Source organism: Lithobates pipiens, unplaced genomic scaffold, assembly GCF_037356315.1.
Source record: "Lithobates pipiens isolate NorthernLeopardFrog02 unplaced genomic scaffold, aLitPip1_a1.2 Scaffold_13, whole genome shotgun sequence".
In the NCBI taxonomy this organism is placed as follows: Eukaryota; Metazoa; Chordata; class Amphibia; order Anura; family Ranidae; genus Lithobates; species Lithobates pipiens.
Window position 1 is genome coordinate 411,860,482 of NW_027507718.1, and position 131,113 is coordinate 411,991,594.

Sequence of the window (131,113 nt, forward strand, 5' to 3'; positions counted from 1 at the left end):
AGGTGGGCTTTAGTTTATTTAATTTGCGGGGGGGGGGGGGGGGGGTGACACTGCTAACCCGGGTAACACTGCAGGGGATTGTTTCAGAGGAGCAGTTTTCCACCCACCCTCCCTGTGTTTTAATTCTTCTTTATTTCAGGTAAAAAAGGACATGTCATGGCAGCAGTGAGATGGCGGTGGTGGTCTTTGATGGTGGCAAGTAACCTACGAGATGGAAGACCCATTGGTGGTATGGGCCCACGGTTTATTCAGTTAACACGGGTTAACTGGAAGATGGCAATGGTGGTGTTTCGTCACATATGGTGACCCATCACATTTGGCTACCCGCTGGACTGCGCATGCGCAACGCCGCCATATGCGAATGAAGCGAGGCTGTGCCCGAAGCGTGGCAAGCGAAACCCGCGAGGTGCCCTGTGTTCAAACGCATATGGCGGCGTCGCGCATGCGCACTCCAGCAGGTAGCAAAATGTGATGGGTAGCCGAATGTGATATGACAGTGGCATAATGTGGCGGGTAATGTGTTTGTCTCCAAGCTGGTGTGACAAGGCTGGAGGCCTAATAAAGAAAAAGGCCTGCAGTGTGAAAGTGGAACTGAGTTATGTTGGGAAGTGCCGTCAAAGACCAGCAGGGGAGCAACTGATATTTTGGGGTTTTGTTATGGTTAAAAATGTTTTATATTTTGAATATTTGTGAATAAAATGGCTTCTATGGACAGTTATACTCCAGCTCAAGTGTGGTCGCGTTAATCATAGGTAATGATAAGTGGGGCAGGTTTGGAGTATGATAATGGTGGCAGTCATATTAGGGTTGGACATCTTATCTACACTGGTCAAGACAAAGATAGAGGAACCAGTAAGACACAGGAAGGCGTTTACCAGCTGTCCCATGAACTACTTTGCCAAGTGCAGCCCATTAAAGTCAATGGGCTGCCCTATGTGTGTCACTGGGAAAATGAGCCAAAAAATATATGCTCCCACTATTCTAGGTATGAATGGGACCTGAAAGTGAAATTGGTGCATTTACACAAGAACAATGAGGCTCCATTCACATCTATGTGTTTTCAAACGCATGGCAAACTGCACAGAAAATGTGCACTTTGCCATGTGCATCGTGCTTGTGCTGTCATTACATGTTAACCACTTAAGGACCGCCTCACGCCGATGTACGTCGGCAGAATGGCACGGCTGGGCACAAGCACGTACAGGTACGTTGCCCTTTAAGAGCCAAGCCGTGGGTCGCACGCCGCCAGCAGCGCACTTGCGACCCGGTCCTGAGCTCTGTGACCGTGGCCGTGGGACCCGCAGACCTGATCGCCGCTGGTGTCCTGCGATTGGATCACAAAGCTGAAGAACGAGGAGAGGTAAGTGTAAACAAACCTCTCCTCGTGCTTCCTAGTGTGGCTGTCATTGATCGTCTGTTCCCTGTTATAGGGAAAGACGATCAGTGACGTCAGGCGCCAAGCCACGCCCCCAACAGTAAAAAAACGCACACACTCACACTTAACTCCTACACTGGCCCCCTAGTGGTTAACCCCTTCACTGCCAGTGACATTTTTGCAGTAATCAGAGCATTTTTAATCGCACTGATCGCTGTATTAATGCCAAATGGTCCCAAAAATGTGTCAAAATTGTACGACGTGTCCGCCATAATGTCGCAGTCACAATAAAAATTGCTGATCGCCGTCATTACTAGTAAAAAAAAAAATATTAATAAAAATGCCATAAAACTATCCCCTATTTTGTAGGCGCTATATCTTTTGCGCAAACCAATCAATAAACGCTTATTGTGATTTTTTTTACCAAAAATATGTAGAAGAATACGTATCGGCTCTATACAAGAGTATATAGGAGAATAAAGGGGACCGGTTATGGCTCTATACATGTATATAGGAGTATAAAGAGGACCTGTCATGGCTCTATATATGTATATAGGAGTATAAATAGGACCTATCATGGCTCTATACATGTATAGGAGTATAAAGAGGACCTGTCATGGCTCTATACATGTATATAGGAGTATAAAGTGGACCTTTCATGGCTCTATACATGTATATAGGAGTATAAAGAGGACCTGTCATGGCTCTATACATGTATATAGGAGTATAAAGAGGACCTGTCATGGCTCTATACATGTATATAGGAGTATAAAGAGGACCTGTCATGGCTCTATACATGTATATAGGAGTATAAAGAGGACCTGTCATGGCTCTATACATGTATAGGAGTATAAAGAGGACCTGTCATGGCTCTATACATGTATATAGGAGTATAAAGTGGACCTTTCATGGCTCTATACATGTATATAGGAGTATAAAGAGGACCTGTCATGGCTCTATACATGTATATAGGAGTATAAAGAGGACCTGTCATGGCTCTATACATGTATAGCAGTATAAAGAGGACCTGTCATGGCTCTATACATATATATATAGGAGAATAACTTGCCACGATGCCACCTGCCACACATTACGCATTATCACTTGCCACGACGTCACCTGTAAACGCTATAACTTTTGCGCAAACCGATCAATAATCGCTTATTGTGACTTTTTTTAATACGTATCGGCCTAAACTGAGGAAAAAATTTTTTTTTTATATATTTTTGGGGGATATTTATTATAGCAAAATGTAAAAAATTTGTTTTTTTTTCAAAATTGTCGCTCTTTTTTTGTTTAAAGCACAAAAAATAAAAACCGCAGGGGTGATCAAATACCACCAAAAGAACGCTCTATTTGTGGGGGAAAAAGTTGTCAATTTTGTTTGGGAGCCGCGTCGCACAACCGCACAATTGTCAGTTAAACCGATGCAGTGCTGAATTGCAAAAAGTGGTCTGGCCTTTGGCCAGCAAAATGGTCCAGGGCTTAAGTGGTTAAGCTGCCTGTATTGGCAACACACTAGGAAATCAAGCTGCTACTTTGCATGTCAGGCCACAGGCATCCAGGGCCACTGTACTCTCCAAGGCATTCTGTGATTGGGGAGGGGAGAGGAGACTGTGACATTCATTCTCTCCTTCTCCAATCACAGAGTATCTTTCATTTACTGTAAAAAAAATGCAAGACTTTAGTGGATGGAGGAGTTGGAGTGTGAGCGACCCACTGTGACATGAAAAAAAACTTTACACTTTCTATGGGCTATTGGCACATAGTAGTAAAGAGGAAGGGCGGAATGAAAGGACTTCCTAATCCAACGTTGAAATCTCTTTGATGTCTCTGTTGTGTAGGTGTTACAACACGGCGTCTTATCAGACACTTTGGATACAAAGTGATTATTGTGGATCAATACAGTTTAATAAGGGCATTAAGATAATTTTAAGCAAACAGTGGAAAATATATTAATTTTATAGCGTAAGGTGTACTATTATTAGGCGATTTATAATGTGAACTATTGAACTCTAATTCAGTGTGAATTATGGTGATGACTTAGTGACTTGCACAACCTTATATCCTGGAGCTATTGTGCTAGAATATTTTGAATTCTTAATCTTGTAATACCTGATTAAAAATAGAAAATTTCTGATTTATAGTCATTGTCACGCAGATGCCAATAGAAAAACAGATTTCTGATAAATTGAAAAGAAAGATCAATCACCCAAGCTCTGTGGAACAGTTGCACATCTGAAACTAGCTGCCAGGGAAATGGTCGTAGGAGAACTGACAATAGTGCCAGTACTGGTAATGGACAATTCTGGCGCATTGCCATGTGCACTGGCACAAGAAGAGTGAGCAGGCATATGCAGGTTCGCGACGGCGAGAATGTGCAATGACCCTAATTGCCGAACGGGCGTGCACAATAGGCACACAGTGTGATAGATGCGGCCACTTACTGGCCTATAAAAGACTGCTGCTGAGCCCCTGGATTATCGTCAGTCTTGTCGTATTCCTGAGCCTCTGAGCATATTCTTTTGGGATTTCCTGTTGTGACCCAGCTTGCTCCTGACCTGTCTGATCTGCTCTCCTGGTTTGACCACCTGGCTTGCTTTATGACTTCACTTCTGTCTCCAGTGTTTGATCCCAGGTTTCATAATGGGCTTTGCTTCCATTACCTGTCCCCGGCTTGACCCTGTTCCTGCTACCTGCCTCTTCTTCCTGTCAGATCCACAGTGCTTGACCCCTGGCCTGGCTTTTACTACCATCTTCTGCACACACAATTGCCAAGTGTACTGCACACACAGCGCCTAGAGGCGATTCAGTTTGCATTGTGCGCTATACAAGTATTTCATTCATTCATTCATTCACTAAGGATCCCTAGAGACTTTGGCCCAACTGTGTATCCTGCATCATCCAATAAACTTCAAGTGACCACCGGCTCTACTCTCCCATACCCATCTGGCAACCTGTGCTTCTTTGGGAACTACACCTTCTGTACCATCTTCAGGGGTGCACTGCACTTAGCCGCAAGGGGAGCCCTCTCGGCGATTCGGCCTCCAACCATATACGCTACACTAGCGGTAATACACTGTTTTAACTATTTATACATAACCTCTTCAGGTACCTACTAATGTTAAAGAATTAGCCCAACCAAATTAATATTTGGGAGGGTACCAGTGGGCGTACATGTTCTCCTGTTTTTTCCATAGTATTGTTCCTAATGAAAAGCAAATATAAATATAATGTCTGAGATACATACTGTAGGTAGAGCCAGGAACAAAAGCACCATAAGGCTCCTTTCACACTGAGGCACTTTGCAGGCACTATAGCGTTAAATTTCGCAACTGCAAAGTGCCCTGAAACAGCGGCTCCATTCACTCCAGTGTGAAAGCCAGAGGGAGCGGTGTGCTGGCAGGGCATCAGAAAAAGTCCTGCCAGCAGCTTCTTTGGAGCGCATTAGGAGCGGTGAACTCACCGCTCCTAACGTGCCCCTGCCCATTGAAATCAAATGCTAAAATGCATTTGATTGCTAATGCTAATAAAATGCTAATAAAATGCTTTGCCAGCGGTCAGGGATCTTATACCCGCAGTACTGGCTGCCAACCTGCAATTAAAGACCCTTCCCATCGGGAGAATGTGACACGCAAAATTGAGCTTGCCCAATACCGATTGTAGCACTCTCAACTGAACTTTGCACACTCCCAACAAACCTGCCACCTCCTTTCTCAAATCCTCCAGCTTCGCCTCTGGCAATCGGCATTCAATGGCCTCCGAATCTAGAACAATGGTGTAAAAAAATACTGCGCTGTGAAAAGATGTGCTCTACCCAGCTGCCAACACTACTGAAGACTACACAGTAACATGCAAAAATTAAAACAAAAAAGTGTGGCGCTTAGGTGGCAACAAACCACATGAACCAGTAAGGCACTAATTCAAGCAAAGAAAATTACATACACTTAAAAAAAAGAAAATATGTGTAAATTCCGTTATATATCAAGAGATCTTACCCCCAGGTGGAAGAGTGCATGAACCTCATGCACACAAAAGATTAAAGTAAATAAAATTAATTTAACATATACAGTCCATCAAGTGAACGTCTAACAGTCCTTGAAATGTGTAATATCAATCACAATTCCAAACTTGCGGTGACGTAAAAAAGGTGAAATTCAACTTCTGATGTGTAGAATAATACCACCACCACCGTGATAAAGAAGGGGAGAGGAGGCTTACCAAATGACGTGGACTCTAGAATCTAGAACAATGCCTAGAAACGCGATGACCGTACGAGGTCCCTCCGTTTTTTCTGGCGCCAATGGAATGCGAATCTATCCGTGACATGCTGCAATGTACCTAACAGTACTGCGCATATCTTGGAAGCTGGCAGCCCTATGCACAGAAAATCATCCAGGTAGTGAATTATTGAACTCACCCCCGACACATCTCGCACCACCCATTCCACAAAGGAGCTAAACAGTTCGAAGAGAGCGCAGGATATCGAGCAGTCCATCGGTAAACATTGGTCAACGTAAAAGCCGCCATCCCAATGACACCCTAACAGGTGGAAACTTTCCGGGTGAACTGGAAATAGGCGGAAAGGCCGATTCCACATCCGCCTTTGCTAACAATGCCCCCTTTCTATACCTGTGCACCCAGCGAACCGCTGCATCGAACGACGTGTACGACACAGAGCACACCTCTGAATCAATGGCATCGTTAACCGACCCCCCTTTGGGAAAGGATAGATGGTGAATGAGCCTAAAGTAATTGGGCTTCTTTTTTGGCCCTACTCCCAACGGAGATACTACCATATCATCCCATTGAGGGGCTGGGAACGGCCCACACATCCTGCCCAACGCGACCTCCTTCCGTAGTTTCTCCGAAACCACCTCTGGATGTTGTGAAGCAGTCTTCAAGTTGGGCGACACTGGGGGAATAACTTCTAAAGAACATGGGATCTTAAAGCCTACCGTTAAACCCTCTTCCAGTAACCGAGCTGCCTGCCTGTCTGGATACCTATCAAGGTATGGCAGCATCCTTCCCACCATCACTGGGGTCCTCCCTCTTGTTGCTAACTTCTCCGGCACGTCCTTTCCCTTGTTTGAAGCATCTGGTTGCCGGATGGGATGCCCCGCATCCGGAACACTTGTGCTTGTATCGGCACATACCTCCGAACTTGCAGGTACCTGAATTATACTGTCAACAAACCAATTTTTTATTTCCAGCCGGTTGTCCCTGGGCCGAAGGTCCACCGGCCCCCCTTTGAAAAAAACTGCCGGGGTGCCCTCGCTGTCGTCATCAAACACATCCACAAGCTGTCCTTGTGGTCCCATTGCAATGCTGATTGAACAGCTCTCCTCTGCCAAAACGGTTCATCATAGCGCAGCCACGACGTCCCGCCATACACTCTCATATGGAATCCTGGTAACAGAATAATGCCGAACAATGTTCGGGGTTCTTCTCCCCAATGACACTAGCCATAATGGAAAATGCTTGAAGCCAATTGGTAAATGTCCTAGGGATAATTCTGTACCTACGCTTCTCCTTATCCCCCTTTTTCGAATCATCTGGTTTTACCCTGTCCAGATTAAACTTCTCCAACGGCAGCAGTGAAAAAATTTCCACGTGTTCATCTTTCCACAGCTTCTCCCTCACTTCTTGTTTCAGATGAGCCCCCGACGGTTCCTCATAACAGACATAGACCTCGCACTTTGCGGCATCTGCGAGCCTGGTAATGTCCTGTATTTTAGAATTGTCCCCCGTGGGGCCACTCTTGTCGGCCTCCTGTGAAATGGTGCTCGTCGCGACCAGCATCTTACTCACCGTGGACGAAGTCACAGCCTACGGAACCTCGTTTACCTCTCCACCTCACCTGGTACCACCACTGGAGGCACCCAAGCCGCTGTCGGCCCAACCAATGCCCTTTCCGCCTGCTCAAACCTAGACACCAAATTCTTTATTCCCGCCAAGAAACCCAACAACGCTGCAGACTCCCATGTTGGCTCCACCACACCAGCAGCATGCCCTGTACATCCTGCCTGACCCCTGGACCCCCCCCTAGCTAACACACCCAACACAGGCAAAAGTAAAGGTGACTTACCGGGCTGCACAGGTGCGCCCCTTCAGCCGACTGTCTGTTCTTCACCGCAGATGGCACCACCAAAAGAGGAACAGCATCTTCAGCCGACCCTGCCGCATCTTCCAAGGACCCGGGTTCAGCATCATGCACTTTTGATGATGATGGCCCGCCCGACACATCTGCCATGGCTGCCGTTGCCTCAGGCACCATGCGACTCCTCCCCCGCGCTGCGTGGCCTCCGAAGACTTCTGAACAGCCTTGCCAGGACCAGTGCGTGGAACCTCAGTCCTGACGGCCTCTGCTCCCACCACTGCTGCCCCGGAATGCCCCTGACCTGTCCTGGGGTGTTCCCCTACCGTAAGGAAGGTCCAGGGATGATGTCTTTATTACTCCTGCTGACCCCCTCTGCCGACCGAATAACTGTCCTGGGGCGGGGCCTGCACTGGCTGACTCTCCTTGCCTAGTGTGCCTGGCCACCATCTTGTAGTCCCTGGGCCTCCCCTGCATTGTTGTCCCAAGCTGTGAGGGCACCCACACAGGGCTGCCCCTGACTGCTCCTGCCATCCTCTTTGCTGGGGGGGCCGCCAAACGATCCGCCATGCTGCTGCCCCCCCCCCCATTGAGCTGCCGCCATGCGCTCAGGGGAGAACCTCTCAGGTGGCCTGGATCTCCTGGTGCGTCCACCCGTTCTCCCCCTGTCCTCCTGCTCTGGCTCCTCCACCGGCATGACAGTCCCCAGAGTCTCCACTAACCAGGCCGCTCCTCTCACCTCCGCCTGAGCCCTTAACTGGGATAACAGCTCCTCAATACCTGACATGCTGCTGCTCCCTGAACTTCTCCCCTCTTCTCTGTTAGGACACAGAGCGCGAAGGAGACCTACATCATTTCCCCCAGCCCCTCCGCCTAGGCTCCATACACCTCCCATGTCCACAACTTCCTATCCCCTGTTAACCCCATCATGTTCGCCCTCTGCTTATTACATTCCATGTATTGCTTCGGGCTCTCTTTACCAGGGCCATTTTTATTATTGATTGAACCCTGGGCAAACATTTTTCTTGGGCCCTCCCAAATTTACTTGTCAACTATTTTTGGGCAGTGTGGGCTCAAAGGGCAGCTGCTTTGGGCACCACAACAATGCCTGGGCCCAGGGCAGCTGCCCTTTTTGCCCTGTGTTAAAGACGGCCCTGCGCATTACACACGTCAGTACATTGCGGGACCATTAATTCTGCATGGCATCCCAACACACCATGTCAATACACTATCGCAGAGTAGAAGGATTGACGATTGCACTTGAAAACTGTGCACCCTAACATAGCACAACAGTATGAACCCAGCCTTAAGGCTAGGATGATTAGCCATGACTCTGTTGGGTTGATTTACTAAAACTGGAGAGTGCAAAATCTGGTGCAGTTGTGCATGGTAGCCAATCAGATTCTGACTTCAGCTTGTTCAAATAAGCTTTGACTAAATAACCCGGAAGCTGATTGGTTTCTACGCAGAGCTGTAAAAGACATTGCACTCTCCAGCTATAGTATATCAACCCCTATGCATAGTTCAGTTCAAAGTGACCCTATGGGATATATTTATAAAGCGGTGCTTGTGATATTATCCAAGCATTTAACGTTTAAAAAATATATAATTGTAATAAGGTTATTATATTATGTAATAAAACAAGGTTAAAATCAATACAATATTAGAGGCGTCTTGTAACACCATAAAATACCCATGTACAATTGTCCCAGTAACTGTTAACAGACCAGTACAGATAGAGATATAAAGTATTTGTCAGTGTAATTAGCTATGGTTTTCATTTTCTAATGTTAGAAAAACTAACTCCATTAACTACATGTTAATAACAGTTTGACATTTTGTGGAAGGTAAAAAACATTACAGATAGTGGTGCTACTAATTACAAAATGGGATACTAGAGCCCCCTGCTGTTCAAACAGTGTAAGCTAAACAAACACAAAATATGTGAAGAGCCAAAACTTTTTCTACTAGTTTTGGACACAGTAAAAAGGGGTTAGAACCTTTGTTAGGTTTTATTGTCTGTGTCCCCATTGTGTCCCCATTGAGGAGACTTCTTCCTACTTCCCAGCGGCAACCATTCAGTGCATTGTCGTTAGCTGAACTTTCTGCTTCCCTTCGCTAGAGTGCATTCTCCATATGTTCCTTCAGAAGCAAACTAGAAGCAATATTAATACTACCTAAAATAATTTTAAAAAGCAAAAACCATAGCTATACAAAGTTCAGAATCCCCAATAACATTTTCATCTAGTGCTACTACTTAAGCACAATTTCTGTTGCCTCTCTGTTTCACCATCTCAAATCCAGCATATGTGTTAATTAATCTCATATGTTAGAGATGGACTGACTTGTTAGGTTAAAGTACATAGTAATAGCAATAGTACATCAAACACATTACACTGTTCTTTATAGTGCCATAATTTCAATCAAACTGCTTCATTATTTACTACAGATTAGTAATGTGTGTGTGTTCTACTTCTAGCAGTAACCCCCTCCAACCATATGAAGGTTTGTTAAGAACTGGAAGGGAGTAGGGAGATTATTATTCACACTGGGGGCTTCAAAGATTAGCAGAACCCCCACCAACCTACAAAAATAAAAGTATAACAGATTTCTAAATCCTCTTACACATTTTATATTCCTTTTCTGGGCAGCTAGTTTGGTTTTGTCAGTGTTCGTCATGCTTTACTATCATAAAAAAAAGCAGGTGAGGGGCACGTCTCATTATGTAGAATGCAGCTAACTGTCACACAAATATCAATCCAGAAAAGGCCCAGCATTTGCAAACCTCTTGCTCAATATGTTGAATATATTCCAGGTACAATTGTGATACCTCGAATACATTCAACATATTGAGTAAGAGGTTTCCTGTATTGATATACACGATATTACCAAAAGTATTGGGACGCCTGCCTTTACATGCACATGTACTTTAACGGCATCCTAGTCCATAGGTTCAATAATGACTTGGCCCACCGTTTGCAGCTATAACAGCTTCAACTCTTCTGGGAAGACTCTCCACAAAGTTTAAGTGTGTCTATGGGAATGTTTGGCCATTCTTCCAGAAGCGCATTTGTGTTGGTCTCTGCTCTAATTCCTCCCGAAGGTGTTCTGTCAGGTTGAGTTCAGGACTCTGTGAAGGCCAGTCAGGTTCCTCCACCCCAAACTCACTCATCCAAGTCTTAATGGACCTTGCTTTGTGCACTGGTCCAAATCATTTGGTGGAGGGTGGATTATGGTGTGTGGTTGCTTTTCAGGGGTTGGGCTTGGCCCCTTAGTTCCAGTGAAGGGAACTCTTAAGGCATCAGCATACCAAAACATGTTGGGCTATTTCATGCTCCCAACTTTGTGGGAACAGTTTGGGGATGGCACCTTCCTGTTCCAACATGACTGCACACCAGTACACAAAGCAAAGTCCATAAAGACATGGATGAACAAGTTTGGGGTGGAGAAACTTGACTGGCCTGCACAGTCCTGACCTCAACCCGATAAAACACCTTTGGAATTATATTGTATTGGACTGCGAGCTGAGTCTTCTCTTCCACATCGGTGCCTAACCTCACAAATGCTCTTCTGGAGGAATGGTCAGATATTCCCATAGACACACTCCTAAACCTTGTGGACAGCCTTCCCAGAAGAGTTGAAGCTGTTATAGCTGCAAAGGGTGGGCCAACTCAATATTGAACCCTACGGACTGAGACTGGGTTGTCATTAATGTTCATATGCATGTAAAGGCAGACATCCCAATACTTTTTGTAATATAGATTGTAGAGATATATACAGTACTTTGTGTGTGTGTGTATGTATGTATATATATATATATATATATATATATATATATATATATATATATATATATATATATATATATATATATATATATATATATATATATAATCAATAGAATGGAAAGTATATGTGTGTGTGTATTTTGTATACCTATTATACTGAGTAGGGATGATGAGTTACTTTGTAATCTTTGTTTAAATTTTTATTTAAATTTCCACAGCAAATTGTATATAAAAATGCTTTGTAATCTTTGTAAAGACATTTAAATCAGCAGATTAATATGACAATATTTAAACATTCATTTGTGCATTTTAGGTTTTAAACATTTTTTAATCCTTTAAATATTGTAAAGCATTGTATGGCTGAAGTGTCCACTGGCATTAAAAAATATACTTTAATTATATGAACAATTTAAGAAGGAACATGTCTATTTGTTTTTAATTGTTATTTCTAATAGTGTCTATCCTCATACTTCTATTCATATGTATACATTCAATGTCATAATGATAAGAATATACAGTATAGCAATGGAGAGACTTAATAGGATTCTTCAGCATTACGGGAAGCTGACCAAGCGAAATAAAGGAACAGATTACTGAACTGATGTAAGCATAATCCAAAGTTTGTGCAATTCCTGTCTGCCAAGGTTACATGTCAACAGAAGCATACAACAATAAAAAATATTTTTGCTATTACATTTATTAAATCTACATGTTATTCCTTTTTTTACATTAGGGGTTTTATTATGGTGCACACTAAAAGATGAGCTATGGAATTTAGTTACTCCTTTTTATTACATTGGGGTTTTATTATGGTATATCCTGGAAGATGAGATATGCAATGTAGAATAATACACTAAATACTTCTCTTGAAATACAAATAAAAGTTCTCTCCAGATAACATCAGATTCCACACAAATCACAAAATGACATATAAACATTTCTAGAGTTTGCAATTAAAATAATTAAGGAAAATTTGCAAACATACTATCCTTGCAACAAATATTTGCATTCTAATGTTTAAAGATTCATGGCAAAAATATAATTTTTTATAATAAATAAATATTACTAATACAGTAATACAGATTGAGTTTACTTAAGAAAAAAAAAGGTACAAAAAAAATGTAGCTTTTAATGTATATGTCAGTTGGGTAGGCACTTGTTATACTTCGCTGTAGCATTTACAGTGGTATTTAAAGATCCCAGGCATACAATCAACTCATAGACATGTTAGTAGTCAGCCCTCTCATGAATATTCATATATGTGGTAAGCCTCTTCTCAGGTGAAAGGATAATGGTTCCTCTGACAGTGTGAGCTGCATCAATCCCCAAATCCTAAATTAAACTCACTGCTGTGTCAGGGAAATTTTTTTACTCCACTGCCAGATAGGGGAAATTTTCCTGTTCTGGAAATTTTAATTTTAATGGGCCTGGTCCTTTTCGTGAATTTTTGTGGCTATGGTAAGATTTCATTTGAGGCAGAATTTGATTGCATTGGATTTGCCGTCCGATGAGGGTCACAGCGTTCTCTAAAAAAGGATTACACTACACTGAGGTGAGTACCTTGTTTTACCGCATGTACCTTTTGTCTAACAATTAATTACCATTATATTGGAGACCACATGAGAACATACATTATATGAGCGCATATATGTGCGGATTATGTTACAGGGCAATATGCCTTTTGCGATATAAAATGCAAATATTACAGTTGGAGAGTAATGAAAAAGCTAAAACAACAGCTAAAAGAAAAATAGGAAAGGAGCTAATATATTTAATAGTTTGGGTGGTATGATGCAAATTACCATTTCTCCATGATAGAATGTGCATATATCTAATAATATATTGATTATTTAATACCAAATATATATCTCTTGCAAGTAATGTCATAATTTTAATACAAGCGGTAGCTCGCCATTATTTATTGATTACCTGATATGTATAAAACAAAAAACACTAAAAATAAAATTGTGTTTACATGCGCTGTAGTGTTTTTTGTTTTGGATAGAATAGGGGAATGTTAGACCCTCTATCAAGTTATTGATGCTGTTTTTTTCTTACTGGGGAGACTCAATCATTTATTTGTATTGATGTTCAATGTCACAAAGATTCAATTTTAGATTTGTCATTAAAATAAGAGATGTGTGTGTGTAGTTATGGGGGGAATGTGTATTCCGGGGAACGCACAATTTAATTTTACTTAAACTTGGCAGAAAATATTCTCTATATTATTCTCTCTACCCATAAAATTAAAAAAACTCCTAAACAAGATCCCTGGGAGCAGTGCCAGGACAAGGTCATCTTGAGCCCAGGGCAAGCATGCCAAATTACGCCCCACCAAAGATGTTTGATTAGGTGTCAACAAAACTCCCCCAAAAAAATAATAATAATTGAGCACTAATATGCATACTTTCCCTCTAAGTACAAATCCACCCACTGCTGAAATCCCCCTGACACAAATCTTTGCCCCCCCCCATCTCTCCCAGCTCAAGTACTCTCTCTCCTCATATGCCTGCAGTACAACCCCCTGTCCCCCCGAAAAACTTCCCCTCTCCTAGCACAAATCTTCTACCCCCAAATCTCCCCTCCTAGCACAAATCCTCTGCCCCCCCCCCCCCCAAATTGTTCCTCCTTGCACAAATACCCTGCAATCATCCCTACTAACAAAACAATTCTCATTACAGCACAAATCCCTCACCCCCACTACCACCATCTTATCTAGCGCAAACCCCACACATTCCTCCTCCTAGCACAAATCCTCTTCACTCATCCGTCCTCCCAATACAAATCCCCCAAATCACCACTCCTCGCACACCTCCCCAAATGTTCCCTCCTAGAACAATTATTATCACCTGCCACCCCCCCCCCCATCCCCCTCCCCATCTCCTCGTGCCCCCCCAGCTCCCATGATTCCTGCCCACCCCTTGTCCTTGCCCTGCTGGGGAGAGGAGGACCCATTGTGAGCTTTACATGCCTCCTCCTAATCTCTGCCCACCAATTTTTTAGAATGGCCAGATCTTGGCATCAATACCACAGTTCCGCTGTCTTTTGCTCATACCATTTGTATACACAGTGCTACATAAACTGATTGATTCCATTCAAGATGGGCTGCATCCATTTCCCTGTGCCTTGTGGCTAGAAGGAGGGGTCCCATTTTATTGTAGACAGTAGTAGACACCATGAACTCCTAGCTCCACTTTTTATTCACAGCTACAATTAGTCCAAAAAGTTTAAATGTATGGAACCCTTGTTGATGAGCACAATAAAATGAAAAGAGAGGTTGGGGAGGGGAAGTCCCAGATGGTAAAGTAAGGACTTATGGGAGAAAAATATACACCTTTTGTGTCTGCAATTGTGCAGGGCTCAGTAGCCTTAGGCCGCGTACACACGGGCGGACTGTCTGGCCAACTAAGTCCGTCAGACAATCCGACAGACAGTCCGTCCTACTTTTGAATGAACGGACTTGACCACACACGACAAACAGACAGTCCGCTGAAAGCTTGCGCGATGACGTGTACGGCACGTACGACGGGACTAGAAATTCGACGTCCAATACACTGCAATGCAACCTTCGGCCGTGTAAATCCTTTCTGAGCATGCGCCATACTTAGTCCGTCGAACTAGCCTACTCACGAGCGGACTGTCCGCTGAAACCAAGTTTGGACAGACAATATTACGGAAATTCCGAAAGACTTAGTCCGCCAGACTGTCCGCTGAAAAAGTCCGCTGAAGCCCACACACGAGCGGATTGTCCGCTGAAACACGTTTCAGCGGACCAAGTCCGTCAGACAGTCCGCCCGTGTGTACGCGGCCTTAGACAACGCAGACTTACAAATGTTTTGGGAACTGTACTTGCTAATTTGGACACTCAGTCATATCATAGATGTCATAATACATGATGCCACGGGACACATACAGTATTAAGTGCAACTGTAATACTTACAAAATATACTAACATTGTTATTCACTACAGATCTAACTTCAAACTGTATTTACCCACAGTACCCAAATTAGTGGAAATAGAATTAATGAAATATAAACTTTTGGTTTGCAAAACACTTGGACATCCTAAGAAACCTAATTGTTGAGGAAGCATTGAATCCCTGAATACCTACTCCCCATATTTATTTATTCATATAATGAGTTGAACACACTAGTCAATTTGCATGTCATTTGGCGGTGGTGGGTCCATTAGTGGTAAAGCCAATAGTTTTAGCGGCTTAACCATCGCTTTAGCCCCACTTGTCAGCCGCTAGCTTTTAACCCCCACTAGTGGCTGAAGAAGGGGTTAATAGCGTCCGTTTTGTGTCGCTTCCGAAACGCTTTTCAGGTGCTTCGGAAACGCTGCCCATTCATTCCACTGCAGGGCAGTGTAGGAGCCTGTATACAGCGCTCCCACACCACCCCAAAAATGCTTTTTTTTTTCGTCCCACAGCGCACCGTCCCAGTGTGAAAGCACTAAAAAGGTGGCATGGGAGGCAGTTTTAAGGTACTTTACAGGCGCTAAAATGCCTGAAAGTTACCTCAGTTTGAAAGTACTCTTATAAAGTGTTTGCAAAGGCTTTTTTTGTTGACGTTATGAACAGAGCATTAAGTGGGATATAAACCTTCAATTGGGACAATGGTCCCTATGATAAATCTGTAAGATGGGAATTTAATTCTCTTTAGATTTAGATTTTTCTCCCATTTCCTGTTGGGTCTACAAGACCAGATGTGATGGGGCAAACTCCACAGCTGGACATATGCAGAAAAACATAATCATTCCCATGTTTCCTCTGAGTAACTCAGACTATTTCAGATGTCTAGTATAATTATCTTTTTTGTGTCTGGATAGAATGTGTGAGGTGATTGGACTGGGGGCCACATGTGTCTGTATTATGGGGTTTACGCAAGCCATTCATAGGATATTACCTTCTCTTACATTCACTGATGGACACAACTCTTCTGATTATTGACCATAGGGTTTATAGCCCCACCTACAGGAGTAGGGTATTAGGCAGAAAAAAAGAACACAATACTGCCTAAGGTCAGTCCCTCTCTGCTATAGGCAAGTCAGGAGTAAGAACCTAGCTCCCTGCAGGAACTTTTGGTTCCATAGCTTCACCCCCCCCCCTTTTTTTTTCTTTTTCCCTGGGATTTTTTCTGCAGAGATCTGTTGCCGGGCTGGACAAGCCATTTTCTTGTACTCGTGTGGCGGCAGTCATTTTAAAGGTGATTCCCCTCTAAGGCTGAATGCAGAGGTGGTTCTTGGGCCAGGAGCGAGCTCTGTCTGAGGCATGGTTGGCACAGCAGCACCCACACCTGGATCACTGACCACAGCCACAGGCAGCATTTATGTTAGCAACCACAGTGCTCCCCTGATGATAGGGTGGTGGTGAGTTCTTCCTGGCATACCTCCATTATGTCCATTAAGGATTTTTCCTTACCTATCATATTTTGATACGTTTATTTACGGAGATTGGGAGCGGCCAATCACAATACGTTACCCCTTTGAGGAAGACATCCGGAAAAAATGAAGAATAAAGCAGGGGTCTCCCTCCTTTAAGAATTCTGCAGACTGCTGAGTCGGTTGCCTGCTCTATGTTTACCACTTCGGGGTCGCCGTTGTGGCCTGCATTGACGTTGGTGTTCATGGATATCGTTGACCAGTTAGTCAAGGTTCTGAAGTATCCTTGAATGCTGCTTCACTCCTTCCAAGCTTTCTGTCTTGCCAGTGATGCTTTGGCTCAAATGCTGATCTGCTAACCAGACTTCTAAAAAGGCCTTGGTGGATTTCCAAGGACAACATATCTTTAGTGCTACCTTGGTTGCCATCATCAAGAGCATCAGAGGAGACAAGAGTACTTTCCTCTCACAGGCCAAGAAGGGGATTGAACCGTGTCTGGGACTTCCTTTACTGCCCATAAGAGGCTTTTTCATTCTCCTGGCTCATCTGACAAGGGATCCAAGCCCTTCAAGGTGCCAAGTGCTCCTGGACTTTAAGCCTGTGGACAAGTCTTCTTCAGTCTGAAGTTTTGCCCTGACCCATTTCCAGGATTAAGGGTCATCATTGCTTCTTCTTGGGCCCATGGACCTCCCTCATTCTGCGTAAATAGGTCCATGAACGGGTTGTGTCTGGCTACACGATATAACTTCTTTATTATCCACCAGAGAAATTCTTTCCCTCCAATCTTCAGCTTCCGCCATTGTGCATATGGGCCCTGTGTAGGGAGGCACAGAATCTGCTGTGCCAGGGAGCGAAAGTGCCTGTGCCTGAGCCGGAATGGTTCCAGAGGTTTTTTCTCCAACCTCTTTATGGGCCCAAAAAGGATGGTTTTGAACTTGAATTGCTTTGTGCAGGGGCAGGAGTTCAAGATTGAATCCATCTGTTCAGTGGTAGCTTCTCTTCAACAGGGAGATTTTATTGCATCCATAGATATCAAGAATGCATACCTGCACTTTCCCATCTACAAGGGACATCGGTGGTTACTTTGCTTTGCAGTGGGGAATGCAAATTATAGTTTTATGGCACTCCTCGCATTCTCTAAGGTGCTGTCCCCAGTTCTGGCATTGATGAGACAAAGGGAGATTGCTGTGACAGACTATCTGGCTGGCCTACTCCTGCAGGCAGACTCCTGGGCCCCAATAACAGACAATGTGGAGCTCGTGATGCACTCCTTGCAGAACTTCAGATGATTCTGAAACCTCAAGAAGTCTGCCTTGACCCCGATCAGGGTCTGGGCCTGAGTCTTGACTCAAGGCAGGCCACAATATTTCTCCTGGTGGACGAGCTGAGCTCTAAAAGCTTTGCATTGCATTGCTCTTGTCCCACAATCAGTCCTCCCTGCGGTCTTGCTTGCAGACTCTGGGTCTCATGGTGTCTGCCTTCAAAGCTTTCCCATATGCATAGTTTTTTTACACACATTCTGCAGAGACAAATTCTGTTTACATCGTATAAATCTTCTAGAATCTGGACAACCAGATTCGTCTGTGCTGGTTGACAAAGGCCTTTCTCTGCCGGGGGCTCCAGTTTCTTCCCCTACAGATCAGGGAAATCCTTTCCCCCCTCCACTGGATGGTAGTCATGATGGATGGCAGCATGTCCTGCTTGGGATGTATCCAGGGTTTGAGATCAGCACTAGATCGCTGGACTCCAGAAGAGGCTCTGTTACTCATCATCATCCTGGGGCAGCGAGTAATCAGGCTGTATCTGAAGCATTGAACAGAATCGGACAATGCCACAGCTATGGCTTATGTCATCTGGCAAGACAGAACAAGCAGCGCAGCAGAGGCACTGGAGGATTATCGCATTTTTGTTGGGGGGGGGGGGGGGGGGGCGGAACAGCACATTGTGGCTCTCTCCCCTGTGCACATTCCAGGTATTGAGAATTGGCAGGCAGCTTACCTCAGTCACCAGACAATGGATCAGGGGAAGTGGTCCCCTGGGGAAGTGGTCCCATGGCATGGCTTTGTGATGAGAGAGTGGAACCCCCAGGTGGATGCAACGATGGTACCACAGGAGCAGTATCATCTCATTCACACCTTTCCTCCTCTCAAACTGCTCCTTTGCCTGCTGTGCAGGATAGAGGCCAAAGGGGTTTCGGTCCTTCTGGTAGCTCCAAACTGGCCTAGTCATCATGTAGCTAGTCACAGACGCTTCCTGGTGATTGACTGGGAGGATCTTCTGTCTCAGTGTTCGTTCTATCACCCTGCTTAGCATCTCTGGCTTGCATGGTGGCTTTGCTATTAAAGCCATATTTTGAGGAACAGGGGGTTATTGGGCTCAGTGATCCCTGCAATATTCAAGGCACGCAAGTCCACCTCCTGGAAGATATTGTTGCGCCTGGAAGGGGTGGATTTACTAACGGCAACTTGACTGTGCACTATGCAAGTGCAATTGCACTAATTTCCCCCAGAGATTAGTAAATATGGTAAAGCTCTAGTGATTTCAAACATCACATTTCAAAAATGCTGTTTTTTTTCCTTGCACGTAATTGGGTATTTTTTACATAATGAAACTACATTTACTAGTAAACTACTGTACATTTACTAATCTTAAACTTTACTGTACTTTAACATTACCACAAGAAAAAAAAGAAAATGTAAGTAGAGGAATGCCTTAAATACTCCCAAGGGGAGGCTTCTGGAGGACTGAAAGAAAAAAAGTTCAGGTCTCATGGTGGAGACGGGGAACATACAGAAAGTGCCACATGATGAAACCCTTGGATGAAAGTGCGAGTCAAGAATGTGTGGCCAAGGAACATTAAAAAAAGGCTGCAAGGGCAGAAACCTGCCTTTAATGATACTCGGGGCAAGCTGTTGTGCAATGCCAAACTGGAGAAAGGCCAAAACCTGAGTCACAGAGAAGGAACATGGACAACCCCATAGGGGTTGATTTACAGAAAAATTGTGCAGAGCTGCATAGAAACCAACCAGCTTCCAGGTTTATTTTTAACAAAACTGAAGTTAGGAGTTTATTGGCTACCATGCACAGCTGCACCAGATATTGCACGCTTTAGTTTTAGTAAATGAGGAATCTCAGAAGTAGTGACATCACTTCCTGTTAGTGATTGTCGCCACTACTACATCATGCCCTGGGATTTAGAGTCTCGAGTGGGCAGGACCAAACGTGTGAGTTAAGGCAGGTCATAGTGTTCTACTCAGGGCTTTTTTTTTTCAGAGAATAGGTGCAGGAACCCCCCCCCCCCTTTTGAGTAACCCCTTGTCTCCACCACCCCTACTTACTTCTGAGTACTATCCCTTGGTTCTACCCTTCTACCCACCTTCCAGTACCACCCCTTTTAGAGATTACAGAACCAAGTAATATTTTGTGGTGTTAAGTAATTTGTATGCAATTTGTTAATGATAACAAAAAAACTGTAAAATAGATCTCCTGCAACCAGCAACAACAGACCCCACCCTAGCAACAATAGACCCCATGCCAGCCACACTATATCCCCCAACAAATAACAGATCCACCCAGCACAAATAGATCCCCCCAGCAACAATATATCCACCTAGCAACAAAAAGAGCCCACCTCAGAAACAATAGATCCCTCCAGCAATAATATATTCCCCCACCACAATAGATTGCTCACACAGCATTATACCCCCCCCCCCCCCCAGCAATGGGCCCACTGTTACCAAATACCACTTTGGCAACAGTAAATCCCCAGCAGCTACAATAGACCTCTCTCTCAACATCTATTTTTTCCCAGCAACCCTCCCAGCAACAATCGACCCCTCAGCAACCTAAGACACCCACTAGTAACAATAGACCCCATGCAAAAATAGATCCTCCAGTAGCCAGTATCATTAACTCTCCAGCACCCCTTACTATTACATACATTCAGTGCTGGAAGTGTCGGAAATGCTTTCCCCCACGTTTCTGCTGAAAAAAAGCCCTGGTTATACTCAGAGATCTGCCAACAACCACACACATCTCTGCACACTCTTCTCCTTCTTTCACATTTTTTTGGGTGTGATTACACTATACATTATCTTCATAGTATTAGGTATAGATTTTTTCATAACCTGCAGGCACACATGGTCTGTCAGTGAGGTCATCTGAATTGGGACAGATGAGGAGTCTTCCAGCCCAACAAACCCAGTTATGCAACACCGTTGGTGGTCCAGGGTCCGCCCAATCAAGCGATGTACTTACATCACCGCTTGCTTTACAATGGACTACAGAGGGGAATGTACAAGACCAGTGGTTAAAGAATGCTAGATTTCTCACAGGCAACAGGACTCTGTACATTAACAATTTATTGAAAGGTATGGAAGCACCTACATATTTATATAAAAACATTTTCCCCGAAGTTCTGATTTAAAGCATGTCCCCAGTCTCTGCCAGTTCCGCTAGCATGTTCACAGTTTCTGACCATCTGCTGTAGCAAGTCTGCAATCTCTGACGAACTCTTATAGCATGCTTGTAGTCTTTGACCATCGCTTGTTGCATGGCTGCAGTCTTTGACAGTTTCTAAATTATTAAAGGTACTGATTATTACATGTAGCCCTTGGTGATATCAGGGGCTGCACTTGATGTTCCCCTTTTCAAGTAAGTTGACCATTACTGCTCTAAATAATGTTCTTGACTTAATGTGATATAGATTAAAAATAAATAAAATATATTTATTTATGCAGCTCAGACAGATTATGCAGGGCTTAATTGAGAAAACTGGACCACTCACATCAGTGTCCCTTCCAATATAATCTGATTTTTTAACAGTTTTAGAAAATTACAGCGTCTTCAGATTGATGCTAGGTAGCATTGTACTTTGAACTTATTGTTTATTATGTGTTTATTGTCATGTGAATGTGTTCCATATTTATGGTTTGTTCTACATAGTATCCTTAAAGGATTCTAGGCAATAAATAGATGTTCCAGGTAATGGCAGTAATCCTAAGCAGTATAAAGCCAGGTCACAGGTGGTCCTAGTGGGTAATATAAAGCCAAGTCAATTGTGGTTAAAGTGGAAACCCAGAAAGTGGTGATCTCCAATAAAAAAATGATGGGACAGATAGTGGTTCTCTCTCTGTTTACAGAAAAAAAGTGAATATGAAGTTTGGATTCTGTACCTTCAAGATTCTGACTTGAGACACCTGTGTCGGGACATGGGCTATGTCTTGCATGACCAGCTAAACTATTCTGGTTCCTGATGTAAACTGTGATCCATGTATGACATCTACTTATAGTAAATAATCCTACATGTATGCAATGCTGCACATTCTTTCACAGACTGGGATCATAAAAATGGCTCTTCTTTTTTCTGGTGCAGAGTAGAAACATTTTGAACTGGGCCTTCAGAACAATGAGCCCTGGAACAGACCCTATCTTTGTTACACCCATGTCTAGCTCACTGTTGCCAAAGTAAAATATTGTTTTCATCGCACATAAAAGTAAAAAATCATTCAAAGCTACTGGGCTCTGTGAACTATCAGCCACTTGCTTGTAAACATACACATTATTATTATTATATAGGTTTTACGTATATAGTGCCAACAGTTTGCTCAGTGCTTTACAACATGAGGGCAGACATTACAGCTACATTACAATTTGGTACAAGAGGAATTAGGGGGACCTGCTCGTTAGAGCTTACAATCAAAAAAAAGGAAGGGTCAATTGATACAAAAGGTGATAGCTGTGGGGGGGTGAGCTGATGGAGGAAGTAAAACAGTGTTAGTTAGAAGCAGGATAGGCTTCTTTGAAGAGAAGGGTTTTCAGTGATCGTCTAAAGATGGATAGATTAGGGGACAGTCAGACAGATTGGGGTAGGGAGTTCCAAAGGATGGGAGAAGCTCTGGAGAAATCCTGGAGGCGAGCATGGGAGGAGGTGACAAGGGAGCTAGAGAGCAGGAGGTATTGGGATGACCGAAGAGAGCGGCTTGGTTGGTATTTTGGGACTAGGTTAGTGATGTAACTAGGGGCAGAGTTATGGATGGCTTTGTAAATTATTGTTAGTACTTTGAATTGTATTCGTTGGGTGAGCGGAAGCCAGTGGAGGGATTGGCAGAGAGGGGTGGAGGACACTAAATGGCTGGTAAGGTGGATTAGTCTGGCAGCGGCATTCATTATGGACTGAAGGGGGGGTAGTCTATGTAAAGGTAATCCAATGAGGAGGGAGTTGCAGTAGTGGAGGCGAGAGATGACCAGGGAGTGAATTAGAGGCTTGGTGGTGCCATTAGTTAAAAAAGGGCGTGTTCTGGAAATGTTGCGGAGGCTAAGACGGCATGATTTGGGTAGGGATTGTATGTGGGCCTGAAAGGACAGTTCAGAGTCTAAGGTTACCCCTAGCACCCTGGCATGTGGGGACGGACTGATAGATGTGCCATTGATCTTGACAGAGAAGTCAGGCGAAGGGGCATGTGGGGGAGGAAATATTAAGAGCTCAGTTTTAGATAGATTAAGTTTGAGGAAGTGGTTTGACATCCAGGCTGATACGTCTGTTAGTAGATCAGTGATGTGTGAGGAGATTGATGAGGTGTGCTGAGGGGCAGAGAGATAGATTTGGGTGTCATCAGCATATAAACGGTAGTGAAAGCCGTGGGAGGCTATCAGCTGACCCAGGGAGGACGTGTAGATCGAAAAATAGTAGAGGTCCAGGGGCAGAACCTTGGGGGACCCCAACGGAAAGGGCAGCCATGGAGACCAAGCAAATTGAGATTTTTGAGGAGGAGGGGGGTGGTCAACTGTACCAAAGGCAGCAGAAAGGTCCAAGAGTGATAGTATGGAATAATGGCCTTTGATTTTGGCTGTTAGTAAGTTGTTTGTGAGTTTTAGGAGGGCAGTTTCTGTGGAGTGCTGTGGGCGAAATCCAGACTGAAGGGGATCAAGAAGGTTATTTTCAATGAGGTGGTTGCTAAGTCGGTTGTAGACTAAACATTCAAGGAGTTTGGAGGCAAAAGGGAGTAAAGAGATGGGTCTTAAGTTGTTAAGATTGGTGGGGTCTGAGGCCTTTTGATGGTATGGGAGTGACTATTGCATGTTTTAGAGGGTTGGGAAAGATGCCAGTAGAGAGTGAGAGGTTGAAGATATGAGTTAATGAGTGTAGGATTGAGTCAGATGGTGACCATAGTATTTGAGAAGGAACAGGGTCCAGGGGGTAGGAGGTTAGGTGGGCATTAGAAAAAAGTTTAGTGACTTCCTCTATAGTAGCTGGGTTAAAAGAGAGAAGTATTGATTGTGCAGGAGGACAAGAAGTGTAAGGTGAGGGAGATGTCTATAGAGAGGAGATCTCGAGATGACTCGTCTCAATCTTATTTTTGAAGTGAAAAGCAATCTCCTGGGCAGTGATTAAGTTAGTGGGTGGGGGTAATGGAGGATGAAGTAGAGAGGTAAAGGTTGAAAAGAGTTGACGGGGACTGCGTGAGAGGGTGTTAATGAGAGTGATAAAGTAGGTCTGTTTGGCAGTGTACAGGCGAGAATGGTATTTTTGAAGGACAGATTTATATTGGCTGAAATCTTGCTGTGACTTAGTTTTACGCTACAGATGCTCAAAAGCATGGCTACATTTTTTTAAGGCTTTTGGTATTGTCTGTCTGCCAGGGTTGTAGCGGTTGGGGCCTGATTCTGTACGTAGTGAGGGGGGCGAAGGTATCCAGGGTGGATGACAGTGAACTGTTGTAGACAGAAGTAGCCAAGTTGGGGCAGGACAAGGATGAGATTTTGTCGTAGAGACAATCTGTAGCAGAAAAAAGAAGGGAAGGGTTAAGATGGCGAAGGTTTCTACGGGTAATAGTTTGGTAGTTGGAAGACAAGGAGGAGGCAGACAAGGAGAGAGTGAAACTAATAAGGTGGTGATCAGATAGAGGAAAAGGAATATTGGAGAGGGTGTGCGAAGTGCATAAGAGAAGATGAGGTCAAGGCAGTTGCCAACAGAGTGAGAGTGGAAGCACTTGTCCATTGTTTTAGATCAAAAGAGGAGGTGAGGCTCAGCAGCTTAGAAGTAGCAGGAGTGCTAAGATTAACAGGGATGTTGAAGTCACCAAGAATGATTGTTGGAATTTCAGAGGAGAGAAAGTAGCGTAGCCAGGCAGAGAAGTCATCAAGGAAGTTTGATACCGATCCAGGGGGCCGATAGATCACAGCAATTCTCACTGAAACTAGAGAAAATAAACAAATACAGTGAGCTTCAAATGAAGAGAGGGACAGAGAGGGGGATGGATGAAGAATCTGAAAAGTGCTTTGAGGGGATAGGAGGATTCCAACACCACCTCCTTTCGGTCCACTAGGCCTGGGAGAGTGAGTCCACAGGAGGCCACCATAGGAGAGAGAAGCAGGAGAAGGAAGGTCAGATTCTTAAATTCAGGTCTCAGTAATTGCAAGTAGGTTCAGGGAGTTAGTGATAAATAGGTCATGGATGGTGGTGAATTTGTTACAAACAGAGCGGGCATTCCAAAGGGCACAGGTGAAGGGGAGGCTGGCTCTAGGCTTAAGAGGAATAGAAATGAGGTTGTGTGGATTGTGGCTGCTATATGAGGATGGGTTGTGCCGGGTATGTTGGCCAAAGGTAAATGATAGTGGTCCAGGATTTGGGGAAATATCTCCAGAAGTTAGGAGAAGCAGAAGGGTGAGGGAGGTGATATTGGAGTGCGACTTATGTGGGGGGACACGTCCCAGTGGCCTGCAGGCTTTATTGGTATATGGGTTTAGAATTAGCAGGAGCTGATGAGTGCAGTAATAAGGTGAAGACAGGAGTGAGGGTGATATATATATAAGCTGTGGGGGGGGGGGGGGGGGAAGGTGGGTGAAGGAGTGAGAATTTAAGGAGAGAGGGATGCCACTATGAGAAGGAAAAGTAGGGAGTGCATGATACAAAGTTATGAGATTGTTAGCAGATACATCGCACAGTCCCAAAAGTGCGGAATGATCATTTACTAGTGTTTGTGTTGTGAATAGAGCTGACCCTTTACTTGATGTGCATTGGTAGGAAAGGAGAGAAAAGCACTCGCCTATGCTAGTTCAGCAATGGAGTCAAAGAGCAGGAGATTAGGTACTCTTTGCACTTGTTCACCTGGGCAATCTAATAAGGATTTTTATTATGTTCTGATACTTTTTCTTGAAAACTCCTTTAATTAAATGACCTCAGATGTATTTTAATAATAGGTTGCCATAATAATGTCATTCTGTTTTATGTTGGCACATAATTTTCATATACATTTGCAAAATGTGTAATGTAAACCAGCTCCGTTAGCATCTGTATTTAACAGTCTTCAGAGAAAGTGAAAACACAATGTCAAAAGGAAGTTTGCCACACCTCTAAATCAGTTGTACTTAATTTGAAAATTATATAGGGCCTCAAGTGCAGCCCCTGGCACTTCCAGAGGGCCACACAATAGTAGCATGCATTCTTTGCAGCCTATCCCAATGCTCACTCAAGAAGTTGGAATAAATAACCCAACATTGGTGTCATTGAGTACAATAATTACCCCCAGCATTGGTGTCAGTGAGTAAAATAATTACTCCCAACATTGGTGTTAGTAAGTGCAATAATAACTCCCAACATTGATGTCAGTGAATGCAATAATAACCCCCAGCATTGGTGTCAGTGGAAACAATAATAAAGCCCAACATTGAAGTCAGTGGATACAATAACCCCCAACATAGGTGCCAGTGAATGAAATAATAGCCCAGCACTGGTGTCAGCACTATTAACACCCCTGCATTCGTGAAATGAATGTGTGCCAAATGGTCAGTCCTAGTGAAATTTAACCACCTGCACCCACTTGCATTGGTGGTTGTGGCAGGGAAAATGAACCCTCCTCTCCTGCCCCTGCATTTGTTTTTGTGGCAAAGAAAGTTAACCTCCCCAACCCCCCCCCTGCATTGGTGATCATGGCAGAGCCAGTTAACCCCTCAATCCTCCTTCCTGCATTGCTGGTCATGGCTGTGAAAGTTTTCACGTTACAGTTATGGGCTTGCTTGCTTGCTTAGCTGTATGTTGGATAAAACGACTGTGGTGCGTGATGTTACCTTTTCTTTCATGTACCAGTATAGTGCACCCTTATGGTAAACCCATTTTCCTACCACTTCTATGGCCGTTAAATGTATAAACCCCATATTCTCCTCTTAAAGGTAACTCATAACAGGTAGTAGGGTTATGGTATTAAAAAAGATTACAACAGGCCATTCACTCACTGTACTTAGTCTATTCCTGATAAATCCTGATTACTAAATGCTTGGCCTGCAGGTTAAAACATGTTCTCATGAATCCTGAGGGGAGATGCATGGTTGTTGTTTTGGATGCTGGCCCACATAACTTTTGCTTTTAGCTTCTACAGTACATACCGCCACTTCCTGATTTAACCACATGCGCTTGTATACTATTTATAACAAACTGGTGCAATATCAACCAGTTAGGCTCCTTATTACATGGAACCTCAACATGATCCTGGACCTCCCGTTAGACTACTCAAACCAAGCTAAGCCAAACTCAGGCCAGTTGCAGAAGTGGGCAAACACTCTGTCTTTAACTAGAGCATGGAGGTGAAAATTATGCTGCCTATCCCAAACACACCACTGAGCCTCCGAAATAGATTTAGCATTTTGCTGCCCCAATACCCTGCCCCTCCTAAAAAATGCCCCGTAACCCTAGGATTTGGAGACTAACCCCCGGGTGGATCCGGAAGGACAAAGGGGGGGGGGGCATTTTTTCAATCATATCGTAATACCTACTGACAGGACCAATGACCAATCTGCTACTCCTTACATGGAATGGTGGGCCTTTAAAGCCTCTGTGATGGGGCTACATTTTGGCAATAAGTAGAGTCGGGTACACTATAACCATAACACTATAAACAGATCATTTATAATTAGAATTCACAATTTTTACGAGAGTTTTCAAACTCCCTCAAAAACACAGCCTACACCATCCCACTGACAACTTGATATACAAATACACCTTACAGATCTTACCCATTGCCAGTTAAGCAGGCAAAACTGTAAGTTGCTGACAAAGCTAGTGGCAGTCTTCTGGGCACAAACAGATATTCCCTACATTAAACAAGTTGATTTTTTAAAGCAAATGTACTGACAGAATTCTAAAACATTTTTCAAACTATTACAAAACCCTTTTATGGTCAACCCACCCTATATCCCACAACACCTTAGAATGATTTTAAATATGATGAACAACCCAAAGAGGGAATATCTCAAATCTGACATTCTTTCACTCCTGAATACCAAAACTCTAGGCCCTGACAGCCCACCAGCAGAATTCTATAAGTCATTTTCAACTGAACTCATCTCTAGAGTAGAGATTGCTTTAAAAGAGGTCACACTGATACCCTTGACTCTAAATGTACGAGGCCCAAACAGCTTTAATATCAAAGGTGGACAGGGATCCCGCATTATGATCCATATAAAGGCCCACTTCCTTACTGAACAACTTACAAAACTATTAGCCAATAGAGTAGCCCATATCCTAGATACAGTTGGTGATTTTTTCCATTTTCAAAAGAGGTGTCTTCTTTCTCCAGCCTTATTTATAATGATGATAGAACTCACTGTCTCTGTGATGCATACCTCCCTAAACATCAGTTCAGTGTGATTTTTGTCATTGATTGCAAGGACCTTGGCAACTTTTGTCCTAGCAACCAGTGAAGTAAATGGCAAATACCGGTACATTCAAACATATTAATAAAGTAATGGACACACAACAACCCCCTCCCCCCTCCTGTATGCAAACTTTGAGTTGGTCTTAATTATTGACAGTTGGCTCATCATTGAACTGGTTTCAATTATGTTAGAATGTCAGTCGCAGCCATAGCGATGGATTCTAAAGGTGTTGGTAGTAAGATCTACCTAAATCTGGTGCGCATGTTGGTACATGTATCGAAACTGGCACAAGGCTGTAATGAATTCGGTATAGGCCATGTTAAAAGGACCATACCAGAAAAGTAAGGTAACAGCTTAAATACATTTCCCTGTTTGAAAAAAGTTTTTGGAAATTAGGGACTTTCAGGAAGCCATGGCCTGGTAAGGTAATATATTTCCATCCCTATGGACTTTATATGATATCAAGACATGGTAAGGTCACGAATATCCATCCTATTTACATAGAGAGAGAAAGGGAGGTTAATTTGCAGGGAAGGTGGGACTTTATATGAAGCACGTAGAAGCAAGGCGATAAATGGACGATTGTAAAGGAATTGTATTAAAAAAACAATTAGTAAACATACGATAATACACGGTAACATAATGTAGTAATACATATAATAATTAGATCATTAAGCACAGTCCGTATAAACATGTGATCATATCAATGGTATGCGATAAACAGAGTAATATCAATAAAATTGGTGGTGATCTCATGTGATATGAACAATAAAGATTCCCTCAGTCGCCTAAACTGAGGAAAAAAAATATTTTTTTATATATTTTGGGGGATATTTATTATAGCAAAATTTAAAAAAAAAAAAGTTTTTTTTCAAAATTGTTGCTCTTTTTTTGTTTATAGCGCAACAAATAAAAACCGCAGGGGTGATCAAATACCACTAAAAGAAAGCTCTATTTGTGGGAAAAAAAGGACGTCAATTTTGTTTGGGAGCCACATTGCACGACCGCGTAATTGTCAGTTAAAGCAACGCAGTGCCAAATCGCAAAAAGTGCTCTGGTCTTTGCCCAGAAAAATGGTCCGGGGCTTAAGTGGTTAAAGTGGAGGGCCACAATAAATAAAAAAAAATAACATTAACATTCACAAAAAATATTTAAAAAAATTTGAAAAAAAATGTTTTTTACTTACCAGAAACCCCTGTTGCTAGGCAGTCTTTCTAATCTGCCTCTTTCTATTCTGCTGTGCTTCCTCCTCTTTGGCGAGCTGCCCCGTTGTCTTCTGGGACATATGTGTGTCCCAGAAAACAACGGGGCCATTCACAAAACGCACCACGACTCGTGCATGCGCAGTAGGAAATGGGCAGTGAAGCCACAAGGCTCCACTGCCTGTTTCCCTTCGTTAAGATGGCAGCACCAGCACCCGATCCAATGGACCGATCGGCCTCGGGTGGCTGGCATCGCGGGCTCGCTGGACAGGTAAGTGTCCTTATTAAAAGTCAGCACCTTCAGTGTTTGTAGCTGTTGACTTTTAAAAAAAGAAAAAAAATTGCAGCTGGAACATTGCTTTAAATTGACAGGACAGTACAACTAGCCTCCAAATTATTATTTTTGGGATCATGATGAGTTTTTTTTTTATAGTGTAATTTTTTTCTTACAATTTTTTGTAAAATTAAGAAACTAAATTTTTTTTACAAAAAAAGGTGGCATGATAAATTCTTCTACTTTTTATTATATCTACAACCCACTGATTTCACTAATGTACATGAATGTAATCTAAGGATTATTTTATAGGTTCCCCAAGACCTGAACATTTTTTCAAGGTTTCCTCCATGGTAAAAAAGTGCAGAAAGGCAATATAGTTGAAGGCAGCTTTCTAAAGACACAGATGTGCCTACAGATGACCAAAAAATAAATATGAACATTCCACATAACAGTGAACAAAATGAAGACTCATGTAATTTACAGCTAACCAGTCATATTTGAGGCTTTATAGAGCAGACAAGTGTACTTTAGAAAGTAGTGGGCAGCTGCAGCTTAAACATTGCTTATAGCATTTATCATTCCATGCTCCAAAGCACCACCTGCCAACCAGGCAGCTGGGCACAAATTCATAACTCCTGTTTTAAACAAACTTAGCAAGGGCCACAACCTTCTTCCAAGTGCCCCCTAATGCCACGTACACACGACCGGACTTTACGTCAGAAAAGGTCAGAAGGTCTTCCCGACGGAGTTATGACGGACTTCCGACCCAACGGACATGCACACACATGAACGAACTAAAGTCTATTCGTTTTGAACATGATCACGTACGACGGGACTAGAAGAGGAAGTTCAATAGCCAGTAGCCAATAGCTGCCCTAGCGTCGTATTTGGTCTGTCGGACCAGCATACAGACGAATGGTTTTCCCAATAGAAATTGATTCATGTTCTATTTCTAGATAATAAAGTGGAAGTGGCTATAGAGTTCAAATTTAAATAAGGCACCTCATCCCAATAAAGAAAATAGCAAAATCCAAAAGGCTGGTGGTATGGTAATCAGCCTTCAGAGGGATAATAAAGTCAGGTCTTCCTTACATGTTTCGCCAAGGAATTGACTTCTTCAGGGTAACAGAATAGACCAACTAAGTGGATAAAAAGCTCTACAATACAGAGAACAACAATAAGATAAGAAACATATATACATTCAAAATAACTTAGCATAAATTGACGTACATTACTATGCAGCCAATCCAAAATAGTTAAGTTCATGAATCCCCCCCAAATACCCACACCGGCCAGGCAGATAGTATACCCTAATCCACCACACATGTGAGCATAACACGTACCACATACAGCCCCACGACCTGGCAAATGCTTATGATCACCCGAGAGAGTGTAACCCTCAATGACACCAACAGATTGCAGCTGCAGGGGGCAATGGTGGACAGATGGACTGCAACAGAAAATTATAGAAAATTAAGTAAATATACTCTCATACAAAGTAACTAGAAATTAATTGGCCAATAATGGCCATATATATTTTCAACCACAAGGGGGGCCAACAAGGCCTCACTACCCACCTAATAGTATTAAAATCTACAAAAGATTCAGGGACGCTAAGAAATGAATTGGGTGGAAAAGAGGCAATACCGCGTATCAGAAGCCAAAACGACTACGAGACACTAAAAAAGTAAAAAAGGGAGGAAAACACCATGCATCAATATAAATATATATATCAAGTAATGAAATCCTTTTGCTTAAAAATACTTTATGTAGAAATAGAAAAACCTTACCCGACACACCAAAATAATGAAATAAATGTGTCAGGTGTATATGTTCCGTTAAAAATGCCAATCGGAGTCAGAAGGAAATCAGTGCAATAATAACACTCCAATACAGGGAATGCGGTATTCCTCCGCCCGTCAGAAATCTGAGGAAAAAAAAGGGGGGGGATTCAATCAGATGATTAAACAACCCATAGTAGGTATAGTGAGGAAGAGGGATGTGGAGCAAAACTCCCTCCACCCATATACTGACCTTAGTACAAATAGCATCCATACACCAACGTCCCTGCAGAGCCAGGAAATGACAGCTGGCTCAGGTCTGCTTTTATGCCCCCCACCCAAGCGGCGTGATGACTTAGCCAACGTCAGGAGCGGACACTTAAAATAGCCAATGCGCATGCGCAGATCCGACCAAGGTGCCTACAAGACCCAGAAGGCTATGCGTGGCAAAAATCACTCTGGCAACCCCACACAACAGTGCAGAGGGGCGGGAGGAGGCAGCGCTGGATACATCTTTGAATGGAAAAAAGAGTGAACCATAGCGAAACCAGGAATAAAGAAAAACCATAGATAACCTGGGAACGAAAGTGAGCAATGCACATGGCATACACAGCGGGCTCAGTCTCCACAGACTGACGCCCCTGGGTGTCCGTACAGCTGCAAATAAATATCTAGGTACACATAGCAAATTAGCCACATCCGAGGCCAGGGACATGCCAGTGTGCACAGGTAGTGAATGAAAAAGAGGGGGGCACCAAAGGGGGACAAATACGGATCCCCACGACACTACACAGTGCATATGTAGTGCTCCAATACAATATGCACAACCCATTTTAAGTTCCAAATTAGCTCCACAGAACGACATCAATTTAAGAATAGTAATTACACTCATATGTACTAGCGAAAAATAAAGTGATACATATTAAATGTAATAATAATATATAAAATTGTCAATAAATGTTATTTTATTGTTCACAAAAAAACAAATTATTATGATTAAACAATAATATTAATTTTATAAAATAAAGAAAAAATGAGTGCTGCACAAATACAAATAAAGCAAAAATATAGCAAAAATATAATACAATGCTCAAATACTGACTATATTCCGAGGGGAAAGAGAAGGACGGGGAAAAAACCCCCCAAAAAAAACCCACCTCCCACTCCCTCAAAACCCTCCAAAAGCCTGCTTCAACAATGGTCAAATGAACCAGGAGAAATGTATTAGCCTAGTAAACATAACCCAAAGCTGATGTATAGGAGGAGGAAAAGAAAGAATCAACAACAAACAGGGTCCAAACCCCAAACAAAGGAGCAATCTAATTTTTTATCTCATAAGAATGACTTAAAACTAATATATTCATTTAAACCAGGGTGCTCTGTAGCATCCAATGAATGTATCCACTTAGTCTCTAATTGCAATAAAGTGGTATCGATATCTCCGCCCCTAACATGTAATGGTACATGTTCTAGTGCGTAAAACTGAACCATGTTGGAATCATAGTCATGTTGACAATCAATGTGTCTATTCAAAGCCGTAGTACATAAAAGTTTGAATAGAGGCATGATGTCACCTTTGATTCTTTTGAAAAAAGGTTGTTTTGTTTTGCCAATGAAATAGCTTCCACACGGGCAGGTAGCTAAGTAGACCACACCTACAATTTGGCAGGTCACTCTATGCCTAATGGAATATGTGTAGCCATTAGGAAGAAGAATATCTCGCAATTTAGCAATAAAGGGACATCTATCATACCGCCCACAGGGATAGGTGCCTAATAGTGCTGAATATTCAATTTTCTTAGACGTAAGGGACTAGTGACCAGGCGATCCCTCATCGAGGGAGACCGTCGATAAGTAATCAGAGTGTAAGGTTTAATGTGTTTTTTAATTGTACTGTCTGCCATAAGTAAGGGCCAATATTTATCCAAAACTTTGAGAATGCTGACGAGAGAATTGCGTGACAATCCTAACTGATTGATTAGCTGATGATACTTTTTTTGAGTAAATGAGGTCCTTCCTATTCAGTTTCACTACATTATTAAATTATCTTTTTAATAGTGATTTACTGTATCCCGTTGCAATAATTTCCCACGGAGATTATTAGCTGCCAAATGAAAATCCACATTATGAGTACAGTTTCGTTTGAGTCATAGAAACTGACTCTATGGAATACTATTAAGCAGAGGTTGTGGGTGAGCAATCATGGCATGTAAAATGGTATTGCCGGAAGATGGCTTCTGGTATAGCGAAGTGTGAATTACTCCTTCATTGTCCACATGAATCTGTAAGTCAAGAAAATTAACCATAGTTTGACTACATTCAAAACTAAATTTTAAGTTGTAATCATTAGAGGCTAGTTTAGCCACCAGCTGTGAGAGCTCATCCCTCGTACCAGTCCAAACAATTAAAATGTCATCGATGTATCGATGCCAGACTGTAACATGTTGTAACAATGTTGATAAATGGTCATTAGAAAATAGTTCCCTCTCCCACCACCCCAGCTACAGGTTGGAATATGAGGGCGCACATTTGGTCCCCATAGCCACACCCTGCATCTGCAGGTGTTGCGGGTGAGGATGAACTCCAGCAGCTGGAGGACAAATCGAGTATATGCATCAAATGAAGATCCACGCTCCTTCAATTGGGATTGAATGACCTGAATTCCTTTGCCATGTGGAATGGAATTATAAAGGCTCTCAACACCGAGGGCCACCAAAACCAATTTTTTCCATCGGATTTTGGCCCAAAGTTGTCTTGCATACACAAGGTTGCACAAAGTTGTTGGAAAATCAGATCGCTCAGAACGATTCAGAACAACACATACAACGGGACTTAAAAGAGGCCAGTAGCCAATAGCTTTCGACTCATAATTTATTCTGAGCATGCGTGGCACTTTGTGTGTCGGAATTGTCTACACACGATCGTTATTTAAGCGATCGGATTTTGTTGATGGAAAATTTTAGAACAAGATCTCAACTTTTGTGTGTCGGAAATTCCAACGGAAAAAAAAGGGTTACTGGTTTGGTTTGTGACACAGGGGTTAACAATGTGTGCTGTGGTGTGCCTTTCCCTGCATGTGTCATTTCCTGTCTTTCTAAGAGATGATAAAGGAGGAGGTCAGACCTCATGGTCAGTTGCGAGTCTACAGGATGTGAGTAGTGAGGACCATTCATGTAGTGTAGCGCTCACCCCTGAAAAAGCCCTCTGTTTTGCCCCAAGTTCCAGTCCTTGATTAGTTCATTAGCAGCCATGTACACAGCAACAATTATTATTCTGGCTCAACAAACTTTCCAGGGGTTGCCTTTTTTGAATGCACTATTGAATAACTTGGATAGAGCATAGGAAGCTGTGGGATACTCCATGAATGCTGAGCAGTAGGTAGACTAAGCACATTCTTTACCCTGTCACTACTATTTCTGTTTTAGTTCCAGACTTTCAGCAGACAGGCCCCCCAGCTTTAGCATGGCTGGAACCTTGAGGAGCATGAGTAGATTTCTAGCTTGGCTACCCAGAAGGGCAACAGCCCTTCAGGCTGGGAACTTCTCTTCCTGGACAAGATCCAAGCAGCTCCAGACCTCAGCCTATTTATGCACTCTCCTAGCCACCTTCTGGATTGGCAGAGGCAGCATAAATATTAAGGCTACTGACTTGCCTTTCCAGCCCACTACACTGTAAAATTCCCTGAAGGCAGGGAGAAACAATCAAGCATGCAACAAATGAATAAACCCAAGGCAATCGCACACTGTTCCACTGAATACAGAGGGGTCAAAAACAAAATGTATCTAACCAGCCTAATAATCAGTCTGAGAGGGGGGGTGTCAAATCTACCCCAAAGCAGGTGGTCGGACATTATAGCTGGCTATTGTGTGCTTCACCTATAGCAGCCCCCTTTCCCATAAGGCAAGCAGGCCTACCGGTACTCAGTTACACCAGGTCTTATATACAATGCTAGAGTGCCTGGCCACCACACCAGGGCAAGTGCGAACTGAGAAAAGCAAACAGATGCTTGGCAGACAGGCAGAGTAGTTCAATGACAAAAAGGCCCTGTGGAGTTCAGGGAATAGTCTAATAATTTGGTCCAAGGTCATACACAGGGAAATAAAATCTAGCAGGGCAGACAGATAGGGGGCTTGATCAGGAATAACACACGTATCACTCTTTAGCATAAGCATGCAAGTGAGGGTTTAGCTGGCGTATAACAGCTCTGAGTTTCCACCCAGAGACTGACTACATAAATCAGCCTGCAGGTGGACAAAGACAGAGAGAATGCCATAGCCAAAACCTGGATGCTGGTATGAGGAGCAGGAGCGCTAGACACTCCTGACAGGGTGATACAAAGATGTAAGATGTGATTGGGAGAGTATTTGTGCAACTACCTCACATCAGGACCAGTGGCGGCTGGTGCTCAAAATTCTTTTGGGGTGCAAACAAACTGAAAATGACTAAACCCCCCCCCTATAAATTGCAGCCTCACTGTGCTCATCAAATGCAGCCACCTGTGCCTATCAAATTCAGGCACTTATGCCCATCAAATGCAGCCACTTGCCCATCAAATGCAGGCATTTGTGCCCATCATATGTAGCCACTTGTGCTCATTATATGCAGCCATTGTACCCATCAAGCGCAGCCATTTTGCCCATCAAACGCAGCCCCTTGTGCCCAAACACAGCCACTTGTGCACATCAAATGCAGCCATTGTGCCCATCAAACGCAACCACTTGTGCCCATCATATGCAGCCACTTGTGCCCATCATATGCAGCCACCTGTGCCCATCAAATGTAGCCACTTGTGCCCATCAAATGCAGCCACTTGTGCCCATCAAATGCAGCTATTTGTGCCCATCATATGCAGCCACTTTTGCCCATCAAATGTAGCCACCTGTGCCCATCAAATGTAGCCACATGTGCCCATAAAATGCAGCCACTTGCCCATCAAATGCAGCCACTTGTGCCCATCAAATGCCACCACTTGTGCCCATCAAATGCAGCCACCTGTGTGCATCAAATGTAGCTACCTGTGCCCATCAAATACAGCCACTTATGCCCATCAAATGCAGCCACTTGTCCATCAAATGCAGACACTTGTGCCCATCATATGCAGCCATTGTACCCATCAAGCGCAGCCATTGTTCCCATAAAATGCAGCCCCTTGTGCCCAAACACAGCAACTTGTGTCCATCAAACGTAGCCACTTGTATCCATAAAACACAGCCACGTGTGCCTATCATATGCAGCCACTTGTGCCCATCAAATGTAGCCACCTGTGCCCATAAAATGCAACCATCTGTGCCCATAAAATGCAGCCACTTGTGCCCATCAAACCCAGACACTTTTCCCCATAAAACGCAGCCACTTGTGCCCATCATATGCAGCCACCTGTGCCCATCAAATGCTGCCACTTGTGCCCATCAAATGCAGCCACCTGTGTCCATCAAATGTAGCTACCTGTGCCCATCAAATACAGCCACTTATGCCCATCAAACCCAGACACTTTTCCCCATAAAACGCAGCCACTTGTGCCCATCATATGCAGCCACCTGTGCCCATCAAATGCCACCACTTGTGCCCATCAAATGCAGCCACCTGTGTGCATCAAATGTAGCTACCTGTGCCCATCAAATACAGCCACTTATGCCCATCAAATGCAGCCACTTGTCCATCAAATGCAGACACTTGTGCCCATCATATGCAGCCATTGTACCCATCAAGCGCAGCCATTGTTCCCATAAAATGCAGCCCCTTGTGCCCAAACACAGCAACTTGTGTCCATCAAACGTAGCCACTTGTACCCATAAAACACAGCCACGTGTGCCTATCATATGCAGCCACTTGTGCCCATCAAATGTAGCCACCTGTGCCCATAAAATGCAACCATCTGTGCCCATAAAATGCAGCCACTTGTGCCCATCAAACCCAGACACTTTTCCCCATAAAACGCAGCCACTTGTGCCCATCATATGCAGCCACCTGTGCCCATCAAATGCCGCCACTTGTGCCCATCAAATGCAGCCACCTGTGTCCATCAAATGTAGCCACCTGTGTCCATCAAATGCAGCCACCTGTGTCCATCAAATGCAACCACCCGTGTCCATCAAATGCAGCCACTTGCCCATCAAATGCAGCTACTTGTGTCCATCAAATGCAGCCACTTGCCCATCAAATGCAGCCACTTGTGCCCATCAAATGCAGCCACTTGTGCCCATCAAATGCAGCCACCTGGCCCATGAAACAGCTACTTGTGCCCATCAAATGCCGCCACTTGTGCCCATCAAATGCAGCCACCTGTATCCATCAAATGCAGCCACTTGCCCATCAAAAGCAGCCACCTGTGCCCATCATACGCAGCTACTTTTGTCCATCAAATGTAGCCACCTGTGCCCATCAAATGTAGCCACTTGTGCCCATAAAATGCAGCCACTTGCCCATCAAATGCAGCCACCTGTGCCCATCAAATGCAGCCACCTGTGCCCATCAAATGCAGCCACCTGTGCCCATCAAACGCAGCCACTTTTGCCCATCAAACGCAGCCACTTGTGCCCATCAAACGCTGCCACTTGTGCCGATCAAATGCAGCCACTTGCCCATCAAATGCAGCCACTTGTGCCCATCAAATGCAGCCACCTGTGCCCATCAAATGCTGCCACTTGTGCCCATCAAATTCAGCCACCTGTGCCCATCAAATGTAGCCACCTGTGCTTATCAAATACAGCTACTTATGCCTATCAAATGCAGCCACTTGTCCATCAAATGCAGGCACTTGTGCCCATCATATGCAACCACTTGTGCCCATCATATGCAGCCATTATACCCATCAAGCGCAGCCATTGTGCCCATCAAACGCAGCCCCTTGTGCCAAAACACAGCAACTTGTGCCCATCAAATGCAGCCACTGTGCCCATCAAATGTAGCCACTTCTTCCCATAAAACACAGCCACTTGTGCCCATAAAATGTAGCCACCTGTGCCAATTGAATGCCGTCACTTGTGCCCATCAAATGCCGGCACTTGTGCCCATCAAATGCAGTCACTTGCCCTTCAAATGCAGACATCTGTGCCCATCAAATGCAGCCACTTGTCCATCAAATGCAGCCACCCATGCCCATCAAATGCAGCCACCTGTGCCCATCAAATGTCACCATTTGTGCCCATCAAATGCAGCCACCCATGCCCAACAAATGCAGCCACTTGTGCACATTAAATGAAGCCACCTGTGCCCATCAAACACAGCCACTTGTGCCCAAAAAACCCCAGCACTTGTGCCCATCAAATGTCACCACTTGTGCCCATCAAATGCTGCCACTTGTGCCTATCAAATGTTGCCACTTGTGTCCATCAAATTCAGCCACTTGCCCATCAAATGCAGCCACTTGTGCCCATCAAATGTAGCCACTTGCCCATCAAATACCGCCACTAGTGCCCATCAAATGCCACCACTTGTACCCATCAAATGCTGCCACTTGCCCATCAAATGCTGCAACTAGTGCCGATCAAATGTCGCCACCTGTGCCCATCAAATGCCGCCACTTGTGCCCATCAAATGCAGCCACCTGTGTCTATCAAATGTAGCCACCTGTGTCCATCAAATGCAACCACCTGTGTCCATCAAATGCAGCCACTTGCCCATCAAATGCAGCCACTTGTGTCCATCAAATGCAGCCACTTGCCCATCAAATGCAGCCACTTGTGCCCATCAAATGCAGCCACCTGTGCCCATCAAACACAGCTACTTGTGCCCATCAAATGCCGCCACTTGTGCCCATCAAATTCAGTCACCTGTGTCCATCAAATGCAGCGACTTGCCCATCAAATGCAGCCACCTGTGCCCATCAAACGCAGCCACCTGTGCCCATCAAATGCAGCCACTTGTGCCCATTAATGTAGCCACCTGTGCCCATCAAATGCAGCCACCTGTGCCCATCAAATGCAGCCACTTGTGCCCATCAAATGCAGCCACTTGTGCCCATCAAATGCTGCCACCTGTGCCCATCAAACGCAGCCACTTGCCCATCAAATGCAGGCATTTGTGCCCATCATATGTAGCCACTTGTGCTCATCATATGCAGCCATTGTACCCATCAAGCGCAGCCATTTTGCCCATAAAACACAGCCCCTTGTGCCCAAACACAGCCACTTGTGCCAATCAAATGCAGCCATTGTGCCCATCAAACACAGCCACTTGTGCCCATCATATGCAGCCACTTGTGCCCATCAAATGTAGCCACCTGTGCCCATCAAATATAGCCACTTGCCCATCAAATTCAGCCACATGTGCCCATCAAATGCAGCTACTTGTGTCCATCATATGCAGCCACTTTTGTCCATCAAATGTAGCCACCTGTGCCCATCAAATGTAGCCACTTGTGCCCATAAAATGCAGCCACTTGCCCATCAAATGCAGCCACCTGTGTCCATCAAATGCAGCCACCTGTGCCCATCAAATGCAGCCACCTGTGCCCATCAAACACAGCCACTTGTGCCCAAAAAACCCCAGCACCACTTGTGCCCATCAAATGCTGCCACTTGTGCCTATCAAATGTTGCCACTTGTGTCCATCAAATTCAGCCACTTGCCCATCAAATGCAGCCACTTGTGCCCATCAAATGTAGCCACTTGCCCATCAAATACCGCCACTAGTGCCCATCAAATGCCACCACTTGTACCCATCAAATGCTGCCACTTGCCCATCAAATGCTGCAACTAGTGCCGATCAAATGTCGCCACCTGTGCCCATCAAATGCCGCCACTTGTGCCCATCAAATGCAGCCACCTGTGTCTATCAAATGTAGCCACCTGTGTCCATCAAATGCAACCACCTGTGTCCATCAAATGCAGCCACTTGCCCATCAAATGCAGCCACTTGTGTCCATCAAATGCAGCCACTTGCCCATCAAATGCAGCCACCTGTGCCCATCAAACACAGCTACTTGTGCCCATCAAATGCCGCCACTTGTGCCCATCAAATTCAGTCACCTGTGTCCATCAAATGCAGCGACTTGCCCATCAAATGCAGCCACCTGTGCCCATCAAACGCAGCCACCTGTGCCCATCAAATGCAGCCACTTGTGCCCATTAATGTAGCCACCTGTGCCCATCAAATGCAGCCACCTGTGCCCATCAAATGCAGCCACTTGTGCCCATCAAATGCAGCCACTTGTGCCCATCAAATGCTGCCACCTGTGCCCATCAAACGCAGCCACTTGCCCATCAAATGCAGGCATTTGTGCCCATCATATGTAGCCACTTGTGCTCATCATATGCAGCCATTGTACCCATCAAGCGCAGCCATTTTGCCCATAAAACACAGCCCCTTGTGCCCAAACACAGCCACTTGTGCCAATCAAATGCAGCCATTGTGCCCATCAAACACAGCCACTTGTGCCCATCATATGCAGCCACTTGTGCCCATCAAATGTAGCCACCTGTGCCCATCAAATATAGCCACTTGCCCATCAAATTCAGCCACATGTGCCCATCAAATGCAGCTACTTGTGTCCATCATATGCAGCCACTTTTGTCCATCAAATGTAGCCACCTGTGCCCATCAAATGTAGCCACTTGTGCCCATAAAATGCAGCCACTTGCCCATCAAATGCAGCCACCTGTGTCCATCAAATGCAGCCACCTGTGCCCATCAAATGCAGCCACCTGTGCCCATCAAACACAGCCACTTGTGCCCAAAAAACCCCAGCACCACTTGTGCCCATCAAATGCTGCCACTTGTGCCTATCAAATGTTGCCACTTGTGTCCATCAAATTCAGCCACTTGCCCATCAAATGCAGCCACTTGTGCCCATCAAATGTAGCCACTTGCCCATCAAATACCGCCACTAGTGCCCATCAAATGCCACCACTTGTACCCATCAAATGCTGCCACTTGCCCATCAAATGCTGCAACTTGTGCCGATCAAATGTCGCCACCTGTGCCCATCAAATGCCGCCACTTGTGCCCATCAAATGCAGCCACCTGTGTCTATCAAATGCAACCACCTGTGTCCATCAAATGCAGCCACTTGCCCATCAAATGCAGCCACTTGTGTCCATCAAATGCAGCCACTTGCCCATCAAATGCAGCCACTTGTGCCCATCAAATGCAGCCACCTGTGCCCATCAAACACAGCTACTTGTGCCCATCAAATGCCGCCACTTGTGCCCATCAAATGCAGTCACCTGTGTCCATCAAATGCAGCGACTTGCCCATCAAATGCAGCCACCTGTGCCCATCAAATGCAGCCACCTGTGCCCATCAAATGCAGCCACCTGTGCCCATAAAACGCAGCCACTTTTGCCCATCAAATGCAGCCACTTGTGCCCATCAAATGCAGCCACTTGTGCCCATCAAATGCAGCCACCTGTGCCCATCAAATGCCGCCAATTGTGCCCATCAAATGCAGCCACCTGTGCCCATCAAATGTAGCCACCTGTGCCCATCAAATACAGCTACTTATGCCCATCAAATGTAGCCACGTGTCCATCAAATGCAGGCAATTGTGCCCATCATATGCAACCACTTGTGCCCATTATATGCAGCCATTATACCCATCAAGCGCAGCCATTGTGCCCATCAAACGCAGCCCCTTGTGCTAAAACACAGCAACTTGTGCCCAGCAAATGCAGCCAATGTGCCCATCAAACGTAGCCACTTGTACCCATAAAACACAGCCACTTGTGCCCATCAAATGTAGCCACCTGTGCCAATTGAATACCGTCACTTGTGCCCATCAAATGCTGGAACTTGTGCTCATCAAATGCAGTCACTTGCCCATCAAATGCAGACATCTGTGCCCATCAAATGCAGTCACTTGTCCATCAAATGCAGCCACCCATGCCCATCAAATGCAGCCACCTGTACCCATCAAATGCCACCACTTGTGCCCATCAAATGCTGCCACTTGTGCCTATCAAATGTTGCCACTTGTGTCCATCAAATTCAGCCACTTGCCCATCAAATGCAGCCACCTGTGCCCATCAAATGCAGCCACTTGTGCCCATCAAATGTAGCCACTTGCCCATCAAATGCCGCCACTAGTGCCCATCAAATGCCACCACTTGTACCCATCAAATGTCACCACTTGCCCATCAAATGCCGCAACTTGTGCCCATCAAATGCAAACACCTTTGCCCATCAAATGCAGCCACCTGTGCCCATCAAATGCCGCCACTTGTGCCCATCAAATGCAGCCACCTGTACCCATCAAATGCCTCCACTTGTGCCCATTAAATGCAGCCACTTGCCCATAAAATTCAGCCACATGTGTGCATCAAATGCTGCCACATGTGCCCATCAAATTCAGCCACCTGTGCCCATCAAATTCAGCCAACCGTTGCCCACCAAATACCCCCAACTCGTGGGGTTTGCGGCTCTGGCTGCATCCCCCCACCCCCCCCCCCCCACATAAGCAAATCACAGCTCTGGCACCCCCTGTATGCGAGGGGGGTGCCAGAGCTACAATTTGCATGGGGGTTGGGATGCAGCCGATGGGACTTACCTCAGAGTGGTGGCAACCTCCGCTCCAGCGCGAGTCTCCTCACTCCTCTTCTTAAGCGCCAGGCATCCAATGGGGTGGCCTGGTGCTTTGGCCAATCAGGAAGCAGGTCTGACGTACTGCCTCCTGATTGGCTGGGAGGAAGGTTAGTGTGAAAATAGCAAAAATGTATTCGCTATTGTCATACAATCGGGTTGGATCAGGGAGCACTCTCTGTGCCCCAAGCCCACCCTATTTTGAAGCCTATTAGAGCCTCAGGCTCTAATCAGGTGCTTTAAAATGTACCACCCCCTCCCACCTCTGCCATAGAAATCCATGCTTCTGGCATCCTGAAAGGGGCTGGGTGCATGGGTGGGGGGGGGGGGCGGCACCCGTGCGCCCACAGTGCATGGGCCACCACTAATCAGGACCCTGGCAGGGGCCAGAGGATTGATTGAGTATATTTCATATTGTGGAGAAATGCATTGAAAGGCATGAGCAACACAACACAACACAACACTTACATAATTATTATTATTATTATTATTACACAAGATTTATATATCGCCAACAATTTATGCAGTGCTTTACATTATAAAAGGGAGACAATACAGTTATAATATAATGAAGGAAAGATGTGAGGGTGTTCTGTAACTGGATGTTACATTGAATTTAACACCTTTTCTGCTGAAAATACTTAAGCACAGCACACCAAAAGCCCTATGCAGTGTTTTATACTATGGAAGAGTGAAATATTGTACTGATTCAGAATGATGCACTGATTGTTTTCATATGAAAACTGCCGCAGAACTCTAAATGCAATTAAAGAGGAACTGCAGTCTGCTCACATAATCTGTAATAAAAACATCTTTGATATTCTGAAGCTTCCCTCCAACCACTTTGCTTATTATTTTATATATACTATGATTCTGTACTTGGCAAATATGCTGCAGAAATCTCCCTCCACGGAGTCTGGCTGCAACCATTTTAACTGTGAGCAGCTGAAGTTGCTGCCTGTTCACTTCCTGGACTTACACAGAGGCAGCTCTCATTGGCCCTCTTAAGACTTCTCCACCCTCCGTTCCTGGTAAACTCTCAGGAGAGTAAGAGAGAGTAAGAGAGAGAGCTGTGTATGATGTCATAAGTCTAGGCTTTTTACCAGGCAAGAAACAGGAAATGGCCTCTATAAGGTATTTACTGACAGAAAAAAAATGTTTTACTATCCAAAGTTAAAACAACAAGAGCAGAAGATTTAATAGATGATACAGAAAATACTGGATACTGGTTACCGGCACTGCTGGAGACAAGTCAGTACTGGTCATAAACAGCTATCCAGTTTAAATGTGTTTAATACACTTTTTCATGCTTGCAAAAAAGCAAACATACACTTGCACATGGTTTACGGTTGCCACCTCATCCCTTTAAACCCAAACACATATTAATTATACAGGTACCGATGCTAATTTAATGCAGATGAGGCACTGAGTGAGTTTAATTACCACCTTAATCAGCCACAGAACCTGTGTAATTAATACATGTTTGAGTTTAAAAGTATAAGGTGGCTACCCTAAGGTCCAAGTTCACACTAAGGCAGCATGACTTACAGCGCGACTGCCTCAGGCGACATGGACGCGACCACTGCAGCGACTTGCAAAACAACTTCTGTATAGAAGTCAATGCAAGTCCCCCCAAAAATAGTACAGGAACCTTTTTCTAAGTTGGAGCGACTTGAGTCGCTCCGATTAGAACAGTGCCATTGCACAGAGCGGGACGCGACTTGTCAGGCGGCTAAGTCGCCTGACGAGTCGCCCCTGTGTGAACCGGCTCTAACATTGGTACAGAAGTGCAATCTTACATACTAGCTCACAAATAGCAAGAAAGGGTTAGAACTGGGTCCCAGTGCATGGGGAGACAATACTGAGGATGATGGAGGAGGGAGAGAGAAAGGGGGCATTAGAAAACTGGGAAGGAGTGCAGAGAATTTGTACAATGGAGGCTATGCAATATGCTGAACGGGAGTAAATATGCTGTAAAAGAGATATATTTTATGTTATATGTAGCACTGGTCCCCGAAGGAGTTTCTGGTTTTGTTGAGCTTACCGTTACCTTCTTGACCTCGCCTCCGTCTAGGGGTTTCCCGCGGTAGATGGCCCAAAGAACTGCAGAAACTGACACTGGATCCTCTTTTTGGGATATTTATTTAAAAGATTACACAGTTTCTTAATGTAGAGTAGAGGGTTAGGAAGAAAGTTCAGGTACTTTTGGAACTGCAAAAATAGAAAGTCTCTCACTATAGAAATCCAGAGAATTACCGTTTCACAACTGGATTCTTACAACCACCGGATAGATCTCCTCTCACTAGGCCTAGCATCCGGTAAGGTTTTAAGTAAAGTAAAGTCTCTGCCACAGACTTAGATGTAGAACACTTAAAAAGCAAAGTCTCTGCCACAGACTTGAATGTAACTGAGGGACGTAGATAAATCTAGAGAACTATGATACGGTACCAGTATCTCTCAGGCGGTCCGGCGATACGTATGAAAATAGATCTGTAAAGTGTCCTTCAACTGAGCCTCCAGGCTCCCTCTAAGAAACCAGCCTTACGCATGGCCTTCTCCCGAAGAGTCCTCCCCTGGATGCTTCTCCAGTTGCTGGGCCTCTCCCTAGATGAATGAATGAATGAAATACTTGTATAGCGCACAATGCAAACTGAATCGCCTCTAGATGAGACAGCACCGGACCAACTTTGAATAATTTTGGCCTCATATCCATTCAGGCCTGTCCCTGCAGTTGCTTCACCTCGGGCTATCCATCCCCGAGACTCGCAATTGCATGGATCTGTACACCAGGCCAGGAGGGCCATGGGGGCTGGTCAGGAGAACCAGGACCGAACAGATGGAAAATCTCTTCTGGACCGGAACGCAGAAGCACGTGATGTCAGTACCTTAAATACCCTCTCCCAGAATGCACAGTAAGACGACACTCCCACTGGGCTGGTTCCAAGCGAAAGAAGGCATTCAATGCACCCAGCCAAACTGCGGCGGTGACAGCGACACCTAAGGTCAAGGAGAACTCAGTGCAATCCAGCCAGACTGGTACTGAAACCATAATTTGGCAAAATTAGCCCTAAAACCCAACTGTGGTTTTAGGAATATTAATTTTTAAAACAAATAGCGCATGCTCTTCAGGAGCTAGCGCTACATATATATCTGAAAAGCATTGATTTTTATTGAGCCACTAAGCTATTGAGCTTCTTAGACATAAGTAAATAAATTGGGGTTGATTTACTAAAAGCAAATAGGCTGTTCACTTTGCAAAGAAAGTTGCACTTTGCAAGAGAATTTGGCCTACAGCTTAGTGAATAATGTTTAAGTCTCACTTTGCAAAGAACACATGTAAGGAAATACATGGATTACATGTACAACCAGGTGAGCAGTACAAAGACAAGTTTGTCTTGCCTACAGTCAAGCATGGTGGTGGGAGTGTCATGGTCTGGGGCTGCATGAGTGTCCTGCCGACAAGCTACAGTTCATTGATGGAACCATGAATGCCAACATGTACTGTGACATACTGAAGCAGAGCACGATCCCCTCCTTTTGGAGACTGGGCCACAGGGCAGTATGCCAACATAATAACGACCCCAAACACCCCTCCAATAACACCACTGCCTTGCTAAAGAAGCTGAAGGTAAAGGTTATGGACTGGCCAAGCATGTCTCCAGACCTAAACCCTATTGAGCATCTGTGGTGCATCCTCAAATGGAAATTGATGGAGCGCAAGGTCTCTAACATCCACCAGTTCCATGATGTCATCATGGAGGAGTGAAAGAGAACACCAGTGGCAACCTGGGAAGCTCTGGTAAACTCCATGCCAAGAGGGTTAAGGCAAATAATGGTGGCCACACAAAATATTGACACTTTGGGCCCAATTTGAACATTTTCACTTAGGGGTGTACTCACTTTTGTTTGCCAGCAGTTTAGACATTAATGGCTGTGTGTTGAGTTATTCTGAGGGGACAGCAAATTTACACTGTTATATAAGCTGTACACTCATTGTAGCAAACTGTAATTTCTTCAGTGTTTTCACATGAAAAGATATAATAAAATATTTACAAAAATGTGAGTGGTGTACTCACGTTTGTGAGATTATATATATACATGTAAATTGCAACAGACTGATTGACACCCCTCTTGGGTGCTTCTGTCAGTATACAGCTTCCTCCAGTCTGGAACCCAATATTGCACCCAAGACAACACTAGCTTACAGTAGGTGTTAACTGGAACAGATAATGTGAGCTAGATCACATTATGAAAACTGTAAACAGTAAGATAATTAACATAGCTAAGGAACAGCCAACATAAACAGTAAGCTAATTATTAACTAGTCACCTAGACAAGCCTAGGTGACTCAGTGCCCACCCAGACTGTTTGGCACCAGTTCCCCAGTAAGAAGACCTAGGGCTGTCCAAATCGCTAAAGAATTATCAGACAGACAGAAACAATAAGTAACTCAATTAACAATGGAAATTTACACCTAGGAGGCACACAATGGGGAAGTGATACCATGACAGAAAGACACCTTAGTAAATATGTTACAATAGGAGACCCTGGCATCAGATTGTTTTGAGCTGATTATAAAAACATCTGCTCTGAGTTTCACAGTCTAGGAGGGGGTGAAGCAGTCATTGCTGGTTTGGGCACAAAGGCTCCAAATCTTTGTCCAGTTCCTAGGTTCCCAGAGTATGTGTGTTTCAGGGAGAGGTGAGTACACCCCTTACATTTTTGTAAATATTTTATTACATCGTTTCATGTGACAACACTGAAGATATTACACTTTGCTACAATGTAAAGCAGTGAGTGTACAGCTTGTATAACAGTGTAAATTTGCTGTCCCCTCAAAATAACTCAACACATTAATGTCTAAACCGCTGGCAACAAAAGTGAGTACACCCCTAAGTGAAAATGTTCAAATTGGGCCCAAAGTGTCAATATTTTGTGTGATAAACCATTATTTTCCAGCACTACCTTAACCCTCTTGGGCATGAAGTTCACCAGAGCTTCACAGGTTGACACTGGAGTCCTCTTCCACTCCTCCATGGTGACATCACGGAGCTGGTGGATGTTAGAGACCTTGCGCTCCTCCACCTTCCGTTTGAGGATGCCCCACAGATGCTCAATAGGGTTTAGGTCTGGAGACATATTTTGCCAGTCCATCACCTTTACCCTCAACTTCTTTAGCATGTTGGAATACTGCCCTGCAGCCCAGTCGCCGAAGGGGGAGAATCATGCTCTGCTTCAGTATGTTACAGTGCATAATGTATAACAGTATGTACATGTTTCTTGTGCATCATCTTTAGAAGAGGACGGCAGCCATGCAGACCAATTTGATGCAGTGTGCGGTGTATGGTCTGAGCACTGACAGGCTGACCCCCCACCCCTTCAACCTCTGCAGCAATGCTGGCAGCACTCATACATCTATTTCCCAAAGACAACCTCTGGCTATGACGCAGAGCATGTGCACTCAACTTCTTTGGTCAACCATGGCAAGACTACACCATCTTTGTGTAGTGTAACAATTCATTTTTTCAGATCCTCAGTGAGTTCTTTGCCATGTTGAACTTCTAGTGACCAGTATGAGAGAGTGAGAGAGATAACAGTAAATTTAACACACCGACTCCCCATTCATACTTGAGACCTTGTAACACTAATGAGTCACATGACACAGGGGGAGGGAAAATAGCTAATTTGGCCCAATTTGGACATTTTCACTTAAGAGTGTACTCACTTTTGTTACCAGCAGTTTAGACATTAATGGTTGTGTGTTGAGATATTTTAAGGGGACAACACATTTACACTGTTATACAAGCTTTACATTGTAACAAAGTGTAATTTCTTCAGTGTTTTCACTTGAAAAGATATAATAAAATATTTACAAAAATGTGAGGGGGATACTCACCTTTGTGAGATATATACTGTATGTATGTATGTATGTATGTGTGTATATATATATATATATATATATATATATATATATATATATATATATATATAATTTCCAAACAATAATTTAATAGTACACAGTATTTGAAATAGGTGTGTTATGCGTCTGTAAATTGACCTGCATATAACAATCTAAATGGCCGCATAATGCTAATCCAGTTAAAGTCTAGCCAGATGACTGTCAGACATGCCTGTAAATCCGGTCAGAAGATGACAGGTGCCTATGTGATCACTTGGCCTAATATGGCACACTTATAAAACTCCAGTATCATACTTCACCACTTTATACTGAAAGATGTCCCTCTTTCTCAATTTAGAAACTATGTAGGTAAAGGGCAAACTCTTTCCATGCTCCCAGAAAAATGAAATAAGCAAAATATTATTGCCTAAACCCACATAATTTTTTTTTTTTTTTTTACTTAATAGTAGTCTTTCAAAATAACAAATGTAATGATTAGGTATCATTCACACAAGCGGCAGAGGGCCAATGAATACAGTCATTCCGCATTTTTACAACTCCTGATTAGGGATGAGCCGAACACCCCCTGGTTTGCACCAAAACATGCGAACAGGCAAAAATTGGTGAGAACATGAGAAAACTGTTAAAGTCTATGGGACACAAACATAAAGAATCAAAAGCGGTCATTTTAAAGGCTTGTATGCAAGTTATTGCCATAAAGGAGGATGGGGGCCCCAGGGGACATGTATCAATGCAAAAAAAAGTTTTAAAATTACAGTTTTTTTCAGGAGCAGCGATTTTAATAATGCTTAAAGTGAAACAATAAAAATTTGATATTTCTTTAACCACTTTCAGACCGGACCATTTTGCTGGTAAATGACCAGAGGTCTTTTTACACTTTGGCACTGCGCTGCTTTAACTGGTAATTGCGCGGTCATGCAATGTTGTACCCAAACAAAATTTGCGTCCTTTTCTTCCCACAAATAGAGCTTTCTTTTGATGGTATTTGATTGCCTCTGCGATTTTTATTTTTTGCGATATAAACGTAAAAAGACCGCAAATTTTGAAAAAAAATGATATTTTCTACTTTTTGTTATTAGAAAAATCCAATAAACTCAATTTTAGTCATACATTTAGGCCAAAATGTATTCAGCCACATGTCTTTGGTAAAAAAAAAGTCAATAATTGTATATTTATTGGTTTGCGCAAAAGTTGTCACATCTACAAACTAAGGTACGTTTTCTGGAATTTACGCAGCTTTTAGTTTACGACTGCCTATCTCATTTCTTGAGGTGCTAAAATGGCAGGGCAGTACAAAACCCCCCCAAATGACCCCATTTTGGAAAGTAGACCCCCTAAGGAAATTGATAAGAGGCATGTTGAGCCCATTGAATATTTTATTTTTTTGCCTCAAGCGATTGAATAATGACAAAAAAAAAATTTTTTTTTTTTTTTTACACAAAGTTGTCACTAAATGATATATTGCTCACACATGCTATGGGCGTATGTGAAATGACACCCCAAAATAAATTCTGCTGCTTCTCCTGAGTACGGGGATACCACATATGTGGGACTTTTTGGGAGCCTAGCCGCGTACGGGGCCCCGAAAACCAAGCACCGCCTTCAGGCTTTCTAAGGGCGTAAATTTTTGAGTTCACTTCTCACTACCTATTACAGTTTTGAAGGCCATAAAATGCCAAGATGGCACAAAACCCCCACAAATGACCCCATTTTAGAAAGTAGACACCCCAAGCTATTTGCTGAGAGGCATGTTGAGTTCATGGAATATTTTATATTTTGCCACAAGTTGCGGGAAAATTACAAACTTTTTTTTTTTTTTTTTTTTTTCACAAAGTTGTCACTAAATGATATATTGCTCACACATGCCATGGGCATATGTGAAATGACACCCCAAAATAAATTCTGCTGCTTCTCCTGAGTACGGGGATACCACATATGTGGGACTTTTTGGGAGCCTAGCCGCGTACGGGGCCCCGAAAACCAAGCACCGCCTTCAGGCTTTCTAAGGGCGTAAATATTTGACTTCACTCCTCACTACCTATTACAGTTTTGAAGGCCATAAAATGCCAAGATGGCACAAAACCCCCACAAATGACCCCATTTTAGAAAGTAGACACCCCAAGCTATTTGCTGAGAGGCATGTTGAGTCCATGGAATATTTTATATTTTGCCACAAGTTGCGGGAAAATTACAAACTTTTTTTTTTTTTTTTTTTTTTCACAAAGTTGTCACTAAATGATATATTGCTCACGCATGCCATGGGCATATGTGAAATGACACCCCAAAATAAATTCTGCTGCTTCTCCTGAGTACGGGGATACCACATATGTGGGACTTTTTGGGAGCCTAGCCGCGTACGGGGCCCCGAAAACCAAGCACCGCCTTCAGGCTTTCTAAGGGCGTTACAGTTTTGAAGGCCATAAAATGCCAAGATGGCACAAACCCCCCCCAAATGACCCCATTTTGGAAAGTAGACACCCCTAAATTTAGGGGTACACTAGTGAGACTAGGTAATAAATGGCGGGTGCCCTGAAACTATAAAAAAATAACTAACCAACCAGCGTCACCTGTAACAGTTATATGGTGATCACTGGTGAAAGGGTTAACTAGGGGGCAATCAGGGGGCTTTATGCGGTAGTATATGGGGGTCCCTGGCGCTATAAAAAGCTGCGGCGAACCTAAATACCTACCTGCCTAACTAGCGTCACCTGTGACACTAATACAGCGATCAGAAAAACGATCGCTTATTAGGCTGGGTTCACACTGGAGCGATGCGGGAACGCCACGAATGCGCGGCGGGTTCCCGCATCGCATGCCTCCCGGCGGCAGTTCACACTGCCCTATGCGAACTGCTGGGAGTGTCAGTGAAATGTTACTGACACCCCCAGATCAGTTCGCATATCGCAGTGCGATCTGCAAACTCGGATCGCATGGTGTGAACACCCATGCGATCCGATTCTGCTGCGGGCCAAAAAAAGGGTCCCGTGCGAATTTGCGGCGGGTGCAGCGGGTGTGGCGGGTGCGGCGGGTGCGGCGAATGGCTGAACTCGAATCGCACAGAGATCGGATGTGATTTGCACTGCAGTGCGGTGCGAATCACATCCGTTCTCAAACCGCTGCAATCTGAACCCAGCCTTAGTGACACTGGCGACGGGGGGTGATCACGGGGTTAAACCTTTATTGGGGGGGTTAGGGGGGTACCTTAGAACTAAAGGGGGCTAACCCTAACTGCCCTAACAGTTATTAGTCACAAATGACACCCGCCGGGTGATCAGGGGGTTAAACCTTTATTAGGTAATAAATGGTGGGTGCCCTGAAACTATAAAAAAATAACTAACCAACCAGCGTCACCTGTAACAGTTATATGGTGATCACTGGTGAAAGGGTTAACTAGGGGGCAATCAGGGGGCTTTATGCGGTAGTATATGGGGGTCCCTGGCGCTATAAAAAGCTGCGGCGAACCTAAATACCTACCTGCCTAACTAGCGTCACCTGTGACACTAATACGGCGATCAGAAAAATGATCGCTTATTAGGCTGGGTTCACACTGGAGCGATGCGGAAACGCCGCGAATCCGCGGCGGGTTCCCGCATCGCATGCCTCCCGGCGGCAGTTCACACTGCCCTATGCGAACTGCTGGGAGTGTCAGTGAAATGTTACTGACACCCCCAGATCAGTTCGCATATCGCAGTGCGATCTGCAAACTCGGATCGCATGGTGTGAACACCCATGCGATCCGATTCTGCTGCGGGCCAAAAAAAGGGTCCCGTGCGAATTTGCGGCGGGTGCGGCGGGTGTGGCGGGTGCGGCGGGTGCGGCGAATGGCTGAACTCGAATCGCACAGAGATCGGATGTGATTTGCACTGCAGTGCGGTGCGAATCACATTCGTTCTCATAAACCGCTGCAATGTGAACCCAGCCTTAGTGACACTGGCGACGGGGGGTGATCACGGGGTTAAACCTTTATTGGGGGGGTTAGGGGGGTACATTAGAACTAAAGGGGGCTAACTCTAACTGCCCTAACAGTTATTACAGTCACAAATGACACCAATGCAAAAAAAAAAAAAAAAAAAAAAAAAATGACATTGGTGTCACTGTGACTGGGGGGCAGGGGTAATTGGGGGGGTGATCGGGGGGTAAAGGGGGGGTGTGAGTGTGCCTGGCATGTTCTACTGTGTGTGTAGAGTGTTGGTGCAACTCACCGATCCGCTCTCCTCCGTGTCGGAACGGAAAATACCGACACGGAGGAGAGAATACATCACTTCCTCTCCTGTGTTTACATTACAGGAGAGGAAGTGATGTCACGGGGGATTTCCATTCGTCGAGAGCGATCGCGAGGGGGTGGCCATGAATGAATGGCCGCCCCCTCATCCCGGATCGCTCTCGAAGAAATGCCGACCGCCGCAGGCACCGGGGGGGGGCCCGATCGGGCCCCCCACCCGCGGGCAGGCAGGGACTTATATATACGCCCATATGCCTGCCCGTGCCATTCTGCCGACGTATATCGTCGTGCGGCGGTCGGCAAGTGGTTAAATATCGAGCATGGGGGGGGGGGGGGTGTCCTTAGTATGCCTGTAGAGTAGTGCATCTTTCCAATGTTTATTACAGTCCCCCAGCAAAATTACATTTCTAAAGGAAGAAATGTTATTTAAAATTGCTTGCGGCTGTAATGTATTGCCGGATCCCAGCAATATAGATGAAAAAACATTTAAAAAAAAGGCGTGCGGTTCCCCCCAGTCTACCATACCCGAAGGGTCTGGTGTGGATATTAGGGGGAACTCCATGCCAAAATTTTTTTAAAAATGGCGTGGGGTCACCCCAAAATCCAAACCAGGCCCTTCAGGTCTGGTATGGATTTTAACAAAAACAAACAAAATGGCGTGGGGATCCCCCCAAAATCCATACCAGACCCTTATCTGAGCATGCAACCTGGCAGGTCAGGATGGGGGGGGACAAGCGAGCCCCCCTTACTGAACCATACCAGGCCACATGCCCTCAACATAGGGAGGGTGCTTTGGGGTCCCCCCAAAAGCACCTTGTTCCAATGTTGATGGAAACAAGGGCCTCATGCCAACAAACCTTGCCAGTGGTTGTGGGGTCTGCAGATGGAGCACTGTTATAGAGGTAAGGGCGGGGCCACCTAGTAAAGTAACTGGGCGACGAAGCCCCCTTCCATATTAGAGATTCCCCCTTCCAGATTCCAGCCCCCTGTCCACAGACGCCCACAACCTCTGGACAAGGGATGTGGGGATGATGCCCTTGTAACCATCAACATGAGGACAAGGTGCTTTGGGGGGGACCCCAAAGCACCCTCCCCATGTTGAGGGCATGTGGCCTGGTACAGTTCAGGAGGAGGGGACACTCGCTCGTCCCCCACTATCCTGACCTGCCAGGTTGCATGCTATGGATTTTGGAGGGGACCACAATGTAAGCAGCCTTATATAGTGTGGGGCATTGACTTAGTCCCCCTGAGCCACGATTAGCCAAAAGCACCCTGCCTTTAGTAAATTATGGCTCTCGCACCAGAGCGTGTTGTGATAGGCCAAAGCATGTTGGTCAGGTGCTTGCTTTGGTCAATCATCAGACATCAAAGCACTGAGATCTCAAAGTGCATTATGGGGCATTTCCGCAGTGCTTGAATTTGCCACAGACACCTCATATGTTCGGTTTGTTTTAGAACAAACACTCAATGTTTGAGTCAAACTTAAGTTCGACTTGAACTGTGGGCTCATCCCTACCCCTGATTACCCACTGGCAAGTTTATATTGCTGATAGACACATCTGTAAACACATTGCCGTGGTCATGTTGCAGCAAACTGTATTCAACATGTCGCTTTTGGCAGGCAGTACTGCCAAACATGTTCATGCAAATGAATGAGACCATAGGAGGTGGACCTATGTCCAGGAGGTGACATATCGTCTCTAAGCAGCCTAGTAACTGGCTCTGAAAAAGGATTTACCATAGATCAGAACTGTCAAAAAATAAGCCACTTGTGTGAATGAGGTCAGAGAAACAGAGGGTCCTTCCAAATGAGGGGCATTTGAGATATGGGCAAAATGTGAATATTTCCATTATCAATTTTAATGTTTTTCAGTGTAGAAATGTGAAAAAGAGAGAAATTAGGGTATCAAGAGGGGGAAATATATCAGCAGAAGAAAAGGGAAAGGTGAAACAAGACGTGTTAAGAGAAAAAAATAGGGTGGGTCAATGTGAGCGCGGATCTAAGCCAGTGCTATTTCTAATATCAATTTTTAATTAAAGTTTATATGAATCCCAAAACAAGAATGCAATATATTGAATATAAAAAAAAAATTATATATTGCATGGGATTTTGTTTAAGTCAAATAAGTAAAAGAAAACCTGATTAAAATTATAACATCAGGTCTTTAGAATCTTTTAAATAAGTATTTGACACTAAGGATGAGCTAAGGTTTAGGCTGAACTCAGCTCAGCAGCTCTAACTCGCAGAAAGCTGTCACATGATAGCAGGCCGCTGACCCAATGAGCTGCTGCTGAAGAATTCCCTGCCCTATAGTCAAACATAAGGAGTGGAAATACCAGGTCATCAAAGACTTAAAGTGGATCTAAACCCTCCTCTTCTTTACAGCAAAGTAAGCTGCCATCTTAGCCATGTAGCCATATTAGGCCAATGATGTCACCAGTATCCTACCCATTTGGTATATGCGGGTGAAGGCCAGAGAAAAACACAGTTGAAGCTGGTTAGCCTGGTGGCCTCCTGTCTTGTACAGTTGTGCCCGAATTCTAACTTACCCTTATTTTCCACCTTGGGGCTGATTCATTGGAATTGAATAAAAAATGGACACAAAACAAAATTGCAGCTGTTAAAGCCTATATTCAGGTTTACTGTCCTTTTTAAACCGTTTGTTTGGGTCAAGCTGACCCAAATGAGCTATTTACTGCACTAACAGATGCACTTGCTGGGCATGCTGTAAAAAACAGTATATAGCCTTGGCTACATAGAGTACGCAGCACTGTATTTCAACAGTGGGATGGAAACTTCCCATCACACGCTCGCAACAAAATAGAGTCAGGTTGAGTGCTGTTAAGCCATTCACGGGAAGCTTTGTGTTCTATAAATGAATATAAAGTTTTCTCTGACTGGTTGAGTTGGACAACCAATTCAGTTTAAATTAAAAATGGAAGGCAAAACATTTGTATATAGATAAAAAAAAAGCTGGGGGGAGGAGACACAACAGTACGCTGAGCTTCCCAGTGAAAGACTGTGTAGCAGAGGCATGTCGGGACAAGTCTGCTCATTGGAGGAGAGCAGACTGAGATCCCAGCACAGCTAAAGAACTGACCACAGTGTGCTCTCCTGCTTAGTGTGGTCAGTTTTTAATAGGGGGACTGGCAGAATCACGCAAAAGAAGCAATACAAAGAGAACTGGATACTTTTTTCATACAAGTACATGGTATAACAGGCCCAAATTAGGAATATGAAATGTTGGGGTAACAAATTCTTTAAAGCTACTGCTGGTCGGCATGCACCTTTCACGGCTGTCACGTCAATCTTGCAATCTAGAGCATTACAGAAAATGACAGCATCTTCCATCGGAAGCCTTACTAATTTCATTAAGCAAGTGTCAACCAGAAAGGCAGTCACAAGGGAAATTAATTGCATTTTGTCTTAGAGGATGCAACTTGTCCATCCTATTGTTTACACATGACTCTCTATCAATTTTGGACTATTTATCTAGTATTACATCTTTAAATCTCTCAATAAATGTAAAGTTCCTTTTTGACCTAAAGACAGCCATAGACAGTGTGAATCTTGGCCGGTTCTGCAGGAACTGTCCAAGATTCAAACCATGAATAGGCAGGCTGAATGTACCCAAGTTTATTGATCAATAAACTTAGGTACCACCGGCCTGTCCGATTTTACATGTGATTATTGCTTGAAGGCGGGTGGGTGGAGGGGATCCGCCGTGCTGTGCAGTATAGAAACCATCTCACAATTTCTGCAGTTCTCGTTTCATTGATTTTAGACATCAAGCTCTTTACTGCCACCTCTGGCTACTATGTGCATGTGCAGCCCTCGTCTGACAGTGATCTGCCTGTACTATACTTCTCAGCAACATGTCAGCTTTATACAAACGAGCTGGGACTAGATAGGAAGTTACAAGTAGGGGCTGTGAAGGAAAGAGAGGGGGCTGTTTGTGTACAGGGAGGGGCCAGAGGCTTGTATGTGTACAGATTTGTGTATGTGGGGCTGCCATATATACAGACGTGTGTGTTTGGGGTGGCTGCCACATATACAGGTGTGTTTGTGTGGGGGGCGCTAACATACATACAGGTGTGTAAGAGGGGTGGCTGGCATATATACAGGTGTGTGTGGGGGGGGGTTGACATATCTACAGGTGTGTGTGTGGGGAGGCACTGACATATATACAGGTGTGTGTGTATGGGGGGGCTAACTTAAATACAGGTGTGTGTGTGTGTGGGGGGGGGGGGGGGGCACTGACCAATATACAGGTGTGTGGGAGGGTGCTAAAATATATACAGGTGTGTGTGTGGGGGGGGGGGCTGAAATATATACAGGTGTGTGTGTGTGAGGTGAAATATATACAGATGTGTTAGGGGTGCTGCCATATATACAGGTGTGTGTGAGGGGGGCTGCCATATATACAAGTGTGTGTGTATGTGTGTGTATGGGAGGGGCTGCCATATATACAGGTGTGTGTGGGGGGACTGACATATATATAGGTTTGGGGGCGGAAAAATATACAGGTGTGTAGGGGGGGGCAGACAAATATACAGGTGTGTGTGAGGGGGGGTTGGCATACATACAGGTGTGTGTGTGGGGGGGGGGGGGGGGGGGCTGACATATATACAGGTGAGAAGGGGCTTAAATAAATACAGGATTGGGGGGGGGCTGAGTGGGTACAGGTAAGGTGGCCAGTGTTGAACGAAAAAAAAACTTAGGTCCTATTCACACCTGAGCGATTATCTGCTTGAAGCTCAAAAATGCCGGAGGAGAAAAAAAAATCAATTATTCTATAATGGAGATGGCTCACATCTCCACTCCATGTCTCCTATAGCCAAACACCTGAAGCTCAAACAAGTTCTGGAGCTTTTTTTGACCTTCAAATTGGGAAACAAATGGAAACGCGCCAGCCGCACGTTTTTGCGTGATTTTCTGCTCAAATGAAAAAAAGTCTAAAATATTATAGTAATGATATATGAATAAATAAACGTAAAATAAATACACAAATAACTAAAATTCATCATAAATAAGTACAATAAATGAATAATATGTAATAATACAATAATAAATAATAATTAACCTCTAACCTTAAAAAATATTAAATACATTACTATTATTATTATTATTATTATTAATAATAATAATAATAATAATAATAATAATAATAATAATAATAATAATAATAATAAAATAACAATAAACACCCAGACTCCAACAATTTTTTTTATTATTATTAATAATAATAATAATAATAATAATAATAATTATTATTATTATTATTATTATTATTATTATTATTATCATTTATTTTGTGTTAGTGTTAGGGTGTTTAGTTGTTTATTATTATTTTATTTTTTTAAGGGGTAAGGGTTAAAGATAAGGATTAATTATTATTGATTGACACTTAGTATTAATATATTGATTTTTTTTAAATCAATGATTTTTATTTATTTGTATATTTATTTTACATGTATTTATCCATTTATTAATATTTGTATAATAATAAATAAAATAAAATAGAAAATAAATAAAATAATAATAAATAATCTCAACCCTTAAAGCGGAGGTCCACCCTAAAATGGACCTTCCGCTCATCGGAATCCTCCCCCCCTCCGGTGCCACAATTGGCACCTTTCAGGGGGGAGGGGGGTGCAGTTACCTGGATAATCCAGGTAACTGCACCCACTTCCGGGATATCTCTCTGCGGAAAGGGGCGTAGATTACGCTACTTTCCGCAAGTGCCCGCCCCCTTCCGCAAGTGCCCCGCTGCCTGCTGGGAAACACACAGATCCCAGAGGCAGCGGGGACCGTCCTTATTGCGCAGCGCAACTCGCGCATGCGCAGTAGGGAACCGGGAAATGAAGCCGAAAGGCTCCATTTCCTGATTCCCATACCCAAGATGGCGGCGTCATCTACAGATCGGCTTCGGGTGCCGACATCGCGGGCGCGCTGGACAGGTAAGTGTCACTATTTTAAAAGTCAGCAGCTGCAGTATTTGTAGCTGCTGGCTTTAAAAAAAAAAAAAAACGCGGAGTCCCGGTGGACTCCCGCTTTAACTTAAATTGAACTAGAACCCCTTACCCTAACAAAAAAAAAACCTTATAATAAATGAATAATAGTAAAAGAAGAAATAAAAGCTAATGGAAAAGCTAAAAAAGGCTGAAATGCCTAAGCAACAAATGATGCAACACATAACAGTTTTCTCAATTGGCTCATAAAAAAGCCCAAAAACGCTGCATACAAACACACAGGGTTGAGCAAAAACAAGCCAAGATCGCCAGAAAAGAGCTCAAATACGCTACGCTCAGGTGTGAATGCAGCCTTATAGTATGTACTAGCTTTAACCTCTGTATGATCATTCAGTTGATTACCTATATTATGTAGCGGTACCCCCGTGAGAGCTGCTGATTGACTCTATACCCCACTGGCTACCCTAACTCTGCAGATCCTCTCTTACCTCTGACACCTTGGGTTCCATCCTGCAATGTGGCGTTAGCAATAAAAAACTCACACAATATTACTGAACCACTCAGAAAGGTTTACTGAGATAGGTAATGGAACACAATAAAGAGCATAAATAAACACAGTTATGCTTGACAATAGTAAGGAGTATATGTGAATAGGTGCACAGAGGGATAGGTACGCAATATCTTCAAAACATATATTAAATACCTTCCCACTGAGGCCTCAGCACACAGACCATAATGCAGTCTATAAACTTTACATTCAATAACACAGTGTAAAATTAAGCATCTACGCAAATGGCTCCCCCTAGGCAATAATTCAGAGATCAACTAGTGAGTAGAGCAGCAATGCTAAGTAAAAGAAGAAGATGGTGAAAGTTCTTTAACTCCAGATATCTTCAGCTAGCGTGATAGTTAAACTGCAGTATGATGTTGTAATGTGTCATCCACAAAGACAAAGGGAAAGAAATGACTGTAGAACAAAAGATGTGCTGATGATTGCTTAACTGAAGAAATATCACCACTTGTAGAGTCATCTTTACATGTGAGTGCAATACAGTACTGACCTTACAGAGCAGGGGGGAAGAACAAGGCCCCAAAGTCCAGCTGTATGATGCCTGTGGATTCACCTCAGTGGAACTACAAATCTCACCAGCAGTCTGTATAAAGAACTCACTCAGTAATACTGTACTCTCTACTGAAATGGGCAGGTGCCCTCTCACCACAATAGACTCCACTGACTGTGAGGCTCTGTCCGGAATCCCCTCCTGGTGTTTCCGTCTGGTGAAAATGGTGCCGCCACACCGTGCTGCAACTCCCAGTGGACTGAAGTGCAGGGGCTTCCCATTGCTCTGAAGCGCAGGCCGGTCCAATTGCTAGAATAGCAGGGCTGTCCTTCACGATCTCTCAGAGGCGGGAGATCCAGCTTTCCACTGTATAGGATGCAGTCTCCCACTCCTGGTCACACACAGACCTCCTGCTGGCAGGTGCTGAATGGTGTCCAGAGAGTCTTTTTATCACTCCTCCCAGCAAGCTTTGCATTGTCTGTCCTGTAGTTCAGAGCTGATTCAGCTAACAGAGTCACTTCCTTCTCCAAACTATATCTCCCACAATACTTTGCTGCAATCCTTCTCAAGGAGTAAGAAAAAAATAGTTCAGCAGCCACTAGAGGGAGCGAAACTCATTTGCAAACAACAACAAACTTTTCAACTATAATGTCTATAGTAGAAAACTCTTGACTACAATTATTGACTCTTGACTACAATTATTAGAATACTAGTTGCCGCTGTCTCTGGCTTTAATACATTGAGTCACTGACCTGAAACAAACATGGGGATTTGAAAATCAGATTGAAGCCAGAATTCCTTATCTACAAATGTGTTTTAAGTAATTGACCCAGAAAACCAAAACCACTGGAACATGATAGTGGAATTTTCAGAAGTTGAGGCTTGCAATGGCAGCCTCCATATTTGCTCAATACAGTATTCCTTTTAACCACTAGGCATCCGCTTTATAGCCGAAAGACGGCTGCAGAGCAGACGGCAATTGCCGGGAGGCCGTCCCTGGACGGCCTCCTGTTTACTTCTGCAATGCGCGCTCCTGTGAGAACACGCATCGGGGAAGTTCTTTGCTGGCCATGTCCCCTGGACACAGCCAGTCACAGATCGCTGTAAACGGCCAATCACAGCGGCCGTTTATAGCGCAATCGGCGTGCCCAATGAGAGATGATCTCATATGTAAGCTTATGAGATCATCTTTCATCGCCTGCTCTCCCTCCTCACACAGACAGCGTGTGAGGAGGGAGAGATGAACGGCTGAAGCAGCCGTAAGTCATCTGTCCCCAGTGTGCCATCTGTCCCCAGTGTGTCATCTATCCCCAGTGTGCCATCTGTCCCCAGTGTGCCACCTGTCCCATTGTGCCATCTGTCCCCAGTGTGCCATCTGTCCCCAGTGTTTCACCTGTCCCCAGTGTGCCACCTGTCAGTGCCACCTGTCCCCAGTGTGACACCTGTCAGTGCCATCTGTCCCCAGTGCCACCTGTCAGTGCCATCTGTCCCCAGTTCCATTTGTCCCAGTGCCACCTGTCAGTGCCATTTGCCCCAATGCCACCTGTCAGTGCCATCTGTCCCCAATGCCATGTATAAGTGCCATCTGTCATCAGTGCCACGTATAATGCCATCTGTAATCAGTGCCACATCAGTGCCACGTGTCATCAGGGCCACATAGTGGCATCTGTCATCAGTGCCATATCACTGTCACGTGTCATCAGTGCCACATATTAGTGCCATCTGTCATCAGTGCCACGTATCAGTGCCATCTGTCATCAGTGCCACCTGTCAGTGTCACGTGCCATCTGTTATCAGTGTCACGTGTCATCAATGCCACGTATATCAGTGCCATCTGTCATCAGTGTCACGTGTCAGTGCCACGTATTAGTCCCATCTGTCATCAGTGCCACGTATTAGTGCAATCTGTCAGTGCCACGTATTAGTGCCACATGTCATCAGTGCCACATATTAGTGCCATCTGTCATCAGTGTCACGTGTCATCAGTACCACGTATTAGTGGCATCTGTCATCAGTGCTACATTAGTGTCACGTGTCATCAGTGCCACGTATCAGTGCCATCTGTCATCAGTGCCACGTCAGTGTCATTGTCCTGGTGCTCTAGGGCCTTCAAAAGTGTAATAGCTTGTCAACAAGTTAGATGTGTAATTTTTGCTCCTAGAACACGTGACGGCGTTGCCTGCATGTTGGGCCTCTCTAAGTGGCCAGTCTGTGGAAAAGTCAAACACATGTGGTATAATAATACTCAGGAGGAGTAGCAGAATTTGTTTTGGGGCATCATCTGTGGTATACATATGCCACGTGAGAGAAATAACCCATTACAATGACAATTTTGTGAAAAATAAAAAAATAAAAATAAAATCTTCATTTTGCAAAGAATTGTGGGAAAAAAATGACAACACCAAAAAGCTCACCATGCCTCTTACTAAATACCTTGGAATGTCTACTTTCAAAAAAGGGGTAATTTGGGGGGTATTTGTACTTTCCTGGCTTGTTAGGGTCGCAAGAAATTAGATGATTGATGATTTGCACCACAGCTTGTAGACTCTCTAATTTTCACAAAGACCAAATAATATCCACTAATTTGGGTTATTTTTACCAAAGATATGGAGCAGTATAAATTGTGGCCAAAATTCTTGAAAAAAATAATAATTTGCAAAATTTTATCACAAAAACAAAGTAAAATGCATTTTTAAAAAATTTTTCAGTCTTTTTTCATTTATAGCGCAAAAAATAAAAACCCAGACCACCAGGGAAGGGGGCAACATGTGGATGGCCAGGTATGTACCCCATGGCCATCCACATGTTCAAATGAATGCCCAATCTGTGCCAATCAGTGCCAACAAATGGGCACTGATTGGCACCAGTATGTACTAAAAGAGAACAGTGATGCCCAGCAATGCCACCATTAGTGTCATCAGTGCCACCCATTAGTGTCATCAGTGCCACCCAGTGTCCATCAGTGCCACCTATCAGTGCCCATCTATGCCCATCAGTGCCCATCCATGCCAACTATCAGTGCCACCCATAAGTACCCATTAGTGCCACCCATAGGTACCCATCAGTGCCACCTACGAGTGCCCATCAGTGGCGCCTATGAGTGCCTATCAATGCCAACTATGAGTACCCATCAGTGCCACATACAAGTGCCACCTATTAGTGCCCATCAGTGCCACCTATCAGTGCCCATCATCAGTGCCCATCAGTGCCACCTCATTGGTGCCCATCAGTGCCACCTCATCAGTGTCCGTCAGTGCAGCCATATCAGTGCCCATCATTGAAGGAGAAAACTTTCTTATTTACAAAAAATTTTAACAGCAAAAAATAAAAATCGCAGAGGTGATCAAATACCACCAAAAGAAAGCTCTATTTGTGGAAAAAAAGGACAAAAAAATCATTTGGGTACAGTGTTACATGACTGAGTAATTGTCATTCAAAGTGTGAGAGCACTGAAAGCTGAAAATTGGTCTGGTCACGAGGGGTGTTTAAGTGCCCAGTTGTCAATTGGTTAAAGACAAAATATGAATTCACAGTATACAGCACAGAGACATAGGTGAGGTGCATAATCAGAAGCAAGTGTCCAATTGTTCTTTTTCTTTCTTAAATACTGATAGGCAAAGGAACTGCTGCATCTTTCCTGAGAACAACTAGGGTTGCACAAGTTTTATTACATTTGGTAAATGCGTCTATTTATAAAGCACTAATATGAATAGCACAGCAGAGCCTTCTTAGAACAGAAGGGATCACATCTATCATTTCTTCACATATTCCAAAAATAAAAATTGAGGACTCTTATTTTTGCAATTTGTGATGTAATGAAAAATGTGAATACCTTCTGTTCTAAGAAAGCTTTATAGAACTACACACACTGAATCAGTGGAGGGTTACCTTCTCAACATAACCTTCTAGGTCTAGGTAGCGTATAAGCCATTTATAAAACCCTTATGCCACGTACACATGGTCGGAGAATCCGTCGGAATGCGTCTTATCGGACCGTGTCGTCAGATAATCCGACTGTGTGTGGTATGCATCGGACTGATTCCGTCCGAATCTCCGTCGGACCCAATTTTCCAACATGTTGGAAATATTTCCCGACCAACTGGGCCGGTCGGACGTAATCCGATCATGTGTAGAGAATTTTGATCGGACCAAGTGCCACGCATGCTCAGATCAAATTCCTACATCAAAGCTATTGGCTACTAGCCTGAATCTAGTCCCATCGTAACGAAATTACGTCATCACGTTCGGAAAGATCGGTTTTTTTCGACAACCGTGTGTATGCAACAGTTTCGGACACAATCCGTCAGACTAAATCTGACGGACAAAATCCGACGGATTTGGTTGTGGAAATCTCCGACCGTGTGTACAGGGGCTTATACAGTATGTGCTGTGTTGAATGGCCATTACATAGATTTTTTTTCAAGTGCGTTCTAACCCATTTACTTACCATCTGTATGTATCTAGACTCCGTTCTTTATTTCCTCTATATTGATTCTATGGGTAGCAGTTACTGCTCATTTAATGAAAACTATAATTATTATTATTTTTTTTTTTTTTAAGTGCGCTGTAGTTAGATAAAGAGAGAACATAGCAGTAGCTACCTGCTTAGAGAGCCCACTTGCCTAAATGAAACCAACTGAAGCATATAAGTAGGATTAAGTCACTCCTTATCCACTTCTGCTTGTAAAATTCAACATGAGCCACTGAGCACTGTAAACAATGAGATCAAACTAAATAGAGGAACACATGAAAAGCAGCCAAAAAGCTCAACCTGCAGGCTAAAATTAAGAATACTAAATATTATTGTGCAATATTTAATATTTACTTGACTTAAAAATAATAAAAATGTTATTCCTGACTATAATAAAATACAGAATATTCAAATCCACTACACACTATTTCACATTTCCCTCCTGTCTTCTTTTCTCAACCCAGAACCTCGCCCTTTTTTACTATCATTAGTTTTTTGCCAAGCTAATACTGAATTACTTTAACTTATGCCTTTTTGGTTCCTTTTTTATATTTATATTTTGTTTTAACATGGTGTATGACTAGTAAATGATAAAATTCACCATTTATTTTAGGATATAATTTTATCTATGTACTGATTTTTTTCTTTATTAGAAAGAAAATTACAATGGCCAAGGTAATCAATACTCACCATACTTATGGCACAGTACCAAAAGTATCAATACAAGATATGGATGAAGAGATCATAAGAATGGAAAACGGTGAATGCAGGTACAGCCTACATTTATTTCTACATATTGAATTCTTAAAAGATAGGAAGTGCTTAATGAATCTACATCTGTATCATAATAAATATCAAAAACAAATCATTTTTTGTGTGCCAGGTTTATTTCAATCAATGATATGATGGGATGTTGTGTCCAGTACTGTCTCAGTACTATTATGACAAAGCCAAAAGTGAAAAATTGCGCAATACATTTGTAATCAGTAGGAGAATACAAATGTGGAAGGAAACATTGTTTAGTATTCATCTAAATAGATAGTCAGAAAAAGGAAACCAATAAAACATATTTGTAAGATTTGAACTGTAGCAAGCAAAAAAAAAAAATGACTTGTAATTCTCAGTGGACTACGATTGTGGTAATTAGTGCACTCATAGTCCATTGACCCTTCCTCCAACTTACTAACAAAAAGCCCATATGGATTCAAGGGCAGAAAGCTGGAGAAAGAGTGTGCAGGAAAAAAAAACATGCCCTTTTTTTTGCAAAGAAGGTCAACTGAGGCCGGGCATACACGGTTCAAATCTGGGCCGGCTCAGCAGGAACCAGCCGAGATTCGAACCAATAATGGTCAGCCTAAATGTACCAAGTTGATCGAACTTGGGTAACAATCAGCCTGCTTAATTCTCTTGCGATTATAATAATCACTGTCTTTTCCCAGCAGGGACAGCTTCTCCCACCTGCCCCCACCGGGAGCAGACAGTTACACAGCAGGAGTGATTCCTCTGTTAGCACTGTTTGTATTGATGGGGGAATTGTGCAAAATTTGCACCGTGTATGGCCCACCTTAGTCTTTATAGTCTAACTCCATGTTTAATGTTTCTTTAAATTGTTTCTTTGGGCCAAGCTGGCCAATTAGAGGAAGCTTTGTATTTATTCATAGAATATAAAGCTCCTCGTGAATAGGAGCTGAGCATCGTTCAGCCAGATTCTATTTTGTTCCAAAAGTGGAAGGAGAAGTTCCCATCCCACTGCTGGAACAAAATGTTATATACGTTGTATAGAGCAGAGGCTACCTGCAGTTAATACAGCACACCTAGCAAGTGCACCCTGTTAGTGCAGTACATGGTTTGTGCCAGCTTAGCCCAAATAAACGATTTAATGTCACAAAAAGGGCCGATTCACAAAAGAACGCGGTTCAGGAAAGGCATGTTCAGTGCATGTTTCCTTCACTGCCTTTGCAATCTGCTGCAGGCTCCAATACATTGTTAACAGCACCCCAAATGCAGATTGCAAATGGAGTGTGTTTGCGGGCACCAGATTGCATGGCACAGTATTATGCAATTTGGTCTCACAGACGTTCCCTTTTTTGGTTCAGTTCAGTCACTTTTTTTGTAAAAAAACAGATCAAACACTAATACGTAAATTTTTACATCCGTTTTCATATCCACTGAACTTCAAACACTATATATAGCTGGTTGCTAAGGAGGGGGCGGGAAGCTGTCCACCATGTCCTTAACAACCAATGAGTCATCAGCTGTCAGCGAGGTTCGCTGACAGTTGAATGTAAAAAAAAAATGCTGGCAAAAAAAATTAGCAAAAGAAATGGCGTGGGGCCCCCCTCCTGCCAGGCCCTTCAGGTCTAGTATGGATTCGAAGGGGACCCCCACGCCATTTTTATTTTTTTTAATTGCATGGGGCCCCTCCAAAATCCATAGCAGACCCTTATCTGAGCATGCAGCCTGGCAGGTCAGGAAAGGAAGGGGACGAGAAAGCGAGCGAGCGCCCCCCCCTCCTCCTGAACCATACCATGCCGCATGCCCTCAACATGGCTCTGCGTACCCCCACCCCAAAGCACCTTGCTCCCATGTTGATGAGGACAATGGTCTCTTCCCGACAACCCTGGCCAGTGGTTGTCGGGTCTGTAGGCGGGGGTGCTTATCGGAATCTGGGGGCCCCTATGTGAATGAGTATCAGGTACATACTACCCCTACCCATTCACCAAAAAGGCAGTGAAATGTAAAAAAAAAAAAAAAAGAAACATTTTTTGACAACTCCTTTATTAATAGCTCTGTCTTCTCCCGGTTCCTTCCTATTCACCACCGTCTCTTCCCACTACTGTCACATAACAGGGGGCGGCACTCCAGATGATGTCATCAGATAGCCATGCCCCATGGCAATATAACAGATGCCAGACTGCGGACGACAACCCAAAGGAGGAAGGTGGCAGCAGAAGAACAGCAGCTTTTTACTTTTTCTATCGGGTAACTGGTGGCGAGGGAGAAGACGGTGGTGGGAAAGAAGGCATCGGGGAAAAGGGCGAGGGGAGGAGAAGACGGCAGCAGGAGAGAAGGGACCGGGAGACACAGCAGAGAAGAGACAGTGGCCCCCAGATTCGGATAAGCCCCCCACCCGCAGACCCTGGCCAATAGTTGTCTGGTATGGACCTGGGTGGGACCCCACGCTGTTTTGTTTCGTGATATTTTTTTGCCGTCTAACAGCTGATGGTTGTTAAGGACACGGCGGCTGGCTTTTCAGCCCCCTCCTTAGCAATCAGCTATATACAGTGTGTTTAATGAGGGAAAAAAAAGGTTTAAAAACAGATGTCAGCGGATTGTCCACTAACATTTGTTTTTTGTCCGTTAGCTAAAAGATAGGGTTTTCTTAAATCTTAAAAATTGGGCCTTAGCTGAGACGCATGTTAGCGGATGTCAGCGGATTATCTTCCGCTAATGTCTGCTATCCCATAGAGATATACAGTGGTGTGAAAAAGTGTTTGCCCCCTTCCTCATTTCCTGTTCCTTTGCATGTTTGTCACACTTAAGTGTTTCGGAACATCAAACCAATTTAAACAATAGTCAAGGACAACACAAGTAAACACAAAATGCAATTTGTAAATGAAGGTGTTTATTATTAAAGGTGAAAAAAAATCCAAACCATCATGGCCCTGTGTGAAAAAGTGATTGCCCCCTAAACATAATAACTGGTTGGGCCACTCTTAGCAGCAACAACTGCAACCAAGCGTTTGCGATAACGTGCAATGAGGCTTTTACAGCGTCCTGGAGGAATTTTGGCCCACTCATCTTTGCAGAATTGTCCTAATTCAGTTACATTAGAGGGTTTTCGAGCATGAACGGCCTTTTTAAGGTCATACCACAACATCTCAATAGGATTCAGGTCAGGACTTTGGCTAGGCCACTCCAAAGTCTTCATTTTGTTTTTCTTCAGCCATTCGGTGGTGGACTTGCTGGTGTGTTTAGGATCATTGTCCTGCTGCAGAACCCAAGTTCGTTTCAGCTTGAGTACACGAACAGATGGTCGGACATTCTCCTTCAGGATCTCTTGGTAGACAGCAGAATTCATAGTTCCTTTTATCACGGCAAGTCTTCCAGGTCCTGAAGCAGCAAAACAGCCCCAGACCATCACACTACCACCACCATATTTTACTGTTGGTATAATGTTCTTTTTATGAAATGCAGTGTTCCTTCTACGCCAGATATACTTGGACACACACCTTCTAAAGAGTTCCACTTTTGTCTCATCGGTGCACAGAATGTTGTCCCAAAAGTCTTGGGGATCATCAAGATGTGTTGTGGAGAAATTGAGACGAGCTTTGATGTTCTTTTTGCTCAGCAGTGGTTTTCTCCTTGGAACTCTGCCATGCAGGCCATTTTTGCCCAGTCTTTTCCTGATGGTGGAGGCATGAACGCTGACCTTAACTGAGGCAAGTGAGGCCTGCAGTTCCTTGGACGTTGTTGTGGGGTCTTTTGTGACCTCTTGGATGAGTCGTCGCTGCGCTCTTGGGGTAATTTTGGGTGGCCGGCCACTCCTGGGAAGGTTCCCCACTGTTCCATGTCTTCGCCATTTGTGGATAATGGCTCTCACTGTGTTTCGCTGGATTCCCAAAGCTTTGGAAATGGCTTTATAACCCTTTCCAGACTGATAGATCTCAATTACTTTCTTTCTCAATTGTTCCTGAATTTCTTTGGGTCTCGGCATGATGTGTAGCTTTTAAGGATCTTCTGGTGGACCTTACTGTGTCAAGCAGCTCCTATTTAAGTGATGCCTTGATTGTGAACAGGTGTGGCAATAATCAGGCCTGGGTGTGGCTAGAGAAATTTAACTCAGGTGTGGACAACCACAGTTATAGTATGTTTTAACAAGGGGGGCAATCACTTTTTCACACAGGGCCATGTTGGTTTGGATTTTTTTTCACCTTTAATAATAAACACCTTCATTTAAAAATTGCATTTTGTGTTTACTTGTGTTGTCCTTGACTATTGTTTAAATTGGTTTGATGTTCCGAAACACTTAAGTGTGACAAACATGCAAAGGAACAGGAAATGAGGAAGGGGGCAAACACTTTTTCACACCACTGTATGTATGTCAGTTTTTCATCCATCAACAGAGGAATAAAAAACGGACATACGGAACACCCGTCTGAAAGGGGCCTTATGCCGCGTACACACGATCAAACAAGCGGGTGGAAAAGTCCGGCAAACTGAAGTCCGCCAAACAATCCCCCCGTGTGTAGCCTCCGGCATACTTTTTTGACCCGAAAGTACGGCGGACTTAGAATGTAGTTTTACACTCCAATCTTCCCGCCGGACAATCCGGCCGTGTGTATGCCAGTCCGCCGTACTTTTGAAATGAACGGACTTTTCCCGCCCGGAGAAAAGTCCGCTCATTTCGAGCGGGTCTCCAGGTAGGCGGGGCCCGCGAAGGAGACGTCGCTGGCCCCGCCGCCTGGTATGGACTTAAAGGGGAACCCCAACGCCGAAAAAAATCGGCGTGGGGGTCCCCCCCAAGTCCTTAACAGACCCTTGTCCGAGCACGCTACCCGGCCGGCCAGGAAAGGAGGGGCGAGCGAGCGCCCCCCCCCCTCCTGAGCCGTACCTGGCCACGTGCCCTCAACATGGGGGGTGCCTTGGGGAAGGGGGGGCCGCGCGGCCCCCCCACCCCAAAGCACCTTGTCCCCATGTTGATGAGGACAAGGGCCTCTTCCCGACAACCCTGGTCGTTGGTTGTCGGGGTCTGCGGGTGGGGGGCTTATCGGAATCCGGGAGCCCCCTTTAATAAGGGGGCCCCCGGATACCGGCCCCCCACCCTATGTGAATGAGTATGGGGTACAATGTACCCCTACCTATTCACCTGTAAAATAAAGTACAAAAAAAAAACACAACACACAACATAAAATAATTTATTGCACAGCTCCGGGGGTCTTCCGTCTTCGGGGGTCTTCTCGCCGGACTCCTCCGCTATCTTCTTGTAGCTCTTTTACTAGCAGAGGAGCCCGGCATTCTTCTTCGTCGCCGCGGCCTCTTCTTCCAACTTCGGGGGTCTTGTCCCCCTCTTCGGTTCTTCTGCTGGGCCACCGTGCCTTCTTATAGCTCTTTTACAGGCGGTGGCCCGGTCTTCTGTCGCCGCCGCCGCCGCCTTCCGTTCTTCTGTTCTTCTTCTCCTGGAGATGTTGACTCGACGTTCTCTCCGGCCGCAATGCCAGGGACGCGCTGCGACTTATATAGGGACAAGGGGCGGTGTCACATGGGTTGATGTCACATGGGTTGGTGTCACATGGTGACCCCGCTCCCTTACGATGTCACAGTCCCGGAGGATGCTGGGACTGTCGCCATGTTACATCAACCCATGTGACCAACCCATGTGACATCAACCCATGTGACACCGCCCCTTGTCCCTAGGCACCCCCCATGTTGAGGGCACGCGGCCTGGTACGGCTCAGGGGGGGGGGCGCTCGCTCGCCCCTCCTTTCCTGGCCAGCCGGGTAGCGTGCTCGGACAAGGGTCTGTTGTGGACTTGGGGGGGACCCCCACGCCGATTTTTTTCGGCGTTGGAGTTCCCCTTTAAGTCCATACCAGGCGGCGGGGCCAGCGGCGTCTCCTTCGCGGGCCCCGCCTACCTGGAGACGTGTTAGAAATGAGCGGACTTTCCTCCGCGTGTGTGGGCGAGTCCGTTCATTTCAAAAGTAGGGCGGATAGTACGGCGGACTTCGTACGCCGTATTAGTCCGCTGAAAAAGTGCCGTGTGTGGGCAAGTAGCCCGTTCGGAAAGTCCGACGGACAGTCTGGCGGGAAGTCGGCCAGACTAAGTACGTCGGACAGACGGCTACGTGTGTACGCGGCTTAAGGCTTTAATTCTCAGCGCTATACATTTATTTATTAGATCAGTCACTTCACAACAAATATCTGCCTGCCTCTAAACGTCCCTGCATGTTAGGCTATGTGTTCATGCACACATAGACTTTTTAGGGGCAGAAAAAAACCCTACTGCCACCAGTGCGTCTGGGGGCAGAGGCATTTTGGCAGAAAAACGATTGACGCCTGTTAACCACTTAAGGACCAGGCCTCTTTTTCAGATTTGGTGTTTACATGTTTAAAACAGTTTTTTTTTGCTAGAAAATTACTTAGAACCCCCAAACATTTTATATTGTTTTTTTTCTAACACCCTAGAGAATAAAATGGCGGTCATTGAAATACTTTATTTCACACCGTATTTGCGCAGCGGTCTTACAAGCGCACTTTTTTTGGAAAAAATTCACTTTTTTGAATAAAAAAATAAGACAACAGTAAAATTAGCCCAATTTTTTTTTTATATTGTGAAAGATAATGGTACGCCGAGTAAATTGATACCCAACATGTCACGCTTAAAAATTGCACCCGCTCGTGGAATGGCGTCAAACTTTTAGCCTCAAAAATCTCTATAAGCGACAGTTAAAAAATTCTACAGGTTGCATTTTTTGCGTTACAGAGGAGGTCTAGGGCTAGAATTATTGCTCTCGCTCTACCGATCGCGGCGATACCTCACGTGTGGTTTGACCACCGTTTCAATATGCGGGCACTACTCACGTATGGGCTCGCTTCTGTGCACAAGCTCGTCGTGACGGGGTGTTTTCAAAAACCTTTTTTTTTTCTTATTTATTTTAATTGATTTTATTTACAGTGGTGTGAAAAAGTGTTTGCCCCCTTCCTCATTTCCTGTTCCTTTGCATGTTTGTCACACTTAAGTGTTTCGGAACATCAAACCAATTTAAACAATAGTCAAGGACAACACAAGTAAACACAAAATGCAATTTGTAAATGAAGGTGTTTATTATTAAAGGTGAAAAAAAATCCAAACCATCATGGCCCTGTGTGAAAAAGTGATTGCCCCCTAAACCTAATAACTGGTTGGGCCACCCCTAGCAGCAACAACTGCAACCAAGTGTTTGTGATAACGTGCAATGAGGCTTTTACAGCGTCCTGGAGGAATTTTGGCCCACTCATCTTTGCAGAATTGTCCTAATTCAGTTACATTAGAGGGTTTTCGAGCATGAACGGCCTTTTTAAGGTCATACCACAACATCTCAATAGGATTCAGGTCAGGACTTTGGCTAGGCCACTCCAAAGTCTTCATTTTGTTTTTCTTCAGCCATTCGGTGGTGGACTTGCTGGTGTGTTTAGGATCATTGTCCTGCTGCAGAACCCAAGTTCGTTTCAGCTTGAGTACACGAACAGATGGTCGGACATTCTCCTTCAGGATCTCTTGGTAGACAGCAGAATTCATAGTTCCTTTTATCACGGCAAGTCTTCCAGGTCCTGAAGCAGCAAAACAGACCCAGACCATCACACTACCACCACCATATTTTACTGTTGGTATAATGTTCTTTTTATGAAATGCAGTGTTCCTTCTACGCCAGATATACTTGGACACACACCTTCCAAAGAGTTCCACTTTTGTCTCATCGGTCCACAGAATGTTGTCCCAAAAGTCTTGGGGATCATCAAGATGTGTTGTGGAGAAATTGAGACGAGCTTTGATGTTCTTTTTGCTCAGCAGTGGTTTTCTCCTTGGAACTCTGCCATGCAGGCCATTTTTGCCCAGTCTTTTCCTGATGGTGGAGGCATGAACGCTGACCTTAACTGAGGCAAGTGAGGCCTGCAGTTCCTTGGACGTTGTTGTGGGGTCTTTTGTGACCTCTTGGATGAGTCGTCGCTGCGCTCTTGGGGTAATTTTGGGCGGCCGGCCACTCCTGGGAAGGTTCACCACTGTTCCATGTCTTCGCCATTTGTGGATAATGGCTCTCACTGTGGTTCGCTGGATTCCCAAAGCTTTGGAAATGGCTTTATAACCCTTTCCAGACTGATAGATCTCAATTACTTTCTTTCTCAATTGTTCCTGAATTTCTTTGGGTCTCGGCATGATGTGTAGCTTTTAAGGATCTTTTGGTGGACCTTACTGTGTCAAGCAGCTCCTATTTAAGTGATGCCTTGATTGTGAACAGGTGTGGCAATAATCAGGCCTGGGTGTGGCTAGAGAAATTGAACTCAGGTGTGGACAACCACAGTTCTAGTATGTTTTAACAAGGGGGGCAATCACTTTTTCACACAGGGCCATGATGGTTTGGATTTTTTTTCACCTTTAATAATAAACACCTTCATTTACAAATTGCATTTTGTGTTTACTTGTGTTGTCCTTGACTATTGTTTAAATTGATTTGATGTTCCGAAACACTTAAGTGTGACAAACATGCAAAGGAACAGGAAATGAGGAAGGGGGCAAACACTTTTTCACACCACTGTATTTTTACACTGTTTTAAAAAAAAATAAAAATGGATCACTTTTATTCCTGTTACAAGGAATGTAAACATCCCTTGTAATAGAAAAAAGCATGACAGGTCCTCTTAAATATGAGATCTGGGGTCAAAAAGTCCTCAGATCTCATATTTGGACGAAAAATGTAACAAAAAAAAAAAAAAATGACATTTAAAAAAAATATACCTTTAAGAGGTATGGGCGGAAGTGACGTTTTGACGTCGCTTCCGCCCTCCTATGGTATAGAGACGAGTGGGGGCCATCTTAGCCTCACTCGTCTCCATACTCAGCTAGCAAAAGGACCCGATCGCCTCCACCGCTACCGACGGCTCCGGTAAGCGGCAGAAGGTGTGGGAGGGCGGCACCTCTCCCGCCGCCGATAGCGGTGATCTCGCAGCGAATCCGCCGCGGAGACCACCGTTATCGTACAGACGACTGGCGCCTGAAGAGATGGATATCTCGGTTGTGGCAGCAGCTGCTGCCATTACCGAGATATCCCTCTTCAAAAATAGGATGTACATCGTCGTGCGCTGGTCGTTAAGTGGTTAATGAACATTTAGTGCTTGAACGTTTATTTATTTTAATGTTAAAAATAAATTACTATTCTGGCCAATGAAATAAATTAACACAAAAGCGATTAATGTGTCTAAATGCATCTGAACTCATTATACACTTTTACAAACGTCAGGTGTTTTTTGGCCAAAACACTGCTGTTAGAACGAAAGGCTTGGGGGAAGCTGCACATACTCAGTTTGGTGTGTATTGCTAGAGAGTTTTTTTTTTTCTTGGGAGAGTGCATGTGATCAGCACAGGGCCAATCAGCACTGTGCAGACAGAGGGTCAGGGGTCCTGTAACCTTATAGAACAATCAGGGGAGAATGAAAACTCCTCCTACAAGCTTTAATCAGACACTGATAGAAGTCACAAGGCTGCTATATACTGTTTATGGGAAAAGGTATTTAGCAGTTTATATTTACTAAAATAATTGCATTTCCATGTTCTGTGTACTGCAAGAGACCAGATATAGTGAATGCAGGCTCCTGGGTTTATTAACACTTTTAGTTCAATGGTCTCTTCAGTAGAATGGTCTCCTTGACTGTTGTGGTTAAATGAATAGTTATGTTCACTGGCTGGCAAGTCGCTGATTGTAGCCATTCACTCAAAATTTGACCCCCACCACTACCGCTGCCACCTACCATCAGAGGCGGCTCTCTAATTAGGCAAATTAGGCGATTGCCTAAGGCCCCGCAGTCTCAAGGGCCTCGCAATCGACTAATTTGCCTGTGATCAATGCGGTGGCAGCAAGTGCGGGGAGCGGGACAGTAGAGTCCTCTAGGTGGCGCAGTGGCTGGATGACAGACGGCATGAGGGCGGCATGTCCATGTGGGAACCTCACCTGAGCTTCTCTCTTGTGCCACTCACCAGACCTCTCCTCCGCACCTGCCTCCTATTTGGTTCTGGAGTGGGGGGGGGGGGTTGCTGAAAAACCGCCCAGCTGGATAGTCCCACCATGAGTGTGAAGAGGGAGGAACTCTTATGCTGCCGACCAGAGGAAAGGTGAGTGCCCGTGCCGTGCAGCCTTCCCTGTGTGCCTGAATAGGAGGAGCGGAGGAGAGACTGCACATAGATAGTGGAATTGATTTTTCCATATTACTCCATACAGCCGCTGAATGTCTGCAGGGAGGAGAGGTGATCATTCAGCGGTTGCATGGAGGAATATGGAAAAATCAATTCCACTATCTATGTGCAGTCTCTCCACCACTCCTATCTAACTTTTTCTGCATCCCCCGTACTCTCCGGCCCCTCTGTGTACTCCCTGGTTCTGCCCCTCTGTGTACTCCCTGGCTCCGCCCCTCTGTGTTCTCCCTGGCTCCGCCCCTCCGTGCGCTCCCTGGCCCTGCCCCTCCTGCTCTCCAGCCCCTCCGTGTGCTCACTGGCTGCACCCCTCCTGCTCTCCAGCCCCTCCTTGTGCTCCCTGGCTCCGCCCCTTCTTGTACTCCCTTTCTCCACGCATCCTGCTCTTCACCCCCTCCCTTTGCTCCCTGGCTCCGCCCCTCCTGCTCTCCAGCCCCTCCTTGTGCTCACTGGCTCCGCCCCTTGTGCTCCCTTTCTCCACGCCTCCTGCTCTTCAGCCCCTCCCTTTGCTCCCTGGCTCCTCCCCTCCTGCTCTCCAGCCCATTCTTGTCCTCGCTGGCTCCACCCCCATTTCGCTAGCACCCCCTGCTCTCCAATTCTTTCTGCCTCCCCTCTCAAGCTCCCCCCCAGCACTCTTCACCCCCCACCCTTAGCACTATCTGGCCCCCAGCACTCTCCACCCTACACCCCATGCGGCTCTCTCTGGCCCCCAGCACTCTCCACCCTCTGCCCCCAGCACTCTCCACCCTCCACCCCCAGCACTCTCCACCCTCCACCCCCAGCACTCTCCGGCCCCCACCCCCCAGCACTCTCTGGCCCCCAGCACTCTCCCCCCCCCACCCCCCAGTACTCTCTGGCCCCCAGCACTCCCTGCCCCCCACCCCCCAGCAATCTCTGGCCCCCACTCCCCAGCACTCTCTGGCCCCCAGCACTCTCTGCCCTCACCCCCAGTAATCTCTGGCCCCCACCCCCAGCACTCTCTGGCCCCCAGCACTCCCCACCCCCCAGCAATCTCTGGCCCCCACCCCCCAGCACTCTCTGGCCCCAGCACTCTCTGCCCCCACCCCCAGTAATCTCTGGCCCCCACCCCCAGCACTCTCTGGCCCCCAGCACTCTCTGCCCCCCACCCCCCAGTACTCTCTGGCCCCCAGCACTCTCCGCCCCCCACCCCCGAGCATTCTCTGGCCCCCAGCACTCTCCGCCCCCCACCCCGAGCATTCTCTGGCCCCCAGCACTCTCCGCCCCCCACCCCGAGCATTCTCTGGACCCCAGAACTCTCCACCCCCCACCCCGAGCATTCTCTGGCCCCCAGCACTCTCCGCCCCCCACCCCGAGCATTCTCTGGCCCCCAGCACTCTCTGCCCCCTAGCATTCTCTGGCCCCCAGCACTCTCCGGTCCCCACCCCCCAGCACTCTCCGGTCCCCACCCCCCAGCACTCTACAGCTTCTCCCTGCTCTTTGCCCCCCCAGGGGCTACAGACAGGGACAGATCTCTAAATCTCTCTCACCCCTTTCCCTCACCCCCCTCTTTCTCACTTCCCCCTCTCTCTCTTACCCCCTCTATCTTTCACTCCCTCCCCCCTCTCTCTTACCCCTCTCCCTCCCTCCCTCCCCCCTCTTTCTCTTACCCCCCTCTCCCTCCCCCCTCTCTCACCACACTCCTCTCCCTTACCCCTTCCCACCCCTCTCTCTCTCCTTTCCCTCCCTCTCTCCCATCCCTCCCTTCTCTCCCATCCCTCGCTCTCTCCCTTCCCTCACTCTCTCCCATCCCTCGCTCTCTCCCTTCCCTCACTCTCTCCCCTCCCTCACTCTCTCCCCTCCCTCACTCCCTTCCCTCACTCTCTCCCCTCCCTCACTCTCTCCCCTCCCTCACTCCCTTCCCTCGCTCTCTCCCCTCCCTCACTCCCTTCCCTCGCTCTCTCCCCTCCCTCACTCCCTTCCCTCGCTCTCTCCCCTCCCTCACTCCCTTCCCTCGCTCTCTCCCCTCCCTCGCTCTCTCCCCTCCTTCTCTCCCTTCCCTCCCTCTCTCCCTTCCCTCTATCCCCCTTCCCTTCCTCCTTTCCTTCCCTCCCTTCTCTCCCTCCCACTCTCCCTTCCTTCCCTCTCTCCCTCCGCTTCCCTCCCTCTCTCCCTCCCTCCCCTTCCCTCTCTATCTACCTTCCCTCCCTCTCTCCCTTCCTTCCCTCCCTCTGTCCCCTCCCTTCCTTCCCTCCCTTCCTTCCCTCTCTCTCTCCCTTCCTTCCCTCTCTCCCTTCCTTCCCTCTCTCTCTCCCTTCCTTCCCTCTCTCTCTCCCTTCCTTCCCTCCCTCTCTCCCTTCCTTCCCTCCCTCTCTCCCCTCCATTCCTTCCCTCTCTCCCCTCCATTCCTTCCCTCTCTCCCCTCCATTCCTTCCCTCTCTCCCCTCCCTTCCTTCCCTCTCTCCCCTCCCTTCCTTCCCTCTCTCCCCTCCCTTCCCTCTCCCCTCCCTTCCTTCCCTCTCCCCTCCCTTCCTTCTCTCTGTCCCTTCCCTTCCTTCCCTCTCTCTGTCCCTTCCGTCCCTCTCTCTCTTCCCTTCCTTCCTTCCCTTCCTCTCTCCCCCCTCCCTTCCTCTCTCCCCCCTCCCTCTCTCCCTCCCTCACCCCTCCCTCTCTCCCTCCCCCCTCCCTTCCTCTCTCCCTCCCCCCTCCCTTCCTCTCTCCCTCCCCCCTCCCTTCCTCTCTCCTCCCTTCCCTCTCTTCCTCTCTCCTCCCTTCCTCTCTCCTCCCTTCCCTCCCTTCCTCTCTCCTACCTTCCCTCCCTTCCTCTCTCATACCTTCCCTCCATCTCTTCCCCCTTCCCTCGCTCTCTCCTTCCCTCTCTTCCCCCTCCCTTTCCTCCCTCTCTCCTCCTCCCTTTCCTCCCTCTCTCCTCCCTCCCTTCTCTTTCTCCTCCCTTCCCTCTCTCCTTCCTTCCCTCTCTCCCCCTCCCTCCCCCTCCCTCCCCTTCCCTTTCCTTCCCTCCCTTCCTTCCTCCCTTCCTTCCTTCCTCCCTTTTCTCCCTTCCTCCCTTCCCTTCCTTCCTCCCTCCCCTCCTTCCCTCTCTCCTCCTCCCCTCCTTCTGTCCCCCCTTCCCTCCGTCTCTCCTCCCCTCCCTCTCTCCTCCCTTCCCTCCCTCCCTCTTTCCTCCCTCTCTCCTCTCTTCCCTCCCTCTCTCCTCTCTTCCCTCCCTCTCTCCTCTCTTCCCTCCCTCTCTCCTCTCTTCCCTCCCCCTCTCCTCTCTTCCCTCCCCCTCTCCTCTCTTCCCTCCCTCCCTCTCTCCCTTCCCTCTTCCCCCTCTTGCCCACCCTTTCTCTCCTCCCCCTCTCTCTCTCTCTCCTCCCTCTCTCTCCCCCTCCCCTCCTCTTTCCACCACTCTCTCCCCCTTTTGTGCACCCTTTATCTACCCCTCTCTCACCCCCCTCTCCCCCTCTCACTCACAATGTCTTGCTCCCCTCCCCCTCTCTCTCTTTCCCACCCCCTATCTCTCACAATCTCTCTCTTCCCCTCCCCTCTCTCTCCTCTCCTCTCTGTCTCCCCTCCCCACTCTTGCTCCCCCTGCACTGTGCTGGGATCCCCCCGCTCTACTTCCTCTGCGGATATGGAATGGCTCAGTGACATCTCCCCCCCATTCTCCCAAGACACAGGAAATTCTTAGAGGGGTTGCCACCTTGGTGGGCCCCAGATGTTTTAATGGCTGCATATGTCTGATGGGTGAGGAGGGTGCCCTGGAAGTGGTGCAGATGAACTGTTTGCTAGATCTGTGCATCTTTTTGCAGCCATTTTTATTGCTTGAATTTTTTTTCCATTATGGGCGTGATTGGGGCCTCATGTGTAAGTTTTGCCTAAGGCCTCACAAATCCTAGAGCCGCCTCTGCCTACCATTGTGTCCAACATTGATTCAGCCCACTTTGCTCCATTCTGTGTCCCCTCCATGGCCCACTGTCTCCACTGGGTCCTCTGATCCCCCTGTTGTTCTTACCCCTGCCTGTGGCAACAACGACAGACTGTGCAAGATAGTGGGTACCCAGTGAGGAGATAGTAATAGGAAATTTCCCTTAAAGCTGTACTCGAGAATAAACAAATGTTGTCTAAATACAAGAGGCAAGTGCATTCTTCCTTGAATCTTAGTTTGCTTTGTGTATTTGTTTTATATCTGCACAGTAATCCAGTGTGAAATTTTGCTTCTGTGCAGGAGTATCCTGTAATACAGACCAGTCACTACTGCTCTCTCTCCTTGGGCTGCTGGGCCCCTCCCACAGCTCTGTGCTCTGTGAAATTTTTGGGGTTTTAGTTGGGCTTTAATGCCAGCAATGGATATGTATACACAAATTATCAGTGAAAGAAAAAAAATGTTCGGGTGTTCTAGTGAAACAAGGATAATAAGATCAATGAAATTTGGTCCACTGTTATCGAACATAACATTAATGCAAACCCTGACTGACATGAAGGAAAACTGTATTGCCAAAACAGTCAAACATTGCTTGAGCATAATATGATTGATGCAACATTGGTTTCTATTATGTGTCTGGTTCAAATACAGATTACTAAATAATCCAGAAGTGGACAACGATGGCTTACATTCAGAAGAACATACAAAATGCCACAGTATATATTCAACCAAGAACCGAGTACACGCAGTGACTGCAGCGCTACACAGGTATGTATAATTCAGACTTTATTGCAAATTTTACTTTCGTGTCCATTACATATTATTGCCCAGCTGGCACTCAAACACACTTCTAAGTGGAAGCATCTGTTTGTATTATCATTAGATCAGTATTGTTGAAAAAACTGCACCCCCGCCACCTTTCAAACATTTTTGAAAACTACCAAAAATGAAACTTTCCCATTGCCCATTGCAGGAGATGTCTGTAATTTGACTTTAAACTCTGTGCAGGATTCTGAAAAACTGATGAACCGATGACATAATGTTGACAGTTTTAGAAAGGCATAGTAGCTGCAGACTGTAATGGACCAGTAATTTTAATACAGTTAGGGGGAAAACACTGCGCTATAGTTTGATATATGTAAAAAAAGGCCTCAACAGCCAAGACAGCAGCCAACACCAAAAACAAACAAAGTTCAGCAAATAGAGTAATAAAAACAGTGTAGCGCTTCAATAATAATAAATGTGATCAACATAAATTATAAAGATAATAATATAACAGAGATCGTATAGATATAAATGCCTAGAGAAAAAAAGTCCAACATTGGGCGCACATTCCACAATGTAGCTGGCGCGGGGGTGGCCGAACCGTCACAAAAGAGGAAGGAAATGCACTAGGCGAATGTATTCATGTGAATCTGCTTGACTGTAAACATCAGGGAAAAGTAGATAAATACTTCTTACCAGCTCAGTTGGACTCACACAGTCGTATGACAGTTGAGTCTAGAAGGCTTAAGGTCACAATCTGGGACCAAGGAGTATAAGGAGGGAGGTCTGTTGAGCTGATGGAGGAGCTCCAAACGGTTGTATGCCCAATGATGTATCCTTCAGAGGGAACGTCAAGGTTGTTTGTAGTCCAGCTCAGACGCGGTCCGTTGTGCTGATACTCCAATCTCCCCCGAATGGGGAGGAGGGTATTGTGGAGGTTTTAAGCCAAAGAAACGGAAAAAAGGAGAAAGAAAAAAAGGCTCCACATGGTGCGGGTCAAACGGTATAAGAATGTTGGTTTATTAAAGTCAAAAGATAATTAATGACTTTGTGATCACATAAAAAATAAAATAAAATTAAAAGCAATGTAGGGTGCCAACAGCTCGCCCAACGCGTTTCGACACATATGTCTTCGACAGGGGACATTATACTCCTTGGTCCCAGATTGTGACCTTAAGCCTTCTAGACTCAACTGTCATACGACTGTGTGAGTCCAACTGAGCTGGTAAGAAGTATTTATCTACTTTTCCCTGATGTTTACAGTCAAGCAGATTCACATGAATACATTCGCCTAGTGCATTTCCTTCCTCTTTTGTGACGGTTCGGCCACCCCCGCGCCAGCTACATTGTGGAATGTGCGCCCAATGTTGGACTTTTTTTCTCTAGGCATTTATATCTATACGATCTCTGTTATATTATTATCTTTATAATTTATGTTGATCACATTTATTATTATTGAAGCGCTACACTGTTTTTATTACTCCAGTAATTTTAATTAACATTCTATTACAAAATGTTTTTTGTGGTAACTAGATATGTTTCATTGACAAGACAGCACAGGTAATATTGTTCCTTCATTATTATTCAGAAGCGAGAGCAACGTTTATATCTTTAGCTAGATGAAGGTGAGAGGAAAAGAACAGCCAAACTGAGCAAATGCCCATGGTCCCAATTTTTTCATTGTTTTGATTGTTTTCAGTGTTACTTATTTTATTGTATGTAGCATTTTTTTGCATGTAGCATTTGCCGCGGTATATTTTTTATAATTTACCAAACTCTAGTCCAGGGTTTCTCAACCTGTTAATCACGAAGTGACCCTCCAAATAACTTTAATATAATCTCAGGGAACCCCAGCTAAAAATGACTATATCTACAACTTCTGATACATTGGTGCAATGGTCATTGGGAAGAATGTTCCTTACACTTTGGTCATTGGGAAGAATTACCCCCTTACACATAGTTTAAAAGATCAGTGGTGTCAGTGGAAACATATCTGAGAGGCAGAAATTGCTCATTACTCAAGGAACCCCTAGCAACCTTTGGAGGAACCCTGGTTGGGAAACCCTGCTCTAGTCAAACCCTCTGTGATTGTATTTGTGTGTGTGTGTTTGTTGGGGAGACTCTTCTCTATAGTAACATTTCAGCATAATAAAGTCAAGTGACACCAGCCCCCCTGACAGTACCCCCTGACAATTGTGTAGTGAATTAGAGAGAGAAGAAGGCATGACGGGCACTAATAGTAGGTACTGTATTTTAATCCCAAATACTGTCATTTCCATAGGGAGCAGCACCTTCCTGGTACTACCGCATTCTGCAACACCAACAACAACAACAACAAGGATGAGTGAGTATTCTGATGGGCTTTTGAAAGGCGACAATGATTGTAGGAATTTGAACAATCTCAGGCTGTCCATATACAGGCTAAATCTTCAGTAAATTCAAAAGAAATTGAAAGTGCAATGAATCAAATTACAAGTTGAATATTCTAGCTAAAATGGTCCTTGATAGTGATGGACGAACTTCCGACGGGACGTTTCGCGAACGCGGACCTCGAACGCGGCCGATAGTTCGCGAACCAGAACGTTCGCGGCAGGCCCCATTGACTTCAATGGGAGGCGAACTTCACAAACCTAAAGGTCAAATTTGCAGCCACAAAATAATTAATAGCTGTGCAAACATAGTTCCACCACATGGCCAATGACATAACACATGTATGAGGTGAATCTGGTATCGACAACTACAAGCATTCTTTTTTTATATGGGAAATTGTTGTGACAATTCAGGACTGTGGAGCGCATGAAGGCAATGGAGGAGAGGGAAGGTCAGGGACCAGGGTAGGCAAAGAAGAGGGTGCAGGAGATGATCACCAGCAGCGTGACATACAGCAATGACACCTGCACCGTGATAGAGTCATCTGACAGCAGCACCGTGATAGAGAGCACTGACATCAGCAGCGTGACATACAGCAATGACACCTGCACCGTGATAGAGTGATCTGACAACAGCACCGTGATAGAGAGCACTGACATCAGCAGCGTGACATAAAGCACTCACACCAGCACCGTGATATACAGCACTGACAGCAGCACCGTGATAGAGAGCACTGACATCAGCAGCGTGACATAAAGCACTCACACCAGCACCGTGATATACATTACTGACAGCAGCACCGTGATAGAGCACTGACATCAGCAGCGTGACATAAAGCACTCACACCAGCACCGTGATTTACAGCACTGACAGCAGCACCGTGATAGAGAGCACTGACATCAGCAGCGTGACATAAAGCACTCACACCAGCACCGTGATATACAGCACTGACATCAGCACCATGATATACAGCACTGACACTTGCACCGTAAGCAGCCCCAGGAGGAAGTCAGCATAGCACAGGGATGGTGGGAGCCCTTCATAATGAGCATAGCACAGGGATGGTGGGAGCCCCTCAAAATAAGCAGCCCCAGGAGGATGTCAGCATAGCACAGGGATGGTAGGAGCCCCTCATAATAAGCAGCCCCAGGAGGATGTCAGCATAGCACAGGGATGGTGGGAGCCCCTCATAATAAGCAGCCCCAGGAGGATGTCAGCACAGCACAGGGATGGTGGGAGCCCCTCATAATGAGCATAGCACAGGGATGGTGGGAGCACCTCAAAATATGCACAGCAGAAGTACAGCCCCGGGAGGAAGTCAGCACAGCACAGGGATGGTGGGAGCCCCTCATAATAAGCAGCCTCAGTATAAATATGACACCGCTCAACCTCTTCAAAGAGGAGGGTACAGGCATATAGTACGTGTGCTTTTTTTGGACAAGGAAGTGAGCCAAATGAAGAAAGAAGGTCTATGTGCTCGATTAAAAAAATTGTTTATAGACATATACATGGTCTACTGGTCACATGTGTTTAATTCCTCCGAGATCCATGCCTCATTCATTTTTAGAAATGTGAGGTAGTTAACACTGTCGCGAGCTAGGCGAGTACGCTTATCGGTCACGATCCCCCCTGCTGCGCTGAACGTCCTTTCGGACAGGACACTGGATGAGGGGCAAGCCAACAGTTCGATTGCAAATTGGGCAAGCTCTGCCCAGAGGTCAAGCCTGCCCACCCAGTAGTCCAGGGGTTCATCACTCCTCAGAGCGTCCACATCGGCCGTTAACCCGATGTAGTCGGACACCTGACGGTCTAGGCGTTCCCTGATGCTGGATCCGGATGACACCTGTCGATGGATCGGCTGAAAGAATGACCTCATATCCGAAGTCACCAACACATCTTAAAAACAGGCCTCTTCTTGCAGGCGCTGTTGGATTGGTACCCGCAACTCCTTCTCTGGGAGTGGGAATTGCTCCTCTGCCAGCGCACGCAAAAGCAGAATGCAGCATTTCTCGAAGCAAGGCCTGGAAGTGCTGCATTCTGACAGCCCTCTGTGACGGCGGTAACATTTCCACCATTTTGTGTTTGTACCGGGGGTCTAAGTACGTTGCCACCCAGTACTGGTCCTTGACCCTTATGCTTTTTATACGGGGGTCCCTATTAAAACACTGGAGCATGAAGGCCCCCATTTGCACTAAAGTGGAAGCGGTGTGGTGGCCTGGCTCCTGCTCATCATCCAGGATAATGTCGTCCTCTTCATTCTCCTCTCCCCATCCATGCACAACAGGGATCCCAGAAAGGTTTAAAGCATGCTCTTCTTGCTCCTCCTCATCCGCTCCGGCACCATCCTCCTCTGACTCATCTTCAGACTCCTGTTGTTCACTTGTCTCAGATAGAGTAGCCCCCCCTGGGAATTCATCCAGCATTGCGACTTCCTCATCTTCCCGCTCCTGCTCCTCCACAGCTTGATCAATGACACGACGCAATGCACGCTCCATAAAGAAGGCATAAGGTACCATGTCACTGATGGCGCCATGGCTGCGTCTGACCTGTTTGGTGATCTCCTCAAATGGGCACAGAAGTCTGCATGAGTTGCGCATGAGCAGCCACTGGCGCGGTGAAAAAAACCCCAGCTCTCCAGAACCGGTTCTGCCGCAGAGTTCATACAGGTAGACGTTAACTGCACGTTTCTGCTGGAGCAGCCTATCAAGCATATAGAAGGTTGAGTTCCATCGCGTCGGGCAATCGCAAATAAGACGTCTGACCGGCAGATTGTGTCGCCGCTGAATGTCAGCAAGGCGAGCCATGGCCGTGTAAGATCTTCTGAAATGGGCCGAGATTTTCCTTGCCTGCCGCAAGATGTCCTGGACCCCAGGGTATTTGACAACGAATCGCTGCACGGCCAAGTTTAAGACGTGTGCCATGCATGGCACGTATGTGATTTTGCCCTGTTTCAATGCGCTAAGCAGATTGGCACCGTTGTCACACACCACTTTACCAACTGTCAAATTGAGCGGTGTTAGCCACTGATCTGCCTGTGAACGCAAAGCTGAAAGGAGTGCCGGGCCAGTGTGGCTCTTGGCTTCCAGGCACAACAGACGCAGCACGGCATGGCAACGTCTCACCTGGCATGTCGAATAGATTCTGGGGAGCTTGGGTGCGGCGCAGCGGAAGAGACGCTAGCAGCGGAAAAGGAGGAGTCAGCTGAGGAGGAGAGGGAGGAGGATGGAGTAGGAGGAGAAGAAGAGTCAGCCCTGCATGCAATCCGTGGCGGTAAAACCAAATCTACACGGGTGCCATGGGTTACATGCTTGACGGCCGTCAGAAGGTTCACCCAGTGGGCAGTAAAAGTGATATACCTTCCCTGCCCGTGTTTGCTAGACCACGTGTCTGTGGTCAGATGTATCTTGGCACCGACACTGTGTGCCAGAGATACATTCACTTGCCGCTGGCCATATAGCTTCTCTGAGAAATACTTCCTTCCTGGGACCTTCCATTGTGGTATTCCAATGGCCACAAATTTGCGAAAGGCCTCCGAGTCCACCAGTTAATATGGCAGTAGTTGGCGGGCTATGAGTTCTGACAAGCCAGCCGTCAACTGTTGGGCAAGAGGGTTATCCGTCATCATTTTTTTACGCTCGAACATTAGGCCCACGGAAGCCTGCCTTTTTGCAGAAAAACGTGAGCTTGGCGTGATGGAAGGTGGAGTGGAGGACAATTGTGAGGAGAGAGGAGAAGGAGAAGTAGAAGACGAGGCTGGACGGTGAGAGCCTGCAGTGTGGCTTTGTGTGTTCCGTTGCTCCCACTCGGCTCGGTGATGGCTGCTCATGTGCCTTCTTAAGGCGGTCGTCCCTAGGTGAGTGTTGGGCTTACCGCGACGAATGCGTTGACTGCAAAGATTGCAGATGGCAACGCTATTGTCAGCAGCGGACACGTTAAAAAAAGCCCACACTGCGGAGCCATGTGCCGGTGTCCTGGGAGCGCTAGATGTGACCGTACATGGTCGATGACTTGCTCCTGATACATTTGCAGTCTGCTTTGTCCCTCCTGTGCAATGTAAGTTATTCCTGCTTCTCCTCCCTATCTGCTGGTTCATATCTCCCTCTGAACTCCCCTCCTCTTCCTCTCTTGTGGGCACCCACGTGACATCACTAGACACGTCATCATCAACGTCACCTTCCCCACCGCTATAAGTAGAGATCTCGGAGTAGGCAGCAACACCGGGGACCAGCCTCCTCCTTGGGCTGATCTGGGTACTGTCGTCAGACTGCTGAGTAGCGGTTGTTGCTGCCTCCTCTTCCTGATCCAATTCCAAGAGTGGCTGCGCATCAGAAATGTCTTGATATGGATCGGAAAATAATTCCTGTGACTCAAGCGGAAGGTATGTGGTGGTGGTGGTGGTGGTGGTGTTGTTGGTGGTAGTGTCTTTGGGGGTGCACATAGCAGAGAGTGAAGAAGAGGGTGCAGTTTCGAGAGGATGAGGAGGGTGCAGAAGAGTAAGGCTGAGCGAGCCACTCAACCAAGTCTGGTGCGTCCTTTAAAGTAATTGAACGCACCTTCTGCAACTTCCCACTTTGGCTCAAACCTGTTGCTCCTGCCCTACCCCTACCACCCCTGCGGAAGGGCCTGCCTCTTCCTCTGCCTGTCATTTTTTAAATGACCCTGTGACAAAACTCTCAGTCCCTATACCGATGAAGGACTGCTGAAGTATAGGGCAGCGGTCAGCAGTAGTGCACCTCAACCCTATGTATTGTGGACCGATACCAGTCCTTATAGAATGGCAGACTGTACCTCACTCAACCCTATGTACTGTAGTACCCTATACCTTACCAGTCCTTATAAGGACCTTTGTGGACCAAGTAAGTTGTGTGTGAGTGATTAGCAGACTGTACGTCAGTCCCTATACCGATGAAGGACTGCTGCAGTATAGGGCAGCGGTCAGCAGTAGTGCACCTCAACCCTATGTATTGTGGACCGATACCAGTCCTTATAGAATGGCAGACTATACCTCACTCAACCCTATGTACTGTAGTACCCTATACCTTACCAGTCCTTATAAGGACCTTTGTGGACCAAGTAAGTTGTGTGTGAGTGATTAGCAGACTGTACGTCAGTCCCTATACCGATGAAGGACTGCTGCAGTATAGGGCAGCGGTCAGCAGTAGTGCACCTCAACCCTATGTATTGTGGACCGATACCAGTTCTTATAGAATGGCAGACTGTACCTCACTCAACCCTATGTACTGTAGTACCCTATACCTTACCAGTCCTTATAAGGACCTTTGTGGACCAAGTAGGTTGTGTGTGAGTGATTAGCAGACTGTACGGCAGTCCCTATACCGATGAAGGACTGCTGCAGTATAGGGCAGCGGTCAGCAGTAGTGCACCTCAACCCTATGTATTGTGGACCGATAGCAGTCCTTATAGAATGGCAGACTGTACCTCACTCAACCCTATGTACTGTAGTACCCTATACCTTACCAGTCCTTATAAGGACCTTTGTGGACCAAGTAGGTTGTGTATGAGTGATTAGCAGACTGTACGTCAGTCCCTATACCGATGAAGGACTGCTGCAGTATAGGGCAGCGGTCAGCAGTAGTGCACCTCAACCCTATGTATTGTGGACTAGACATGTGCATTCGTTTTCGTCCGAATGCATTTTCGTCCGAATTTCAGCTATTTTCGTTTTCGTTTTGACAAACGATAACGAAAGCACAAAATACGAAAAACAAAAGATCCGACATAAATAAATGCTTTATTTTCGTTTTCATTGTTACAACAGTTCGATATAGAATAGGAGATTCGACATGACTCTGACAATAACAATCTGTCTATAGAACCTGTGGTCGAATGTGCCTAACCTTACCTCTAAGTCCAAGATTATATAGAGAAAATATTCGACAGAGAAAAAAGATTTGACAGAGAGAAAAGATTCTGCAAGTTACTGTCCTAAAAAGTGTTTGGGGACCCGGGTCCTGCCCCAGGGGACATGTATCAATGCAAAAAAAAGTTTTAAAAATGGCCGTTTTTTCCGGAGCAGTTATTTTAATAATGATTAAAGTGAAACAATAAAAGTGTAATATTCCTTTAAATTTCTTAGCTGGGGGGTATCTATAGTATGCCTGTGAAGGGGCTCATGTTTCTGGTGCTTAGAACTGTCCCTGCACAAAGTGTCATTTATGCAGGAAAAAAAGTCCTTTAAAATCACTCGCAGCTATTATGAATTGTCGGCTCCCGTAATACAGAGAACACTCATTAAAAGTCATTGATAAAAAAAATAAAAAAATAAATAAAAAAAAAAGCGTGGGGGTCCCCCAAATTCAATTACCAGGCCCTTCAGGTCTGGTATGGATATTAAAGGGAACCCTGCCTCAAATTTAAGAAAAAATTTGACGTGGGGTTCCCCCTAAATATCCATAACCAGACCCTTCAGGTCTGGTATGGATATTAAGGGGAACCCCGCGTCAAATTTTAAAAAAAATTAACGTGGGGTTCCCCCTAAAAATCCATACCAGACCCTTTATCCGAGCACGCAACCTGGCAGGCCGCAGGAAAAGAGGGGGGGACGAGAGCGTCCTGAACCGTACCAGGCCACATGCCTTCAACATTGGGAGGATGCTTTGGGGGTCTGTGACCCCTCAAAGCACCTTGTCCCCATGTTGATGAGGACAAGGGCCTCATCCCCACAACCGTGGCCGGTGGTTGTGGAGGTCTGCGGGCGGGGGGCTTATCAGAATCTGGAAGCCCCCTTTAACAAGGGGACCCCCAGATCCCGCCCCCCCCCTGTTTGAAATGGTAAGGGGGTACAAAAGTACCCCTACCATTTCACAAAGAAAGTGTAAAAAAATGGTTAAATAAAACAAATACACTTTTGAAAAATTCCTTTATTAAAAATAAAAAAATAAAAAAAAGATTCCAGCGGCGGTAATCCACTCTTGCTATCCAGCGACGGACGGTCATCTCTCCAGCGATGGCTCATCTCATCCAGCGCAGCGAATACATCCTTCTTCTGTCTCCGTGGAGGAGACACTGCAGGCATTCCGGCGGTCTGACGTTTCTTATATACGGAGGGCGGGGCCACCCGTCACCTGACCCCGCCCCCCTCTGACGCAAGGGGAAACCGGGGTTCCCTGTGACGTATGGGTGACCCCGCACCCCTCTGATGTAACACAGGCAGGTTTCCGTTACATCAGAGGGGGGCGGGGTCACCCATACGTCACGAGGAACCCCGGGTTTCCCCTTGCGTCAGAGGGGGCGGGGTCAGGTGACGGGTGGCCCCGCCCTCCGTATATAAGAAACGTCAGGCCGCCGGAATGCCTGCAGTGTCTCCTCCACAGAGACAGAAGAAGGATGGATACGCTGCGCTGGATGAGATGAGCCATCGCTGGAGAGATGACCGTCCGTCGCTGGATAGCAAGAGTGGATTACCGCCGCTGGAATCTTTTTTTTATTTTTTATTTTTAATAAAGGAATTTTTCAAAAGTGTGTTTGTTTTATTTAACCATTTTTTACACTTTCTTTGTGAAATGGTAGGGGTACTTTTGTACCCCCTTACCATTTCAAACAGGGGGGGGGCGGGATCTGGGGGTCCCCTTGTTAAAGGGGGCTTCCAGATTCTGATAAGCCCCCCGCCCGCAGACCTCCACAACCACCGGCCACGGTTGTGGGGATGAGGCCCTTGTCCTCATCAACATGGGGACAAGGTGCTTTGAGGGGTCACAGACCCCCAAAGCATCCTCCCAATGTTGAGGGCATGTGGCCTGGTACGGTTCAGGAGGGAGGGGGGCCGCTCTCTCGTCCCCCCCTCTTTTCCTGCGGCCTGCCAGGTTGCGTGCTCGGATAAAGGGTCTGGTATGGATTTTTAGGGGGAACCCCACGTCAATTTTTTTTTTAATTTGACGCGGGGTTCCCCTTAATATCCATACCAGACCTGAAGGGTCTGGTTATGGATATTTAGGGGGAACCCCACGTCAAATTTTTTCTTAAATTTGAGGCAGGGTTCCCCTTAATATCCATACCAGACCTGAAGGGCCTGGTAATTGAATTTGGGGGACCCCCACGCTTTTTTTTAAATTTATTTATTTATTTTTTTATCAATGACTTTCAATGAGTGTTCTCTGTATTACGGGAGCCGACAATTCATAATAGCTGCGAGTGATTTTAAAGGACTTTTTTTCCTGCATAAATGACACTTTGTGCAGGGACCGTTCTAAGCACCAGAAACATGAGCCCCTTCACAGGCATACTATAGACAACCCCCCCCCCCCTACGAAATTTAAAGGAATATTACACTTTTATTGTTTCACTTTAATCATTATTAAAATCACTGCTCCCGAAAAAACGGCGTTTTTAAAACTTTTTTTTGCATTGATACATGTCCCCTGGGGCAGGACCCGGGTCCCCAAACACTTTTTAGGACAGTAACTTGCAAATTAGCCTTTAAAATTAGCACTTTATATTTTGAACGTTGGAGTCCCATAGACTTTAATAGGGTTCTAAAGTATGCTATATACTAGCTCAGTCGAATCTTCTTTATACATTCGACAGACACCATAAGCCTTCAAAGACAGATTCGACTGTAATTCATGTGGATTTTCGGACGAATGCAATTTTTGAACGAAAAACGAAATAAATAAAAACGAATTTCGGGAGTAACTAAATAAATTAAGTTTTCGGACGAAAACGAAATTCCGAAACAAAATATTTTACTCTGCACATGTCTATTGTGGACCGATACCAGTCCTTATGGAATGGCAGACTGTACCTCACTCAACCCTAAGTACTGTAGCACCCTAGACAGACCAAGTTACCAGTCCTTATAAGGAGCTTTGTGGAACAAGTGGGTTGTGAATGATTAGCAGACTGCAGCAGAAGGGCAGCAGTCAAGTATAATATTCTGTCTATATTTGGAAGAAAGAATATTATACGTGTACAAGCCTATTACCATACCACTGATACCAGTCCTGAAAAGAACCTTTGTGGAACTAATAGTAACAGCTACTGATTAAACTGACCCTCACTGCCTCACACACTGCTTCCTGCCTGTCCTTATATATACTGACAAAACAGAGGCTACTGGAACAATAATTGAAATAGCACTTTTGTGGACCTGATAGTAACAGCTAATGACTAAACTGGCTGTCCCTGCAGCACACACCGTCCTGTCCCTTTCTCTAAACTGACAAATGACACTCAGGCTGCTGCAACAATCACTAGCACAGCACTGCCTATCCTGAACTACACCTAACACCTATACCAGTCCTGAAAAGAACTTTTGTGTACCAAATAGCTAGCGATTTGGGTCACTGTAATCTCTCCCTGCTCCACACAGCAACCTCTCCCTATAGTGACAGAAGAAAGAATGTAAAATGGCCACCGGATCGGGTGTATTTATAAGTTAGGGGAAATGTCCAAGTGTCCATGTGCTGTAATGTCTCAATTGGCTGTCCTGTACCCCATGATGGATGTGTCATCATAGGTCAAAGTTCTTTTACACAGTAAACACGGAAGTCCGCCGCGCGAACGGCGCCAATAGTCCGCCGAACAGGCAGACCGCGAACAGCCGAAATTCGCCGCAAAACGACCGCCGGGCAAACCGTTCGGCCATCACTAGTCCTTGGCCACCAACAGAAAAGCAACGATCAGCTGAACCTATTTTCAAATGTGCAATCATCTATAAAGACAATGAGTAAATAAAATAGTTTATAAGAGAAAGAGAGCAATCAATCCAAAATGATGGAAAACAATAGCTCTAACAATTATTCATTTTTATTTTGGCAAATGTTTTTGGTTGTATGGCTGCTCTGCATTACCATGCTAATTAGGATATGGTAGACCAAATAAAGGTAGTTAAAGTGGTTGTAAACCCTTACAACACACTCTGACCTACAGGTAAGCCTAGATTAAGGCTTACCTGTAGGTCCAAGAAATATCTCCTAAACCTACACGGTTTAGGAGATATTTGCCGAAAGACAGGCACCGCTGTCTATGGCGCATGTGCCGTAGACAGTGGCGCGCAGGCGCAGCGAGCGCGGCACCTGTCAACGGTGATATGCCGCGCATGGCAGCTTCCGTGCGCATGCGTGGGAGTGACATCATCGCGGCTTCGCCAAATGACAGCGGCGGAGCAGCGAGACCCACCGAGAAGATGGATGCGCCTGACTACAGGGGACAGCGGTGACATCGCTGGCTCCTGTGTCAGGTAAGTGACACATAATGGACTACTATGCGATGCATAGAGTCCATTATGCTTTACCTTTGCAGGGAATGAAAGAGGAAGTAAACTCATCAGGGTTTACTTCCTCTTTAAAGCATATGTCAGGGCAAAATACTATAAAACATATTTGCAGTACAAGAACATTACTCCATAGTTAATCCCTTTAAAGATAGTTCAAGTACAGAAAAATACCCCTTGATGTGTCAGAATTTTACTCAGTGTAGGAGTTCTGTTGTAGGAGGATAACATGCAGACATTTTGTGGAGTGGTGCTGGCCCTGCCCAGTTTTTGCTAAACTTCTAAAATCCTCCCACTTTCAGATCTTTTTAACACGGACATTAATCATTCTGTAGTCCTGGAATAAGAACTAGGAGGGCTAACTACTCTCCTTGAGATAACAAAGGAAGTGTACACAGGAACCAGGACAGCTCTGTTCTTACTGAACAGACATAACCACGTATTTTCTGTGATAGATTTACCAGGTCAGGAGGGAACAAATCTGAGATGTTTAATTTTAGGGTTTACATACACTATAAGTCACAATGACATAGCACATCTATAGAAGAAGTGCATACTTAGGCTGGCCATACATGGCCGGTTCAGCAGAAAGACTTGAACCATTAATGGGCAGGCTGAATGTACCAAGTTGATAGATCAACTTGGGTACAACCAGATTGCCGGATTCTATTACGATTACTGCTAACTGCTGCTATAGCTGCTAGCAATATTCACTGTCTTCTCCCAGTGGGGGCGGCTACCCCCACTCATCAGGAGCAGGCAATTGCTCAGCTTGAGGGAATCCCCAGTTAGCACTGTCTGTGTTGATAGGAGAATCATGCAAATTTATTTCCTGCAACGTGTGGTTGCAGGGAAGAAATTTGCACGGTATAATGCCTGCCTTACAGGTAGATTGGTGATGAATGTGTGCTTGTCCAGAGCACAGATGGGATGGGAACTCATGCTCCAAAATGGACATTTCTGTACAGAAGAGGGCTGGCTTACCCCTACAAATAAGCCAATCTGCAGAGCAAATTCTGACCAGATTCCTCACTCATCAACTAGAGAAGCTCATATAATTACATTTTTTAAATTTCTGCTGTACATGCATATTTTAATACACGATAAATCAGAAATTCCCCTTCCAAATTTCTTCACATTCTCTATGATGATGATCAATAGACATGTCCTGGATGCAATGCAGGTAATACTGATCAACAAAAAATAAGGTCTAGTCTAGAGTAGGTGTCATATACACTAGAATAATAGCTGTAGTCCTTATTGGAGGAGTGTGTGTGTATCACTATGAATTTCGAGCATAAAAGCACTTAGAAAACACATTTCTAAAAAGCTTGCAAAAATGTGTAATTTTTGTATGATTAAGTATTGCATTCATGCTTTTGTTTATGTGCATATAATGTTTAAAATATGAGATTCCACTGTTCCATCAAAGACAGAGAATTCTTACAACTCTTAATATTTTTCAGAGAGGAAAAAAAGAAAAAGAAAAAAGAAAAAAAGAGGTATGTATAAAAAATATTTGGATGTGTCCAAGTTGTCATCAGAAAGAATAGTTCTTCTGGCATACAAAAGTATAAGAAAAGAATATCTGTTCTGTATACATGTGTATAACCAAACAATTTGAACCAGTAAAAATGTGAACGTTTGAAGTGCTTTACCTACCTATGTACATTTTCTGCATGTCTGTTCATCTAGTCTTAAGTTTTGCTACCTGCCACTAGCTATAAAGCCGGGATGGGGGGTTTGGGGGGTAACATTGATATTCTGTGCTCATGTGTCATTTCACCTTCCCAAGCCTCCTCCACCATGGTGATTCCTCCTGTGACCTCCACTCATATAATCCTGCCTTATGAAAACACTGCTCAATGCATTACACTAGAGCCTGATTGTCAAGCAATACATACTTCTTACTCAATTCTTGTATTCCGGGATTACAAAAAAAAGAATAAAAAGACAGATGTTAGGTAATTAATCATCAGAGAAACCTTTACTTTATAAGAACAATCCCTTACATTTTGTGTTTCTTCAAGACTGGCCATACATTATACAATTTTCTTATTCAATTTCTGTTAGATTTACCTTCACCTATGTAGTGGGGGAGGGGGGGGGGGTCTATCTGATTTCATACAAATTGAAAGGGTTTAGGTTTGATCTCATATTATATGGTTTTAATAAATTTAAAGGAAAGTTGAACAAGAAAATTGTATAGCGTATGGCGACTTGGCGAGCCTCACAATATAGAAATAAACACAACAATAAAGACAACAACATATACTGTATAAAAATATCAATAAGAGGGAGGCGTTTGAGACTTTAATCACTTCAACTCCGAAGGATTTGGCTGGCCAAAGGCCAGAGCACTTTTTGCGATTCGGCACTGCGTCGCTTTAACTGACAACTGCACAGTCATGCAACGTGGCTCCCAAACAAAATTGACGTTTTCTTTGGGTGGTATTTGATCACCTCTGCAGTTTTTATTTTTTGCGCTATAAACAAAAAAAGAGGAAAATTTTTGAAAAAAAGCAATATTTTTTACTTTTTGCAATAATAAATATCCCCCAAAAATATATAAACCTGTTTTTTTCCCTCAGTTTAGGCCGATATGTATTCTTCTACATATTTTTGGTAAAAAAAAAAAATCACAATAAGTGTTTATTGATTGGTTTGCGCAAAAGTTATAGCATTTTTATAAATTTTTGTTTTACTAGTAAAATCGGACAATTTTGACACATTTTTGGGACCATTCACATTTATACAGCGATCATTGCGATTAAAAATGCACTGATTACTGTGTAAATGTGACATGCAGTGAAGGAGTTAACACTAGGCGGCGCTGTAGGGATTAAGTGTGTCCTAGGGAGTGATTCTAACTGTGGGGAAGGGGGGCTGTGTGTGACACAACACTGATCACCGCTCCCGATTACAGGGAACAGTGATCAGTGACAGTGTGAATAGGCAGAATGGGGAAATGCTTGTTTACATTTCCCCATTCTTCCTCTCTGTGAGACGATCGCGGGTATCCCCACGGACATCAAGGCTATCCAAGCCCTGCGACATCATGTAATATAACGAGATTGTAATAATGTACCTCCATCCCCGATACAGGTAAATAGGAAAGGAATGTAGGACTTTAAATGAGGCAATTAACTTGTGGAGGTAGAATGGTTGTTAAACATTGTTTATTTGTGATAATAGTATGAAACAAGTAACAAAAGTATTTTCATATATATACATGCACATGGTATGAACATGATGGATACCTATGTTTCAGCTTGACAACACATGAGAAGTATTGAATATTGATAAAAAGGTATAAATACAAATATGTCATAGAGACGGCATTTGGCAATAAGGTGAAAAATATCAATCTTTAGCATGATCAATTGTGAATATAATACAAGATATTTCCTATTAACAGGCATTGATACACCATATGCAACAGAGCTGCTGTAGAAACAAGAAAAGATACACATAAATAGTTACATAGTACTCAATGTATATACTGTATAAAGGAGAGCACACAGACGGGGTTATTTACACTGAAAGTGCACTTGGAAGTGCAGTCTCTCTAAATCTAAGGGGTAGATCTGAAATGAGTGGAAGCTCTGCTGATTTTATCATCCAATCATGTGCAAGCTAAAATGCTGTTTTTTATTTTCCTTGTATGTCCCCATCGAATCTACAGCGACTTTACTTCCAAGTGTACTTGCAGTGCAAAGTGGATTTTCCTTTAGTAAATAACCTCCAGAGAGTGGTTTAATTAAAGAGTAACAAATTGGCTTACACTTTGGGAGTAAGATAAAATGCTATCATAAAATAAAAATAAAGCAAAAAGAGGGAAGTAGCAGGACATTTCTTTCATATACCCTATTTATACATTCGTTAGCAGCAATGTACTGTAAGTTGTTAATGCCGAATAGCAAACGGGTAAACTGTCTATGTGCATGAGGCCAAAGTGTGTATATTCTAGATGTTAATTCAATAAACACATCTAGTGTGGGTGTCAAGATACAGTCATTGTGCAATTCTATAAAGTGCCGCCTCCAAACAATACTTCCAATATCAGTGATGGGGTGCTAGAATGGGATTTCTCAGCCACTAATTCCAAATTTTTACAAATGTCAAATTTGTGTGCTCTGCCTCCTCACTGGTATGTCTGCCTTTTTAGATATAGTATCAATTTCACCTTTTCCACCCAGTAACGCAGTGTAGTGGGATGGGATGGGGGACAACCAAAGATGTTCAATCGTTTTTCCAGCCAGATACTGAGATTGTGTTTCCTAAAATGCCCAGTAATGGGTATGGAGAGAATTGTATGCCAATGGCACAGTTACAGTTAATAGCATCAAACATGTCCTGCCAATATCTTACAAATTTGGACCCTTCCAGAACATGTACAATAAATCTTCCTGTCCAGTGGTAGAACGGGGACAGAGTGGGAATTTGATGTGTCCAATATACTCTTTGTATTAACTTGCACAACAGCGAGGCGGTTGCAGTGTTTGTAGCAAGTAGCATATCATATATATATGAGAATGTAGACCTCTCTTACTGTACATTTGTGCTATCAGTGACACCAACTCCACTTTATGCATGTTTAGATCCACGTGTCTTCCTTGGCAACTGAGAGTATGACAAAGCTGTAAGTGTCCAAAGAACATATGTTTTGGTAGGGAATATTCAGTTTTACAATGTTCAGAAATGTTGGAGGGATCATTTGAGTATGTCAATAGCATAAAGCTGGTGCAGGTGGGTAACTCCTGTCTTTTTTTATAGTTAAGATCCTTCCAAAGAAATCAAACCTGGTAAATAGGTATTATTCCATAACAGGTTGGGTTGTTAACCACTTGCCTACCAGGTATGAACACCCCTTCCTGCCCAAGACATTTTTCAGCTTTCAGCGCTGTCAAACTTTGAATGAAAATTGCGCAGTCATGCAACGCTGTACCCAAATTAAATCAAAATCATTTTTTTCCCCACAAGTAGAACTTTTGGTAAAAAAAATTCCAATAAAAAATTCCAATAAGCGTATATTGATTGGTTACAAAATAGTGGATAGATTTATAGCATTTTTATTATTATTTGCCCATTGAAAGTGAAAGTAAAAGAAAATCCCAAGTTTTGGGTTGTTCCCAGCAAAGTAATAGAGAGGAAATCTTCCAATGGGGTCACGAGTTCTGGTGACCCAAGGAATTTTGTTAATCTGCAGGGATTTCTTCTCACTTCCTGTTTGGCTATGGCACAGGAAGTGAAGGGAAATCTCCACAATGAGTCACAGCTGGCAAAAAAAAAAAAATCTAACACAGGTTATAACCCTCCCTCGCTCTATCCAAAACGAAAAAAAAAGTTTTGCCTATAGGTCTACTTTAATTTAAACCAGGAAATACCGCACCTGGCCACTAAATAATAATTTATTTTTTTGCCTTTTATTTGCACAAAACGATTGTACATGTACCTTCACTGAATGTATTTTTTACATTACCACAGGAATTTTAAGAAAACAACACCATCATAGGAACACTTCGATTAGCCATAGTTTATTGTCCTGTGAATAAACATGCATTACTCCAGTTGGAAAGAAAAAGCTGACATTCTTCTTTCTTTCCTTTTAATTCCTGTAACAGTAAATCTGAGCCCAAAAAGGAAAAGAAAAAGGACAAAGAAAAGAAGAAAGATAAAGAAAAAGGTGCAAAAGACAAAAAGGAAAAAGAAAATAAAGATAATGGAAAAGAAAAGGATAAAAAAGAACCTGAGAAGGAGAAAGAAAAGACTGATAAAGACAAAGATAAAGATAAGGATAAAGACAAAGACAAAAAAGACCAGTAAGTTCTAAGTCACTTTGAAAATGCTAACGTATATTACCTCCCCATCTTCATAATAGAGACTTTAAAGACAATCTATGAAAAGCAATAATTTCTCTTTGGTATTCTGAATTCTGAATATGAATGTTTTTTTGTTTTTTGTTTTTAGTATGTTGATAAGGGGGAGGGAGCAACCAGAGAAAGTTTAATATAAGCAGATTAAACATCAGTTTTAAAGTTAATTAAATTGTTTGATTTAACTAAATATGTGCCACTTTCCTGTTTGCTCACTGGAGATCAGAAGATGTTTGGAAGTTTAATGGATGTACCAATTCTCTTTTTTCTCCAGGCCAAAGAAAGAAATCTATGTTATTGACCCATCAGGGAATGCTTATTACAATTGGCTATTTTGCATTACAATGCCAGTAATGTACAACTGGACCATGATTATTGCAAGGTGACCTTCTATTTTGCTATTCAATCCTTTCTACTCAATGCTGAGAAAATTGTTTCAATGTCTGTTATCGGAAATCCTGAGTTTATCTACAAAGCACATTTACTATCAAAATCATTTTCTCAAAATGTTTTTGTATCAGTCAGGATTTGCAAATAATCTGTGAACTCTGCTATTTACTCTTAAAACACTGGGCAGATACATAAAGAATAGTACATCTTTACGTTCACCCTGCAGATTGTGACCCCTCACTACACACTTACCCCCAGGGGCAGAAAATATGAGTATACCCCACATGTTTAAGTTATTTTTAAAAACCTTATTGCTGCACTACGAAGTAGGTTCTTAAACCCTAGGGCACAATTGTCCTGGCCATTGACCCATATCTAAGCAATTGAGCTATTTTTTAATGAAAAATCGCCATAAAAAGCTTCCCTTATCCTTTATTAATATGACATTTTTATTTTATTTTTTCTGTAGTCACTAGCAGGCAATAATGGGATGTCATCTGTACAAATCAAATTCTACAGAGTAAACATAAGAGTAAATAGTTATTAAAGACGTGGTAAACCTTCTTACCTCCACCTTGTGTTTTTCACCTGCATAAGATGTGCACTGATCATGCAGGTTCATGGTGACATTTGTTGGCCTGTTTGTACTGCCTATAGTAGAATAAATCTTCACATTCCTGTGCCAGCAGTTTCTGTTTGTATTGAAACATGAGGCATGCGGCATGGCGCTGTAAAGGTTAATGCATGACCTCTGTTTGTAGTGGGAGAAGTGATACTGTGAAGAAACCGCATATCCCACAATACCTGGGTCTCTCAGTCTAGTGCTCGTGCAGGTGAGAGCTTGCTAACAGTAATTATATCTGACACAGACACAAACATACAGAGCATTCGCAGATACAGAGAGCTCACTCATGCAGCTAGATCACATATGCCAAACACAAGGCCCAGGGGGCCATGTGGCCCTCACACCTTTCCTGCAGCTACGTCACTCCCCATCTCTGTCCCCACCTTGTCTTAGCATTTGGCAGCAGAGCAGAGGACAGAACTTCCCCACCAGATTCTGCGCTTCTCGGTGCAGTCGCATGGTAGGGGGCTTTTGACATCTCATGGGGTGGAGTGCTCTGGACAACTAGTCTTACAGATACAACCAGCCTTTTCAGGGACACCATAATTCCCTTTGAGGGCCCACAATGAAATTGAGTTTGACTCCCCTGAGCTAGATGATGTGTTCTATTACATTAGCACTCCACACATTTCTGATGCAAAACCGAGAGGGTGGCAAGGCATGCATTGGACACTGTGTGTGGGGCCGGTCCTACCACTAGGCAAACTAGGCAGCCACCTAGTGCGCACTGCTGCCTAGGGTGCCCAGCACCTGGTGTTCCTACTTTCTTCTCTCTGCAGCAAGCAACTAAGTCTCAGCATCAGCAGGCAGCCGCCGCTCCATGCTCACATAATGTCAGAGGCGCAGTGGCAGCGGAGGACTGTCCCTAAGAGCCAATTCTTGAGGGTAAAAAGGAATTGTACCGAGACTGACAGTTTTTTAACACAAGCAGTGATCCTATCTAAGTGCTTTTTGAATAAGGGCTACGATGACCAGTTGTTGAAGTCTGCCCTTGAATGAATGAATGACTTGTATAGCGCTACCTATACGAACTGAATCGCCTCAGGGCGCTTTTCTTGCCACCAGTGTCCATCTGCAGCTATTTTTGCAGTCCTTTAACCTGTAGAGTCCTGACACACTTACAACATTGACATACACATACACATATTATGGCCAATTTCTTTGGACGGGGTCTAATTAACCTACCAGCATGTCTTTGGAGTGTGGGAGGAAACCGGAGCGCCCGGAGGAAACCCATGCAGGCACAGGGAGAACATGCAAACTCCAGGCAGATAGTGTCGTGGTCGGGATTTGAACCAGCAACCCTATTGCTGCTAGGTGAAAGTGCTAACCACTACACCACTGTGAGGTTGGTGCCACTAATAGAGAGGATCTGCTAAAAGTAAAGGCCAAGATTCCTTCCAACGATCTGTCAGGATTTGTTCCATTTATTACGACCTACTCAGTACAACATAGTAACATTAAGAGGTTGAGTAACAAACATTGGCACATTTTGAATAACGATCCTGTGTTGAACACTGTTTTACCAGCTAGGCCCCGGGTAGTGTATAGAGGTGCCCCTTCCCTCAGAGACAGGTTGGCACCCAATATATTAGATCCTCCTGTTTTGAAGAAAGGTTTCTTTGAAAATTTGACTGGGTATTATCAGTGTCGTAGGTGTCGGGTCTGTTCTCTCAGTGGTTGTTCCCAAAGATGGACTCACACTTTTGTTTCTTTTAGTACATCACGTGTATTCACCATAAAACCCTTTATCACATGCGCCACTGAAGGGGTTGTTTACTTACTCCAGTTCCCATGTGGGCTACAATACATGGGGAGAACTAAACGACCCCTTTATGTACAGTTAAATGATCATATCACCAATATTATGAATTGTTTTCCCAAACATTCTGTATCCAGACATTATCTCGAACATCATAATAAAAATCCAGCCAAAACTATCTTCTTAGGGATAGATAAATTTAGCCTACCTGGAGGGGTGGTTCTCTTGTCAGGGGCATATCGAGATTGGAGATGTCCTGGATCTATCGGTTAAAGTGTTACACCCCCTATGGACTCAACGTAGACGTAGATGTCAACATATTTATTGACAACTCCTGAGACTGGGTTGGTCACTTTGGGATTTGGGTCGGGCATTGGGATCATTGAATGATCATCCAGGAGACATGGTATGTGGGAGGGTCTTTTGGTATATGATATTAGATGCAATAATTCTGTGAACTCGTTGTGAGTTGGTCGTTAATAAAGAAAAAACATTTTTGGGTAAATTTTTTTTTTGGTATAAATTAGTCCTTTGACATCTTTTTGGTTAATTTATCTGGAATTATTTTTATTTTTGATCATTTTTATTTTTATATTTATTTTTATTTGTATTTGTATTTGTAGTTTTATTTTTATTTTTATTTATATTTCTATTTTATTTTTATTTTTCATTTTTTAATTTTTTTAATTTTTTTAATTTTTTAAATTTTTTTATCCTTTTCATTTTTTTCATCTTTTTATTCATTTTTTTCATTCATTTTTTTCATTTTTATTTTTTTTAATTTTTTCATTTTTTTATTTTACTTTATTTCATATTATATTATATTTATATTTTTTCATAAACAATTTCTCATATTTATTCATATATTTTTTAATATATCTTTCATCTACTTTCGTTAGCATTTTATTATAAAGAAAATCTATCTGGTCTCTTTTTTCCTTTGAGCTAATCCAGTTATCTGTATATTTTTTTGAAAAGGATATTTGTATCCATCTCCTTTGTTTGTTAGTATTATTTTTTAGGTTTTTTGTCCTTTTTACCAATTTTTATTATTATCAATAATTATAGATTTAATTTATATCTAAAAAATTTATTTTTATTTAATAGGTCCAGATGCTAATGCAAACTTTTCATTTTTTGCCAGTAGCTGTGCCCTTTTTTGATATGGTAGCTGTGTTTAGGTGTGTTTATCATGGTGTTTCTTCCAACTCAGAACGAGGCTTGGTTGTAAATGCTGTTACACTTCCAGTTTCATTACTTACAATGAGGCTTGGTTTTATTATTGTCTCTATTTAAACGTGATGCGTCAGCGCGTCGCCCACCCCCCAGATGACGTCACCGTATGACGAAACGCGCGTCGGGTGATCTAGACGTGCTGATGCAACTACGCTGACCTTGTGAGCGAACGGGCGCTCGCATTCGTCGGCTGGCATTCATGCTTTTTTACTGATATGTTTGTGAGTATATTTTGTTTTTTTAAATAAAGTTATCTGCCTGTTTTACGCTATGGGAGGCTTTCTTTGTGTTTTTCGAGTTATCATCTAAACTACTGCCTGCTTATATGAAAATCTCCATGACCTTTTTGGAAGTATCTCTGCTATAGGAGTCAGGATTGGTGCAGTTTGGGTGATATGATTAGTGAGCGTTTACATACTGCTATCTGGTAAGCGTGCATTCTCATTGATGATTCACGGTTTTTGGCTTAGTGAAGGTGGATCGCACAGTTGATTGGCACCCCCTTAAAGAGATATTCCTTCATTACAAAGACTTTGTTTGGACTCTTTCTCATTGGTTGTGGGTTTATTGGTTCACCTTTTTTTTGTATATTATTTCCTTATTTATTTAATTAATTTGTCACTGGGTTTTTATTTAATTTATTTATAATCAATTAATCACTGTATTTATTTATTGTATATATATAATTGTAATTTAATCACTATATTTATTATAATCATATTTATTTATTATTTATTTTTGAGTATTTTTATTTAATTTATTCAATCATTATTTATTCATATATAAATACACAATTTTGATTGTATATGAATTTTTTTAGATGTATTGTGGTTTACTAATTTGATATTAGTTGACTTCACTTATTTAATTGTAATTATTAGATTTTTTCACTTTTTGCCCATAAATAGTGATATTATCAGTGGGTTATATATAGTGGGGTAGGTAGCGCAGCCACATTTATTTTTATATGAGCGGAGGACTGTGTCTGTGTCCCGACTCAAGAATGAATGGAAGCAAGCAATCATTTATTGATGGGCACTGTTAGACTGCATTCATGGGCACTGGTGAGGCTGCCTTTGATGGACACTGGTGAGGCTGCATTTGATGGGCGCTGGTGAGGCTGTCTTTGATGGGCTCTGGTGAGGCTGAAATTAATGAGTGCTGGTGGGCTGCATTTGATGGGTGTTTCATTAAAAAGGTGGGGTATACATGGACAGGGCAAAGAGGTGAAGTTGGGTGGAGCCGGGGGGGGGGGGCAAAATGAGGTTTCGCCTTGGGTGTCAAAATCCTTGCACCAGCCCTCCTTGTGTCCCAAAAAAGAAAGTTGTCTTGTCCCCTTGGCGCATAGAGACCAGCTACCTGAAGCAATACATGGACACTACAAACTGCAGCCAACACATGTGAGACCATCATTACAAGGTAAGGCAAAGCAACAGCACAGGGAATATACACTACTACCTAGTTATCACAATGAAAACATTTAAAATTAATTGTACAATGCCAAGGTAAACCTGAACTTCTATGCGTCACAGGTTTGTTTACCATGTTATACGCATGTTAAAAACCCGCACCTTGAAACTCATGACTGGAAAAAAACAAAAAATACCTGCCTTTTTGCCCACTATAATCAGCTTCTCACATTCCTATTTTTAAAGCATTCTCTGCCTGGCTATTTAAGGGGGTACCCCAAAACAACTGTATGCAGCAGCACCGAGTGCAGCTGCAGTGATCCCCACCTCGGCCTGTAGGTTTCATTGAATGCTACAACCAGCCATTTGAGTGTTCTTGTAGGCTGTTTTTTCTAAATGCTGTCCAAAGGATCTCAAGAACACAAGATCCTTCTGAAATTCTTTTCACTGGGCTCAGCGAAAGAGCTAAGGGTATGCTCACAGTGGCACTGCTGCATGTGGCTCGGACTGAACCTTATATGCATTTTCTCTTCCATGATTCCACTTGACTCCTCTCTTCTTTACCCCTCCTTCTTCCTTGAGTCCATGGAATTTGCGATTGGGGACCTTATCTTGTCTATTTTCTCCCCACCATTATGCTGAATTGGCTATCCCTGAATGTTCAGGGTATGAACTGCCCTCAAAAGAGAGTGAAGGTCTTCAAATATCTCAAGAAGCAGCAGATAGATGTAGTTTGTCTGCAAGAGACCCATTTTTCACCCTCCTGCCCCAAAATATTTTGATGCCCAGTATCCTCAGGTTTTTTTGGTTAATGGCCCAACTAAACAAAGTTTAGAGGAGTGCTCATAATCTTTTGCAAATCTGTTCCCTTCAGTTGCACTAAACAGATAGCAGATCCAAATCCAGCTTTGCGTTTGAGACAGGCCTGGTTAATTGTCTTATCGTTAAAATACATCCTCTTGAAGCATAGTCCTTTTGTTTAGTATACGGGTGTTCAGTAGCAATCTGTATGATATAATTACAGCCCCAGTTATGTTGACTTTTAACCTATAATGCACTAGTATGAAATGCTGTAGTATCACATTATAGAGTATTCAAGTATTAAAAATTAATTTATTATTTTTCTTGCAGGGCATGTTTTGATGAACTTCAGCAAGACTATTTGGAAGTATGGTTTGTGGTAGACTACCTGTCTGATTTTATCTACATAGCAGACATGTTTGTAAGAACAAGAACAGGTATGTTTGTATGTAAATCTATGAAGCACAGTACTTAAAGTTCACAATGTAGCACATTTTTACATATTTTTAGCAGGAAAAGTGTGTCATATTAATGTGTATGTAAACCCACCAACTATTTTTCAGTATGTCAACATGACTGAGACTTCCTTTACACTTGCTTCAAAATGTGGAATTTTGCATGCTTTTTTAAAGCACTCTGAATGTCAATCAAAGCACCTCTCACTAATTAAAATGGTTACCTTACAATCCTGTTTACACTGTTGTGTTTGCTTTGCTTTTCTTCAAAACTTATACCCCATGTCACTTTCTTGGTGCTTCAAAGTGTCTCCAAAGTCTCCATAGAAGTTTATCACAATGCTCACTAACATCACCTGTAACATTTAGGCCCCTTTTCACACAGGTGCCTCAGTTTAACAGATTCGCTCCACTGATCCCAGCTGAGCGGGCGGACGACGGGTTCGTCTCTGCTCACAGTGCAGAGCAGAAACGGACAGAGTCCCACTCTTTTCTATGGGAAAATTGGATGAAAACCGACAGCCAGTCTGTTTTCATCTGATCCGCCAGGTGGATGGGAAATAGGACCTCCATCTGTCTGGACAGGATCAGATCGGATAGCGGTGGCGGTCAACAGACATCTGCCTCTCTATAGGGGTGAATAAATGATCTGATCAGGTTTGCCTGAAAAACTGACAGGCGGACCTGATCAGACGGCCAGTTTGAAAGGGACCTTAAGGGGCATTTATTCAGAGTTAGCTTTGCTTTGTTTTGAAGATAAAACAAAAATCATATAGGATATCTTTGCGAAAACATATAAATTACAAATGAGCAGCCGTTTAAGCAATCTGTGAGACTAGATGCAAGAATTGTGAAAAATAAATGAAGCAGCGCTAAAAAATGTAACGCAATATTGTGAAAACACAAAAAGACATCAATATAATGACATCAAACGTATTAGGTGAAAAAATGTGTATAAAGAAATCACACCAAATATGTAAATAAGTGTCCATAAGAGCCCATTCACTAAAAAGGAAAATTATATATGAAACAAGAAAGTCCAAACTAAACAAATGATCCATGATTCATTTGCTCCACCGGTGTCCCCGCAATCACAATTCGTAGTGATTCCACCACCAGGTGACACCAAGTATTAAAACCTCTTACCAGATCCTGTGGACCATCGTATAGTATGGTCAAATGCGCATGTTACATCTCCTTATGAAGGGAAACTCCAAAGCACCAAATGTGATCCAGTCATGGTTGGTTCATCAAAATAAAAATAAAAAGCATATATGCCCATAGAGTAACCCATAAAAAAACATTTATTAAATAAATAAATAAAGTAAAACTTACAAAGGGAATCACACTAAGCAAATCTTTGGGCAAAAGGTTTAAAAAACTTGCATATAGCAATAAAAACTGATACAATTGATCTCCCAAAAAGCAGCAGGCTGTGTGGCTGCACCGGCCTCTCCCGCTGGTCAATAAGCGTGCGTGAGGATGAAGCGTGGCTTAGTGTAATCCCCTTTGAAAGTTTTACTATAGGCTACACTATGGTTGTATATGCATTTTACTTTTATTTTCCATCCTACTGAACAACCAACTCTGACTGGATCACGTTTGGCGCTTTGGAGCTTCCCTTTATAAGGAGATGTAACACGCGCATTTGAGCATACTATATGAGGGTGCACAGGATCCAGTAAGAGGCTTTAATACTTGGTGTCATCTGGTGGGGGGAGCACTACGAATTGTGATTGCAGGGATACCTGGTGGAGAAAATTAATCATGGATGATTTGTTTCCTTTTTACTTTCTTGTTTCTCATATATTTTTCCTTTTTAACCCTTGTGAATGGGATCATATGGACATTTATTTACATATTTGATGTGATTTCTTTATATAAATGTTTTCACCTATAAAGGTTGATCTCATTAGATTGGTTTATTTTTGTGTTTTCACAATGACATCAAACTTATTAGGTGAAAAATGTGTCCTGCTTACGGGTTGTCGAAAAGAGAGTGGTCCGTGTGTTTGTGTACGATTTGTAGTACCTGATGCCAGTAGGGACAAATCTTTGGACAGTCCCAGAAAATGTGAAATAACATGCCAGTGTGGATGCCACAATGCTAACATAATGGGCTGTGTCCAGGGAAAAGGGCCGCTAACACAGAAGGGGCCAATACCAACGTGTTAAGATTTTGTAAGAGGTCTCCTGGTATTTGCTACAAAGATGAAGATTTGTGAGCAAAAAATAATATTCGGCTCTTCTGATCATCCGAGAATGAGGTATTTAGTTCTCTTTCCTATTTGAGCAAATATGGTGGGTCATGCTGAGAGGAGGCTGCAAGTAAGATACCATGAGAACCAGACAGAGATTTCCGAATTGACCCCTCTCCCAAACAAAGTTCTTCAAATGAGGTGGGTTGTCTTCGAAACCTGGAATGATCTGGAAGGGAGCGGAGGAAGTAGGTCAACTGCAACAATTTCCATTGGCCCAGTGCTGAACAGTTAAAGGAACTAAACAGTTCCGATGGACAGACCCATCCAGATGGACCAAGGAAAGAAGAAGCTCTGATTAGGTTCAGATCATGCTGGAGTTGGAAGGCTCGATCTGTCAGACCTGGAATGAAGTCGGGGTGGCCGATGATAGAAGTCAGTGATGAGGGGAAGCTAGAAATTGTTGCCAATTTGTAGTATCTAGAGAGTTCTATCAGGGTGGCTTCAATCAGAGAGTGGGGAGGTGCTACTCAAGAGTGTTGGACTCCTTTCCATTGAAGGCTGGATAGGGAGGCAGCATTCCTGTTCCAAAGACACCCAAAGTTTGTAAGAGGTATGTCTAAACAAATCAACCACTCTGGCCCTATGTCCCACTGTACAGTATAAGGCAGGGTCAGGGAGATCAACACCACTTCTGAGCTTGGATCTTTGTAAGAGTGCTTGTTTGAGGCGGGAAGGTTTACCTTGCAAAATATATTGGATAAAGGCCAGAAGCGTAACTAGAAACCTCAGGGCCCCGATGCAAGAAATCAGGAAGGGCCCCCCCCCCCCCGAAAAGCATGATTTTGATACTATATTTTTTTCCACTGTAGAACAAAGTAAAACATTTCTGTGCAGCCTGTGTCCCGAGTGAAACCTGTGTCACCAGTGCAGTGGTGGTACTGGAGGGGGGTGGCAGTGGTACTGGAGGGGGATGGTGGTCCTGGAGGTGGGTGGCGGTGGTGGTCCTGGAGAGGGGTGGCAGTGGTACTGGAGGTGGTGGCAGTGGTACTGGAGGAGGGTGGTGGTGGTGGTACTGGAGGGGGGCTGATGGTGGTACTGGAGGTGGGTGGCGGTGGTGGTACTGAAGGTGGTAGTGGTCCTGGAGAGGGGTGGCGGTGGTACCGGAGGTGGGTGGCGGTGGTACTGGAGGCTGGGTGGTGGTACTGGAGGAGGGTGGTGATGGTACTGGAGAGGCATGATGGTCCTGGAGAGGGGTGGTGGTGGTACTGGAGGTGGGTGGCGGTGGTGGTACTGAAGGGGGTGGCGGTCCTGGAGAGGGGTGGCGGTGGTACCGGAGGGTGGGTGGTGGTACTGGAGGAGGGTGGCGATGGTACTGGAGAGGCATGGTTGTCCTGGAGGTGGGTGGCGGTGGTACTGGAGGTGGGTGGCATGGTGGTGGTACTGGAGAGGGGGTGGCGGTGGTACTGGAGTGGGTGGTGGTGGCACAGTCTGGAGGGGTGGTGGCAGTCTGGAGGGAGGGTGGTGGGCTGGTGGTACTGGAGGGGGGTGGTGGCACTGGAGAGTGGATGGTGGCATTGGAGGGAGGTGTGGCACTGGAGGGCGGTGGTGGAACAGTCTGGAGGGGGGTGGTGGAACAGTCTGGAGGGGGGTGGTGGTGGTGGCACAGTCTGGAGGAGTGGTGGTGGTGGCACAGTCTGGAGGAGTGGTGGTGGTGGCACAGTCTGGAGGAGTGGTGGTGGTGGCACAGTCTGGAGGGGGGGATGGTGGCATTGGAGGGAGGGGTGGCGGCAGTCTGGAGGGGTGGTGGTGGTGGCACAGTCTGGAGGGATGGTGGTGGTGGCACAGTCTGGAAGGGTGGTGGTGGTGGCACAGTCTGGAAGGGTGGTGGCACAGTCTGGAGGGGTCTGGAGGGGTGGTGGTGGCACTAGAGGGGTGGTGGTGGCACTAGAGGGGGCTAGTGGCAGTCTGGAGGGGTGGTGGAGGCACTAGAGGGGGGGTGGTGGTGGCACAGTCTGGAGGGGTGGTGTTGGCAGTCTGGAGGGGGGGTGGTGGGCTGGTGGTACTGGAGGGGGGGTGGTGGCACTGGAGGGGGGATGGTGGCATTGGAGGGAGGGGTGGCACTGGAGGGCGGTGGTGGCAGTCTGGAGGGGGGGTGGTGGAACAGTCTGGAGGGGTGGTGGTGGTGTCAAAGTCTGGAGGGGGGGTGGTGGTGTCACAGTCTGGAGGGGGGGTGGAGGGCTGGTGGCACTGGAGGGCGGGTGGTGGCACTGGAGGGGTGGTGGCACAGTCTGGAGGGGTGGTGGCACTGGAAGGGGGTGGTGGGCTAGTGGCACTCGAGGGGTGGTGGTGGCACAGTCTGGAGGGGGGGTGGTGGCACTGGAGGGAGGTGGGGGTAGCGGCACTGGAGGGGGGTGGTGGTGGCACTGGAGGGGGGTGGCACAGTCTGGAGGGGTGGTGGTGGCACAGGAGGGGGGGGGGTGGTGGGCTGGTGGCACTATGTTAGCACTGGAGGGGTGGTGGTGGCATTGGAGGGAGGGGTGGCACAGTCTGGAGGGGCGGTGGTGGCAGTCTGGAGGGGGGTGGTGAAACAGTCTGGAGGGGTGGTGATGGCACTGGAGGGCGGGGGGCACAGTCTGGAGGGGTGGTGGTGGCACTGGAGGAGGTTGTGGGCTGTTGGCACTGGAGGGGGGTGGTGGCACTGGAGAGGGGGTGGTGGGCTGGTGGCACTGGAGGGGGGGTGGTGGCGGCAGTCTGGAGGGGGGGTGGAGGGCTGGTGGCACTGGAGGGCGGGTGGTGGCACTGGAGGGGTGGTGGCACAGTCTGGAGGGGTGGTGGCACTGGAAGGGGGTGGTGGTGGCACTGGAAGGGGGTGGTGGGCTAGTGGCACTCGAGGGGTGGTGGTGGCACAGTCTGGAGGGGGGGTGGTGGCACTGGAGGGAGGTGGGGGTAGCGGCACTGGAGGGGGGTGGTGGTGGCACAGGAGGGGGGTGGCACAGTCTGGAGGGGTGGTGGTGGCACAGGAGGGGGGTGGTGGGCTGGTGGCACTATGGTGGCACTGGAGGGGTGGTGGTGGCATTGGAGGGAGGGGTGGCACTGCAGGGAGGTGGTGGCACAGTCTGGAGGGGGGGTGGTGGAACAGTCTGGAGGGGGGGTGGTGGTGGCACAGTCTGGAGGGGGGGGTGGAGGGCTGGTGGCACTGGAGGGCGGGTGGTGGCACTGGAGGGGTGGTGGCACAGTCTGGAGGGGTGGTGGCACTGGAAGGGGGTGGTGGTGGCACTGGAAGGGGGTGGTGGGCTAGTGGCACTCGAGGGGTGGTGGTGGCACAGTCTGGAGGGGGGGTGGTGGCACTGGAGGGAGGTGGGGGTAGCGGCACTAGAGGGGGGTGGTGGTGGCACTGGAGGGGGGTGGTGGCACAGGAGGGGGGGTGGTGGGCTGGTGGCACTATGGTGGCACTGGAGGGGTGGTGGTGGCATTGGAGGGAGGGGTGGCACTGCAGGGAGGTGGTGGCACAGTCTGGAGGGGCGGTGGTGGCAGTCTGGAGGGGGGTGGTGAAACAGTCTGGAGGGGTGGTGATGGCACTGGAGGGCGGGTGGCACAGTCTGGAGGGGTGGTGGTGGCACTGAAGGAGGTTGTGGGCTGGTGGCACTGGAGGGGGGTGGTGGCACTGGAGAGGGGGTGGTGGGCTGGTGGCACTGGAGGGGGGGTGGTGGCACTGGAGGGAGGTGGTGGCACAGTCTGGAGGGGTGGTGGTGGCACTGGAGGGGGTTGTGGGCTGGTGGCACTGGAGGGGGGTGGTGGCACTGGAGAGGGGGTGGTGGGCTGGTGGCACTGGAGGGGGGGTGGTGGCACTGGAGGGAGGTGGTGGCACAGTCTGGAGGGGCGGTGGTGGCGAACAGTCTGGAGGAGGGGATGGGGTGGAACAGTCTGGAGGAGGGGATGGGGTGGAACAGTCTGGAGGAGGGGATGGGGTGGGACAGTCGGGGGGGGATGGGGTGGAACAGTCTGGAGGAGGGGATGGGGTGGAACAGTCTGGAGGGGGGGATGGGGTGGAACAGTCGGGGGGGTGTGGTAGAACAGTCTGGAGGGGGGGTGGTGGTGGCACAGTCTGGAGGGGGGGTGGAGGGCTGGTGGCACTGGAGGGCGGGTGGTGGCACTGGAGGGGTGGTGGCACAGTCTGGAGGGGTGGTGGCACTGGAAGGGGGTGGTGGTGGCACTGGAAGGGGGTGGTGGGCTAGTGGCACTCGAGGGGTGGTGGTGGCACAGTCTGGAGGGGGGGGGTGGCACTGGAGGGAGGTGGGGGTAGCGGCACTGGAGGGGGGTGGTGGTGGCACTGGAGGGGGGTGGTGGCAGAGGAGGGGGGGTGGTGGGCTGGTGGCACTATGGTGGCACTGGAGGGGTGGTGGTGGCATTGGAGGGAGGGGTGGCACTGCAGGGAGGTGGTGGCACAGTCTGGAGGGGCGGTGGTGGCAGTCTGGAGGGGGGTGGTGAAACAGTCTGGAGGGGTGGTGATGGCACTGGAGGGCGGGTGGCACAGTCTGGAGGGGTGGTGGTGGCACTGGAGGGGGTTGTGGGCTGGTGGCACTGGAGGGGGTGGTGGCACTGGAGAGGGGGTGGTGGGCTGGTGGCACTGGAGGGGGGGTGGTGGCACTGGAGGGGGGTGGTGGCACTGGAGGGAGGGGGTGGCACAGTCTGGAGGGGCGGTGGTGGTGAACAGTCTGGAGGGGGATGGGGTGGAACAGTCTGGAGGAGGGGATGGGGTGGAACAGTCTGGAGGGGGGATGGGGTGGGACAGTCGGGGGGGGGGGGGGGTGGAACAGTCTGGAGGAGGGGATGGGGTGGAACAGTCTGGAGGGGGGGGATGGGGTGGAACAGTCTGGGGGGGGGGATGGGGTGGAACAGTCTGGGGGGTGTGGTAGAACAGTCTGGAGGGGGGGGGGCTGGTGACACTGGAGAGGGGGGTAGTGGGCTGGTGGCACTGGAGGGCAGGGGGTGGCACAGTCTGGAGGGGTGGTACTGGAGGGGCGATGGTGGGCTGGTGGCAATGGAGGGCAGGTGGTGGCACTGGAGGGGGGTGGCGGGCTGGCACAATCTGGAGGGGGGGTGGTGACTTACCGCCAATCAGTCGATGATGATGATCGATTCCCCCTCCTCAGAATCCTGCAGAGTGAATCCTGCAGAGTGACGTAAAGTTCCTCCAGGAAGCGTGCCTCCGCTGCTCCTTGCTTCAGAGAGTGCCTTCACTGCATTGGCTGAAGGTTTTTTTGTGTCGCAGAGTCGCAAGTGCCCTGTAATTTTCGCCCACTTCAGGGAGCCCACCGGCAGCCCGCCCGCCGCCCGAGGGGCCCACCTGACTGTCCAGCTGGGGGTGTGCGTGTGCGGTGTTATTAATGTCAGGTTCATGCCGTCCTTCACCAGCGTGAGAGAAGTGCTCGGTTGGCTCCGCCCCCGCCTATCCAGAGCGACTGTAAGGGAGGCGGGGGCGGAGCCAACCGAGCACTTCTCTCACGCTGGTGAAGGACGGCATGAACCTGACATTAATAACACCGCACACGCACACCCCCGGCCGGACAGTCAGGTGGGCCCCTCGGGCGGCGGGCGGGCTGCCGGTGGGCCCCCTGAAGTGGCCGAGAATTACAGGGCCCAGTCGCACTTGCGACTGTTGCGACCCTGATAATTCCGCCACTGATAAAGGCCGTTCAGATCTTCTGAAAAAACCCTTGTGGCGGTGTGATCAGTAAAACTTGTAAAAGGTATAACAGACGTTCATTTTCAAGACATTACATCTTCCAAACCAGGAGACTGCCAGGTATTTCCATTTCTCTAAATCTGCCAAGAGGGTAGCTAATAAAGGTTGGAAATTGTATTGGAAAATAAATTGACGATTGGAAGGATTCTAGTCCTCAAGTATTGGATGGCTTGGGGGGCCCATCAGAAAGGGAAATTTCCACTGAGATGAGCAATGGACTGAGGGGAAAGGTTAACATTGAGAGCTTATGATTTTTGTAGGTTTACTTTAAAATATAATAATTCTCCATAAATACATATTTCAGATAAGAGTACTGGTAAGGATATAAGTGGATTACATAAGTAAAATAACAAGTTATCAGTGTAATCCAAGACTTTGTGATGATACATACTACTTTCAAGACCCCTAATGTCTGGGTTAGCCCGAATTTGCTGTAACAGAGGTTCCAATGATAAAATGAACATAAGCAGGGAGAGGGGATAGCCCTGTCTTGTTCCATTTCCAATCTCAAAGGATTTGGAGGCTACTCCATTCATTTTGACTGTGGCTGTGGAGGCCGAGTATAGGGCAGAAATCCAAGATAGGACAGAGCTCTGCATCCCAATTTGTCATAAGGTGGCTTGGAGGAAAGTCCAATTCACTCTGTCAAATGCTTTTCCAGCATCCGTTGAAAGCAGAATGAATGGTGTGTTAAGATGCTTGGCTCTCGCTATGATATTATTAGTTCTAATTGCGTTACCACAGGACTCTCTCTTACGGATAAAGACTTGATCAAGGGGAATGATACGCTGAAGAATAGTACCTAGTCTCTCCGCTAAGATTTTGATGGATCTATAGCTGGCACAGAGAAGTAGGTCTTTTCCTGGCTTTGGAATGACCGAAATGCTTACACTTAGGAGGTTTGGGGACACGGTAAGGCCATCTAAGATGGCGTTAAAGGCATTGGTAAAATGAGATGTTAATTGGTCACAAAAAGCATTGTAGTATGGAGTTGTGAAGCCCTCAGGCCCAGGTGCTTTTCCTGCTGGAGATCCAGCTAGCGCATCTGAAAATTGCTCAGCAGAGATAGGTGCCGATAGCAGCCCAACTTCCTCATCAGTGAGTGAGGGCAGTCTTGCGGCCTGGAGGTATGCATTGATTGCTGCTGGCTTATCCGGGATACTAGCCATGGTGGGGGATGAATGTAAGTTGTAGAGCTATGCATAAAAATAACGGAATGCCTCAGCCATCTCCAGGGATGAATGAATTTTGGTACCCCAAGGAGTGGAAATTGCTGCAATGTAGGATGAGTTACAATGGGTTCGTAAGGCATTCGCCAAAGATCTACGGCACTTATCACCAATAGTTTTTTCTTGGCCTGAAATAGCGTGAGGTCTCTGATCGGCTCCCACAGCCGATTGAGTTCTGTTTCTGTAAGATGGCGAGGGCAAGATTCATGGCGTATTTCAAAGTCATGTAATTTGCATAATAAACCAGCTAACGTTTTTGCCTTGTCTTGTTTAACTCTGTGGCCGTGCTTAATGAGAACCCCTCGAATATAGCACTTATTTTCCGACCAAAGGAGAAGAGGGTTAGATACTGAGGCTTTATTCGTCTCGAAAAAGAGTTCTCTCTGAATTCTCTCTGAATATCGGCTTTAATTTCAGGGTTCTGGAGAAGTGTTTCATTAAGCTGTAAATTAGTGGACCTAAGCCTCTGGTGTTGTAAAGCTATTTCTAATGAGGTTGGCACATGGTCTGAAAGTGCGATATGACCAATGTGGGCCCCAGAGACTAGTGGAAATGTGGCACAGGAGACAAGGAAGAGATCTATCCTTGAATATGATCCGATGACAAGAATAAGGTGTAATCCTTTTCTTGAGGATTGATGATGCGCCATATATCAACCAATTGATAGGAATGAAGAAGTCTAGTTCTGCTTTTTTTGGGGTAGGGCCGAAGAATCCATTGACGAATCCTTATGCTGGTCAAGTGTAAGATTGAAATCTCCCCCTAATATTAGAGTGCCCTCAGTAAAAGAGTCCAGAGAGGAAAGGCACGACTCCAGCACTGAGAGCTGATCAATATTTGGTAGATACACATTTGCCAGGGAGAATGTCTCTGACTGTATTTTGCCCTTGAAAAGAAAAATCTGCTCTCCTGATCAGTGTGGAGGACCAGAAATTGTAAAAGGAAGGGTATTAAACAAAAGGATACTGCCCCCCTTAGATTTGGATGAGGGAGACACACTGTGATAGGCCATTGGGAAATGCTTATCGTGCATTTTTGGTATTCTATCCGCTCGGAAGTGAGTTTCCTGAAGAAACACAATTTGGGGGCGTTTTCTCCATAAATCTGAGATGCAACTGGACTACTTCTTAGGGGTATCCATTCCCTTAAAATTCCGGGATAGTAGTATTATTGGCAACCTGAAGAAATTAGTCCCAGCCGACAAGCCTCTTCTAATACAAAGGAATGTGGGGAGGGGATAGGGCAAAAAAAAAAACACAAGGGGGGGGGGGTTAAGAGGGGTAAGGAAAAGAGAAGGATTTGGAAATAAGAGACCAGAAACAGTAGAAAGAGGTAGTTCAGATAGGAAAAAAGTAAGAGCAGGGGCACTAAGAACAGTAGAGAGAAGGAAGAATAGAACAAGCACTATAACTCCACGTGGAGATCAATTGCCTTCTTGGGCAGTTAAAGCCTAGTGGGAGAAGAGGTAAGGCACTTTGGGGAATTAGCCCCCGGCCACAGGCAGCCCCCGCCAGACCTCACAACAAGGGCCAACCCAAAACAGTTCAGCCCTGGTGTGTGGCCCCCCTCTGCCTGGTTGGTTTGTAAGAGGAGGACTAAGGGGAGTAGAATATCCAGGTAAAAACTCCTCTAAAAAAGGGATAGCATGAGTCCCAACAAGGAAGCAACTGTTAAACGATTTAACCTGCAGTCACCTAACTACTAATCAAAACAACAAGACAAAAAAAAAACCATTACCCCGGCCCATCCCAGATCATAATCAGTAAGGGTGCTTTCACACCGAGGCGTTAAGGGCTATTTTTAGCGGCGCTTTACCGTAATTTTAGCGTCACTATTTGCCTCCTAGCAGGGTGCTTTTAACCCCCGCTAGCGGTCAAAAAAGGGTTATTTATTTCAATGGGCAGAGGCATTTTAGGGGTGGTGTATACACCATTCCTGCAGCGCTGAAAAGATGCTGCTTGCAGGAATTTTTTACCATCCCGCTCCAGTGTGAAAACACTCGGGCTTTCACACTCGAGTGACAGGAGAAGCTCTTTACAGGCGCTATGCAGGTGCTATTTTTAGCGCTGTAGCGCCTGTAAATCGCCTCAGTGTGAAAGCAGTCTAAGGGAAGGAAAAGCCATGGAGTTTTATTCATCAATTGTTGCCGTGAAGAATGGCTGTTGTCAGGGAGGGGGTGAAATACAACTTTCCTCAAAAGGTCAAGTAGCCAGAGCATACTGGAGCTCAGGGATTCTGTCCAGGGGGTGGCCACAAACAACCCCTCCCGAGACAGAAGGTCCAGGAACACATAACCATACTTATATAAAGAGGCAAGTTGCATGAACATATAATCCTATAATTACTGAGCATGGATATTTATGCATTTATATTACATACATATTCAGTACACATATATATAAACAGTAACTTATTGGTGAGTAGGAGCCCCCGAGGAGTGCAAAGTAGAGAGCCTAACCTGGCCCCGAACCCAGCTTGCAAAAAAAACAAACACTCACTGGGGGGAGTGGCCTCCTGCAAACACTGGTGGTTAACTATATTTAGGAATAAACTTATGCATACTTTGTGAAGTGTGTACACTTAGTAATACAGACTCTTAGGCTACTTTCACACACACTGAGGTGCTTTGCAGGTGTTATTTTTTAGCGCTATAGTGCCTGTAAAGCGCCCCCCCCTGTCACTCCAGTGTGAAAACCAGAGTGCTTTCATACTGGAGAGGTGCCCTGGCAGGACACTAAAAAAAATCCTGCAAGCCGCATCTTTGAGGCTCCTAAAGCGACTCTGCCTATTGAAATCAGTGCATAACATGGGTACGCTATAGCAGAAGGTGAATGCCGACAAAAGAGAGAGAACCGAAACGGCGGAGGATCAGCAGGGATGGGGGACCAGAGCAGGAGAAACCAGCAGGTGTCATGCGTAGTGCGCAGCATTGGCGCACTAAACCAGAGGAACAGCAGAGCTACTGAGTAGGGCATCAGTGGAGCTGTGAGTAATACTAAGAGGGGGATCTGTTGAACAAGGGTACTAATGATCTGGTGATCTGTTGAGCAGGGGTATTACTGAGTTGAAGATACTACTGAGCTGAGATTCTACTGAGTATCTTTAAAACTGATGGATAATAAACACACACAGGACATTTGCTTAGCTTCATTAAAGCTTCAAAAAAGCACCACAGAAGCATCAAAAACACATTAAATATGCACGTTGAAGCAGTAGGCGCTTTATTGTGTGTTAAAATCAAAGCAAGTGTAAACATGCTCTTACTGTATTAAGTTTTTTTAAGCAAATCATTTTTTGTGAATCTGTTTAACCACTTGACCTCCAGAAAATGTATCCCTTCCTGACCAGGCCATTATTTGCGATTCGGCACTGCAATACTTTAACTGACAATTTTGTGATCATGTAACACTGTACTAAAATACCCAAATTATGTGCTTTTTTTCCCCACAAATAGATCTTTCTTTTGGTTTTTGATCACCTCTGCGGTTCTTCTTTTTTTGCACTATAAACAAAAAAGGCCGACAATTTTGAAAAAAAAAAATATTTTTTACTTTTTGCTATAAAACATATCCAATAAAAAAAAATGAAAAAAATCTAATTTCTCCATCAATTTAAATAAATATGTTATCTGCTATATATTTCTGGTAAAAAATTTGTAAAAAAAAAATAATTTGATTGCACAAAAGTTATAGCGTCTACAAACTATGGTATTTTTTGTTTTTAACTAATGGTAATGGTGGCGATCAGCAGAACTGCAATATTGCGGTGGACATTCTGACACTAATTGACACTTTTTGGGTATACAGTGATCATTGCTAAAAATATGCACTGTCACTGTACTAATGACACTGGCTGGATCGGGGGGCAATCAGAGGGTTAACTGTGTTTTACTAAACGGTGTGAGGTGCTTTTACTAGGGGAAGAGATGGAATTTATTTGCAGGGACTCAAACTCCATCCCTTTGCCTCTGTCACAACGGCGATCTACATAGGCAGATCGCAGTTCTGTCTCTCTGCCTGCCGATCGGTGGGGGCCAGGGAACCTCAAGTACCCAGCACCCACTGATCGGCTTCTGCTGTGTAAATTGACAGTGGAAGTAAACAGCCAGCAGTGTGCCCGCTACTTGAAAGTGCAGGATCATGTATATATACGTGATCCGGCATACAGCTGCCGCCCTGTAGCAATAAAACTGCTATTGGGTGGGTAGCCAGCAAGCAGTTAAAAGCTTCTCTTCTGGGAAGTTCCAGCCTCCCCCTCCAAAATTAAAAGTCTGCAGATAAACATACTCTAGTTGCTGACTTTTAATATTAGGACACTTACCTATCCTGGAATCCAGAGATGTCAGCACTCCAGCCGATGTTTCCATCGGCTGCTGGGTGCTGCCGCCACCTTTGTCGCTAAGGGAACCCGGCAGTGAAGCCTCACGGCTTTACAGCCAGGTCCTTACAGCGCATACGCGAAGCGCTCTTCGCTCTCTTACTGGCCTGGCAGCAGGGGGAGTAGGAGGGAAGAGGAGGGGGCAAACTTCTGACGTACCTCGCCGTGTCAAAAACAGGTACTTGCTCCCCCTGCCCCCTGAAAGGTGCCAAATGTGGCACCGGAGGGGGGGGATTAGATAAGCAGAAGTTCCACTTTTGTTTGGAACTTCGCTTTAACATAATTTCCTCTTGCAGGCTGACAACCCTAATTCATTGTCTCACAATTAGCAGCAGCCTTGTCAACATGTCAACATTAAGTGTAATGCTCTTTGCATGCCAAGAATATATTGTACATAATAATATCTGACAATTTGCTCATATACTTTCACTGATCTCATTTTTTTAAGGTTATTTGGAACAAGGTCTATTGGTAAAAGATGAAGGCAAACTAAGAGACAAATACAAAAAGACATTTCAATTTAAGCTGGATGTTTTGTCTATCATACCAACAGACATACTGTATCTTAAATTTGGATTAAACTACCCAGAATTCAGGCTGAATAAATTACTCCGAGTTGCTCGAATGTTTGAGTTTTTCCAACGAACTGAGACGCGGACCAACTATCCAAACATCTTTAGAATATCTAACCTCATCATGTACATCGTAATCATTATCCACTGGAATGCTTGTGTATTCTATTCAATTTCAAAAGCTATAGGGTTTGGAGCAGACACATGGGTCTACCCTAACACCTCAGACCCAGAATATGGCCGCTTGGCTAGAAAATATGTGTACAGTCTCTACTGGTCAACACTAACCCTAACAACCATCGGTGAAACACCACCACCTGTGCAAGACTCTGAATTCTGGTTTGTGGTTGCTGACTTTTTAGTGGGAGTATTGATTTTCGCTACTATCGTCGGTAACGTTGGTTCCATGATTTCAAACATGAATGCTGCCAGGGCAGAATTCCAAGGCAGAATTGATGCCATCAAACAGTACATGCATTTCCGTAAAGTCAGTAAAGATTTGGAAAAAAGAGTAATTAAGTGGTTTGACTACTTGTGGACAAACAAAAAAGCTGTTGATGAAAGAGAAGTATTGAAATACCTACCAGACAAATTAAGGGCAGAGATTGCTATCAATGTCCATCTAGATACATTGAAAAAAGTCCGTATCTTTGCAGATTGTGAAGCTGGACTCTTGGTTGAATTAGTCTTGAAGCTGCAACCTCAAGTATATAGTCCTGGAGATTACATTTGTAGGAAAGGTGATATCGGAAGGGAAATGTATATCATCAAAGAGGGTAAACTTGCTGTTGTAGCAGATGATGGTATTACACAATTTGTGGTTTTAAGTGATGGCAGCTACTTTGGAGAAATTAGTATTCTTAACATTAAAGGCAGTAAAGCTGGTAACAGAAGAACAGCAAATATCAAAAGTATTGGATATTCCGATCTCTTCTGCCTGTCCAAAGATGACCTTATGGAAGCTCTGACAGAATATCCTGATGCAAAAGCCATGCTAGAGGAAAAAGGAAGGCAAATTTTAATGAAGGATGGTCTTCTCGATTTAGATATTGCTAACTCTGGCATTGACCCCAAAGACATTGAGGAGAAGGTAGCTCACATGGAAGGTTTGGTGGATAACTTGCAAACCAAATTTGCTAGACTGTTGGCAGAGTATGATTCAGCGCAACAGAAACTTAAACAGAGAGTTACCAAAATTGAGCACATGTTAAAGCCTGAGCCTGAAGTTTTGGAGGCTGAAGATCCAGAAGCAGCAAGGCAAGAAACTGAGCCACCGCCAAAAGAATAAAGTGATTTACTAACGTTTTGGAGTTGAGCCAATTGACTCTGCTGGAATCTGATAGTGGATTGTTATCAATCCTTTGTTCATAAGAGGCAAAAAAAGACAATACCAACTTGTCACATAGAAATGGAGAACACTGCTTCTGTCTGCAAAATAAATGTATATCCTAAAGTATATTAGGATATATATATAACATGGACAAGCAAGTTAATCAGCATCTCAGCTGCGATTTGTTTTTTTGGCTACGGAGACTTTACATAGAACTGAACTGATATATTTGGATGATTATTTGGTGTACAGTTGTATAATTTATTTTCTGTTATTTTAGCATGATGGTCAAAATGTATATTTTAGCATCACACACTATAATAATCATTGAGAATAAATGAAATGAAAAATGGTCAATAAACAGTGATATTTAAACAAAAAGTTTGAATCTATACATATTCTTTAAATGAAATTTCCAGGAACATGCCAAGTTGGATACCTTCACACAACTTTGAGGGATGGCATGGGCATACAGTATGTCCATGTGCAAAGAAATATACAGTAATTATTTTTATTTTTAAATTAATACCCAAATGGCTAGTTAATTTAATTCAATGTAGATTTAAAAAACATTGATAGGAGACAACTGTTAAGCCCCGTACACAAGGGCCAAATGCCGGCTGGCATCAGCCAGTTCAATAAAAACCGGCCAATATTCAGCCCGTGTAAAGCACACCAGCAGCTGAGTGGCTCCCGATCAGTGCTGATTGGAGTGTTCTGGTGGGGGGGGGGTCCCCCTGGAACTGTCAGAACACAACAGCACAGCAGGGGGAGATCGCTGTACCACTGGGTTGAACGGAAAAAAACAAATAGTGTGTATCAGGCTTTACAGTTGTAGTTATACAACTCTTTTGCAGAACACCATGACCTTATTGTTTGATCATCTTCACTGAAAATAAATGATAAATCTTACTTAATTTAGCTAAGGAACCATTTAAATGAATACTACCAATAAACAGACATGTGCATTCGTTTTCGTTTGAATACAGTTTCGTCCGACTTTCGGGTATTTTTGTAATCATTTTAACAAACGATAACAGACGTGCAGAATCCGAAAAACCGAAAGATCCAACATAAACAAATGCTTTATTTTGTTTTCATTGCGACAACAGTTCGCTATAGATAGGAGATTCGACATGTCGCTGACAATAGCGATCTGTGTCCATCGAACCTGTGGTCGAATGTGCCTAACCTTAGCTCCATTCGTCCAAGATTATTCTACATAGAGAGAAAAGATTTGACATTATAGAGACAATAGCAAAAAAGGTTGAATGTGCCTAACCTAACTCTATTAGTCCAAGATTATTAGACATAGAGAGAAAAGATTCAACATGAAGATTCGGCGAAGCAGTCGCCGCAAGTAGACATTTATGGTCAAATGCTCCGCCCATAGGCTATAGAAGAATTCTGATGTTGGTTGACTAGTAATAATAATTAATAAATATAATTATCACTAGTGTCACACAACATCAGAATTCTACTACAGCTTGTAGACAGAACATTCACCCGGAAATTGCGGAGTCGTGCAGTTTAGCTGCTCCGCCAAATCTTCTTAGAACATTCGACAGACACCATCATTCTTCAATGACAGATTAGACCTTAATTATTTTGGATTTTCGGACGAATGCATTTTTTAACAAAATAAAATAAATAGAAATGAATATTGGGAGTAACTAAATAAATGTATTTTTCGGACAAAAACAAAATTCCGAAACAAAATATTTCAGTGTGCACATGTCTACCAATAAATTCAATAAGAAATTGTCTACAGCTGGCCAGGAGAAGAGCATACAGCTTTAATACTTACCACTTTGTCTTGATTTTCCAGTTCTTGTAAAACTATTTTAAAAATGAATTTTAAAAAAAATAGTCTTACTAGGATAGTGTATGCCATTTTAAACAATTACATTTTTAAAGCTTCTTAAGGCTTGGTTAACTTTACTGCAACATGCGTGTTATGTGGAGGGCATCCCATTCATTTCAAGTCCTTGACCCTTGTTTAAAAATCCTGCTGCACAGAAATACATGGTGCTCTAGCACCATGTGGTTTGGTGTGCGCTGAAAATGCATATGCTTGCCAATGTGTAGGATTGCCAATAAGAATTAATGGCACCCCTGCAGGTCTGCTATAGAGGAGCGTATTTCACTGCGTATTGGGAATGCATGTGATTTTGCACATGTTCCCGACATGCAATAATATGAACCTAGCTTAAGAGCACCATTAGATGCCTGCTTTTACGTTTATCAGCAAAAACCCCCTCCTCTGTACATCATACTGATTTACATTTACTCTATTACTAGCCGCATGACTACCCTGACTTGTAGGGTAAGCCCTGCCCAACTGCTATTCCTGTGTACAATGAGAGTCTACTTCAGTGGCCAATAAGTGTACTTTTGTTCAGAAAGGAAATGCCCGGAAAGGTGGTAGGGAGCTACTTGCTTACTGATTTCCTTTTGAAGTAAAAAAAGAATACACTTATAATAAACACTAATAAACTGAACTGAGTTCCAAAATGTCAAGAACTTTGAAAACATCAAAATACATATGCAAGATAAAGAATATACCTAATAGATATCTACACCTAATAGATACCTGCAAGAACTAACCATTTCCTGCCAAGAATACCTAACTTTGTTTAATATCCCATGTTCATAGCCTTATAGTCATGCAGAAATCTTAACGCAGGCTTCTGGTATGGGTAATAATTCCTGATAAATACTTAACTAACAAAAGGTTTATAAAATACATTTAAAAAACGTTAAAAAAGGACTTAAATGTGGAAGATTACAAATTTATCTTATGTTACTCTTAGCAAACTTCATTTATTCTACTCTACACTACAGTTCCATGTGTGACTTTTTTCCATCTCTATGTTGCAATCATTTGAACCACATGCATTGCCTGATTATTGCAAAGATATATTTAAATTGCAGATATACAATGACAACTAATCCTAAATACACTTTTGGGTATATTTAAAAGCAGTAAATGTGTTCTTTATTGTGTTTCTGTGTGAAAAAAAGCAGGAGAAGGGAGATTAAGTCTTAAGGTACAATTTTTTCCCCAAGTAAGCAGCACAGTAGTGGCCTCACCAAAAATCATTCAGAATCTCGTAAGACTAGCAGTCAGAAGAAGTAATTTTTAAAATGTAAAATCTATTCTAATAGTTTTACATAATGCAGTAGGCTTGTGCAATTCGTTTCGTAACGAATCGAAATTCGGCCGAATTCATCCGATGCATCCGAATGTCCGAATAAAAAAAATAACAAATTACAACGAATACGAAAGAAATATAACGAATGAATTCGAATGAATTCGACATGATTCGAAATGATTTCAACATGATTCGACATTATTTCAACTGCATTCGAAATGATTTCAACATGATTCGACATTATTTCAACCGCATTCGAAAATATTTTGTGACCCGACTTTAGGGCCATGTATCTCAGGGTCACTTGGTGCTAGACACTTCAAATTTTGATATGTTGTATTTCTAGTATTATTGTGTTTGCATACCAAATTTGGGGTTTCTAGCTATAAGTGACCCCGAGATATGTGGCCCCAAAATCGGGTCGCAAAATGTTATTAGTTATTAGAGCAGAGAATGACATTTTGCGACCCGATTTTGGGGCCACATATCTCGGGGTCACTTATAGCTAGAAACCCCAAATTTGGTATGCAAACACAATAATACTAGCTCTACAACATATCCAAATTTGAAGTGTCTAACACCAAGTAACCCCGAGATACATGGCCCTAAAGTCGGGTCACAAAATATTTTCGAATGCGGTTGAAATAATGTTGAATCATGTTGAAATCATTTCGAATGCAGTTGAAATAATGTCGAATCATGTTGAAATAATTTCGAATGCATTCGAAATTATTTCAACATGATTCAACATTATTTCAACCGCATTCGAAAATATTTTGTGACCCGAATTTAGGGCCATGTATCTCGGGGTCACTTGGTGCTAGACACTTCAAATTTGGATATGTTGTAGTGCTAGTACCATTGTGTTTGCATACCAAATTTGGGGTTTCTAGCTATAAGTGACCCCGAGATATGTGGCCCCAAAATCGGGTCGCAAAATGTCATTCTCTGCTCTATTAACTAATAACATTTTGCGACCCGATTTTGGGGCCACATATCTCGGGGTCACTTATACCTAGAAACCCCAAATTTTGTATGCAAACACAATAATACTAGCTCTACAACATATCCAAATTTGAAGTGTCTAGCACCAAGTGACCCCGAGATACATGGCCCTAAAGTCGGGTCACAAAATATTTTCGAATGTGGTTGAAATAATGTCGAATCATCATTTCGAATCTGGTAGAAATATTTTCGAATTTCGTTGAAATATTTTTGAATGTGGCCGATTTTTCGAATTCTGTAGAAAACTAAACGAAATCCGAAAACGAATTTAAGGAAGTTAACGAATATAACTAAACGAAATTAATGAATTAACGAATTAAAACGAAACGAAACTAAACAAATTTTTTCCTTTTGCACATGTCTATAATGCAGCAACATCCACACACTTAGGACACCCAACGTTACAGGTGATTTATTCTTCTAAAGCAAATACACTTTTGCAAACTGGTACTGACTAGTATTCCAATGATTCTCCTCTCTCTCAGTTTTTCTCCATCTCTCAGCTAATGTGACCCCAACACTGATGAAGAGGGGCAGAGGTGGGTCAAACAATGATACTATGCAGGTGACTGACATCCATCCTCCTTATCAACTGATTATACCAATGGTCGTTAGGATTCCGGCAGCTAGACGGTTGTAATGGTGCACAGTGAAAACCTGTGGCTTTGTGTAACTAAAGGGCAGGCTTAATCCACATTTTATGTATACCGGCTAGTATACAATTTTTGAGAAATTTTTAGGCATTTTGCCAAGGCATGCCTAAAGTAATACCAAGGCACCCTTGTTGAAAAAGGTTGCCTTAGATATTCTCACACTGTGGATATACTGTACAGCTTTTGGGCCACAGAACATGAATGTCTAGGAAACGCAATGTTATTTTTCAGGAGAAATTCAAGACACAAGGTATATTTTTAGGGTACTGCTTAGGCACAATTAACATTCATAGATGTTTTCTATATGACATTAAATCTTCACATTTCACATTTCATACAAGCATGTTGGAAAACCAGTAGCCGACCAGTGCTCTCAGCCAATGGTGGAGAGCGCTGATCAGAGTGTTCTGGCAGGGGGGGGGGCTGCCCCCCTGTTAGAACACAAAAGCTCAGTAGAGAAGATTGCTGTACTAACTTCAGATAGTTGGTACAGGGGCTCCGTCTGCCATTGGGTTGAATGAAAAAAAAAATCATAATGTGTACAATGGTTTAGACATTAGAAATTAAGGTTGAATTGGTCCATGATTCAGTGTTTATGGGGAAGTATGCAACAATTTCAAACAGGTGTCCATAGGAAACAAAAAAATTAAACCGCTTACAAAACTTCACTGTTGCCATAAACAGCGTTGCTTGTGGGTTTAGAACAGCCCCACTGAGCAGAAAAATTGGCCCAGAAGTTGTTGTGAGAAGGTTGGATCTCACCTGAAGAAAATAATGCAGAGAACAGAGAGCGGTCTTGGAGTTGAACCTTCTGAAATATAATAAAAATTGATAAAACTACCAGAGGTGGAAAATATCAAAGCTTCTCCAGCAGAAAAAGGGTAAGCAGCATTTAGAAGAACATAAAAAGAAGACTGGAGTGCCCCCAATTTAAATGAACATAATAGGGTAATGATTATAAAGATAAAACCGCGCTTGTCAACACTGGGTACTGGACAGACAAAAAAAAAACAAATCCAGGATGGGTAATCTATGTGTAAATAATTATAGGTTGCTGCCCCCCACAAAAAGAAAATCCCCACTAGGGGTTCTTCTATCAGTAAAAAGAATCTAATAACCGGGGTAACTGGCGCTACCTATTTAACATAAACAAATATTGACTCTTATTGATGAAGCAAATGAAAAAGAGAAAATGAGAAATGCCAAGAAAAAATAGAAGTAATCTATCTCACCAGTGATAGTATTCATATGTGTAATCGTACCTAAATAAAAATGAAGCCTCCCTAAGGGCCGGTTCACACTGCAGGCGATGCGAGGCGACACCGACTTGCCTCGCCGCGACCTGCCGCGACCTCAGCGGCAACTTGCAGATGACTTCTGTATAGAAGTCAATGCAAGTCGCCCCGAGGTCGCCCGAAAGTAGTACAGGAACCTTTTTTCTGAGTCGGAGCGACTCGAGTCGCTCCTCTCAGAACGGTTCCATTGTACAGAACGGGGGCGACTTGTCAGATCGAGGCGAGGCAAGTCGTGTCGCCTCGCATCGCCCGCAGTGTGAACCGGCTCTAAGGAAAGTCCACTTATTTCAATCCAAGCCCAAAAAAAAAAAAAAAAAGACACATACAAGAGGCTACTTCCAGAGGTGACATACAATCGCACAGATTCCCTACTGCGACTCCAATGTGACAATAAGCAGTGTAATAATTTAGGACCATATCCTGAGAACTTAGTATAATCTTGAACAAATCATATATAAATTCTGTGAAAAAACACCAAATTAATACAGAAAAACTTGTACTGAGTGCGACTTTTCCTTAAAATCGCATTAGTGCCACATTATGATAAACCCACCGATCTGTCGGCTGGGAAGAGAAAAATATAATATAAAAATCTACTCCAATTACTACATGTGAAAAAAATATATATGAATCTAAAAAATATATGAATATATAAAACAAACTCTAATAATTATGTGTAAGTGAGACGTGCAATTGAAAATACCGAATTAGGTGACACAATTCAAATTCAAAAGCAAAAAGTTCCAAACATATGTACTAGCAAAGCATCTATGAAAAAAATGATACAAATAAAAAATGTGTTATAGTGACCCTTAGAAAAATTATAAAAATAAAAATACAAAAATAGAATAAAAATAAAAAATAAAAATAAAAATAAAAATAAAAGTCCAACTCTCCAAAAAGTCTTCAATAGTGCAAATTCAACATTAAATGTTCATAAAGTGACTTTTGTGCTTCTTATGTGATCTTCAAAGTGACTTCCGTGCTCCCCCGCAAGGTACCCCACTCACCAAAAAAATTCACCCCTACAGGGGTACTTTGCCTTTAAATCCAATCTGCCGATATCCAGCTCTTTGACCTTCTGACCTCTTTATTTATAATCGTTCGTATCCAAAAGGAGATTCCATTTGTGCCCTCACAGGAAAAAAATAACAGTCTCCATAGTGTAATCCGTATCAGAACCAATTTATTTCCACAAAAATAGTAGTAAAAAACAGCAGTAAAAAACAATTTTCATAAAGTAAAATTAAAAATAAAATAAAAAATAAAATAAAAATATATCTATAAATGAACAATGTGGAAACGTAATTCACCAATAAGTCCACTTCACATAGGTTCCAGTGGTCCAAGCTCCAGTATTAGACCAGAAAAGCAGACTAAAAATTATAAAATACAGCTATGGAAAAAACGCTGATGGCTCTCTACCCTAAGAGAGACAAAACATAAAAAACATAAAAAACACCCGTCTCCAATGTACCGATCGCTTTATGCAATGTACCGGGTTTTTTCTGTTTAGCTAGATAGCTTTAGTCTTTTTGAGTCCCCTTAGGAAAGAGCCCTTATAGCGCAAATTCCACTTAACTCGTGGGTACCGTTCGGTGGGAACGCAGCGTGCGCTCCAACTGCGTTCCAATCCCCGTAGGCAACCCTGAACTGACGTGGTAAGCGTAACTCCGCTGAACGCGTTTCGTCATTGACGTCTTCAGCCATCTCTGGGTCAATCAGCTCAAATCGGAAGCTCTCAATATAAACATCCCAGATGGTGTCTTAAATTCAATATGGCAATCTTTCTCCTTTAAATCTTGTACACATGAACTACCGTATCTTGGGGTTAAACTGACTGCTGACATCGCCACACTATTTTGGAAAGTACACTGCTTTATACGATGCCACAGTACGTGACCTGCAGATCTGGCAAAACCATGATCTTTCCTGGATGCGTAGAATAGTGACCGTCAAGATGATGGTTCTCGCCCGTATGCTATATTATTTTAGATCTCTTCCATTACCAGTCCCTTCTGTTTTCCGGCAGTTACAGTCCCTGATCTATAAGTTCATCTGGAATAAGGGTGGTTGCCGGGTGGCCTGTTCTACCCTATATAGGTCCAAATGGCAAGGGAGGCTGGGAGTCCCACATTTCTTGCGATATTATAGGGCGGCACAACTGGTCCAATTATATCATATTTTTGCTGAAGGATACAGACCCGATTGGGTCCAATTAGAGGCACAAGCCAGTCAGACCATTCCACTGGATCTTCTAATGTGGCTACCTGCAAAGGAGCATCAGGCGGTGTTAAGCCCGTCTTTATACCACTATTTGCGTCTGTGGGACACAGCGTGGAGGATACACCCTTTAAAATCCCCCCATCTACCAGCAGCCCCACTCTTCAATAACTCTTCACTTTCTGCCAGGCTAGCAGATCATCCAACTTACATGGTGGTTTAACAAGGGTCTTTACAGAATTGCTCACTTTATAGATAATGGTAGGGATAAGATGACCCAACTATTTTAAGGAAACCTTACAAATGCCCCCCCACAGAGACTCATAGCCTGTACCAAATTATCCATTTCATGAAAACCTCCAGGTGGATATAAGCACTAGGACCCTTTTTGAAAACCGCTGTATACAAGGTCCTGAAGGTATAATAGGTATAAAAAAGTTGTATAACCTATTCAATAATCCGGGTAACAAACCTTTCTACCAAACGGCTACCCAACAAGCTAGCTAAACTATACCCTGGCACTTCACCCCTTTGTTTCAGGGGGTACGGGCCAGAAAGGAGATATGTATCTCAATATGTCTGGTAGTCTTGCTCGAAGTTTTTGGATCAGAATATTCAACCTGATCTACTCAGTGACAGGACAAAATATACCCAGAGAGGCCAAAAGAGGGTTGTTTACTGACTTATCGGAGGCGATCCCCGGACATATACAAATCTCATATTTTTTATTCTCCTAGCGGCTAAAATAACCATAGCCTGTGCATGGAAAATGCCTGTAAATAATGTTACCTTAGTAAAACACAAGGTGTCCTGGATCATGATCAACGAAAAACTGGTCAGTATAAGACAAGATAGGCAAGCTAGGTTTGAGAAAGTCTGGAAACTCTGGATTGCGTATCTTCAAGCTCCCTGAAAGCTGGGTTATTTGTACTGAGGCTGGGACCCGGGGGACCCATTCCACTCTGTTCTACTCTACCCAATTACTTATTTCTCCTTTTTGGGTTCTTGTTATGTTTATGTTTATGTTTTTGGTTCTTCCGCTCCATCATTTTTTAGACAATGGTTTGGCCACACCATAATGATGGAGGGTGGGATGGGGGAGGGGCTCTTTTTGGTTTTGAGGGATGCTATCAGGAGACAAGAAAGCCTCTCAGGCCATGATATAACCTTTTTTAATTGGTTTTGTTATTACTTATATGATAAGAGCCACCAAGCACAATGTACAGTATATTGCATCCCTGTTTCAACAATCTCCGGTGCCCTCCGGCACTTACCGGATTCGTCAGCAGCGGCAGAGGCAATCAGATCTTTACCTTGGCTGGGCATGGAGGGGAAGATGGCTCCCACCCGTCTCCATAACAATTCAGGCCGCAAGCGACGCTAAAATGTCACTTCCACCCACGGCTCTTAAGGGCCATTTTTTTAAATAATTTTTTTTAATTACATTTTTTTTTGCATTTAAGTGTAAATATGAGATCTGAGGTGACCCTAGATCTCATATTTAAGAGATCCTGCCATGTTTTTTTTCTATTACAAGGGATGTTTACATTCCTTGTAATGGGAATAAGGGCCGGTTCACACTGCGGGCGATGCGAGGCGACACGACTTGCCTCGCCGCAATCTGACAAGTCGCCCCCGTTCTGTACAATGGAACCGTTCTGAGAGGAGCGACTCGAGTCGCTCCGACTCAGAAAAAAGGTTCCTGTACTACTTCTGGGCGACCTCGGGGCGACTTGCATTGACTTCTATACAGAAGTCATTTGCAAATCGCCGCTGAGGTCGCGGCAGGTCGCGGCGAGGCAAGTCGGTGTCGCCTCGCATCGCCCGCTTTGTGAACCGGCTGTCATGGTTATGCATTAG

At 44.7% G+C, this 131,113-nt stretch overlaps 1 protein-coding gene across 1 annotated transcript; it reads left to right on the forward strand.

Moving 5' to 3' along the window:
- Nucleotides 1-12,547: 12,547 nt before the first annotated feature.
- Nucleotides 12,548-121,286, forward strand: CNGA1 (cyclic nucleotide gated channel subunit alpha 1). The gene is made up of 9 exons (XM_077477530.1): nucleotides 12,548-12,812; nucleotides 65,373-65,489; nucleotides 80,199-80,315; nucleotides 82,594-82,656; nucleotides 94,380-94,415; nucleotides 98,538-98,735; nucleotides 99,064-99,171; nucleotides 105,343-105,449; nucleotides 119,469-121,286. Exons 2-9 carry the CDS (start codon nucleotides 65,386-65,388, stop codon nucleotides 120,878-120,880), a joined length of 2,145 nt encoding a protein of 714 aa, XP_077333656.1. The 5' UTR covers nucleotides 12,548-12,812; nucleotides 65,373-65,385; the 3' UTR covers nucleotides 120,881-121,286.
- The last annotated feature ends 9,827 nt before the right edge of the window (nucleotides 121,287-131,113 follow it).

Bases quoted from the DNA above. Each gene is read 5' to 3' on its own strand.
- CNGA1 (XM_077477530.1), top strand. From the start codon at position 65,386: ATGGCCAAGGTAATCAATACTCACCATACTTATGGCACAGTACCAAAA. The intron at 94,416-98,537 runs GTATGTATAAAA...TTCCTGTAACAG, and splicing joins AAGAAAAAAGAAAAAAAGAG to TAAATCTGAGCCCAAAAAGG. The intron at 105,450-119,468 runs GTATGTTTGTAT...CATTTTTTTAAG, and splicing joins GTTTGTAAGAACAAGAACAG to GTTATTTGGAACAAGGTCTA.